This window comes from Melanerpes formicivorus, unplaced genomic scaffold (assembly GCF_026170545.1).
Source record: "Melanerpes formicivorus ecotype bairdi unplaced genomic scaffold, bMelFor1.0.p_v2 SCAF_15, whole genome shotgun sequence".
NCBI lineage: Eukaryota > Metazoa > Chordata > Aves > Piciformes > Picidae > Melanerpes > Melanerpes formicivorus.
The window spans coordinates 7,398,763-7,541,170 of record NW_027142367.1 but is presented as its reverse complement, the minus strand read 5'-3'; the positions used below and the strand labels follow the sequence as shown (position 1 = coordinate 7,541,170).

The 142,408-nt window shown below is 44.6% G+C and overlaps 4 protein-coding genes across 11 annotated transcripts in view; 2 read left to right on the top strand and 2 right to left on the bottom strand.

Annotated features, from left to right (window-relative positions):
- Nucleotides 1-6,598, top strand: part of ACOT13 (acyl-CoA thioesterase 13) — a 7,586-nt gene extending 988 nt beyond the window's left edge. The window contains exons 2-3 of the mRNA XM_068147545.1: nucleotides 3,012-3,196; nucleotides 5,430-6,598. Coding sequence (XP_068003646.1) covers nucleotides 3,012-3,196; nucleotides 5,430-5,586 — 342 coding nt within the window. The 3' untranslated portion in view covers nucleotides 5,587-6,598. The remainder of the gene's footprint in view (nucleotides 1-3,011; nucleotides 3,197-5,429) is intronic.
- Nucleotides 6,599-15,729: 9,131 nt separating this feature from the next.
- CUNH6orf62 (chromosome unknown C6orf62 homolog) lies at nucleotides 15,730-23,245 on the bottom strand. Its single transcript, XM_068147543.1, has 5 exons — nucleotides 21,035-23,245; nucleotides 19,182-19,358; nucleotides 18,502-18,624; nucleotides 17,539-17,673; nucleotides 15,730-17,022 (listed from the first exon to the last, which is right to left on the bottom strand). The coding sequence occupies exons 1-5, from the start codon at nucleotides 21,161-21,163 to the stop codon at nucleotides 16,897-16,899; spliced, it is 690 nt and encodes a 229-aa protein (XP_068003644.1). The 5' UTR covers nucleotides 21,164-23,245; the 3' UTR covers nucleotides 15,730-16,896.
- Nucleotides 23,246-24,509: 1,264 nt separating this feature from the next.
- On the top strand, nucleotides 24,510-51,358 carry GMNN (geminin DNA replication inhibitor). 6 transcript variants are annotated; one of them, XM_068147538.1, is made up of 7 exons: nucleotides 24,510-24,528; nucleotides 42,921-42,984; nucleotides 44,797-44,892; nucleotides 45,222-45,354; nucleotides 46,071-46,153; nucleotides 46,233-46,343; nucleotides 48,437-51,358. In XM_068147538.1, exons 2-7 carry the CDS (start codon nucleotides 42,928-42,930, stop codon nucleotides 48,635-48,637), a joined length of 681 nt encoding a protein of 226 aa, XP_068003639.1. In that variant the 5' UTR covers nucleotides 24,510-24,528; nucleotides 42,921-42,927; the 3' UTR covers nucleotides 48,638-51,358. The 6 variants fall into 6 exon arrangements, with proteins under 6 accessions (XP_068003639.1, XP_068003637.1, XP_068003638.1 ...); XM_068147536.1 differs by lacking the exon at nucleotides 24,510-24,528 and adding an exon at nucleotides 42,312-42,393; XM_068147537.1 differs by lacking the exon at nucleotides 24,510-24,528 and adding an exon at nucleotides 42,369-42,431.
- A 4,289-nt stretch (nucleotides 51,359-55,647) lies between these two features.
- Nucleotides 55,648-128,864, bottom strand: RIPOR2 (RHO family interacting cell polarization regulator 2). 3 transcript variants are annotated; one of them, XM_068147533.1, is made up of 22 exons: nucleotides 128,587-128,864; nucleotides 94,155-94,281; nucleotides 92,784-92,939; nucleotides 92,086-92,164; nucleotides 91,382-91,405; nucleotides 90,302-90,355; nucleotides 87,331-87,480; nucleotides 86,290-86,353; nucleotides 81,629-81,672; nucleotides 80,056-80,181; nucleotides 77,999-78,147; nucleotides 75,661-75,790; nucleotides 72,961-73,647; nucleotides 70,192-70,376; nucleotides 68,200-68,368; nucleotides 66,674-66,809; nucleotides 65,593-65,754; nucleotides 64,155-64,313; nucleotides 62,309-62,511; nucleotides 60,755-60,838; nucleotides 58,646-58,736; nucleotides 55,648-57,048 (listed from the first exon to the last, which is right to left on the bottom strand). In XM_068147533.1, the coding sequence occupies exons 1-22, from the start codon at nucleotides 128,645-128,647 to the stop codon at nucleotides 56,948-56,950; spliced, it is 3,141 nt and encodes a 1,046-aa protein (XP_068003634.1). In that variant the 5' UTR covers nucleotides 128,648-128,864; the 3' UTR covers nucleotides 55,648-56,947. The 3 variants fall into 3 exon arrangements, with proteins under 3 accessions (XP_068003634.1, XP_068003636.1, XP_068003635.1); XM_068147535.1 differs by lacking the exon at nucleotides 128,587-128,864 and adding an exon at nucleotides 112,040-112,336; XM_068147534.1 differs by lacking the exon at nucleotides 128,587-128,864 and adding an exon at nucleotides 95,275-95,589.
- Between the last annotated feature and the right edge of the window lie 13,544 nt (nucleotides 128,865-142,408).

The following is a 142,408-nucleotide window of genomic DNA, read 5'->3' as shown; positions in this document are numbered from 1 at the left end:
AATGCTGTGTTATGATAAAAAAGCTGAAATTATGTTACTGAGTTATCTTAAATTCTGTAGCATGCAGTAGCGTAGCTGCTGTGTAGAGTGGTCCTGTGAAGTGGTTTCACTGTTCTCATTAAATTTTGCAACTCTCACGCTATTTGGGGGAAGTTTAGGCTTGATCTTAGAAAGAAGTTCTTCACAGAATGAGTGCTCGCCCATTGGAATGGGCTGTCCAGGGAGGTGGTGGGGTCAACGTTCCTGGAGGTGTTTAAGAAAAGACTGGATGAGGCACTTAGTGCCATGGTCTAGTTGATTAGGTAGGGTTAGGTGATCAGTTGGACTTGATGCTCTTGGAGGTCTCTTCCAACCTGGTTGATTCTGTGATATAATTTCCATTAAAATGATTACCCTTGAATATAGAAAGGAATAAACCTTTATTAGAATAAACCAAACCAGGTTGGAAGAGACCTTCAAGATCATCGTGTCCAACCCATCAACCAATCCAACCCACCCAAACAGCTAACCCATGGCACCAAGCACCCTATCAAGTCTCCTCCTGAACACCTTCAATGACGGCGACTCCACCACCTCCCCGGGCAGCCCATTCCAATGGGCAATCACTCTTTCTGTATAGAACTTCTTCCTAACATCCAACCTAAATCCACTAAATTCTGTTAAATAATTAAATTATCTATTTTCTATTGATTTGTGCTACTGTGACATGCAATGATGCAATAAATCTCTGAAAACCAGCCATGCCAAAATGTACGTGTTTTGTATTGCAGAGGAGCAAATGTAATATTGGAATCTGATAGCTTCACGATCCAATACATTTAATAGAAAGTGGCAATTTCAAAGCAGCTCTTTCTGTCTTGTTTCCTCAAGACACGTTGGTCTTGCATATAAAAAGTTTTTGTAAAGAGTCTAATTAGTTCTTATTTACCTCTTCATTGTGACAATTGTACGCTGTCTTTAAATCATTCTAAGTGGAGTGCAAATGCAGTATTTCAGCTCATACAGGTAACTGGCTGCAAGTGAGCCTTGGGAGACAGGCTTCCTGCCTTGCTCTGGAATACTTTTAGACTTTTCCTGCAGTCTCCTAGTATTACGATGCTATGAATGTAATCATAGTAATACTAAAAGTACAGTTGTGTCTTAATTTGAAGTACATGTTGTTTTTCTCAGAGACACCTGAAGCCTTTCCTGCCAAACCTAAATATGACACAAGATTTTTCCTGTTCTAGAGAAGACAGGCTTTAGTCTCAAACTTTCCAGCCTCAGCCTCAAACTTGGCTTCTGGGTTAATTCCAGTGTGGTATCAACATAAGACTTAAGGCCCTTTGTGTGTTTTAAAGCCCTTTCTCCAGAGAAGTAAGCATGGCAGTAGTGGCTGGAAGCCAAAGCAGCATACTGCTCACGGAGAAAGACATGTGGGAGGGCAGGCACAGAAGTACTGAAGAGGTGCAAACCAGCAGCTCTAGCTGTGTGAGTCCTGGAAGCACTCACAATACTGAACTATTTTCGTCAAGGACAGCAGACAGCTAGTGCCAGATCAGAGCAATGACAAATGAAACCAGATGCTTTCCTTGCCTTGCTGATGGATTTGAGCTCTCCCCAATGGCAGTAGAAGCCATCTGCTCCCGGTGTCAACCATCAGAGAAGTCCTTATTAAAAATTCTCTCAGAAACTTAGGCTTCCAGTCATTGCAGTGCAGCATAAGCCTGGTGTAGGACTTGGGACTTTAATTCATCAGGGGCTGTTTCTATATTAGGACACTGCCTTGGGGATTCCCCCTATGCTTAATTCCTGCCGTTTCCATTGATGGGCTGTGTACTCCATCATCATCATTTATCTTAGTATCATTTCCCTGCAAAATTTGGATAGTTTTGTGTATCAGAAGTGGACATTGGCCAAAATTGATCTCTTACACTGCGTTACAAATAAGGAGTAGTGTGACTGGAGACAATGTCAGTCTTAATTCTTTTTAAGATTAAAAACATTTAACCCAACTCAGCTGATACTGATGTGAAAACATGAAAATTAAAGAAAAAAGGAAAAGAAAAAAAAGAGCAGCCTTTGTAAATAAATAGAAAATGAATAGGACTTACTGTACATATTGTGGCCACATTTCACTTGTGGCAGTCTAATGGTACTTCACCATACACATTTACACCTACAACTAAGACTTTGAAGTTACCCCAGAAAGATACCTGCTTTCAGATTTTGAAAATATATCAAGTTTTTATACAGTGCTACTAAGTGAAGAAGCTTTAAAAAAAACAAACATTTTAAATACTGAATATCAGTAACTGCTTGATCTCAAAAAAAAAAATCCCCCTTCATGTGTTGGCTACAGGGAGGAAGCATAGTCCCATAGATTGCCTGTAATTTTCCATCTACACCCATGGGCTGCAGTAAAAGCGTATATGCAAGTCATGATGCTGTGGTACAGCATGACACAGCCTTGCACACTTTTGCCCAGAAATACAAGTTTCAGTCCAGGGAGGCCAATCTGATTGGCATTTCCAGTGCTTGTTTCCATGCACAGAATAAAAATCGGAATACTGATTTTTACTGGAGTTGCTCCAGTATAATGATCAGTGAATTACTGTCGGTCTCACTTCCATTTTGTGAGCTCATAAAGACAACTCATAGTTATGGTACACACAGATAGAGGAGTTTTGTGTTCCCTCTAATCTTTTTTTTTCAGTCACAGGTGAAAGCAAAAGGAAAGCTGCAGGAGCATGTTGTTTGCTAAGCAATTCCTGGGAGCATAGCAAGTATTGAAGTTTGTTAAGCTGTCCATTTACATATCTGCACTAGAAATGCAAATTTTTCTGTGGCAACAGTCTCCTGTTCAAAATTTATGGAAATACTTAATGTGACAGCTGAACTACTGTATTTTGCATCTTTTAATTTGTCTCATGAGTCCAAAATTCAACAAGATTTATTTTCAGTTTGACTGAAGGCAGTATTGTGTGTTGGTAATATTGTCAGTAAGCTTTTTATTCCTCTTGGTTATACAGGTGAAACTTCTTTCTGCAACTCCTGGAAAAGTTGTCTGTGAAATGAAAGTAGAGGAGGAGCATACAAACAGAGGTGGTACGTTACATGGAGGCTTGACAGCCACACTTGTGGATGTTGTGTCGACAGCAGCGTTGCTATACACAGAAAGAGCAGTGCCAGGGGTCAGTGTGGACATGAACATCACGTAGGTACCATCCACTGTGTTTACCAGAACCTACTAACAGTTCTTCACCTAACATGGTATTGACTCCATTGTACATAATTTCTGTGCTTTAGTACTCACTTAGAAAGAGGTGTTTTCTTGTCTTGATTCATTGGGGGGGATTGTATTTGAGGATGTTGCCATTTGGTTGCAAATTTTGAGTTGGACTTTTCTTAACATTTGTTCCACATGTTATAGAAGTGGTACCCATCCATTCATGGAATGTAAAGGGATGTTGAGATATTCATATATATATATATAAAAATAAATAATTTTGATCTTATGAAATTGACTCAGCTTCTGTCTTCCCTTGTGAGGATAGATTAAATTGTGTCCTCAAAGACCAAAATCTAGGGTAAGCAGCTTTCTATAAACCCTTTTTTACTATTAGTCCATAAAATACTAAACCAGGAAAAATCAGGAAACGAGGAAACAGTTTAGCTCTGCTCACATAGAGGGCAAATTACAGATTGAATCAGAATTTCTCAGTCGAGGAAGATTCCTTTGCTTTAGGTGATTTAAAGGTAGTTCCATACTGAGCTTAGTTCTTGGTGCAATGCAAATTTGAAGCACAGTGTTGTAAAGTGAAAAAAAAAAAAAGTGCTGAAACTTCCTTTGATCATGCAATTATAGCTTGCCAGCTTTGATTCATTAATTTTAATGAAGAGATTATGACTGACTGGAACTGAAGTAATCCTGCTTGGAATAAGAGAGTATTCAAAATCTTGGAAAAGTAACCCCTCATCAAAACTGCCTTTAAAAAAATGGGAGATTAAAAAGAAAGCTTTAAAAGTACGTGGGGAATGATCTGTATCTTTAACAGTTTCCCTCCTTTACCCCTCCTCCCCCCCCAGCACTCTTTTGATTTCTTCAATAGCTGGGTGGGACTGGAACATCTATTACAGTTTTATACTACCACTGTAATCACGAGGAAATGACTGGAAATGCAAACCTGAAATTCCTCTGTGATTGTTTTTATTTCCCCTACAGTAATGGAACAAGAGGCCAACACCTGAATTGTTTATGCTATCGAGTGTGCCTCCTTAATTGCATAAGGGCTAAAATCTCATGACAGTGCTGTCTCTGGAGATGATCCAAAATGATTCAGTAGCATAACCTTTAGGAAATGTTACATGAAGCAATATTAATAGCTTTGTTTAGCACAGACTGCTGCTTTCATTGGACAAATGAGATTGGATATCAAATATTGCTATAACTCAACATTTTCTTTTTTGGGAAGGAGCTTTTTTAAAAGCTGGCAGGAAGAAGCTATTTCAGTAATGGAAAGAACAGAGAGAAACAGAGAAACTTTTTTTTTCCCCCCCCTAATCACAAGAGGATCAGCAGCAGCCTCTGAGAATGAAACAAAGATTGAAACCCTGCCCCCATCAGCTAATGGGGCTTGTGCAACCTCAGCATTAGCCATGAGTGACATACTTTTGACATTGTGTCATGTATAAAAATGGCCTGGCTGACAAAATTTATCTCAATAAGATTTATTTGCAGCAATTACACATTCTCCTCTGTAATGCTAACATTTGAATGTTGTTCCCTTACCTCAGACCGTGACTAGATCATGTTCCTCTTAATTCTTTCCAGGCTTTTTGTGGAGAAATGTCTTCCTGTTCCCTGGAGAGTGTGTTTTAAAAGCACACCCTCAAACTCCTGTAAATAAACCCAGTTATCTAATGAATGGAAACAGCATTAAACCTGGAAAATTTGAAGGCTTCCCAGATTTCTGCAACTTTTTTTCTGACTAGGGTATGGGAAGCTGTTAACCTATGCTTAAGTTCCATAGAGAAATGACCTTCTGAAGCCTTTGTAGCAAAGTCATTTCACGGCTAAACCAGCCAGACTAGTTTAGAAAGGCTGCAGGGAGCCACAAGTGGCTGGAATAGGACTTGGAGCTGAACTTCTAACTGAGCTCTTTCATACCTAATTGCTGCTGTGCTAAAATGGACTTTTCCTGCAAACCAAGCCCATGAGTTTCTTTCTATCTGTCATATTGTCAGAGAACTCTTATACTGAATTACCACTACAGTACCTAAAGGAACCAAACAACTTTAAGACATGGGGATTTGCAAGCAGACAGTAGGAGAGAGACGTGTCTTTATTACTTTTGCTAATTCTCTTCATGATAATTTAAAATGCAGGAATATTCTTGGATTTGTGCTCTGTACAGCTTCTTACCTGTTCATTTTGTTCTTCATTGAAGATACACTTCTGCTGCTAAAATTGGGGAAGAGGTGCTGATTACAGCTCAGATTTTGAAGCAAGGAAGAAATCTTGCATTTGCCACCGTGGATTTAACAAATAAGGCTTCGGGAAAGTTAATTGCACAAGGTAGACATACAAAGTATCTAGGAAATTAATACTAAGCTGTTCAAAAATAATCATGTTTGACTTCAGAATCCTGTATAGAATGATTTTCTCATTTATGCAATAACACATCATCTGCACAAAGCTCTGATTGTCTGTATTATATAAAGTGAATTTTTCTCACTCCCATAATAGGCAAACAGACTTCTTAATTGTCACAAGCCTAAAATTAGTGCCTATTTGAGAATGGACAACAGTGTGATAGCATGGGGATGCATCTGGGGGTTTTTGGTCAAGACAGCAGAAGGAAAGAGCATTTGGACTGGCATATGGCTTACCAGCATGACAGTGCTTTAAGAGGCCTGTTCTTTTCACCTATGGTGATGTCGTGTGACAAAGCAACCCTCTCATCAGGCCCATCACAGTCACTTTCAAACAACACTGTATGTGCTTACAAACCTGAACTTCTGTGAGGTGGTAGGGACATAGTAAAATTCATCTTGATGGGAACAAAGACTTGCTGGCAAAGAGCAGTTGAAAAACAGAATTTACAAGGACAAGACACTGATTTTCCAACCACATGCAATAGAGAGGGAGGTACCTTCATTCCTTGACAAGGAATCCTGGAGTGAATCAGACCGTCTTCAGATGTCATGGAAGGATAAAAACAAGTTGTGAAATTCCAAACTGCATGAACTTAAGACCCCAGAAGATAACATGAATATGCAGGACTGTTCCAGGAAACCTAATGTAAATGCATGTGTTTCAGAGCAATAGAGCTGCTACTTTGTCTTGTCAGGGTACGGGATCTGAGATGTGAGACTCCTTGCACCAAAACTTGTGCAGCTTTGTAATAAAGATTCCCTGCCTTGTAAAACTTAAAACTGGAGTCTTATGGAGTTTCCTTCTATAGCTGAATTTTACAACAACAGTAGTACAGAGTTCCTGTAACAGTGTGAAACTGGTTTGAAAGTATAAAGCAGGATAATACAGAATGTAATACAGAATGTGATTTACTGACACTGCAACAAATTCAAAAGTAGTCAATAAAGCTTTCTGAGAACACTTTTAGAGATCATGTAATCATTTTGTAATCCCTTCCCTCTAAAAGTTTGTCAGCATGGAGTGGTTGAAAGAGGATGTGACAGAGTCTTTGTACACAAATTCCCCAGGGATTACATAATCTTTATTCATTCCTGAATCTGAAAATACAGTTACGTCAGCAGGGCTTTCCACTTCTCTCTACCTGAAGTTCTGGCTCTGTTTAAAAATCATCAGCTGAGAGTTAGAGATGGTATTAGAATGAATTTGGTGAGCCTTTTATCAAATAAAGGCTGTGGATTGTCTGACTTGTGCTGGATATGGTAGAGTTAAGATGCTGTTCAGCAGCTGAAGGCTTGTCTTCTCCCACTGTTGTGGACAGTTGCTCTCTTCAGACGGATGACAAGCAGTCTTTGGCCCAGCTATTGTGCTGCAATAAAATCAGCAATGATGCTACACCTGCAGTGAAAACTTTTCTTCTCTAGTGGGAGATTTGAAAAAGTTAATCTACACGAGTAAAGGGCATGCATCATTCCTTTTGGTATAGAAAATTACTCTCTTCAGCAATTCTGTGATTTTTAAAATGCATGGTTCAGGATTTTTTTTTTTTTGTTTCTTTACATTCCTAAACCTAAAGAAACAATTTCCAGTCAGTGAGCTGTTCATACAGACTGATTTTCAATATGAAGTTAAACAAGTGTAGCAAAGGCCTTTGACAGTGTCCCCCACAGCAAATTACTGTCTAAGCTGTCAGCTCGTGGCTTGGACCACTACACTCCCTGCTGGGTTAGGAACTGGCTGGAAGGCCGAGCCCAGAGAGTGGTGGTGAATGGTGCCACATCCAGCTGGCGGCCAGTCACCAGTGGTGTCCCCCAGGGATCAGTGCTGGGCCCCATGCTCTTTATCATCTTCATTGATGATCTGGATGAGGGCATTGAGACACTCATCAGCAAATTTGCAGATGACACCAAGTTGGGAACAGATGTTAGTCAGTTAGAGGGTAGAAAGGCTCTGCAGAGGGACCTTGACTGACTGGACAGATGGGCAGAGTCCAAGGGGATGTCATGCAACAAGGCCAAGTGCCGAGTGCTGCACTTTGGCCACAGCAACCCCATGCAGAGCTACAGGCTGGAGTTGGAGTGGCTGGAGAGCTCCCAAACAGAGAGGGACCTGGGGGTGCTGATTGACAACCACCTAAACATGAGCCAGTAGTGTGCCCAGGTGGCCAAGAAGGCCAAAGGCATCCTGGCCTGCATTAGGAATAGTGTGGCCAGCAGGAGCAGGGAAGTCATTGTGCCCCTGTACTCTGCATTGGTTAGGCCACACCTTGAGTACTGCGTGCAGTTCTGAGCCCCTCAGTTTAAGAAGGACATCGAAACACTTGAACGTGTCCAGAGAAGGGCAACAAAGCTGGTGAGAGGCCTTGAGCACAAGCCTTATGAGGATAGACTGAGGGAGCTGGGATTGTTTAGCCTGGAGAAGAGAAGGCTCAGAGGTGACCTTACTGCTCTCTACAACTACCTGAAGGGTGGTTGTAGCCAGGAAGGGGTTGGTCTCTTCTCCCAGGCAACCAGCACCAGAACAAGGGGACACAGTCTCAAGCTGCACCAGGGGAAGTTTAGGCTCAAGGTGAGGAGAAAGTTCTTCACTGAGAGAGTCATTGGTCATTGGAATGTGCTGCCCAGGGAGGTGGTGGAGTCACCATCCCTGGAGGTGTTCAAGAGGGGATTGGATGTGGCACTTGTTGCCATGGTCTAGTCATGAGGTCTGTGGTGACAGGTTGGACTAGATGATCTTTGAGGTCTCTTCCAACCTTGGTGATACTGTGATACTGTGTGATACTGTGATGTAACAGCATTCTTTCCCATATTACTTCCAAACAAGCAACACAGCTGATACCTTACCCTTCCATAGAAGCTCTCTTGAAAAAAAGTAATAAAATACCTACAGCAGACCCAGGCTATCAGTGTGCATTGTTAGTGCAAGTTGTTCATGGCATACACATCCTCAACAGCTTTTTCTCTGAGGCTGTCTCAGAAGCATGCGTGACTTACATGCCTGTGCTACTTGAACTTTTTAAGTAGCCATAGCCTCTCTTCAGAAGTACATCTGAAATGTTGTCCCCTTTGAATCATCCCTGAATCCCATTTACAGAAACACAATCCTGCGCTAAAGAAGTTCTGTGAAGATACTTATTACAGGAGCAACCTTTTTTAGTTCAAGTCTGCTCAGCAGAATTATCTCCTTCACTGTTGTTTCTCACTATACAGCTTCTTCAGCCTGCAGCTCTATTATGAATCTTAAGCTTCTCCAGCTCCTCTACAACTACTAGGATAAGCAGACACAGTGTCCATCACAGGTAGTGGGTTTAGCAATCGCTGTTCTGGTTGTCTATTAACAAGTTCTGGCTTATCCAAACAGTTTTTTCCCTTACTCTTCAGTTTACCATTTTTCTTCCATAGGTTACCCATGTAGAACAGTGCAAGGAAATAGAAGCAAGGATTAAGGTGAAGTTATCCATGATAGACTTACAATCTTTGAGGCCCTTGTTGCAGGACTGCATCAGGGTCTTCTTGCACCCGCTACTGCACCATGGCAGCCACCCTCTTCCCACCCCTCCCACTGATCCCACCCGGTTATGAGGGATACAGAAAAGGTTGAAGTACTCAGTGATGACTTTGCACCAATCTTTACCAGCAAAGACCCTAGCTGCACCACCTAAGCTCTAGAAGGCAATGGTTGGAGAGTGGGAAGTAATCAAAGATCAGGTTTGAGAACATCTAAAGAACCTGAAAGTGCATCATGGGGCCCAGTGAGATCTGTCCATGGGCCCAGAGGGAACCGGCAGATTGGAAAGGTGATGGCAATCTGGTGAACTCCCTGCTGACTGGAAAAGGGAAAACATACCACCCCTCTTCAAAAAGAGAAAAAGAAAAGACCCAGGAAACTATTAGGCTAGTCTCAACTCTACCTGGCAAGATCACAGTATCACACTATCACAGTATCACCCTATCACAGTATCACCAAGGTTGGAAGAGACCTCAAAGATCATCGAGTCCAACCTGTCACCACAGACCTCATGACTAGACCATGGCAACAAGTGCCATGTCCAATCCCCTCTTGAACACCTCCAGGGATGGTGACTCCACCACCTCCCTGAGCAGCACATTCCAATGGCGAATGACTCTCTCAGTGAAGAACTTTCTCCTCACCTCGAGCCTAAACTTCCCCTGGTGCAGCTTGAGACTGTGTCTTCTTGTTCTGGTGCTGGTTGCTAGAGAGAAGAGACCAACTCCCTCCTGACTGTAACCCCCCTTCAGGTAGTTGTAGAGAGCAATGAGGTCTCCCCTGAGCCTTCTCTTCTCCAGGCTAAACAATCCCAGCTCCCTCAGCCTCTCCTCATAGGGCTTGTGCTCAAGGCCTCTCCCCAGCCTCGTGGCCCTGCTCTGGACACGTTCAAATGTCTCAATGTCCTTAAACTGAGTGGCCCAGAACTGGACACAGTTCATGGAGCCGTTCACAGATCATGGAGCAGATCCTCCTGAAGGCTTTGCTGCATATGGAAAATGAAGGATAGGCAATTGGTAATAACCAGCATGGATTCAAACAAGGGCAAATCATGTCAGACAAACTTGGTGGCTATTTATGATGAAGTTACAGCATGAGTGGGTAAGGGAAGAGCAGCTGATGTCACCGACCTGGACTTGTGCAAAGCACGTTACACTGTCTACATGAGCTCCTGATCAGCAAATTGAAACAGCACAGACTTGAGGGATGGACCACTTGCTGGATAAGGAACTGGCTGGATGGTCACACTCAGAGTTGTGGTTAACAGCTCAGTTCAATGTCCAAATGGAGACCAGTGACAAATGGCAGCCCTCAGAGGTTCGTACTGAGACCACATCATTGGTGAAATTGAGTACAGCCTCAGCAAGTTTGTGGGTGACACCAAACTGTGTGGTCTGGTTGACAATGGAGCAACAGGACGTCATCCAGAGGGACTTGGGCAGCCTTGAGAGGTAGACCCATGCCAACTATATGAAGTTCAGCAAGGCTAAGTGCAAGGTCCTACATCTGGCCTGGGGCAATCCTAAGTTCAAATATAGACCGAGAAGGGAGTGGCTTAAGAGTAGTCTTGGGGAGAAAGGCTTGTGGCTCTCAGTTGATTAAAAACTTAACATAAGCTGGCAATGTGTCCTTGCTGCCCAGAAGGCCAACTGTATCCTGGGATGCATCAAAAGAAGTATGACCAGCAGGGTTAGGTAATTCTACCCCTCTGATATGCTCTTGTCTCAAACACAAGAAGAACATGGAACTGCTGGAGTGGATCCAGGAGGGCCACAAAGGTGATTAGAGGACTAGAGCACCTCACCTATGGGGACAGACTGCAAGAGTTGGGGCTGTTCAGCCAGGAGAGAAGGCTCTGGGGAGACCTTATAGAGCAGCCTTCTAGTACCTGAAGGGGGGCCTAAAGAAAGCTAGGAAGTGACTTTTATTTACAAGGGCTTGTTGTAATAATAGGATGAGAGGAAAGGGATTGAAGCTCCAGGAGGGAAGATTGAGACTGGGTATTAGAAGTTTTTTACAGTGAGGGTGGTGAGACACTGGAACAGGTTGCCCAGAGAAGTCATGGATGCCCCCTCCCTGGAGGTGTTTAAGGCTAGGTTGAATGAGGCTTTGAGCAACCTGGTCTAGTGGAAGGCTGATGATCATTAAGGTCCCTTCTAACTCAAACCATTCTATGAATGTATGATTAAAACTCTCCTCAAGCTATTATAAACCCATCTTCACTGGAGCAGAAGAGGGATTGTGACTGTTATGTGAAATAAAAGACTGAGAGTGAGAATGATGGAGAAGACAAATTCAGAATGTGCTAAAAGATTCAGAAGCTGCTAAAAGATTCAGAATGCTTTCAGCTGTGTGCTGGGGCAACTCCATCCTTGTATAACCGTCCCAGTGGAACTTAATACGACTTCTCTCAATCAAAGCTGGCTGCCTCAGGAACCTACCATAGTTAAATGGACCCATTCTATCACTTAGCATTCATCATATCTACATAATTACAATTGAAAAGCATCCAGGCAAATTAAGAGTAGCAAACCTCAACGTGGAAACAACAGATTCCTCCTGTTCCCATTTAGGCTTGGCAAGGACTGCCACAGGCTGAGTGAGATACAAAACAAAACCCAGCAGCCCTTTTTTGAAGTTGCAAGTGAATGTTCATATTCCTTACAACAGAATTCAACATGGTATTTTAGTGCTACCTAATTAATAAGGGGGACATCATTAATATGCAGGCCATTTATTTTAGAAGTACTTCATTAAACCAATTATTTTAAGACAACCTTGTCTCTTATCCCTCCACCAGCAGCAGCTGACCTCAATTTATTTCACAATTTCAGATTGGAGATGATCTTGGAAGGAATTGCCACCATTGAGCTTGTTTAGCCTTGGGAGTAAACTGTCAAACATCAGACAGCATTTGGATTTGTTCTGTACTGATTTCACCCTAACCCACACGTTGAAAAATCTCTGTCTTACCTTACCCGAGTCTCAAGAGGGAGTAACAGAAAAAAGCTACCATAATAAGAACAAATAGTACATGGTTCCACCTGGTGTCAGAACAGACAGGTCTCCTGTGGGGTTGACCTGGTTCTATCACAGCAGATTTGGGCATCATTTCTTTACAAGCAAGCAAATAAAGTGACTTGACAAGATCTTGTGAGTCTCACTGGTGTACCGGATTACGTACCCAGCAACTGACAGCCATCTGTAAGCTCTCTTATCTTACAGCTGGAAATGAGAGTGTCCCTCCTCTGTTGTGCTTAGTGGTTTCTTTTTATCCTGGTGTGTATGTTCCCACCCCCCACCCCCCTTTTTTAAAAACAAACAACAACAACAAAACAAACCACCCCACAACACACCTACAACACCATCTTTGATGTCTAGTGGTCTCCTCACAGGGGGGCCACACTTTTCACAGTGGTATGCAATGTTGTGGGACAGTACATCAGAAAGGGCAAGCAGCTCCCCACTTCACACAGGGTATTGCTCAGCCCAATTTTACATGTTGGTTTCACATCACTGCTGTTGCAGGAACGCATTCAAATGGACACTCAGGCACTCACACCACGGCAGAACTGTGCGTTACAGATCCCCTGAGAAAATGAGGGTCTGGAACAGAATCCTGGCTGGCATTAAAACCAAAAGTCTAGATACTGATCAGGTGCAGAATAAAGTGCTGCAAGGAGGGATTTAGCCATTAAAGATTCCAGGAAGAAGGAATGTGTCAGTGATGAACTGGGGAAAGTGAGGGTAAGGAAAAGCATCAGTGCTGAAACAGACATTCAACTACCAGGATTCCTCATTAAATCTTCCAGGTTGAGCCACCTGTCACTGGGGTTTTGCCTCTGAGTGGCCTCACCTAGCTTACTCTGTCCATTTAACTCCAAGCTAGCTGATTTACAATCCTCAAACTGGCAGACATTACCACCTGAAGGGGAGGAGGGCAGGTAGAATTCAGCTGTTAAGTAACTGTTCTGAACAGCAGCTCAATTCTGTTCAGCTTCACTGACTGGCTCTGGGCCACTGCCAGGGCACATGGAAGATTTTCTAACTGTTCCATCACTAATCATTTCAGAACTCTCTATCTGCAGAAACCATTGAGCCAATATAACAAAACACCAAAAACTTTCCCTTATCTCACTGTCCATGGGAATGAAGGAAACAAAAAAAAAAAGGCACTTCTATTCCTATTTCACTCATTAAGAGTTCAGGGACTTCATGACAACAGTTACTACCTTTGATTCTGTCATGCCTTCACCAAATGACTGTTGTTACCAGATTCCCTGGTCTGCCATGGCTGTGGGACACTGCAGCATATAGAGTTTTCACCTAAACCAGAGCAAATTACCTGCAAGCTCTAATCAAACAAGACACCTTGGCTATTCTCCCAAGGGGAAAAAAAGACAACCATAAATAAAATCAACAGGAAGCCCTACTTTTGTTCACCAAAACAGCACCTGGGGCTGCACTACTGTAGTAAGATTCTGGATCCTTGATTTCTTAAAAGACAGCAGCTGCTTGAATTTCAAGAGTCCAGAAAAGCAGCTTGTAGAGTGGGTGCTCCAGCATACAGTAATTGCACTCAAATTAAGGAACCTTTCCATATGTAAACACTTTCTAAGCAGAACTAGGTCACAGACATCTTCAGCCCTGAAGAGCATCTCAGTCAGCCATGCAGAAATTATGCTTTATCACTCAGCTTGCTTCAGTTAACCTGTTTAGCTGATGCACCCCTCCACAGCATCAGCAGAGTCAGACAGCTGCAGTGCACATTTCAGAAAGCAGCATCTACAGCTGTAGATGGAACTACACTTTCTTCCCACGTATTCTGGACTGCAGAGACTTCATCTGTACCCCAGGAGCATCACAAGATCTAAACACCAAACTCATACAAAGCATGCAGCTCTAGTGCACTACAGGAAGAAATGGAGCTGAGGGAACTTCTAGTGTCCCTGTCTGAATCTTCACTCAGAATCATGCTGAACTCCAGAAGCAAAGTGAAATGGCTCAGGAGGTAAGAAGCCTGCAAGCTGAGGCCTTACTCTCATCAGCATGGCATCAAGCAGTACAGGTACAAACAACGGCCAAGCCTACACACAGAAATGTCCTTTCCACATGCTAATGATACCAAGTGACAACAGCATTGGCCTTGTAGTTTGGGAAAGTGGTTTATAAGGATCACAGAATGGTAGGGGTTAGAGGTGACCTCTGGAGATGTAGTCCAGCCCCCCCTGCTAAAGTTGGTTCACCCAAATCAGGGTGCACAGGACAGCGTCCAAGCGTTTGAGTCTCCGAAAGAGACTCCACATCCTCCCTGTTACCATAAACTCCCCCTCCTTGTACATACTCCAGCAGAGATCACAAGCTGGGAGTCCTTCCCCGCCCATTTCTGGTTTGCTGCTGGGAGAATACTGCACTTTCTTGCACTTACCATGTGCTGACTCATGGGGTTATTTGCAGTTAATGAACACCACCTCATGTTCAGCCCCCATCTCTGGAGGCTGAACAGAGGGAACAGTTGCTTAAGGGTGTTTTGCTCCTTAAGTGTGAGATCATTCTAATGGACTGTTCCAGGCTTCATTTGAGGTTCCAGCCACTGGCATGACAGTTGTTAAAAGCAAGATTTACTAGATTTCCATCCACTAAACAGATGTGATGTGTTACTCAATCACTACTTTATTAGCCTGAAAAAGCTGCTCCCCTTTCTATTGTTGCATTTGTGGAAGCAGCAAATTCAGAGGCTGTAGAAGCCTGCAGATGCTGGAACATCTCTCTGGAATGAAGTAGTGAGGGGAAGGGTTTTAACAGTGTTTTACAAAAGGGAGAAGTTTAGCGTGGGTGTTTGAGGCACATACTGTCCTGAGTGGGGACTATTCTAGAATTCCTTTTGTGGAAATTTTTTGTTTTAGGCACAGGAAGTTTCACTTAATCATAAGGAAAGACTCTGAGGGTGATGGAGCACTGGAACAGACTGCCAAAATTCCTAGTGAAGAGCTGTCGTTTGCTTTGCTAACCCAGATTAACCCTGGCCCTATTCTCACTGCTGTGAGATTACATCCAAAATGACAAGTTCAGCGACAAAGAGATTATATTTAGGAAGCAAAATCCAAACTCCTGAAACCCGAACATTTGAGACCCTACTCTCATGGGTTAGAGCTTTTGTGACACTTAGTCCATTCAAAGAAGGGGTACTTAAAGCTATGACATCTTAAGTGCTATTAGCAGGTATGGTGCCATCTGATACAGTCTAAAAGCATTCTGCAAAGCAGCTTTTAAGATACTTTTTAACTTTAGGGCATTTCTTAATTGGATGTTTCAGCTTTCAAGTGATTTTTCTAGGATACTCCCGTGTAACCTGTAAGACTCTACATCTAAGCACTAAAAATACCCATGTACCAATGCAAGAGTAGGCTAGATACTCCATTGCTTCTGACACATATGTAGGCAATGTTTTGAAAAGTAGCTAACACCACCTCTGCCACTTATCTCTTAATCACATTTTACAGTGTATACATTTTCTGTTTGCAATGGGTGACAGTCAAAATGCAAGATAGTACTAGGATTCCCAAGGCTTCCAGAAATAAAACCAGTCGTCTTTCACCTAATTTATTTAAGTCCCAATTTTTTCCAATTCCAAACAAAAGCTAAATACAAGTTTTAAACAGGTAAGCACTAGTTTTATCCAAAGGGAGCAGGCTTATGCAGTTTTACTCCAGTAAAAAGTACTCAACCCTTAAGCAGAGCCTTCTTTGTCATCAAAACTATACAGTAGTCTTCCTTTTATCATTGCACAATCTTAAAATGTTCTGTCAGAACCAACTTTTGACACTCCAAACACTATTTTACATTGTTTTATAATGTCTGTTTCAAAGGAAAAAACCTCAATGGGTTTTCCATAAGAAATGTTTTAGAAACCAGTATCTCCTGCACAGTTCACCTGCAAGTTTACAAGTCTCAACTCTCAAGAAAAAAAAATAATCCTCTGCCAACATTTTCTGCAGCTATTATTTTACTTTATTTTTTTAGCTGCTTTAGCAACTTCAGACTCCAGGTCTGCCTGATCTGCATAAATGCATCCAACTCAAAAGAATACTTTCATACAGTTATACAGCAACTTGGGGAAAGAGATCCAAAACAAAAGTGCCAGTAAACCTAGACATGGCCCAGCAAAATAAACACAGGCAAAAAAATGCCAACACATTTAATGAGATGCTTTTTTTCTTTAAAGAAAGATTTCTTTCCCACATTTACTTCCTATTGTAATAGCCACTTTCCTGATCATTAAAAAGAGTGATAGTGCTCTGATACAATCATTAACAGCAAAGCTGTAAGGCTTTTATACCCGTTACATTCACTTCTCACCCTCCAAATACTGATGGTTAACGTTACAGGTGTTAGGGGGCATGACCAGCACAAATGGGAACACCACCAAAAATGATCACCTTGTGCTTTCTGATACATTTGTTTCAGTGTACAGTCCCTTCATTTCACATTTTAGTAAGATGCTGATGCAGTACAGAGGTGTGCAGAGCATCTTCTCTTTCACAAGGTCCATGCAGAAAACATCTAAAACAAAATTGTAAAGTTCTGAGATATAAATGATAAAAAAAAAAAAATCCAGGATGATCAAGTTTCACAATGTATAGTGTTCTGAACATGAGTCCGTTTTCTTCTAACTTCTGAAAGAATAAAGTGGTGAGGAAAGTGAAAATCCACTGCTGCATTCTGTGATCTTCCCCATTTTGCTGGCCAGTACCTTACTCTGGCATGTAAGGACAGAGGTGATCCTCTATGGTACCAACCGTCCAGTGAGTGAGCTGCTCCTGTGGCAGGTACAGGCAGATGCTGCATAACTTGAAGATTGTAGCTTTGTTTTTTGGAGTCTAGAGGCAAAGCAAACCCAAAGAAAAGCCATTAAACATGAAGGTTAACTCAAGACCAATATGCAGACCTTCAGCTAATCCGGTCCAACTATTAGCTTGCTGCTGGTAGTGCAGGATCATTTAAAAGCCTTCATATAAACAGCCTGAACTGAAAACAATTCTGTGACCCCTTATGCCTGAAGTATTTTTACTTTCCTGTCATTCTTCACTGGCATAGTTTCTGTAGTATCATCCACATTAAGTCTATGTTTTACTTTCTTCAAAACACTGTTAAGTCTGTTTTAGAACTTAATTGTTAATACAAGAAACTTATGTGTAAACAGATCTGTGACCCACAGCTAGGTTTTGCATGTATGGATCTTATTTACAGCACACAGCTCCTCTGAACTGCTGAAATGCAAGCATGAAGGGACACAATTTTTCTACTTGAGTACTTTGCACTAAAGTTTGCTAAGGCAAAGCATCTTACAATTACTATGCACTTGTTAAAGTGATGGATGGATGAAATAATCTTACCTGCAAGTGCTGTCTGTCAATGAAGAGAAACACTGACTGGTTAGGGTTGTTGACAACAATTCCAGTCTTGTCCTTTCGGCTCAGAACATGCAGAAACTGTTTTTCATAGTCACCATGATGAAATTCAAACTTGGCCTGCATTGCATGAGAGAGGGAAGCAAAATAGTAAGCCAAACCTCGTATTTAACCGATGCATTTCCTTCAGTACAGTGCTTTACAACCACTTTTTTCCTTTCCTCATACTGAAAAGCAGAAACTGGGGACCACACCACCACACTTCAGACTTGGCACAATTCAAAAGAGCTCCCCAGTTTTACTCTGCCCACACTGCCATTAGTCATTGCAATGATGTATTAACAATTCAAAGGTACAACTTAAATGCATATATAAAACCCGATTCAGCTTGCTGTGCCAAAATATCCCCATCCATTAACAACACAGCACATTTCTTTCAATTACTGCAGAACCAGCACAGAAAGCATGTAACACTGTCCAAAAATCTGCATGTAAACAGGTAAAGCTGGTTACTGAAAAAAGTATCTAAAATGCTTGAAGTTTACTTCAAGGTAAAGTTATAATGCAAAATTTCCATCCATCTCAGACTCACCTAACAAAGTACAGCAACTCGGGATACTGGCAAAGCCTTAATAGCACCATCATATTTAGACAAAGTCAACTCAGAGCCATGTCTATTCTACTCCAACAAACATTAACATATGTATTTTATATGTGAGTCATTTGCAAAGGTCCTTCAGACAGTTGTTAATGTAACAGTGCATGAACACATGAAGCAGAATTTGTCATTCAAAACACCGAACTGCTCTATACATAAAACCAGACAGTATAATTTCTAACATCCAAAGTAGTTACATACCTTATCAAATCATTGGTTAAAAAGCAGTAACACTTACCCTCCCTTCCAGTGCAAGCTACTTATTGAAGTTAGAAAACAAACCCAAATACCTGAACAGGCCTAAAGGGTTCATCAGATCCCTTCCACCGAGAGAACAGGAGACAGACTATCTTCTCAATATCATTGCGAGGCCAAAGAATGAAGTCCATCTCCTGCGTACAGCCAATCACATCCTGCAAGTAATGAAGTCCTGTACTTAGATTCCCTCCTTCAGTCAAAGACTCAGATAATTAACTTATCTATACAGGCACGTAATTTAAAGGTGGTACTTATTACCCTTTTTGTGTAAGTCTCCATTTGTATTATGCAGAGCACAATTGAAGACTTTCTTTCCTTACACTGAGTTTTAGCATCAGTATCCAGTTAATAAACACCTCAACTTCAAAAAGCAACAGTAACAAACATTATCTCCCAACATTCCTGAAGTAAAATCACTTAGCTGTACAGCAAGAGCTGTTGCAATAATTAACACATGCCTACTGAAGGATAAGGATGGCAAGAGAGTATCATTTCCAAAGCATGTTTGAAAGATCGATTAGAAGTAAAGCCCGAGCACTACATATCTAAATGGAATTTCAGAATACATATGCTGTTACCCTTCAGACCAGACCTCCAACACATGCTCTCAGGACCCCCACGAACCAGAAGAGTTGGAAAAAATACAACACTAAGGTCTCAAGCTTCACAAAGGAAAGCAGCAGAGTTCAGCAACTGTAAAGAGGAACTTTACCCTGCGCATAGACTGGTAGCGGGGTGCGTGGAGCTGTACCACATCCTTCTGCAGAAGCTCTAAGGAACTTTCCAAAGAATAGCTGGAATCCCGCACGCCCTTCAGGATATTTTCTTCGTAATTATTGGTCATGACTGGTATCACCTCAGACACTTCAAAAAGCGCTGACTTCTTCTTCTAAACAAATAAAAAAGCAGCACAGGTTACATTCAGATTTACATCCTTCCCAGGCAATTACAGGTAATAGTTTTAGACTCTGGGATTCTCTATTAGCATTTACCTATAAAATCCACACGGCGCAAGTCAGGTGACAAACCACACTATAATTCACATGAGAGATTTTATAAATTAAGCCATCAGCCAAACAACTTCTACAGGCTTTTGTGGTCTCCAAAGATCCAGATTTCTGCATGTCAATCTTGCAAACACTAAAGCTGTATCTAACAAGACTACCCTTTTATCACATAGAACACCTGACGCTGCGCTGACCCAAGAGCCTTCTGCAAGTTTAACCTTGCAAATAGAGTGACTTTTTTCCCCACTTTGCAATACTTTAAAGTTTGTCTTTTATCAGAAGTGAAAGGTCTTTCAATGCCTTGTCTGTCAATGGTGGGTGATGAATATCCGATCTGAAGTTACCTACAACTCAACCTCCTGGTTACTGCAATTTGCTATGTAACTTTTGCACTCACTATGGTTCAGTATCTCTCCTGCAAGGCCAAAACACTGAGGAATTTGTAAGAATGTTTTTGCTGTATGTAAAACTACTTAAAAGTTGTACATCTGCTTCCAGCAGCTTTCTTACAGCTCCTAAGAAATCCTGACCTATTTAAGAACCCCCAGAACATACGTGACAAGCAACTATCTGCTGACCAAGCGAGGCTGAGCTACATCCCTAGTTTAAGCAAACCAGTCCTGGATGGACATCTTCAGTTCACTGTGATAAGCAAATTTTGTAAGAACTGAGAGAAGCATTTGCAATGAATTTCTACAAAGCAAACAAAGCAGTTTGAATGCTCCCACTAAAACCATTAAAGGAAAAGCTGATCGTTACCAGTGCTTAAACATTCATACTTCTCTTTATTACTGTGAGACAGTGCCAAGACATTACATCCCACTAAACATCTGTTTGCACCAGAACTGATGAACACGTTGAACTTTGGAATTTTAAGGAAACTTTTCAGTGAGAGTAGGCTCAAAGATCAGACTTTGTTCAAAAAGACTTCACTACTGCAGCAAACGTAAAAACTATGCATTTGAGGGAATTAAACAATGTCAGTGCTCATCACCATGCATTTCCTCCACTGTGTACTCTGACATATGCTTCTAACTTCACTTCCTCTTTTTGCTCCCTCAAAATGGTAGCAGCAGTTTCACACATGTCCCCGCGCTTGGGCCGTTTTGATACTGCATTTTGCAACTTTTCAACTGCCAGGTCTTTCCTTCTGCTTAACCAGATAAACACAGTAACTTTAGCAATCGCTCCAGCCAGGTCTCCCTTTTCAACTCAACTGCTCCCAGCCAACAACTGCACAATTCAGACCCCAATTAGGCTTAACAAGTTGCAGTATTAACTTTGGAAAAAAAAAAAAGCTATTTACAATGCAGAAGTTACCGAGTAATCATTTAATGAGGCACTGGCACTCTCCACATTGTACAACCATACACACACAACGAGCCAAAATGACAAACATGAATTAAGTAAATGTTATAGCAATTAGCAATTTAAAGAAAGTTTACCGGTCAATGGAAGCTTAACAAGGATAAACCACAACATGCAAACAGGCTTTGCACAGCATAGTTAGCATGCACTGCAACAGACAGCACAGTGAGAAACTTTAAAACCAAGTTACCTTGTCTTTGAACACAAAGGCAATGTACATCTTGAAGTCAAACTGGTCAGCTAAAGATTCTTTTTTCTTTCTAAGCTGAGCACGAAGTCTGTTCATAGCTTGTTTCTTCCGGGAGTTTGGGTCCCCCATTTTGTAATACAGGTGGTACTAAAGCCTTTGGAACTGTCACTAAACTATGGGCACCTTTTCGTTAAGACTCAAGTACAACAGAAACAAGTCGTTTTATTCCTGCTAAATACGACTGAACAGATAAAACGCTAATGTAACCCAAAACCGCACCTCAGGCAGTGTTTTACGAGAATGTCGTATCGGAGGGGTCAAGAAACCAACTAAGTAGCTGTTCAGCCATGGCTGGACAAGTTTTGCAATAAACCAAGGAAAAAAAAAAAACCCTAAGAATTTTGAAGGCAAAATTTTAACAGTTTAGCCGCAGGAATAAGTGGGTAAGAGTGAAAAAGAAACCAAAAAAAAGCCCAACAAATCTTATCACAATTTATGTGTACAATAAAAAGCAACTGGCACAAGCCCAATCCATCGGGGGGGGGGGGGGAAGTATTTTTGCTCTGCTTACAAAAAAAAAGAAGCTGAAATTACAAACTGCGTTTTACCCCAGCCAGATTCATGACTCTACTGATTATTATTCTCAGCTTTCCACTATTGCTATGTTGCCTCTTTTTTTTTTTTCCCCTTTAGGATTATTACACTTGGTGGAGAGCAGAGAAAAGAGTGCAAAGGAGGAGTGCACATCCTGGCAGGTATGACATTTCTCTGCTAACAACAACAAAATCAACTACAGACAACACAGTGCTGGTTTGCATGGGAGCAAAGAGAAAAAACAGCGGAGTCATTTCTAACTTCATCCTGCTCATCATCAGGCACATCACTGCTCCGAGGCTACTGCTGCCAAAGAGAAGAGGGACCATGACGGCCATAGACGAGGGGCAGGCAGGGGTTCAAGGGACAGTATTAGCTCACCTAGAGACCAAAATCCCAATCGGCGCCCCAAACCAGTGGGAGAGCCCTACATCCCCCAACACCTCACACGCTCCCTGGGCTGCTGATCCCCCGGGGAATCTTTCCCTCTCTGCTGCGCTCCACAGCGATCCCGGTTAGCCGAGGCTGTGCATGGCCAACGCTATTCGCTTCTCCTCGGGCCTCTCTACACAAGACGGCAAAGGCTGCAGCGGGCGGCCTGTGCCAAGGGCAGCGGGACACCCACAGCAGAACGGTGTCTCCCCTCTCACTTCATGGTCACGACTTGGAAAGCATGGAGTTTTGCTTCCGCTTTTACCGCAAAACAGGTTTTTGGTGTCAGAATTTTCGCGAGGTTTAACTTGCACGTCTAGGTTGCAATTTTAAACCTCTACAACACCCTCCCCCCCCAAAAGCAAGTCCCCAGTCATCAGGTTATTTTCTTCCTCTCTCCAGACATTTTTCCCCCCCAGGCGTTTGATTAGTCGGGATTAAAAGTTTTTAGGTTAGCAAATTCGTCGGACCAGGTTAGGAAGAGGGGAAGAAGTATCCCCCCCTCCTCTCTGACAAAAGGCAATAAAGAAAGAAAAACAAAAACTAAAAAAAGGAACCCCTCCCAGAACTTCCCCCCCAACTTAAGCAAGAGAGACTCAGACGAGAGACCGAGACCGTGGCCCGCTCGCTACCCGCAGCCGGCGGGCGCAGGAGGAGCAGTGGAGGCGGCGGCGCTGCTAGCAGCACGGAGAGGAGCCATGTCAAGATAAAGCCACGAAGCCGCGGAGCCCCCCCATCCCTGCTGCAGTGGACACGGTAACCGGGCCGCCCGCTCTGCCGCTGCTTAGCCCCAACCTGGTCCCCATAGTCTAACTCAGCGCCCCGGTACCGGGGAGTGGGGAAATGGTGGCGGAGAGAGGAAGAGAAGGAGGAAGAGGCGACGGCGGTGGCAGCAGCGTAAGGAGAAGGAGACGGCGGCGGTCCCTGCGCTAGTGGATCCTACGGAAGGCGACGGGCGTAAGAGATCCCGGAGCGGCAGCGGAGGACGGGGACGGCCGGGAGAAGGATGAAATAACTGGGCAGAAGCTCTTTTCGTCCAGGCGGCCCCTGGACGGCTTTCGCAGGCGACGGCAGGAGCGGGCAGGAACGAGCGGGAGCGCCTCGGTCTGCGCCTGTGTCTCGGCACGGGAGCGAGCGCTGAGACAAGCTGCGCGGCAGGACCGACCGCCCAAAATGGCAGCGCCTGAGTCACACAGGCACCACCCTGCCCGCGCTGCGCAACCTCCTTCTGCCGGCGAGTACCAAGCGCTCGGATCCCCGGGGGGAAGACAGAATCTTGTACTCCGGGCAGTAAGGCTCGGCGGTAGCCTTGATAGCTGCAGACACTCCTGTTCGGGAAAACAGAGAGGAGCGTAAACCAAAGGCAGAGCATCTGCGAGCAGACAGCGCATCAAGAATCTGGGTCGTATTTCCCTGCTCCTTCTCCCCCTCACCCTAACGGCTGGTGTCACCGCTCCGTGCCCCGCGTGATGCCGAGTGGGGCGCAGCCCGCGGGACAAGGACCCGGATGGAGTTGCTCAACGCAGTTCTCAGCAGGGAGGGGGCAGGGCCGGGCGGTCAAGGGGGTCGAAGGGAATGAGTCGTTGTTGTCGCCCGTCCCCACTCTCCACCCCACCCTACCCAGCTTGAGGTGGCATTTGCCGAGAGCATGCTTTCCACTGCTCCTGTCTCCTCCTGTCTCCTCCGCAAACACGCCCAAATTCAGTCGCCCTGTCCCCTGCCGGGGTGCATGGAGATGGCATTTAACCTTGTTTTAGTGTTCAGTAGTGAAACTACTGGGAAATAAGAGCGTTTAAATCCTGCAGTGGCGCATTTGCTTTAGTTCGTTGTGGTTTGTATTCAGCCATCAGTGCGTATATGAAGTTTACCTCATACACAAAAGTCACAACATTTAGTAAAACACTATATTGCTATGGTCCCTCTCTAGTGCTGATCATAAAATTGTTTAGGCAGGGAAACACACTTTAACACCCACAAGACACCACTAAAGTCCCTCCGCACCATACCTACACGTCTTTAAATACCCCTAGGGATGGTGACTCAACCAGTTCCCTGGGCAGCCTGTGCCAGTACTTGCAAATCCTTTTGGTGAAGAAATTTTTCCTAATCTATCTAAATGACTCCTTTCGCAATCTGAGGTTGTCAACAATCTGAGGTTGTCAACAGTCATAAGGTCTCCTCTCAGCTGCTTTTTGTCCCTAGTTCCCTCAGCCACTCCTCAGCACATGGCCCCCATATGACAGGGCATGCTCCTTCATGGTGTTCAGAATGCTTCCTGAAGGGGTTGGCTAATTTTTATAAATTGCCATTCCAGCAATGCAAATCTAATCCTTGGGGGAAAGTAAGACTTTTTATTTCCACATTACAAAGGAAGGCTTATGCCACCCTCTTTTCACTTACCCTACAACGGCAGCAAAGTGAGGACATAGCATACTTTGACCTGGGATCTTCATACCCAAAAGACCGAGGTGAGTAGAAAGAATCATCTTCAGCACCAGCCCTGGGCCCAGCCCTCATGTCTTGCCTCAAGGGTGTCAGAGAAGTTTTGCCATCAGGCGTTACCCAGACTGGAGGTGCTTCTAAAACCTTTGCCCTCTGCTACACCACAGCTAGGGGGTTGATGACTGGATGGTTTGTCCTACAGCAAAACGCAGGCTTCCCGACTGCATCTCTCCTACCCTCCCTCTGGAAGCTGATGTCTGTGACTCACCAAAACAGCTACAATGTTAAAAAGATTAGGAGTGGAAAACAAGTGTAGGCATTATCTGTCTCATTTGATTGTGTTTCAAAGCCCATGCAGACTGGTGATGGCACTCTCTGATAAACTCTGGCAGATTTCTGAGTGTTTTTTATCCCTGGTATCTGCTCTTACTTGTCTCCTCTGGTTTCTCTTGTTCTCTCCTCAGATTCATGTTAGTTATTTCCATTCAACACACTTTTCCTTTATAGGCTTTCCTTTGGACTTGTTGCCCTTCCTCCTGCCTGTCTTGTGGGTATCTGCCCTTTCACAGACCTCATTGTCTTTGCCCAGCATTGGTCAGGCCTTCTAATGCAAACACCTAAGTGAAACTGAGAAAATGCCTAGGTGTAAGTTAGTGTTAAATATAGTGCATTGATCTGCCAGAGAGGACCATTGATCAGGGGCTTTATGGTATAAAGCTGTTAATTTTGAATAAACAATCATGCCTTGCTAGCAATCATATCCTTGAAGAGTAGCTGGCGCACTGATGGTCCCTTCCAGCCTGTGCTGGAAATTCCCATCAAAGTAAAACAAGTCTGCTAGAAGACATCAAGGACATTAAGACCTAAAGAAACAAAAAATTGTCAACAGAAGAAACTTATCAGCAAACTGTCAAGACATAAAACTGTTGCAACTTAGATTCCTAATGAGTGAACTTTACTCATTAACATATAATACTAAAACACACACCCGCCTGAGCTGAGTAGCCCCTTACCTACAAGACCACCCCTCTCAGAGCCTGCACTGTTTTGTAGATACTGGGTTTACAGGAGGATGTGCTTAAACTGTAGTAAGAAATATAATACACAAGAAATTTCTGGGAGTTGTGCTTGCTTTGTGGGCAACCACATAGCATCCAAACTCACACAGCTTTGTTAGTAAATCAGTGTCGGGCTCTGTGCGTATGCTGCCTGTCGCACACCGGTTGATTGAATCCATTTTTCAAACAACTCTATCTTGCCTTTCCTGTCACAGGCATTACATAGAATACTTCTGTTGTTTGAACAGAAACGAAGCAGAACCAGGTAATTTTTACTCCCTTACAGACTGCTGTTCCCTTCCAGTGGTAATGCCTATTGACAACAACCCTATATTTGGAGGTAAAAAAACCCAAAGCATCAAAATACAAGCACTACATTAGCTCTACACTGCTGGGACTATTTCAGATCGCCAAAGGTTTTTAACAAGAGCTGTGTTTAGATTGCCGCTTTTTCAGTTGAAGCGGTTTTATTTGCCATGCTGCCCTGTATGGCATTTTGTGCCGCAGTCTGAAATTCTGTCTTGTGCCCACTGCTATTTTAAGCCATGACTCATACTTGGCCTGTGACCCTCTTTGTGCTGGCACAGCTGATGCAAAGAAGGCCCAGCACAGCAACACTGCTTGATGCCGGGATTGCCCAGGCACAGAAGGCCTTCCAAGAGAACTGGCAGCTTGCCTGCCTGCAGAGGAGAAAGAAATGAGTTTTCTTCCAGCCCAGTAACTCCAGCTGCACTCTCAAGTGCTGGGATGCAGCTACAGCTACCGCCCTTTGTCACAAGGGACCGGACAGTTGTCCAGCTCCAGGCTGAGGAACATATCCAAAACATTTTGTAGTACATAGTTCTGGCACAAGAAGAGTTGTGTTGGTTTTGTTTTTTTGGTTTTTTTTTTCTGGATGACTTTTTAGAAGAGCTATGAGGAGAGGAAATATATATCTATACTCAGAGGAAATATGTATCTATACTTAGAGGAAATATGTATCTATACTTAGAGGAAATGGTAGACTGAGTAGAGTATTACATGTTAAGCCACCACCAGCTGTCTTCTGCCAACTCAGGCTGCTCAAATCCTTTCACAACACTTCAGAATGGAACTGGGAACTGAAATCACTCCAGGTTCCTTGTGCATAGATTGCTGCTCCTCCTTATATAGACAACAACCTCCCTTACCAAACTGAGAGGAGACTTTTTTCTGCCTGGTAAAGATATCCTGACAACATTTACACTAATGAGAACATCAACCACCTGATGTATGTTTATTATACATATATGTACAGAAATACCTGCACTGAGTAACAGCAGAGTCTGCAATGACATTTATACAGTTGTGCTTCTTTTCCTCCATCATGCACAATGATGAAGCTCATATCAGAAAAATACTAGCATCTTAGATATGTATTAAGTAGTATCTCTTACTGAATGGAGAGTTAAGACATAGCAAAAGAAACATTTATATGCTGTTGTCCCATAATTCCCTTGATGATATACCTATATATTATTGTTGTGCTTCTTACTGGTTATGCAACTTTGTATAATTTATAAGAGAGGCTTGCATGCCTCAAAGCTGGTGTGTGTTTTGCAATTTTAACACTTGGTCTAACGACAGACTGTCTCTTGTCTAGTTTAAAACAATATGAGCTTTATCATATGCATATAGCATATAAAATAAACCTGCCAAGTAGGTTGTGGCAGTATATACACAAAATAAATAGTTCTTTTTTTCTGGCTTCAGTCCCATTAGTACTGCAAAAATGTTGTTTCTTCTTCATGTTAAGTCCAGACTTCCAAAAGCAGTCAGTAGAGTGGGTCAGCTTCTGCTTGGGTAACAGGAAGCTGTTAGATTATGTAGGAATAAAATTAGGGAGGCTAAGGCCCAGCTGGAACTGAAGCTGGCCACCTCAGTCAAAGATAATAAAAAGCATTTTTATAAATATATTAACAATAAGAAGAAGGGCAGGAAGAACCTGAACTCCCTAGTGGACCTGGAGGGGAACACAGTTACTGAGGATGAGGATAAAGCTGAGGTCCTGAACACCTTCTTTACCTCAATGTTTAACAGCAAGGCAGCAGGAGTTCAGGACGAGTGGTCTCCGGAGCTGGGCGTTGGGGTCGGGGAGCAGAGTAATACCCTGGAAATCCATGAGGAGTTAGTTCGGGACCTGCTGAGCCACTTGGATATCCACAAGTCCATGGGACCAGATGGGATCCATCCTAGGGTGCTGAGAGAGCTGGCGGATGTGCTAGCTAGGCCACTCTCCATCATTTTCCTCCAGTCCTGGCTCACTGGTGAGGTCCCAGATGACTGGAAACTGGCCAACGTGGTCCCCATCCACAAGAAGGGTCGGATGGAGGAACCTGGAAACTACAGGCCAGTCAGCCTGACCTCAGTGCCAGGGAAAGTGATGGAGCAGATTATCCTGGCAGCAATAACTGCGCACCTGAAGGATGGCCAAGGGCTCAGGTCCAGCCAACATGGATTCAGGAAGGGCAGATCCTGCCTCTCCAACCTGATCTCTTTCTATGATCAGGTGACCCGCCTGGTGGATGTGGGGAGGCCTGTGGATGTGGTCTACCTAGACTTCAGCAAGGCCTTTGACACCGTCCCCCACAGCAAACTGCTGACTAAGCTGTCAGCCTGTGGATTGGACCACTACACTCTGTGCTGGGTTAGGAACTGGCTGGAGGGCCAGGCCCAGAGAGTGGTCGTGAACGGTGCCGCATCCAGCTGGTGGCCAGTCACCAGTGGTGTCCCCCAGGGATCAGTGCTGGGCCCTGTCCTCTTCAACATATTCGTTGATGATCTGGATGAAGGGGTAGAGTCAGTCATCAGCAAGTTTGCAGATGACACAAAGTTAGGGGCAGATGTTAGTCAATTAGAGGGTAGAAAGGCTCTGCAGAGGGACCTCGACCGACTGGAAAGATGGGCAGAGTCCAATGGGATGGTATTCAACAAGTCCAAGTGCCGAGTGCTGCACTTTGGCTATGGCAATCCCATGCAGAGGTATAGGCTGGGGTCGGAGTGGCTGGAGAGCTCCCAGACAGAGAGGGACCTGGGTGTGCTGATCGACAGCCACCTGAATATGAGCCAGCAGTGTGCTCAGGTGGCCAGGAGGGCCAATAGCATTCTGGCCTGCATTAGGAATAGTGTGGCCAGCAGGAGCAGGGAGGTCATAGTGCCCCTGTACTCTGCTCTGGTTAGGCCGCACCTTGAGTACTGTGTCCAGTTCTGGGCTCCTCAGTTTAAGAAGGACATTGAGACACTTGAGCGTGTCCAGAGAAGGGCAACAAGGCTGGTGAGAGGCCTTGAACACAAGCCCTATGAGGAGAGGCTGAGGGAGCTGGGATTGTTTAGCCTGGAGAAGAGGAGGCTCAGGGGTGACCTTATTGCCCTCTACAACTACCTGAAGGGTGGTTGTAGCCAGGAGGGAGTTGGCCTCTTCTCCCAGGCAACCAGCACCAGAACAAGGGGACACAGTCTCAAGCTGCGCCAGGGGAGGTTCAGACTCGAGGTGAGGAGGAAGTTCTTCACCGAGCGAGTCATTCGGCATTGGAATGGGTTGCCCAGGGAGGTGGTTGAGTCATCGACCCTGGAGGCGTTCAAGGGGAGATTGGACGTGGCACTTGGTGCCATGGTCTAGTCATGGGGTCTGCGGTGTCAGGTTGGACTCGATGATCCTCGAGGTCCTTTCCAACCTAAGTGATACTGTGATACTGTGATACTGTAACATAAGCCTTTAGTCTTTCTCCCACTCAGACTAAGGAGGACTTTGTACTTTGATTCCTTGAGGAATCAAATGCATCCACATCCAGAGAGCCTTCAGTCTGTGCAGTGGGGGGGGTGACACTGCTTAGCTTTCATCCTGGAGAAAAACAGAATCAGGTAGCACAGGCAATAATATCATCATCATCATCATCATCATCATCATCATCATCAGTAAATTTGCTGAAGACACCTAGCTGGGGGCAGGAGTTGATCTGCTGGAGGGTAGGAGAGGCTCTGCAGAGGGACCTCGACAGGCTGGACAGATGGGCAGAATCCAACGGCATGAGATTGAACACATCCAAGTGCCGGGTTCTGCACATTGGCCACAACAACCCCATGCAGAACTACAGACTGGGGTCAGAGTGGCTGGAGAGCAGCCAGGCAGAGAGGGACCTGGGGCTACTGGTCGATGGTAGGCTGAACATGAGCCTGCAGTGTGCCCAGGCAGCCAAGAGGGCCAATGGCATCCTGGCCTGCATCAAGAACAGTGTGGCCAGCAGGAGCAGGGAGGTCATTCTGCCCTTGTACACTGCACTGGTTAGGCCACACCTCGAGTACTGTGTCCAGTTCTGGGCCCCTCAGTTTAGGAAGGATGTTGACTTGCTGGAGCATGTCCAGAGAAGGGCAACAAAGTTGGTGAGGGGTTTGGAACACAAGCCCTATGAGGAGAGGCTGAGGGAGCTGGGATTGCTTAGCCTGGAGAGGAGGAGACTCAGGGGTGACCTCATTGCTCTCTACAACTACCTGAAGGGAGGTTGTAGACAGGCGGATGTTGGTCTCTTCTCCCAGGCAGCCAGCACCAGAACAAGAGGACACAGTCTCAGGCTGCACCAGGAGAGGTTCAGGTTGGATGTTAGGAAGAAGTTCTATACAGAAAGAGTGATTGTCCATTGGAATGGGCTGCCCGGGGAAGTGGTGGAGTTGCCGTCATTGGAGGTGTTCAGGAGGAGACTTGATGGGGTGCTTGGTGCCATGGGTTAGTTGTTTAGGTGGTTTGGATTGGTTGATGGGTTGGACGCGATGATCTTGAAGGTCTCCTCCAACCTGGTTTGGTTTATTCTATTCTATTCTAAATAACCTATGTCAAGGTAGGAAAGAGCTTGTCACAAAAATACATTCCTTGTGAAAGGAAGTGTTTGAGTAATGTACTTTTGAGAAGCACTACAAGTTTGGCGTGTCTGGCTGATTGTGTATTTTTTCCTTTTCTGCTTTGGAAAACTTGCCTTTTCCATTCAGCATTTTGCTGTTTCTTTGCTCTTTTCAGTGCAATTAAACACTGTCAGTTGTTTGGGATTTTTGGTTTTCACATTTTAGCTGACTAATAAGTTGTAGGAGGTTTCTGTAAATAAAAAAGGATTGATAACATTATGAAAACACCTTGTTGGGTTGGTTTTTTTTTTTTCCCCAAATGTATGTGATTTCAGAGTCTAACTCCTGTTTTCAGAATCAACTGTTTTACTCATAAGTATATGGGTAAAAGTGTACCCTAACACCCGCTCTTAATTTTCAGCTTAAGAATTACTTTAAAATTATTAGTTTTTAGCAGATTGTGGCAAATTAATATGCATGTTACAGACATAGTTAGGAAGAGATGAGATGGATTCTGTTACCTTTCTGTTTATACTTTCCATGCATGCTGTGCTGTGTATGCTAGAAGTGGTATCAGCCATGAAGCTGCTTGCTTCAGAAACAGAACTATGATTAATTCAGTGTCAAATGTTTATGCATCAGACAGAAATAAATTAGTATCCTTTCTAAATTAGAAAAAGACAAATTAGGTGGCAATTAAAACTCTTTCATATACTTCAGAATGTACTGTGATTCATTCTTTTCTGCCTTTAGAGAAAACATTGGTTTCCAAGACATGACAGGAATGTTTTGTGTAGAGAAAGGGCAATGTTTAATGCACAAAACATTCCTTGCATCATGCTGTGGACAGCTGCATATCCACTGCACAGCAATTGCTACAACATTCATTGCTTCCTTATGTCCTACCTTCTACTCATAGTGTTTGTGGTCATAAAATGGACCATCCATTCTTGGGCACATGAGGTAATGATCCTAAACTTTGGCTGAACTGTTCTTATTATCTGCCTTGGTTTGTCATATGTGTGTGTCTATATATTACATTTACTTAAGAACACTTGATTGTGTGTTCTTGTTTTCTGCTTGTCCAGTTTGTTTTCCTGACTCATTGAGGAGTGCTAAGTATGTGCAGTTACTATGTCAAAGGTAACTAAAAGTTCGTAATACCTTCACCAATATGATTGCTTTCTATGAGCAGGTGACAAAATTAATAGATGAGGGGCGAGCAACTGATGTCGTTTACCTGGACCTGAGCAAAGCCTTCAACACTGTCCCGCACCACATCCTGGTCTCCAAACTGGTGACACATGGGTTTGATGGGTGGACCACTAGATGGATAAGGAACTGGCTTGATGGCCGCACCCAAAGAGTGGCTGTCAATGGCTCCATGTCCCAGTGGAGGCCAGGGACAAGCGGAGTCCCTCAGGGATCAGTTCTGGGACCTGTCTTGTTCAACATCTTTGTGGGTGACATGGACAGTGGCATTGAGTGCACCCTCAGCAAGTTTGCTGAGGACACCAAGCTGTGTGGTGCAGCAGACACGCTGGAGGGAAGGGAGGCCATCCAGAGGGACCTTGACAGGCTGGAGAGGTGGGCACAAGCCAATCTCATGAAGTTCAACAAGAGCAAGTGCAGGGTCCTGCATCTGGGTCGAGGCAATCCCAGGCACAAATACAGACTGGGCAGGGACTGGCTGGAAAGCAGCCCTGAGGAGAGAGACTTGGGGGTGCTGGTGGACAAAAAGCTCAACATAAGCTCTCAATGTGCACTTGCAGCCCGCAAAGCCAATCAGATCCTGGGCTGCATCAGGAGAAGTGTGGCTAGCAGGTCGAGGGAGGTGATCCTCCCCCTCTACTCAGCCCTGGTGAGACCCCACCTGGAGTACTGTGTCCAGTTCTGGAGCCCCTATTACAAGAGGGATGTGGAGGTGCTGGAACGTGTCCAGAGAAGGGCCACAAGGATGATCAGAGGGCTGGAGCACCTCTCCTGTGAGGACAGACTGAAGGAGTTGGGGCTGTTCGGTCTGCAGAAGAGAAGGCTCCGAGGTGACCTAATTGTGGCCTTCCAGTATCTGAAGGGGGCCTACAGGAAGGCTGGGGAAGGACTTCTCAGGATCTCAGGTAGTGATAGGACTAGGGGGAATGGAATGAAGCTGGAGGTGGGGAGATTCAGGCTAGATGTGAGGAGGAGGTTCTTCACTACGAGAGTGGTGAAGCCCTGGAATGGGTTGTCCAGGGAGGTGGTTGAGGCCCGGTCACTGGAGGTGTTTAAGCCCAGGCTGGATGAGGCTCTGGCCAGCCTGATCTAGTGTGGGGTGTCCCTGCCCATGGCAGGGGGGTTGGAACTAGATGATCCTTGTGGTCCCTTCCAACCCTGAATGATGCTGTGATACTGTGATAGCTTCCCCAGACATTGACTCCCAATCAGTTGCCTGTCTGAGTATGTTAGGATTTGTTTGATGGCCATTTGTTTTGTATAAAAATTGCACATCCTGTATCTAAAAATTTGCATTTATTTTGAAAATGTCTGAAATATGCATTTAAAACAAGGATCCCTGCCTGCACTTTGTAGATAAACCTGCACTTTGTAGATAAACCTGCAATTCTACTTCCATTGGACAAAGTGTTTTGGTAGCTTAAAGACTACTGGCTTGTCGTTGCTGTGCTGTGTCATCTTTAACTTATATTCTTAGGCAATGATGTATGTGATGAATGGAATGATAATTCGTGTCAATTAGGTGATTTTGATTAAAGCAAAAGCAGGAGCATGCATGATGAGAAACGGGATCAGACACTGGGAACTTACATATGTAACTAGAATGAGATTCTTTTTAGGCCTTATTATAACCAGTTATGATTAATTTGACTTGTTTTAGTATAGAGTGAGATCTTAGGTTTTATTATAACCTGTTGTTTATTAATTTTATTTGCTTTAATGTATGTGCACTAATGCCCTAGTGAAATGTTAGGAATTAACAGCTAACAGTTGAAGTATTATGAAATAATAAGTTTTTTCAAGGACCAGAAAGGAAGAGAAGTTGCTGTAGAAGACGTAAACACAAAGGATGATTGTGAGAATCAACAGAACCTATGTGAAAACCCATCTCTGGGAAAGACGTTGATTGTAACAACAGAGCTAAAAAGACACAGTCACAAAGACTTAGCACACAACCCACCGGCTGTGCTGATTAGAGGATTACATCATTGAAAGACCACCAGAAGGACAAACTAATTTAAATAACCCCACCTTTATATGCATATGTATTAAGGGTAGAATATTTAAAGGTAGGTAGAAAGTCATTGTCGTGCATTGTTGCACCCAGCGCTGTTTTGCATGTCTCTTATTGCTTTAAAATTGCTCTTTTCAAATTAAAACTATATTCAATTGGCTTTAATTGGCTTGGTCATTTATAACAATGTATAAAAGCATTTGTGTTTGTTAGACTGCTTTGATCTATCAAAACCAAAGATAGTCATGTTCCAGTGCGTTTGCTCAGCAGGTGCTTGCAAGAATACCTTGAAACAATGTATTTGTTCACTCTGTGAATAATATTCCAGATACTTGTAGTCAACACAACTGAGTGTAGCTTTAGATTAATTCCTAGTCTTCATAGAGAATGTGTCATTTTTAAATCTGGAAGGACTATATAAATTATTTTTTTTTTTAAAGTAGCTGAAACCTAAATTTTAAGGGATGCCTTAGTGACTCACACAGTGCTTAACTAGGGAAAAATTCAGAAGGTGATGTGTAGATTTTTCTTGTAACCTTTCACCTCCAAAGCACTAAGAATCGCTACGGACAGGACAACCTCTGTCAAAGACAATGAAAAGCATTTTTATAAATATATTAACAATAAGAAGAAGGGCAGGAAGAACCTGCACTCCCTATTGGACCTGGAGGGGAACACGGTGACTGAAGACGAGGAGAAGGCTGAGGTCCTGAACGCCTTCTTCACCTCAATTTTTAACAGCAAGGCAGAAGGAGTTCAGGAGGAGTGGCCTCCGGAGCTGGGCGGTGGGGTCGGGGAGCAGTGTAGTGCCCCAGAAATCCATGAGGAATTAGTTCGGGACCTGCTGAGCCACTTGGACACTCACAAGTCCATGGGACCGGATGGGATCCATCCTAGGGTGCTGAGAGAGCTGGCAGATGTGCTGGCCAAGCCGCTCTCCATCATTTTCCTCCACTCCTGGCTCATGGTGAGGTCCCAGATGACTGGAAACTGGGACCCCATCCATAAGAAGGGTTGGATGGAGGAACCTGGAAACTACAGGCCAGTCAGCCTGACCTCAGTGCCAGGGAAAGTGATGGAGCAGATTATCCTGGAGGCAATAACTGAAGGATGGCCAAGGGCTCAGGTCCAGCCAACATGGATTTAGGAGGGGCAGATCCTGCCTCTCCAACCTGATCTCCTTCTATGATCAGGTGACCCGTCTGGTGGATGTGGGGAGGCCTGTGGATGTGGTCTACCTGGACTTCAGCAAGGCCTTTGACACCCTCCCCCACAGCAAACTGCTGGCTAAGCTGTCAGCTCGTGGCTTGGACCATTACACTCTGTGCTGGGTTAGGAACTGGCTGGAGGGCCAGGCCCAGAGAGTGGTGGTGAACGGTGCCACATCCAGCTGGCAGCCAGGCACCAGTGGCGTCCCCCAGGGATCCGTGCTGGGCCCCATCCTCTTTAACATCTTCATTGATGATCTGGTTGAGGGGGTAGAGTCAGTCATCAGCAAGTTTGCAGATGACACCAAGTTAGGAGCAGATGTTAGTCAGTTAGAGGGTAGAAGGGCTCTGCAGAGGGACCTCGACCAACTGGACAGATGGGGAAAATCCAATGGGATGGCATTCAACAAGTCCAAGTGCCAAGTGCTGCACTTTGGCTACGGCAATCCCATGCAGAGCTACAGGCTGGGGTCGGAGTGGCTGGAGAGTTCCCAAACAGAGAGGGACCTGGGTGTGCTGATCGACAGCCACCTGAATATGAGCCAGCAGTGTGCCCAGGTGGCCAGGAGGGCCAATAGCATCCTGGCCTGTATTAGGAATAGTGTGGCCAGCAGGAGCAGGGAAGTCATTGTGCCCCTGTACTCTGCTCTGGTTAGGCCACACCTTGAATCCTGTGTCCAGTTCTGGGCCCCTCAGTTTAAGAAGGACATTGAGAGACTTGAATGTGTCCAGAGAAGGGCAACAAGGCTGGGGAGAGGCCTTGAGCACAAGCCCTATGAAGAGAGGCTGAGGGAGCTGGGATTGTTTAGCCTGGAGAAGAGGAGGCTCAGGGGTGACCTCATTGCCCTCTACAACTACCTGAGGGGTGGTTGTAGCCGGGAAGGGGTTGGTCTCTTCTCCCAGGCAACCAGCACCAGAACAAGGGGACACAGTCTCAAGCTGCGCCAGGGGAGGTTTAGACTCGAGGTGAGGAGGAAGTTCTTCACCGAGCGAGTCATTCGTCATTGGAATGTGCTGCCCAGGGAGGTGGTGGAGTCACATTCCTGGAGGTGTTCAATAGGGGATTGGACGTGGCACTTGGTGCCATGGTCTAGTCATGGGGTCTGTGTTGATAGGTTGGACTCGATGATCCTCAAGGTCCTTTCCAACCTAAGTTATACTGTGATACTGTGATACTTTTTATTCTGATGCATGAAAATTGCAGATTCTGGGATTTAATTAACAGCAGCGGCCATCAGAAGAAAAACAGCTTGCATTATTAATTATACCTGGATCGTGCTGTGTATGGAATCCTTGTTTTGGATAATTTCATTAGCATGTGGCCTTCCGTGTTGATCCACCTAGGGAAAGGAAGACAAATCATTAACGACTTGTCAGCAGCGCACACTAGGCGGCGTGATGCCGCACTGCCACCTAGTGGCATCCGGCGGACTGCGGGGAGTCGTTCTGTCCCTTAAATGAACGGGCAAGAGAACACCAGCGAGGGACCCTGAGAGCTGTTTCCTGTTTACTGCCTCAGAGAGCCCAGAACTAGCCTCGGGGCTTCCTTCCACGGAGCCTTTTGCAGGGCTTGCGTCCGGAGTAGAACTAAGATTTTACCATGCTTCAGAGGCACAGCACCGTACTGACTGCCTTGACTCTCCTCACAGATGGTCTCTGGTCTAAAACAGTTACAGTGGTTGCTTGCACTAAATCACCGAATCACCGAATCACCAAGGTTGGAAGAGACCTCAAAGATCATCAGGTCTAACCTGTCACCACAGACCTCATGACTAGACCATGGCACCGAGTGCCACGTCCAGTCCCCTCTTGAACCCCTTCAGGGATGGTGACTCCACCACCTCCCTGGGCAGCACATTCCAATGGCGAACGACTCTCTCAGTGGAACCTATAAATAGGAAAGCATTTATAATCTTTAGACAATAACATAATTTTTATATAATAATATAAAATTACAGTGTAATTTACCTGCCCTCAATGCAGGTAGAAATGAAAAGCCCTTAAGCACCCCAGAGCTGGGTAATTATCTGTGCCGAGAAAGGGACAGTGTGTGTGGCAAGTAGAAATACTGTTTTGCTAGTACTTGATTCAGGTAGCCAAGTCCAAACTGTGTTTAATGCTTAGGAAGTTTACTCATGCAGGTGTCTGAGCAAGACTGGACCCCAGAGTTCTTGGAGATTGGGTTGTGCCTTCCCAAGTATTCCCATGTTCCCAGGCAAGTAAAGGCCTCCATGAAGCTTTTTATACCTTTTTTTTCAGTTGACATTTGCTATAAAAACTGATAACACTTATCAGTAGCAATGGAGTTAATATTAAAGCTCTAAAAAGTTCACATGCTCCACTGCCACAAGTAACAAATTAGCTGAGCATTATGAGAAACCTTGGTGTGTTTGCTTAGGCTTACCTGTAGTGCAAATAGCCATGGAGATTAAGACAGAGAGGGTTTTTTGGTTTGTTTTTTTAATGAAACAAATAAGCTGAAATGCATTATATTGCACTCAGTATGAAGAAATGTATGTTCTGCTAGCAGTGGGTTGGCAGATTTTTGCATCTAAAAATGCCATAACCCCTATTGAAATGTAACCTTCAGCCACAAACCTGGGAATTATTACAATTAAGTAACCTGAAACCCTTTTAGATTTTTATGTAATTATACCGGTTTCCCACAGTTAAGACCACGAATAAGCTCCTGATAATAAGCTCTCAGTGTTCCTCCTGACATGGTGAAGGGATTGTCTATAAAACTTCCAGACTGGAAAAAAAATGAACTGAAGGAAAACTCTGCGACACTGTGGTTCATAACAGGACAAGTTCTTCAGCTGGATGAATTGGAGGAGTGGCACCTTTGTAATAGACCTCCTGATCACATGCCCTCCAGCAAGGAGCAAATGGAAAGGAAAAACAAACAGCACTGTCACATCAGAGCCATCTCCCATTACCTTGGTCTGTTCCAATTAGCACCATTTCCAAAAGCAGTTGTTCCATTTCTGAACTGTCAAATGTACTTGAGAACTGTTTTTATGAATCAAAGCTGAATTTTGAAACAGGTAGTATTTGAGAAAATGTCACTTGAAAACATTAGTATTACAAAAAGTGTATGTTATGGGTTGATTTAGATTTTGTGTTCCACCCCCCCACCCCCTTTTATCTTTCAGTAAATCTGCCTCAGAGAGCAAATCTACCAGACTCAGAATTTGGAAGTAAAAGTGGAATTGCATTTACAAAAGAAACTGAATATAACAGTATAAAAGGCAATAAACATATACAGAATGTATTTACACATATATACACAGCATAACAACAGCACAGGATCCCCTTGTACCTTTGATTCAGCTCTTTGTCCCTTCTTGGGGACAAAGGGCCCCAAGACAGTTATACAAACCACACGCTCCCTCCCCCCCCCCCCCCCGAGAAGTACCATAGAGAAAGCCCAAGGTCAGAGGGAGTAGAGCCTGAAAACCAAAGCAGGGCAAGCAGCCCAGAGCAAGCAGGCAAAAACAAGAGCATGAGCAAACTTTGCTGCAAGACACAAGGTTTTCAATACTCCAGTAGAATGATTTTAACCTACCTATTGTTATTATTCTTCAGAGCAATTGAATTAGATGGACTTACCATTATTATGATGTAAACTCTGAGGATTCCACCCCTCTTGAGCTGTCTCAAACCTCAAGAAAATTCTGTTTACAACTAAATTTGAGTTTCAGACTGTAACAGTGTATCACAGACATAAAACACATTGCCTTTCATGTGTATCTATGCATGCATATAATTTAAATGCTTTGCACAATGTATTTTCTATTGCATACTTATACTGCTGTGTAACAATACACAAAGTGTAAAAATAGAATCACAGAATTGTTAGGGTTAGAAGGGACCTCAAGGATCACCAAGTTCCAACCCCCCTGCCATAGGCAGGGACACCACATTACCTGAATCCAGATCTTCCTGAGAGGAAATTAAATGCTGGTAAGATTTATGTGACTATTTAACCAGAGCTTGGCATATCTGCTGGTGGTTTGGAACATGGACATTTAAAATTTTCTTCTATAATCAATAAGAATAGAATAGAATAGAATAGAATAGAATAGAATAGAATAGAATAGAATAGAATAGAATAGAATAGATCAGACCAGGTTGGAAAAGACCTTTGAGATCATCAAGTCCAACCCATCACCCAACACCATCTAATCAACTAAACCATGGCACCAAGCACCCCATCCAGTCTCTTCTTCAACACCTCCAATGATGGTGACTCCACCACCTCCCCGGGCAGCACATTCCAATGGGCAATCACTCTTTCTGTGAAGAACTTCTTCCTAGCATCCAGCCTAAATCTCCCCTGTCGCAGCTTGAGACTGTGTCTTCTTGTTCTGATGCTGGTTCCTGGGAGAAGAGACCAGCCCCCACATGGCTACAACCTCCTTTCAGGTAGTTGAAGAGAGCAATAAGGTCTCCTCTGAGTCTCCTCTTCTCCAGGCTAAGCAGCCCCAGCTCCCTCAGCCTCTCCTCATAGGGCTTGTGCTCCAAACCCCTCCCCAGCTTTGTTGCCCTTCTCTGGACACATTCCAGCAACTCAACATCTTTCCTAAACTGAGGAAATGAAGAGCATGAACCTTATTTTAGTATTGCAACAGAACAAAGACATTTAGATAGACATTTCTGCACATGTGATTTTCATTTTCTTGATAGAAGACAGATCGCTGAAGTGACAGCTTGCCAATGACACTATGCTATTCAAGATATTCAGAACAGAGATGACCAAAAAACTGCAGCATGGCATTATGGAATTGAGTAACTGGCAAATACAGCAGTCAATGAAATTCAGTGGAGATAAATTACAAAAAAAAAAAAAGAAAGAAAGAAAAAAAATCACATACTGAATAACAGACTTTGAACTGATCATCATCAACTGATCATCAGAGTTTTGAGAGACATTTCCATGAGAATGTTCAGCAGTTATTAAAAGGGTAAATCAAATGGCATACAGTTCACACACCAAAAAGCAGAAAGTTGGAACAGCTTTCATGTATAGGATGGCTAAGCAGACTTAGGGGAAAGAACTGAAGTGGAATATGTCTAACAGTGGCTTAGATGAGGACCAACTATTTGTTGTCTCTTCCAGCACAAGGACCGGGGACATCAAATGAAGCTATAGGAGTCAGGTTTAAGAGTGGAGTTCTTCAGACAATGTCTATTTGAGCTCTAGAAATACTTGCCAAAGGATATTGTGGACAATTAAAGTTTAAATGGGTCAGTGGGAGACTGGACAAGTTTATGCAAGAGAGATCAGCTTTATTTCCTTATCCTTGTTGAAAGGTTTCCTAATTCATCATTTTCTGTCTTCTGCCTTTCTTTCTTTCATCGGACCATGACATTCCCCTTAAGACATTTCCTTAAGTGGCTGTTGTGGTTTAACCCCAATCAGCAACCAAGTGCCACACATCCACTTGCTCACTTCTCCCACCTGCAGTGAGATGTGGAGGGGAATTGGAAAAAAAGGAAAAGTCATGGCTTGAGAGAATAACAGTCTAATAACTAGAATAAAATAAACCAAATAATAATAATAGCAATGAAAAGGGATATAATAAGAGAGAAATAAAACCCAAGAAAAGACAAGTGATGTACAATGCAATTGCTCTCCACCTGCTGACCAATGTCCTAGCAGCAAAACCCCTCCAGCCAGTTCCCCCTACCAGATATACTGTGATGGTGCTGTATGGTATGGAATATCCCTTTGACTAAATTGGATCAGCTGTCGTGGCCATTCTCCCTCACAGCTTCTTGTGCACCTGCCTGCTGGCAGAGCATGGGAAGTGGAAAATCCTCAACTTAGAATAAACACTACTTAGCAACAACTAAAACATCAGTCTGTTATCAACATTATTCTCACACTAAATCCAAAAGACAGCACTGCAGCAGCTGCCAGGAAAAAAATAAAAGAAAATTGTATCCCATCTGAAACTGGGCCAGGGCCATGCAGTTTACTTCCAGACACAAGACTGATAGAGAGGCATGCTAAATAAATAATTCTCTCTTTGATTATCCTAATTTCTAATAGCTCCATCTTACTGCCTGGGAAAAAAAAATGCTGCTCTAAGATAGCTACGAGACCTTGATTGCAAGGAATGTGTCCTTAACTCTACAAATGTTTGCTCAGAAGTCAGCAGAAGATACTATTAGCATAAATAAAAGATAAATGTGCCAATATTTGCAAGAATATAATTGTAAAGAGGCCTTTGACAAACTTAACAGCATACCTTATGCATAATTAATGGGGAGCTGTGAGATATATATATATATATAAAATATGTGAAATTATTGTTGTATATCAGTTTTTGTGGCATAATCATTAATTTTCTTCCCTGGTTACTAACTTATCCTCTTATCTTCCTCAGAATCTGATTAATATCTTTATCAACTATCTGGATGAGGGGATTGAGTGCACCCTCAGTTGAGCATGCAGAAAATGCCAAGATGGGTGGGATTGTTGATCTGCTTGAGGCTAGGAAGGCTCTACAGAGGAATCTGGATAAGCCAGGTCCTGCACTTGGGACACAACAACCCCATGCAACAATACAGGTCTGGGGAAGAGTAGCTGTAAAGCTGCCTGGTAGAAAAGGATCTGGGGGTGCTCGTCAACAGCCACCAGTGTGGCCAGTATGAGCCAGTAGTGTGCAATGTGGCCAAGAAGTCAAATGGCATCCATGCCTGTATCAGGAATAGTGTGGCAAGAACTAGAGAAGTGATTGGGCTGCACCTTGAATACCGTGTTCAGATTTGTGCCACTCACGACAAGGACATTGAGGTGCTGCAGTATGTCCAAAGAAGGGCAACAAAGCTGTTGAAGGGTCGAGAGAACAAGTCTTATGAGAAGTGGCTTAAAGGAAAAGAAGGCTGAGGGGAGATCTTACCACTTTCCCCAACTACCCAGAAGGACATTGTAGCAAGGTGGGAGGACAGTCTGTTCTCCCAAGTAACAAGTGCTAGGACAGGAGGAAATGGCCTCAAGTTCCACCAGGTGAGATTTAGGTTAGAGGTTAGGGAAAAAATCTTTACAGAAAGCAATCACTGGAAAAGACTGCCCAGAGAAGTGGTGGAGTCACCATCCCTGGACGTTTTTAAAACAGTGTAGTTGTGATGCTGAAGGACATAGTTTAGTGGTGGACTTGGCTGTGCTGGGTTAACAGTTGGACTCGTGATCTTAAAGGCCTTTTCAACCTAAACTATTCTATATTATTCTACGAGGAAAAGCACTCCCCAGCCCACCTCAGAAGCACATTCCATTCCCCCACCTTCCGTAGGTATGGCTCCGCTTAGGCGGGCCGGGCTACCCTACCCCTCCCCTCCCGGCCACCGGCCAGAGGCGCGCGGGGCGTGGCTCCGCCCGCGGGGTTGGACCAGCGCGGCCTACCATTGGCTCGGAGCGTGGCCGGCGGCTCACGTGACTCCTCTCCCGCCCCCCTGCACTTCTTATAGCCGCACGGCGGGCGGTGGTGAGCGCCTGCTGAGGTGATTGTTGCAGCGGTTGTGTGAGGGCTGCGGTTGCAGGTGAGGGAGCGAGAGCGGGCGGTGGCGTTCGGGGAACGGTACGGGGACACTTCATTTCGCTTGTACTGTGGGGGAAGGGGGGCCGTGACCTTTCATAACCACGTTTGCGTCTTGGCGGGTTCTTGTGTCGCTCCCCATTGGCGGCGTCGGCAAGCGGGGAGGAGCGCTGCGGGCTCCGCTGGCGGGAGCGGGAGGTGCTGCCCCGCCATCTTGGGTGTGCGCCTGTGGCACCCGCGCTCCCCATCCAGGTGGAAAGGCTGTGATCAGTGGCGGCGTCTGTGCAGGGTTCCTGTGTCAGCACCAGCGACAGGCAGTGCTGCGCAGCACTCTGCCTTCGCAGCCCCTCCTCGGGCACGAACCTCGTAAGGGGCTCTGCGGAGCCTGCTTACCGCCTGGATCTTTAATGCTGTTATGAGAGCCGATTAACTGAAGTGATGCTGGGTAGTTAATGTCCCCGAACTTGAGTCGCATCTGAATGTTACTGATGGAACGAACGCTTTTTTTTTTCTTTTTTTCTTTTTTTGTAGTGATCCTATGAATTCCAAAATGAAACAGAAACTGAACGCAGAAAAATCATCCGGATCTTTGCAGGTATAGGCTTTACAGTGTAAGTTAGAATATGGAAACAGATAAAGGGTAATAAATTGGAATTTGTCGAGTATGTCTGGTACACAATTTACATTGTTCGGAGGTTTGTGATTACTTTTCCGGCTAATGGTTCCTCTCTGTGATACTGAGGGAAGACAAAGGGATCTTTTGCAATGTGCTTCCACCTGGCTTGTGTCCTGTTGGCTCGAGTAACCTGGCCGACGTTGTGTGTGTGGTTTGGGAACGCTCTGTCCTTCTCGAGCACGTGGGCTGTGACTTTCTTCTTACTGCCGAGCCAGTTCCTCTTTTACTTTTTGACACTGAGCTTGCTGTCTTTCCATGGGAGGCTTTTGTTTGCTTTTCTTTGAAGTGTTTGCTTGCCTCAGTTCAATTATTGAATCATCCTGGCTGCTAAGGAAGTGTGCAGGATGGATGCTGTGCGCTGGCCTTTAAGGACATGAAGTTACCGAGAGTGATAATTGAGCATGCTTTAACTGAAGTATTCAGGCTGGCGGTTCTGTTTAGAAGGGAGCTCTAGTTGCCTTGGAATTGTTGGAAATGCATAACGGATTTAGATTGAGAAGTGTCTGATAAGTTAACCTTTTTATCTGTTCCAGTCTTGTTATAAGACACTTGTTAAACTTTTCAGTGCAGGCCCCTTTAGTCAGAATTATACAAATACCATAGAGAAGGCTAATAGCCTTCTGTGATAGCTAACAGCCTTCTGTGAGTTATAGACTGATCGGAATTTACCAAAATTGTCGAAATAAACTGGTAAATCTGATTTGCACATGGTAATCTTGTCCTATAGTGACTCCAGGGTGTCAGCTCCTCGGTGTGACGTCGTGGGCATTCGATGGGTTAACTCAAGTACTACTCAATAATTCTTTGGCAGAGTATACTTAAGTCTAACCTTCGATGGCAGCAAGCGGCGTCTGACCCACTGTGTGATTTCTTGTTCCCACAGAAGTTAGTGTTTGTCCTTTAGTGAATAGTAGGATAATTGGTGGCAGAAACTACCGTGGGAAAGGCGAGCTCTTGTCCTGTGAAGTACGGTGTGAATCGGTAACTTTCTCACGATGGTGTGGCATTGTGTTCTGGCTATTCTTGCTTGGTTGTCTGCCATTGTTTGCTATCCCATGGTGGCAGTGTAACCAAGCCAATCAGAAAGCTTTAATGCAGGAAATGGGTATTTGTGTGACAGGAGAGGTGATAAACATGCTGTTTATAAAAACAATAGCCTGTCCAGGTTGAAGCGAGGGAGCTTTAGATCCGTGTTAATTCATAATCAACACAACGATTTAAAGGAACGCCACTTGAGGGTGTGTTCGCAGTTAAGAAAAACAGGTGCTGCCTCAAGGGATGTGTGTGACTTTACCACACAAACATGGAATTGCAACCACTTCTGCCTCTGTCCCCCAAAGTCTAATGCTGCTGTTTCCAAATGCAATGTAGGGAGCTTCAGTTGAAGTTTGCATGTGTCACCATGCTGTAGCTGGCCTTGAAATGTCAGACTATTTTTGCAGTAAGAAATTAGTGATGTTCTTGTGCTGGTGAGACCTGATTATCATGCTGTAGGATCTGTTCAGGCTCTTCTGTGAAGAGTAAGAGTTTTCAGAGAGGCAGGGACTGAGCATAGCTTCATTTGTAGCAATTATTGCTACAAATTAATTCCCCTTCTTTGTGAACCTTAACATGGAGTAAAAGCTTTTCTTCTTGAAAAGATGAACCGTGGGTTACCTTAATGGGAGGTATTCCCATGTTTCAGTTCATGTGAAGAGTGGCAACTGTCTGAAGCTGTGTTTGTCTTTCTAGAAGTACCTCACAGACACCACATGCAGTACTACAAGACAGACTCTTAAAATGATTCAGCCTTCAGCAGCAGGTTGCCTGGTTGGCAGACGTAATGAGGTATGAATTAAAAGATAATCTGTAGGTGTGTCATTATCTCTGCTCTGTGAAATGGTTTTGGGCTTGTAACTGAAAACCAGTTTGTTTGGGAAAAGAAAGCTGCTTATTTTTAGTAATAAAGTATTAAAGGCTAGCAATTTCTGAGTACTTCAGGAAAACATTTGAGACTTATTCTATTGAACTTGTGTGTATCAAGGAAGGTATCTGTGAACTAAAACTGCAATGTGAAGAAGGTTTATAAAGACTTGCAGTTGAGTGAGGGACTTAACAAGCTTTAAAAAAAATAATCACTGTTACTCTGAAGTAAAACCTGCCTGTATTTTGTGCAGAAGAAATCTTCAGTCAAAAGGAAAGTGAGTAAGTTCACCTCAAAGTCTTCTAAAGCTGAGGTGTCCATAGACAAGGAGCAAGAAAATGAGACTATGAATGATGCTGTTCAAGCTGCAGATCTCATGATAAAAGGTATATGGTAATTCCTGAAATGTTCTATTTCAATGGGAGCACAACATACATCTTGAAACATAATCCCTATGCCCTTTGGATAAGGGCTTTGTGGGGTTTTATTGTTTTTCTTTTTTTACTTCAATTTTTGTTGGGTTTTAGGCTTTTTTCTTTTTCAATACACATGAGGAATTAATGATACTTGCCCTCTGTGGAAAATACAATCTAGATATCTAATGTTTAAGAATGGCTCTCAGCTGCTAGTTAACAAATTCATTGTGTTCAGTAGTGTTAAGAAGTCCTGTAATTTGACTTGGTCATGAGCTTTCAAGTGACTAAAAGTTGAAAAGAGTCTGATTTACCCTAGTGGGCTTAATGGTGCTGAGAAATTGCATGCAGTGCAATATAGACAATGACTTGGGAATAAGACTTGTGTCTTTCACAAAGTACGCATGAACACTGACACTTGCAGATGTGACCATCTTGCAAAGCCTGGTGCCATGCCTGAGGCAGCTTCTTAAGGACTCAGCCTGTATATCCCCATTAATCCAGTGTGGGATCTCTATTTTCTGTAAGGTTATGTCTCAAATTGCAAATTGACAACCAATGCTGTGGAAAACACTCTATGGAGTGAGTTCTTACCACTGTTTATAGAACACTTCTATGCAAGTTAGATAACTTAAGGCACTCTCAAGAATTCAGTCTTAGCACAGACTTACTGTAGCTTCTTACTTCAGGAAGTCCTTCATCTCAGTATTGGAAAGAAGTGGCTGAAGAAAGGAGAAAGGCTCTGTATGAAGTACTTCAAGAAAATGAAAAGGTAGCTAGTGAAAGATAATGAACTTCTTCACCACTGTTTTATTATCTTCCTGTTTTAACATTTTGTTCTTTGAACTCAGCTGCACAAGGAAATTGAACAGAAAGATGGTGAAATTGCCTGTCTGAAAGAAGAAAATGAGGAGCTGATGTCCATTGCTGAACATGTGCATTATATGACCAGCATGATTGAGGTACTTAAAGGAATTTTAGTTAATACTGTAGAATTGAAAAGTGAGAAAGCAGCAGAGATTTCTAATGAATCAGGACTTTTGTGTGCTCTCACCTCTTACTGTCCGACCTGTTTCTTGTGGGATTGCTCTAATCCAGTGGCATAAAGCCCTTTCTAGGGGATGTTTTTCTACCTTAGAACCCACAGGAATAATGAGAAAGTACTAAGAGCAGTGTCTTCTGAAGGAGAGATTTAACCTATTCTTAACAGGTTTGCATGCTAGAGAGAAAGCAAGGAAAGTGTTCATCTCCACTGTTCTGACCTGACAAGTTGAAATGCTTAACGGGTTGGGTGTGACTGCTGGCTAAATGGCTTATGTTGACTGTTCTTTGAGGAACTAGACAGGCAGTGCTGCAGTATGAGGGAGAAGGCAGCAGTATGAGGGAGAAGGCAGCATCTATACCCTTTAAATCAAGGCTTCACCGAGGGATTGCCAGTGTCCTGATCCAAAAGGACTGAAGTCTGTAGGGTTCAGACACTTGTCTGAATCTTTGAGGGTGAATAGTTGTATGACTGATTCCATTACTCTTCTAGGAGAAGGAGGTTGTCTGTAACAGTGCCTGAAGTGAAGATAAATATATAGCCATGGCACCTTTATGCTATCTGTTAGGTTCTTACCATACAGATGCTTTCAACCAGCATGTGAAGCTGGGTGCCTGGCAAACTTTGATAGTGATGAGACTGGGGAGGTGGAAACAAAATGGAAGATTATTGCAAGCACTTTGATTATTCAAGAAGTAACATCTATTGGGTTAACTTTCAATTAGTGCAGTTATTTGGGTGAGTCTTGAAAGCCTCCATGAATTTGTTACACTTGAATTTTATTTTCATAATCAAGGAGTGTGATAAACCCACAGGCAGAAATTAAATGACTTAAGGATGAAGAACTGACATAGGTGGAAGCCTCTCTGTAGTTTCTCAACACAGTGAAGTTTACTGAGTTGTAAGCTGCTCACTTCTGAGGCTTTAATTAGCCTGAAGTGATACATCAAACAGCCAGAAGCCTCAAAAGCAGCATCTAACAGTCCTGTTTTTCTTCCTGAGATCAGGCCAGGTGAGGAACTTCTAGTTTGATCATGAAGTGCTAGAAACCTTAGGGTCTTTGAGCTCATGGGAGCGCAATGACTTAATGCAGCTTCATTATCTCTGGTAAAACTTAATTGGTATAGTAATCTTTTGAAAATTAGAATACTGTAGTAATATTTAATAATAGTAATATTTATATTAAATATATTACTATGAAATAATATATATTTAATAATAGTAATATTGTCCAGTTCTGGGCCCCTCAGTTTAGGAAGGATGTTGACTTGGTGGAACGAGTCCAGAGAAGAGCAACAAAGTTGGTGAAGGGTTTGGAACACAAGCCCTGTGAAGAAAGACTGAGGGAGCTGGGGTTTCTCAGCCTGGAGAAGAGGAGACTCAGGGTGACCTTATCACTCTCTACAACTACCTGAAGGGAGGTTGTAGACAGGTGGATGATGGTCTCTTCTCCCAGGCAGCCAGTACCAGAACAAGAGGACACAGTCTCAGGCTGTGCCAGGGGAGGTCAGGTTGGATATTAGGAAGAAGTTCTATACAGAAAGAGTGCCCATTGGAATGGGCTGCCCAGGGAGGTGGTGGAGTCACCATCATTGGAGGTGTTCAGGAGGAAACTTGATGGGGTACTTGGTGCCATGGGTTAGCTGTTTGGGTGGGTTGGATTGGTTGATGGGTTGGATGCGATGATCTTGAAGGTCTCTTCCAACCTGGTTTGGTTTATTCTAAATAAAGGTTTATTTCATTTGGAAAGCTGTTTGCCATATTCTTGGTTGTCAAAGATAAAATCCTGTTCTACTTAAGAACCTAAAGGATACTTAACATGATGTGGTCTGTGAGTTGGAGGTAGCAATTTGAGCTGAACTCAAGTGTAGAAGATTTTTGTGGCTGAGGAATGTTTTAATTATGACCATTTCCAAATGGAGATCATTAGTTTGCTTAATTGAGTATGCATAGTCTTATTTTACTATCTATTAAATGGAAAAAGTAAGCTCAGTGTCTTCTGTTTCTTTCTAGAGGCTAACCAAGCAAGCACCTGACAATCTTGAGACACTGGAGAGTCTGGCTCTAGAGGAAGCCAAAGAAGGAAATGAAGAGCTCAGCTGTGGAGATGATGCAGACAGTACTTCTGAAGAAAGACCATCACAAGTATCATGTGTCTTAAGGGAGAGTATATCAGACCTTGCTTCAAAGGAGGGAAATCTGCAACTGGAATGACAACCTTTAAGCAGCCTTCTGCATGTGGCTTTTAATTGCAGACTTCTCTTTAAAGGATATACTAAAACTTCTCAGGTATAAACACTCTTGGAGAAGCATTACAGATGTTGTTTTTTTAACTGGAATGATGTAGCAGTGGGAGTAGCTGGATACTGTATAGAAAACTTACTACAGGCTGCACTTAGTTGCTTGTATAAAGTGAAATACTGTGTATTTCAGTGTTGTGTATGTATCCTTATCAGTTGCTCTCACATGATTTGTGAAAATTGATAAATAAATCCTTGCCTTCCCAAAGCAGCCTCTTGAGTGAGGAATAGCTGGTTCTAGGCTTGTCAAGTCAGTCAGTTGTGACTACTGTAGATGGGAGTTTCCATGTTTTTCTAGGGAGTGTTTGGGTAGTTAACCCCTGAGATGTGTGAAGTACTGGTGGTTTTCATGGATAGGGAAAGTAAAATGAAACTTGTGCTGTTGGTGAGGCTTCAGAAGGTCAAGGATGATGGATAGTAAGTTAGATTTATGCTTTTTGCCTCTGTCTTAAAGGAGCTTTTTTCAAGACACAGATGAGAACTTAAATAGAAAGTGTTAGACTCAGAAGTACATTCACTGGCCTGTGAAGAAAAGATGGGTGGTGGTGTTCCTAATAGCAGATAAACTGAAAATTAGATGGAGACAAAGCAGCCTGCATTTCAGAGCTCTTCTGAAAGGAAACTTGGATTTTTGTTTTCAGACTACTGCTCTAGTGTTTACTAAGAGATAAGGCACCTCATTACCAAAACAATGATGTTCTGAGGAGTTTACCAGAGTAAAAAGTGCTTTTCAAAACTTTTAGCACCTTATCTGGCATCTCTGTGAGCAGGGGTGGGGTGGGAAATGCTTGCTGTTGAAAGCAGCAAGGTAGAAGGTGGGTAGAATTTGAGTACAGGTTTTCCAGTCTTAGATGAGCTCAGCAGTTCTGTAAGTAACAATCTTCCAAAGATAGGCTTTAAAAGATAGTGGCCATTGCAATATCTTGTGAAGAGATTAAACCTGCATGGCTTTCAAGAGGTAAAGACAAGCAGGGATTTGTAGTTTGTGGTTCTGTCAGGTCTTGCCAAAATGCGTGCTCCAGGGTATGTCTTCACCTGTGGAGTTATGAGGTTGGCACCCTTAGATTCCTTTCCTATCTTCTGTTCTCCCTGCAAGTGTCAGCAAGTTGGTTTCACAACTGATTTTTTTTGGCTGTGACATTCTGTGACAAGAGCCATTTTAGGAAGTCATTCCTTCTGGCTTCTACTCACCTTAAATCTGGTAACTGCAAGTTGAGGCATTATATTCTCCTGGGAACTTGGTAACCAAAGGACTGCACCTTCCCATATATGCTCTAGTGTGGTTAGACCTAATACTTTCCATCACAGTGCAGAAATGGTTACAAAGGTGTGCCCTTTAACTTGTGCTGATGCTGTTTAAGGAAAAAACAACAGCTAGGTGCTGGGTAGCTTTGTAGAGTAGCCTTGGGTTTCTGTTTGAAAGCAGTAGGTTTAAGCCACTTGATGGCATTTTCTATTTTGGATTCTAAGTGGTTTTCATGTCACAGTAGTTCAGCAATAGTAAGGAAATGCATAAAATTAGACTTCTAATAATCTTCATGCAGTGCAATTTAATGTAATCTGTTCATGGTGAACAGTCATGTTTGTTTTTTCAGGGGTGACTAAACATCTGAAGTATTTTGCTTTTGCAGAGACTGTAAAAGGGAAGGAAGCACACTTGTATAACCAGCTGGCTAGGCAGACTAGTCCAACTGAGACAGCAAGTGCAACTTCACCATTTCTCCTCTTCTCTCTGAACTGCTACAAGTGTTGGTGTTAGAACAAAGAACTGTCAGTAACTAGTAAGTCCAGAACTGGCATGCATTTTCTGCATCAGGCTCTTCCTTATTTCATTAGGATGGCCAAGATTGCTTGTTAGACTTAATCTTGTCTTTATTTAACCAATTCAGGAAATAGCACAAGACTTATCTCTTGAATGGCTTCATCCTTCTGATGAAATGGGTTCTCTACAAAATAAATCATGCAAGTTAGTTATGTAACAGCATTTGGCCCACCTCTATTAGAACATTTTGCATCAAAAAGCTACAATGCTTAGTCATACATAACACCTGTACCTAAAGTCTTCAGACCAAGGCTATTGTGGTCTTATTAACTTAATTCATTAGCAGAGAGAACAGTTTGCTGTGTGAAATCTTGGAAACGTACTATAGGGGCAGATCATATGAGAATGGAGCTGTGGCCTGTGAACTGTATACATGGTTTATCTGTCATGGATGTACTGGCTCTTGATTGATCTCCCTACACCTCTTATGCCAGAAATGTTAATGTGTGAAAGTTGTCAGTTTTATGCTGTTGCAATAATTGTTTGAAAGTGCTGATAAATGGTCAAGTTTCATTTATTGTCCTGAAAATTCCTGCTTTTTTTGTTTTAAAGCATGCAGGCACTGAGAACTGTCATAGTAACTGCAGGAAGTTTTTCTGCACATAAGGCTTGTCAAATATGTAGAAGCTATACAGATTTGTGCAGTCAGTTGTCTTGAAACTATCTGACCTTTTAGTTTTATCAGGAAACCTTTGTTTACCACCAAAACAGAACTATGTACCTGCTGAAAATCAACATCCCAAATGAGAGCTTTAATTCAGCCACACTGCAGAGAATATTCTGTCCAGCAAAATAAAATTACCAGTTCTTAAACCTGAGAGTGTGGTTCTTTCCAAAAGTCAGAAATACTTTTGTCAGCTGATGTGACCAGCATGGCAGCTCCCCTTCACTTCAGAGGCTGTGGCCAGTCTCATCTTCCACTGAAGTATTTGAAGGCTGCTTAGAAGTGGAATCTATCTACTGCATTCTGGCACTTCTCACATAAAATGTGTCCTAACAGGATGATGTCAGACATGTAAGATTGAAGTGGGGTAAGAAGGGCAGTCTGCAGGTGTCAGATGTTTTGAGATGGAGCAGCTATGCACAGACTAGTGGAAGTGAACAGTGGAGGCCAGGGACAAGCGGAGTCCCTCAGAGATCAGTCCTGGGACCTGTCCAACATCTTTGTGGGTGACATGGACAGTGGCATTGAGTGCACCCTCAGCAAGTTTGCTGATGACACCAAGCTGTGTGGTGCAGCAGACACACTGGAGGGAAGGGAGGCCATCCAGAGGGACCTTGACAGGCTGCAGAGGTGGGCACAAGCCAACCTCATGAAGTTCAATAAGAGCAAGTGCAGGGTCCTGCATCTGGGTCGAGGCAATCCCAGGCACAAATCCAGGCTGGGCAGTGACTGGCTGGAAAGCAGCCCTGAGGAGAGAGACTTGGGGGTGCTGGTGGACAAAAAGCTCAACATGAGCTCTCAGTGTGCACTTGCAGCCCACAAAGCCAATCAGATCCTGGCCTGCATCAGGAGAAGTGTGGCCAGCAGGTCGAGGGAGGTGATCCTCCCCCTCTACTCAACCCTGGTGAGACCCCACCTGGAGTACTGTGTCTAGTTCTGGAGCCCCTATTACAAGAGGGATGTGGAGGTGCTGGAGCATATCCAGAGAAGGGCCACAAGGATGATCAGAGGGCTGGAGCACCTCTCCTATGAGGACAGACTGAGGGAGTTGGGGCTGTTCAGTCTGCAGAAGAGAAGGCTCCGAGGTGACCTAATTGTGGCCTTCCAGTATCTGAAGGGGGCCTACAGGAAGGCTGGGGAAGGACTTCTCAGGATGTCAGGTAGTGATAGGACTAGGGGGAATGGAATGAAGCTGGAGGTGGGGAGATTCAGGCTAGATGTGAGGAGGAGGTTCTTCACCATGAGAGTGGTGAAGCACTGGAATGGGTTGTCCAGGGAGGTGGTTGAGGCCCCGTCCCTGGGGGTGTTTAAGAGCAGGCTGGATGAGGCTCTGGCCAGCCTGATCTAGTGTGGGGTGTCCCTGCCCATGGCAGGGGGGTTGGAACTAGATGATCCTTGTGGTCCCTTCCAACCCTGACTGATACTATGATAAGAACCATATCAGGTGATGTTCTGGGTTTGGTGTAGTTTTTTTGTTGGTTGTGTGTGTCTTTTTTCAGGCCTACATCTGGGATTTTGAGCAATTGATCTACTAATTTGCCAAGGTCAGGTATTTCCAGTGCTTGGCTTTCCTTGAGGATTAGTTGTGTTATTACTTTCTTCAGCAGAGAAGGTTTATTGTGTTGCTAATTCTCTTCCCACTCCTGCAATAACAGAATCCTTCACCAAATGATGATGGTATTCTGAGAAACTGATTTGCTGCTGCTTTGTTGGTCTGCCAACAGCTGCCTGTGAAGTGTGGTTAGCTGTGTTCAAGGCCAAACCTTTGGGGATGACAATACCTCTGCTCACTCTTGAGGGCACCATAGCCATTTGAAGGGGCTACTGTGGATGCTTTAATCAGGAAATGTCCATTGCAAATCAGCAGAGCAGATACTTCAAATCTACAGTCCAGCAGTTGTATTGACTCAATTTCAAATGCTTAAATCAGCAATAATCTGTATGTGTAACAGTCTTCAGCATAGGGTAAAGCTATAGTGGATACCTTTTCTGAAGGTATGGTGGGTGCAGGAGGAGATTTGCCAGTTGCAGATCTCTGGATAGCCTAACTTAATGCTGCTGTTTTAGCTTGAGCAGGGCAGAGGGCACTATGACTTTACACCTACCACACACAGACAGTAAGAGCACAGCAGGGGTACTGGAAACCACCATGACTTATCAAAAGCATGAGGTAAGAATAAGCCACCCACAACATCAGCAGGCAAACTGAGTGTGCTTTTTCAAGGTGAGCTCCCACCTCTTCAATCTGCACTGCTATTGAGTTTTTCTGGTACTGAAACTTACTCCTCACATTTTTTTTTTGGGGGTGGCCCAAGACCTCTTAAATTTGAGCCCTAAGAAAGAGGTCTTGTAATTACTGCCTGCTGGTTCCTTCGCTAGCAGAGAAGTGTTCATCCTACACCACAAAGCAGAGTTGTTGCTTTAGTGCAGTAGGAAAGGGCAGCACTGTCAGTTCAGCTCTGAGCATAAGAAGGTGTAGGTGATGAAACAGGTAGATAGTTCCTTTCTGTATTCTGTGTTTGGAAGCTTTAAGGTTTGTTCACTTTTCAAGGGTTCATTGCCCTGAAGACAGAATCTTAAGGGATTTTTTTTTGTTTTTGTCCTTAATTTAAGAGTGATTTTTGTACATTTTCATTTTTCCTATGTTGTCATGAATCATGTTAGAACATGATGCTTTGCTTTATTTAGTTCTCTAAAGCAATGGTAATATTCAAAGTGAAACTGATCCTTTCTACACCTATATGCCATGTTGAAGCTTGTCAGTCTTGAATACCACAGCAGGATCTAAGTTTTGGTCTCCATTTCCACTAAAATTCCTGTGAATTTCCTCATGGACTTTGAGAGTAGGATCTGCTCCTGTCAGGTTTGCATGAGCTGTGTATGCTTACAATGGTGTAGCAGTTCTGGTTTAGGTCACTAAATTTTCCAAACTAAACTATGGAAGTGGCTATAAGCTCCATTTGACAGTACCTGTGTATGTGAGCAGCCCTACATGCTCTGCAGCTTTGATGCTCTGCTTTCCAGGCAGGTCAGCATTCTCTGGGTCTAAGCCTGAATGTTTGTCACAGGGAGAGTCTGCCCGTATAGAAGGGAAGAAGTAATCAGCAAAAGCTTGGTCCTGAAGCCTCTTCAGCCTATCTTTTGCAAGTCCTTGTGGATCCTTCAAGTGTCTTGAATGGTACACAAAGGTGGTTTGCTCTGAACTTAAACTAAGAGTATGTAGAAATGTAGGGTACTAGTGCTTGCTTAAGTTGACTCATCTCACCTGTTCTAAGTGGCAGTTCAGAATGCAGCACATGCAAACCAAAGCCTTCAGAGCTTTTGCTTTAACACAGTACCACTCTATGCTGTGACATGTAAATCACAAGTGAGTTTGACTGGTGGTGTGTACTGCAGGTAGGAGCTTTTGACAAATGTGGCAATAGGAGTGTTCTCATTTTCTTTTTGAATAGTGTTTGCCTCTTGCCGATGCTGTGGGATGGGAGCAAGGGCCTGCACACAACACATTGTAGCAACCCAGGAAGGAACATTGAAAGGGCACACTTCTCCCCTTACTTCCAAAACAACCTGAGTTTTTAAAGCTGGCTTTTTAAAAGCATACTTTAGTTTACCTCACAGAGGTACAATTAAGAGCAGTTGTTTTCACTGTAGTTTCACCCCTTCTCTACTTCTCTTACTGTTGTGGTTTGTGAATTGACTTCAATTGCTCCCCTTGGCCAGCACAAATATGAAAATGCAAGAGTTGTGCATGTTAAACCACAAGCAAGTATTGCACCATTTGTTGGGGGTGTCCCTGCTTTACTGCAAGTGGGTTGCACTAATGACCTTTGAAGTTCCCTTCCAACCCAGTGCATTCCATGATTTCTTCTACTGCTCAAGAAGTTGTAGTTCTCTCTCTGCCCTCAGGCAGTAGCAGAGTAGTTTTTCTGAGTCTGAACCAAGTTGATATGGCATGAAAGAAAACTTATTTCTATGCTGTAAGAAATTTAACAGATGACTATAATTTAGCTAAACCTCTTGAGATGGTTTTAAAGTCTTGATCAGGCTTGAAAAGGCAAATATTCCTTACAAGCCTTTTCCCTGCTTCCCCCCCCAAATCCAGCTACTTGCTCCTATCACACTTGAGGCAGACTTGCATGCTGTTTGAAGGAGAGGGGAGAGGCTGCTGATAGAAAAAGTGACTATGCATATGGACTGATGTGCTTAGTAATTAAAAAAATCTTTATTATAACTTAAATGTGATAGGAAATATGGTGAGTACAAATGCCACAAAACTAAAAGGGGGAAAAAACCAAAAGAACAACATAAAAAAAGCAGAACTCAGTACAAAAGCACCCTGGAAGAATTCAGCTGATGGGGTAGGTGTGCTATAAAAACCATAACATGGTTAAGTTTGCCTTCTGCAAAAGGTCTGTGGTGTTCAGCAAGCAAGTAAGCATTTTGATCTGTACAAAATGTACTTTTTTAATTAAAGGAAGAATATATATATTTATAAATATACAGTTATGTACATTGTAACATTCACAGTTAAAAAAGACCAAACAAACCCAAACTAAAATGACCCCTGCCTGCCAGTGTCTTTGGCATACAAGGCTTCCTTTTGATGTGTACTGTTTGCAATCTTTCCTATGTAGTCTATGCAAATTCAGATACTTTAATTGACATCTAAGTAGCATTTCATGCATAATGAACACAGTACAGGAACACTCTTCTGTTAAATTCTATTCACCTCCTCTGTTAACTTCAGGCTCATAATCAACAGTTTAAAGCGCTTGCTGTCTTTCATCCTTGCAGGGAGGGGGTGGGGGGAATTCATTCTCTTTGCCCTTTATTACTGCCTCTGAGGTCCACTTCAGTTGGTTCTATTTCTTCATATTGAAATCACTCTATAGAAGCTACGATCCACTAATTACAGTGTATGAAATCCAATCCTGCCTGTGACTTGCAGGACCAAATGGCTGTGGGGACTGGTGCAAATAGCTGTATTCACTCCTCCTTGGAATAAGTAGTCATACTTTACCTTTTCATTTAGTTTTCAGAAACCTACATGATTGTTTGATTTCCCCCTCACAGATCTCTGGATTAATGATGGCTTGTTGCTGGAGGGCAAGAGAAAGGAAATAAAAGACCAGCAGAGGCATTTAGAATGAGTCACCGAAGTGACATCTTGCAGGGTTTACATCATGCTGTTTCTGGAGGCAGAACTTGAAGAAACTTGCTTTATATTTCATTACTGAGAGAAAAGTGGGAAAGCTGAGTGGTGTTCCCTGTGGCTGGGGACACTGCATGACAGCAGGTGCTTAGCATGGGGTTGAAGAAAAAGCTGCTTTGCAGTCCTGCTCAGGTGGCCTCCCGCTTGGTCTGGTTAGATACAGCATCACATCTCAAGCTTTCATGACAACTTGGAAGAAGTAAATAGTCAAGTAGTAAAATACATGAAAGTGCCAAATTCTAACAACTCATAGAAGTTTGTGGAGGCTGAGTAACTGCTATGCACTTATTTGCTATGAATCAGTCCAGAAAGCATTGTTCCTCAGCATCACGAGCTGCAAGGTGGAGCCAAGAGGGATCCTGAAGCTGGATTTTAGATTTCACTGTTCCTTGAGAAGCCTGTAACTTGCTACATTTTGGGACAGTCTCATAGAACTTTTCAGTCTTCCTTCCTAGTGTGCTCCCCACACTAAAGTGCAGCTCCATCCTCCTTCAATGCCTGTTAAATGTAGGCAGTTCTTTCCCCCCTAGAAAGCTGTGGCTGCTTCAGTTCCACGCCTGCTTCCAACTTTAACGAATTCCCGGGGGAATTTGTCCAGCTGCTCATATGCCAGTCTCCCATCTTCACCTGAATACAAAATATTTAAGTATAGTGTATTACCTTATTGCCTTATAACCTTTAAAACATTGGATTTTCCCCATTGTTATAAAGTACTGATCTGTCAGGAACTTCTTGCTCTTCTGACAATTTACCTTGTTGAAGGCCACTTCAGAAATTACTTGGAAAAACTGAGCATGCTCTGAATGTTCCAGTTGTTTTCTCATGTAATTTGCTGGTTTTAGCTACAGAATGCACAAGTACATGTGGCTTGTATAAGTTGAACAGTAAAGAATCATAGAAAGGGCTGGGTTGGAAGGGGCCTCTGAATGTCATCTAGTCCAACCCCACCCTTTCCCCCCTGCAGTCATCAGGGGTATCCTCAACTGGACCAGGTTGCCCAGAGCCCTGTTGAGCCTCACTTTGAGTATCTGCAGGGATGGGGCCCCAACCATTTCCCTGGGCAACCTATTCCAGTGTTCCACCACTGGAACATAACTGGACATATGTGTATCTCCACATTTGTCTAAGTGACCTTTGGTGCTTGTCAAGGTCTCAGCTCTGTTGTGGTATACCAGAGGCAGATGATGTTTATCCACTTCTGCTTTGACCAAGTATAAAGTTACCCACTTCTCCCTTCCTGGCACACATTGTTACTTCTATACAGTTGAACTAGAGGAAACAGTGCAGTTGCCGAGTTTAACTATTTGTGTCTCTTACTCCCTGTGTGTACCTGAAGAGAGCCAATTCAGCACCTTAGGTTCAACAGTATTGGGAACCAAAATGGTCTCTCTTCTGTGTCACCTAGAAGAATGGCAGTACAATCTCCCACCACTCACAGAAGTGTCCTCAGCCTAATTGTTTAATAACCTGAGCAGCAACACATTCAACAGCAGAGTGAATTCCTGGTGAATTGGTGAATCAATGAGTGTATTTGGAGAATTTGCATAACTATAATCACAGATGGCCACACACCCATAGAGCAGAGATTCATGTCCAGCCTAAAAGCCAGAAAAACAATTCTTTTTTTTGTGTGCCACTGAAGTACTGCTGCCCCGAAACTGCATCTGCACTTGCAGTCATGCTGCTATGCAGCCAGACCACAGGCTAAGGAACAGGGTATCTCTTGTCCCAAGGACAAATGAAGGTCAATGCAGGCTGCCTGAGGTACTATGTGAAGAGGACTTGCAGCTAGGGTCTGTCCAAATAAGCACATAAAGATGATTTAGATTAAATGAGCACTTGGCAGTGCTAATGGCACTTGAGAGTGTGACTGGCACTATGGAGGTGATAGGAGGGGGTCCTCAGGAGGAGAGTGAATGAGATGCAGCCTGTCCTGCCTTCTCAAGGCTGCTTTGTTTTCAAATTAATTGCATGTTATTTCTGTTTGTCTGCTCCTCCTTTCCTGCTTCCCCCTCCAGACTCATGCAATTTAAATTCTCTATTTTTGGCTCATTTTCATGCTTTTCAAAATGATTTTAACCTGTTTCTATTTTCTAACCTGTTTGAGTCCCTAGGTGAAGTTTTTTTTTTCACTTTAGAGTCCCATGTTTGTACAATTCAGGTGTCTTACATGCTGCTGTGCTACAAAAGAAAATGAACTACTGCTCTAAAACGAGCAACTCACCAAGGGAGAGCAGGGTTTCGGATGCCACTTTTCTGATCTCTTCATTGTCAGACTGGCAGAGCGTGACCAGCATCCTAATACTCTCAGTAGCCTGGGAAGTGCAAAAGAAAACCCCATTAAGCTCTGCAGGGTACACTCTGGTTTCATTTCACAACCTTGAATGGAAATTGTGGCCAAGCCCTCCACTGCTCTTCCTACTCCAAGGGAAGGGCCTTTGTGGAGATGTGAGTGGGGCTTCCCTGAGGGGGAGCATCTAGGAGAAGGCATATTTTCTGCTGTCAGTGTGGACCCTTTGCAAACTTCCTGCACTGTATGCTGCATGCATAAATCTGGCTGACCAGCTATGCCTGCCACTTCTTACTGTAGTGATGGGCGATGGGACAAAGCCACAAAGTGCCACAGTAAGGGTATGACACAGGGATGGATGGGAGATGAGTGGCAAGGGAATGTGTTTCAAACTGTGCACATCAAATCTGAGAAGTCTGAGCAGGCTTTTTTCACCAGCCTAAGTGTACCTACAGGGGAACATTGGCTGGCCAGGTCAGTCACTTCACTGCAGGCTCATCACCACCTGAACCAGTGTTTCCACATTTTTGCCTTGTCTCTGTTGTTTTGGGAAGAAAGCAAGGAATAATTGTGTTCTCTGCCACAGAAAAATGTCAGGCCTTTAGGGAGAGCAGCTGTGATAGTGTCTCTTGCAGGCTATTTAATATGACAAGAAGAGAGATGAGTGAAAGGAAGGCCACAAACTGCCCTAGCATGACACAGGGCAGAGGCACTGAGCCACAGAGTCAGTATTTGTATGAGCCTTGATCTGAGGGGCATGGGGCTGGTCTATGGTGCTCTGAACAAGAGCTTAGCCATCAGAACCATTAAACCTCACACCTCATCTTCAATGTGGTTGCCTCCCCTTGACTCAGGGCAGGTCTGTGCTAGACTGCAGCTTGAATGCTTATGAGTGATGGGGCCACAGCCACACAGAGCTTGCTGCAATCTGCAAAACCTCCAAGAGATTCACAATGGGACATTGTGCAGCCAATGTGATTTGATGTGAATTAGACTGACACAGGGTTAGCACATCCACAGGCACCTACCCATTGTAGCATTCCCATCCCTGAAACAGTATCTTTGAGAAAGGCTGCACCTTTTTCTGTGAAGATCCCAATGATACATCCTTTCAGTAATGTGTTTTTTTTCCTCCAGCAATTGCTGTTCTTGCCATTCAAGATGCATCAAGAGTCACACTGCTCAATTTAAATGTGTTGATCTCCACTTCCTACCACCAATTCTTAGTTTGACTTTTCCTGAGACAGCAAAAACCCTACTGTGCCCTGTATGCAGAACAGGTGTAATGCCCCTCAGTGTTGCTTCTCAGGGATGCCTTCCTGCCTTTAGTTTAAGGGAAAACAGGGACTTGTATTTTAACAATGTAGGATCAGTTTCAGTTCTGGCTGAGATGAAATTATATTTTAGAGCTATCTTCTTCAAGGAAGGAACAACCAGTCCATGGTGGGTCTGTCTCCTGGAAGATATTTTTTACCCCAGTATCCCATAGCAGTCAGGCTTGGGTGGCTGCCATTTCCCATGGCTCTATACAGCTAAAACAAAAGGGCATTCTTCCTCCCCATCACGGGAGGGAGTGCAGAAATGGTACCAGGTGCTAGCTGTAGTGCCCAGATGTACCATCTTTGTCACAAAACAAGCTGTGACCTCTCTCTCCCTTTCTCTTCTGCAACTGCAACCCACATGCATTACAGCTCATTTTAACCTGGGAAAGAATGGATTTTTTTCCTCTCAGTCACAACGCTATGGATGAATACTTTGTGATGTGGAAGTATGTCTCCTGAAGTCAATATGAGAGGGAGGAAAAGATGATATGAAAACCATAAACTTTGTCATCATCCCAGAGCCTGGCTGGTTTTGCAATGAAGCTTTTCAACTATTCCCAAGCAGCACAGTATCTGTAAAAGGATGCAATGCAGCAATGCAAAAAAACCCCATTGCTGCTGCTGCTGCCACTCTGGTAAGTTCTCTTCTGTTGTTTGTACCTATCAGATGTCCTTTCTTTAAAGTAAAGCAAAGTGCCACAGTGAATTCCTTGCCTCTTACCTTGAGGTATCTTAGAGCCAAGCAAGCAGCTTTCTGCAGCTGGAGGTTGGGCTGGGTTAGTGCTTCGCAGTAATAAATCAAGGCCTGGAAACAGATAAAGAAAAGTATTGATGAAAATGTCTGTGCTGGTGTGGAGCAGAAGGGTGATGTGGAGGTGCTCCTGTCCTACTGAACAGAGAAGGATTGCAGCACACCTCCCAGACTGTAAATCCGTGGCATGGAGAGGCACAGCTCCTGCTACAGAAAATGTGGTGGGATAATTCCCTACAGCAGACCCAGGCCAGGCCACTAGTTATGACTTAGTAGTCTCAGGCTAGCTTTTGGTGAGGACAAGTTCACATTAAAGTGAAAAACAGAAGCACAATCTGGCACCCTTGAGGGCCTTTCCTGATAAATTGACAAAGAGATTTAAACGGGCCTTGGAATTTAAATGGGTTAAGAACTGACCCTGGCAATGATCTTGGTAATGTAGGGATGGTAATAAACAGGCTGGGATGGACCCCAGGGGGACTGCAAATAACTATTATAAGGTTAGTTTCAGCTGCTAGACCAGTTTACTGCTTGGCCCTATAAATTAGTGGCTACTGTTGAGCAAACAAAGCCAGCATGAGCAGCAGATCTTAGTGGCTGTCAGCTGCACAATGAACTCATCTGCAGCATAAGGCTGCATAATGCTCTCATACAAAGCACCCTGTGGTCCTTCCACAGACAGTGAAGCAGATATCATTTACACACGTGTCCCAGGAGGTTATATTTTCCTGAGATGCTGCCTCCATGAAGCTGGGTATGGAGAAGGGTGGTGTGAAATACCAAGAGGCTGCAAAAATCAAAGATGAAGTGGGAGAGCAAGCAGAGAGGGGACTGGATCAACAAAGAAAAGCAGCAAAGAATACCCTCATTTTTCTCCTCCCTCTGCATTCCTTCTGCCACTTCCTTCTTGCTTTTTATTTCAATCTCTCCTGACTAGGAAAGGGTATGAAGGGCAGAAGCCAACCCCTCATTTCTTCTTCTTCTCCCTTCTCTTTAATGTCTACATTTAATCAGTCCTTGCTTGTTGTCTTCAGTGTCTTGTGATAGACTCGAACCTTGGATCTCACAGCTGAGCTGTGTTTGCCCAAGGCAGTCCGCCCCCTCCAGAAATGGCATAAGGTCCCAGAGATGCCAGCCTCTTTTGGGAAAATAATTAAAACCTCAGACCTCTGTCTGTGTGTGCTGGTGCTGCTGGGGACTGTTGCCTTGAAGCCTTGGAGTGCAGCCAAGCCTGAGACAGGCCAGCAGAAATGCTGATGTGAGGAAGACAGCTGGAGAGCACAGCACTCAGTAGCATTTGCGGGGTTTTGTTTGTGTATACCTGTAGTGTTAATGGCAGGTAGCAGACTGGCATAACGGCAGTGACAGGCTGGCATATATGGAGGACAGGAAATCCCTCTGGATCAGTTTAAATCAAGCTTGGACTAATTATTTCATGAGTGTACACATTTGAGACACACAGGAAGGAAAAAACATCATGATGATAGAGGTCTCTCATGTGACAGGTGATTTTCTGCCACTTACCTTCTCCCTGAAGTGCCTGTTTTCTGCTGTGGCTGTCAGAAGTGATGCCACAGTCTCACTGACTTCATTTTTGTTTTCATTGAGAAGTAAAGCTAAAGCTCTCAAAACTTCTTGCTGTGGTGGAAGATTATTGGAGTTTATTTTGGCCACGTTTTGCTGCAGTTTTCCATCTTTCACTGACTGCAGCACCTGAACCACAGAGGCTAGAAGTACAAGAGAAAGGCCCTTGTTACTTATTGTATCCTCTCAGTATTACAGATTACTCTTTTATCTGCTGGCTATCCTTAGTTTTTACAAAAAGGCCATGAGAAGTCCCCCTCTGAGCAATTACTATGAATCCATACTGCAGTGTGTCTAAAAGAGCAATTGTCTGGGCTTCAGGTTGTCTGTGCCAGCTTCTCAGATGCTCTTCCAAAGAAGGTGATGCAGATGTGCTAGATGGGACACTGCAGCACTGAGAACCTACCCAGAGCCAGGGGTCTACCTGTCAAATCTTCTCTTTCTTTTGGAAGACGCAAATCTTCTCTGTAAGAAGTGATACCTAATATTGTCAGTGTACTGCCTTCCAGAGCATCTCTGTGAGAACTTTTCCTAGGCTGAATGATATCTGCCACCGAGAGCCAGGCCTCATGTTGCAGAGGTGGGGTGACATTACTTTTTCCTTCTGGATTTTTGAGCAAGATTTCCCTGCTATGCCCAAATAAAGATGAAAACCAGACAAGGTTTCTCAAACTCCCTCTCAAATAGAGAATCAAACTTGGCTTGCCAGGGATTGCAGTCTAGCATGCTCTGTGGGGCGTCCGGTTCTCCCTTTGCCTCTTGGTGGTAAAGTCTGCTAGACACAGGTGCTACAATGCCCTGGCTCCTGAGAAGAGCCCAGCACTTCAGAAGGTCTCTCCATACAGGATGGTGAAAGACCAGAATATCATCCAAGCTGCAGGCACTTCCCAGCCCACCACCATCAGCCATTTTCTGAAAACTAACTCTTTCAAGAGGTTTTTTCCTTGTTTGAATATGGAAACAGAAATGGCTGAGGTTGCATCTGCAGCAGCTCCTTTTCACAGAATCACCGAATCACCAAGGTTGGAAGAGACCTCAAAGATCATCAAGTCCAACCTGTCATCACAGACCTCATGACTAAACCATGGCACCAAGTGCCACGTCCAATCCCCTCTTGAACACCTCCAGGGATGGTGACTCCACCACCTCCCTGGGCAACCCATTCCACAATTCTCTCAGTGAAGAACTTTCTCCTCACCTCGAGCCTAAACTTCCCCTGGTGCAGCTTGGGACTGTGTCCTCTTGTTCTGGTGCTGGTTGCTTGAGAGAAGACACCAACCCCCTCCTGGCTACAACCTTCCTCCAGGTAGTTGTAGACAGCAATAAGTTTTCCCCTGAGCCTCCTCTTCTCCAGGCTGAGCAACCCCAGCTCCCTCAGCCTCTCCTCACAGGGCTTATGCTCCAATCCCCTCCCCAGCTTTGTTGCCCTTCTCTGGACACATTCCAGCAACTCAACATCTTTCCTAAACTGAGGGTCCCAGAACTGGACACAGTACTCAAGGTATGACCTAACCAGTGTAGTGTACAGGGGCAGAATGACCTCCCTGCTCCTGCTGGCCACACTGTTCTTGATGCAGGCCAGGATGCCATTTGCCTTCTTGGTCACCTGGGCACACTGCTGGTAGGTACAACTGTTCAGGCACATTTAGACTCAGCATCTAAGTCACTTCTGTGTCTCCTTTTTCCCTTTCTTTTGTAAGATCAGCCTCAGGCTGAACTGTTCTGTGCTGAGATCAGAAGGACATCAATGTACTCCCCGTTAGCCAGCAGGATTTATATAGCCTACCTTCTTTTGCAAGCTGCAGCAAATAGCTTCCAAGGTCATTAACACTGTGGCTGGTGAAATAATTGTAATATTGAAAGACAGTGATGATCTCAGAGGACATGCTGGAGTAGAGGACAGGCTCTGTCCGGTCCAGGATCTGAGACACCAGGATTCTGAAGACTGCAGGCAAACACAGACAGAGGGATGTGTTAGTGAGAACAAAAGCTGCTGGCAAAATGCTGCAGTTCACTTCAAAGTCAGAAAGAATCAGAGCCAGATATTTCCCAACATTTCTGACTTCAACTGTGGTTAGGTTAGAAGCTAGACAGACCTTCTTCCTGTCTAGCTGTCATCACCAGGGGATATCTTTATAAGGAGGAACCTCTTCTGGTTCATGAAGGGCTCATGTAGCTTCCTGTGCTATTGACAGACCATCCTTTCACAGAATTGCAGAATCACAGAACATATCTGGTTGGAAGAGACCTTAAAAATCATCCAGTCCAACCCTCGAGCAAGCACTGAAGGGTCAACACTAAATCATGTCCCTAAGTGTCAGGTCCACATGTTGCTTGTGGTGACTACATCACTGCCCTGGGCAGACCATTCCAATGTTTGATAAACCTCTCTGTGAAGAAATGTTTCCTATTACCCAGCCTAAATCTCCCCTGGTGCAGCTTGTAACCACGTCCTGTCGCTTGACACCAAGGAGAAGAGGCTGCCCCCTCCTTGCTCCAGCCTCCCTTCAGGTAGTTGTAGAGAGCAGTATTCTGTATCACTGAACACATATCCACATGGACTGCCAGTTGCATCTGCATGATGCCACTGAAGTAGCAGATGTGTGTAGAGTCAGGATTTGACTTTGCTTGGTTTTATGCTTCTTCATGAGCATGTAGCATGTAGAAAGCTAATCTGAGCACTGTCTGTAAGAGCTGTAACATGGAACAGGAAGGAAAACACTGCCCTGGGCAGGCATCTGCATTGCAGTGCCCACACTTCTCATCCCCATTCTGTCCCAGGGAGAGCTGATGAATGATGTAGTACATCTCACTCCAAATAGGAACTCATATTCAGACAGACTCACTTGCATGTGTATTAATATTCCATCTCAGTGAACTATAATGGAGCATGGATATTATGCAGACATAAAATCGAGAGGATTCCTACTTTAGAGTCACTTGCAAATCTGTATTTAGGAATAGACTTACTTTCTAAGTAGCTCATAAACCTCAAACCAGGATTTTCTTTTCAGCTGACCTTGTCTATTTCTCCTGTTCTGATCTGATTATTTGAGGCCAAAACTGTTTTCAAGAGTTGTTGCACTGGCTTTCAAATGAGGTGGAGCCATGGCCAGACAGTCCTCCAAGGAGTTGGAAACCAGAGCAAGGAAGGTTGATTAAAGCCCAGTACACAACTCCTCTCCATTTTGATGACTGACACATTTTTTTGCAGCAGTTGGTACCTGTTTCTGCTAGTCCTGGACACTCCTCATTGACAGTAGTAGCAAAATTGATATCCAGCTGCTTCATCATCTTGTCCGCAGATGTGTGATACACTCCTGAAGGGCCAGTACACTTCATCCAGAATGCCAGCAGTGACAGCTTCTTGTGGAACTCTGGAATTGCTGGTGAAGAAGAAAAAGAGAAAAAAAAAGAATGATGAAACAAAAGCTATGCTGCAAGCATCGACTTCCAGAAGAGAAAAAGTGGTAAGAGTGGCGGAAATCTCACCCCACCCCACTGATGGGAATTACAGTTCACCTGGGCCATTACCTTCAGAGAGCTCACCTCAAGTTTGTAATGTGATGGGGTTTTTTTTCTGTTTCCCATGGTAGGATGGGAGAAAAATTTCTCCTGTTCCATTTCTGGGCACTGATGCCTCATCCTTTTTAATAGCACAAAATACCAGGGGAATACTGCAAATGGTCTGCACCAGACCGGTCCTTGTCCTAGCTCTTACTATGGTCTTGGGTAAATCACTCAATTTGTGCCTCAGTTTTCTGATACACCAAGGAAACACACCATGTTGTATTTAGCTATCCTGCCAGAGTGCTCATGGTGTACAATAACTAGGTGTTTGTCAGACTCCTCCAACTTATTAAAGTAGGTGCAAAACCAAGGAAAATAACTAGATAAGTCTCTACAGAGGTGACTAAAAATAAAACGGAGAAAACCTTCTAGGAGTTGTGTTATGCCTCTGACAGTGTAAGACAGATCCTGTCTTTTCTCAGGAAAGTGGAGGAAGAATATGGCTCTTCAGAGGTGGCAGCATCCCCACCTCACTGCATCAATGACCCATGTGCATTTTCTGCACATCAAGCAAAATCAGATGTCCTTCTGTCCTTTTTTGATACCAGCCCTGAAGATATAATAAGGCCCCCAACCAGCTCTGGTGACTGCTGTTACTGCTGGTAGCCATGAGTCAGCCCTTACTACAGTAGCATCTCCTGCAGTCGTGGTGAGCTCTGCTCGACAAGTATTTCAGCAGGCACCTGTGCCCAAACCAACCCTTTTCAGAAGAAAACCTCCTAACATGTCTCTTACCATCAGTAAGGGAGGTGATGTTTCCCAAGTTCTCAGTGCTGATCTCTGCAATATTCTCCACCACTAGGATCTGCTTGGACAGCTTATCCAGCAGGTCTCTTGTCACGAATGGTGTCTTACTGGAGAACACAATTTGCTGGTGCAGACAAACAGGAAGAGAGGAAAAGAAGTGACTAAACCAAGAAGTCCAAAAGCCTCAGAAGAAACCAAAACCTTCCAAAACACTCAGCACTTGCAAAAGTGCAATGGCAAAGGCACTGGCTGCAACCAGGAGAGCTCCTTAACTTCAGAAGTTTTTTTTTGTCTCTGGGATATTTATGGTCCTGGTTGATTACACCTTTAACACTGACATCCAGATCCAGACACTCAAGTATCCAAGCAGCTATTTGCATAATTAATTTCTGATTTATACACTCTGCAAAGCTAAAGGAATCATAAGCCTTAAAGCCAGAAAAGATCAGTCTGACATTCACATAACATAGGCTACGGACTTCCAGGACACACCTGCTTGGAGGCAGAATGCAGATCATTGTTTCTCCACTCAGTTTCAGCTCTGATCAACTACCTAGGTGCCTTTACTAATTTGGTGTTTTCTCCCTGCTGCTGAGATGTGCATTATTTTTAGCAGTCCACAGTATTTTTCATGTCAAATCTGCTCTGTGTGTGGACAGAGTTTGAGCTCTTCTCCTGCAGCTTCACATTTACTGTGTACTCTTGCATTTAAACCATTTCCTTTCTTCTCATACTCGGAAGTCAGCAGTGTCCAGCTCAGCAAGGATGCTGAAGTCAGGATCACTCTGTATAGCTTCCATGGGCCTTTCAGAAAGCAAAACTAACTGTATCTGAGATGAAAGAGTCAAATAATTGCAAAGATGAAGCTGTGGTGTATTTTGATCTGTCAGGAAAACCCCAGTGTCTTTGCTTGCTGGAGGTTTAAAGTCACATCTGCTGTGCTTGGGCTCTGAAAAATACCCTGTAAACGGATGTGCTAGTTAGTTGTGTGCATGAACAGACAGTTTTGGTGTCCCAGGGGACTGTCACATGCTGCCTTCACTCTGTGTGCTGCAGACAATCTCCCCTGCTCACACAGGGAAATTTGTGCTTTTGAGTTACAGGCTTCCAGTTTACTTCTGAAGAGAGAGGCTGCCCTAGCTGGGGACTGACCTCACTGAGGACCACACAGCAAGGACAGTGAAAATCTGCAGCCCAGAGCAGGGGCTGTCCCTGCCATCTGCTGTTCTGTCCATCAGTCTTGCTGGGCACTACACCTGCAATGTGTCCCATAGTTTGTGCATCAGGTCTGCTCTGGATGGGCCAGGGCAGGAAGATGATGGAGGCTTCTCTGGTAGAGAGTGAAGGCTGTCACCTTCTTACCCTAACATGATGACACTCCCAGCCCTGCACTCCTGCTGCCTCCCAGGAGCAGCACAGACCTTGCTGGCCTGCTCATACCCCATGCTGCAGGCATACCTGTGCCTGCAGAGAAAAATTCAAAATATATGCCCCAAATGTGCTGGGCCTGGTACCTGAATGAGCTGTGTGCAGTACTGCAAGTGCTTAACTATGGTTACATCGAGGCTGTCATTCCCTGTGGTCAGGGGCAGAGGGCTGCCGGCTACACTGGTGCCCACACCTGTGTCTTCTGTGAGAGCTTCACTCAGGTGGCCTCTGGCTTCTGGGTGCTCTGTCCTGTAACTGGGGAAGGATTAAAGAGGTCACTGCAGGGCCAACCACTGCAGCAGACACACACACACACACACATGTTCACTCAGGGTGATGGGCAACAAGCACAGCAAAAGAGCTGAAAGCAGACAGAAACCTCACGATGAACACATCATATCACCAAGGAGCAGTGCTACCCTGATCAGGCACAGAAGGGCTGTACCCACTGAGGGGGCAGCTCTCTGTGCCCTGACCAGCTTGCCTTGAGCAATGCAATGCCTCCAAAAGCAAGCCCCTTTAACCCAGTTATGGTCACTTGGTGGTGACAGTTTTCTCCCATCTGTTGGTGAATCATTTCCCCAATCACCATTAGATTTTGTGCCATCCCAAGCACTGAGCTGCTAAGAACATCTCTGTGCTTTCTGAGTCCTCCTCCTGACAAGTGTAATGCTCACTGAAGAAGGAAAGGGAAACCACTGCTGGACTATGAGACATGATGTTTTCATTTGCTGTTTTAGGCACGATGGGTACAGCTTAACTTGCCAATTGTTTCTGTAAAAGCATGAAGCTCGTCTCACTGTGTTTTAAATCATTATTTCCAACATTGTCTTGTTGTACAAATGGTCCTCCCTGTGTTTAAATGCAAAGCCCGAGGTCAGTCCCCAGATGGCAAGTGGATTTGGCTGCAAGTTCAGAAGTTTCAACACTTGCAGTCTTTACACTGAGTCACACACTTACACATCTAAAAATGGAAGTGGGAATCTACACTCTCTGGGGATGAGCCAGAGAGGAAAAAAAGAAAATTTCACTTCTACTTTAACTTAAAATGTTTTAGTTGCTCTCTAAGCTTATAACTAACTTAAATTTATGCTCAAGTGAGTGTCTGGTTTAAGACAGATCCTTAAATCCACACTGACTGAACTGAACTCAGGGTGCCAATTTAGCAAGCAATGCGACCTTCCAATTTGTATCCCCACCGTGGAAAGAAGATATGCAGTGAAACGATGGGAACTGCGTGCTGCTTGCTTGTTTGCAGTCAAAATTGTTTTATACAGGCTGCAATAAGCTGTAAGAAGCACAGTTCCCTGGGTGGGAAGCACAGGGTGCAAGGGAACCCACGTTCTGCTCTTTTTTTTCCCCAGCTCTAGTGCTGCTTTATGTGCCAGCTGGGCATCATGTCAGCCTGGAGGATGCAAACATGCTTTCAGGATGTAATGATTGAAACACAGCATCTTAAGGTCACACAACAATGGCAGACCACGGCACAACCACCACAGCTTTTTGCTTTTTCCTTTTTGCTTTGCCTTTTTTATTTTTTTTTTTCCCCTCAGAAAGACCAAAGGTGATGAGAGAAGGGCAAGTAACACACGGGGCCATGAACAGAGTACCAGTCATCACTCTTACATTCCAAAGGAAACCTACACCATGCTGCTTAAATCTGGCCCTGTGTTACTGTTACTGACAAGCTTAATCCACTGCAAAGACTCATTCGGCTAGAGAGAAAAGACAAAGGGAGGGGGGGGAAAAAACCACAGAGGAATTAGTTATTACATCCAAAGAAAGCCAGGTCCAAACCAATGTCAAGGAAGAGGCTCTGCTAGTATTGATGTCATCCTAATTTAATTTATCCTTCTCCTTTGGAGGCCAGTTTTGCCTGTATTTGAACAGGGTGAAAAAATTATCCTGGAAGCTAAAATTTTGTATGTAGCAGTCGCAGGGAGCCCTCTGACCCTATCAACTCATCAAAGATTAGTCAGTCTTCCTTGAATAATGTGTGCACTGGGATGCCCTGTTAGCAACAAAGAGCTGGGGTATCAGTTTGGCATAAGCACAGCTGGCAGTTACTGCAAACTTACCTATTCTTCTCAATCTCAGTATCTGAAAATACCGAGTCTGCACCTCCTCCACCATTACAAACCTCCACACCACCACCATCCTCATCATCAAAGTCAGAGGTGTTCAGGAAATCAAAGCTTTCTAAAGCACTTTCAACTGTTAGACTTAAACTGGAGGACCTGCTTCGGCTTACTGCTGGCTTGCACTGCAAAGGCAGAACGAACCAATGAAAACCCCAGGTATTAGCTACTACTGAAAGAAAATTCAAACAGAAAATAAAAAAGAAAGGATAAAGCTTTAAAAAATGTCAAATTCTTCATTTTATTTTTAAAACTTCATTTTATTGGGTGTTTCATTTCAAACCTTCATATTCATAGCATACACAGTAAAAGCCTGAGGAGTGGAAAACTCCTTCCATTCCACCTCCCCATCCTACCCCAAAGGAAAACCCTGAAAGGCAAAATTTGATGTGCTTTATAGAAATATGTACAGTTTGAATGCAAGTGATGCAGCTTTTGGCAGCCTCCAAAAGCAGAGACAGCAATCAGTGCACTGCTAGTTGAAAGAGGAGGGCACACTCCGTAATTGCTGTTCTGCCTGCAAAAGCCAATGGCACTACAGAGTTTTTTTCCAGAGGTAACTCCAGTGGAGCTTAGCCAGGAATTAATTTGGGCTCATTTATACTGGGGATGAGAGGACTTTTGTGGCCTTTGAAGCCATATGACTTATCAAGGAAAAGCCAATCAAGAATCAGATTCCTGTGTGACAGAGAAAGACAGTATTGTAACTCAAAAATTAACAGTGCTAGGGAGAGGGGAAGCCATTCCATCTCACTGCTGGGAAGAAACATGACAGAAGCCTTGCTGTTGCTGTAGGAAGTATCAAAGGCCCTGGTCCTACGGGGTGATTCATCCAGACATGCCCACACAGTTGCTTCCAGGGTCACCTTGCAGGATCAGATGTAATTTGAGGGATCACCTCCCTTGGTTTGTGCAATGACTTAAACACCATTACCACTATGTGATTGTCTGATCAGAACCAACCAGGATCCGCTGCTGCCATTGCACAAGCCACATCTTCTAGTCCCAGCCAAGAGCCAGGACTTTGTCTCAGCTTGTAGAGAGAAATGCACTGGTCTCCAAGTTCAGACTCAGCATCAGCTCCTCCAGAGCTGAGGGGAGTTGGGGTTCTGTTTCCAATTTGTTTTCACACAGTACTGTCACACAGGATGCTTGACTCCTTCAGCTGACCAGGCAAGTGATCAGCTGATCAGGAACAACAGATCTGTGACATGGGTGGGTGCTGGATCCTGCTTCCTCCTCCTCTGCAGCCATGGTTTTAGCTACCATTTCTTTCAGGCCAGGTAGTGCAGCTTCTTCAGGGAAAAGCAAAGAGCAACATTTGGGCTTCTCCTTTTCTCTGCCCATCTGACATGGCCAAGAGAGAGAATTCTTCAGCCACAGCTAGATTCCAGCCCAACCTTTTTGTGTGGAGAGCCCAGCACAACTGCAGGGGTTGCTGTGTTGGTCTTCACGACGATCAACAGGTGAAACACAGACAGAAGCAGATCTGGATGAGGTGTCCTTCTGGAGCACGCAGGAATCCTGCCTGCACATCTCTGTCTTCTCCCACCCATCCTATGTCTGTCACTTTGTAACTTCTGATGAGGAGTGTAAATAAGCAGTCTCCATTGTCCCTCTGCTGTTTGGATAGTTAACTTCTTTGCAGAGCACCCACAAAGTTAAAAAAGAATAGTGCTGGTAATTTTGCCTGGTTGAACCTCCTTGGAAAACAGTGCAAGAAATGGGGTGCAAGCTGTCAAAAAAGCACTTAATTTGGGGAAGGAGCAGGCAGCTGCAAACACCCATGGAAACAAGGATGTTAGCAAGTTGCTTTGTAAAAAGATAATGCTGAAGGAGCAATGCTTTCCTCCTTCCTCCTCAGACATATTTTTTTAATGATGAGGCTTAAGTGACTAGCAGACAAACTTGCATATGAATATGAAGCATTTGAAATGATTAATTCCCATATAATACTCTTTGCACAGCAATGCATCATGAGTTATTATTCATGGGGGAGACAGGAGTCACAGTGATCAGCGGTAAACACATTAACAACACACATGCAAATCTCTTTTCTTCTTTCTAATTTTCAACATTTTCTGTCCATCCTGGTGTAATGACAGGATGTCTCTCCTTTTAAACATGGATCTGGGAAAAACCAGAAGGCTCAGAAGCAGCCTAGGCAACAGGGAGATGGCAACCTGCAGTGAGATCTGTGCTTCTAAACCCATTTGGCAATTTAGGAAAGTCATCTTCTCTGGCTACAAGGCCTGATTCCCAGCTGGTGTAGATGTGCACAGCTCCAGAGAGCTCAGAGGTAGTCTGCTAAAGTACGCCCACTGAGGATACTACCCAGAGATTTCAAAGGCAGAAGGATGGCTACAATCTAATCTCCAGTATGACACAAGCAATGGGTTCACAAGTGGCTCCTGCGGAGAAGGGTGTAATTTAATTACCACTCTGCCAGTGCACCTTTTTCTCTTTCCCCCAAGTTTTGATCAGGTTAAAAGCTCCATTGGTTGAGGAGACAAGGCTATGGTAAGCATATTGCCAACACATTTAAAAATGCAACACTGTGAAAGAATGCTCCAAGCAGGAGCCAATCTACTGCTACTGCAGAATTTTACTGATCTCAAAAAAACCCTACTTTGATGTTTGTGAGGAAGGGGAGGAGATTCTAGCCACTGAGATCTTCTTTAGGGTAGTATGTTCTGAAAATGTACTCACTTTTAGGATGTCATCTAGATGCATCACTTCTTGGTCCAAGTCCTGAAACTCTTTATACTGCTCTTTGTGAGGCTCAAGAGCTAAGAGAAGCCCTTGCAAGGCTTCTTCAATGCTTCCATCGAGGTAAGACTTATATCCTTCTGATTCCCCACTAATTGATCCCTCACATGGCAGCCTCTCTGGGGTCATGGGTGCCTCTGCTGACGTAAGCCTTTTTACTAGCTGCTTTGTGATGTTGCCTTCATAGGTATCCAGCTCCACGGGCTTGAGCTCTGAACCTTCATCCGTGTCCTGCAGGAGAGACACTGGGACACTTGTTTCTATAAAGACATGATCACTCCTAGCATCAGAAGGTTTTTGGCAAACTTCATGAGCTACCCTTGGGGTGGCCTTCTCATCTTCTGCTCCCTCTCCCTGGGGTGGCAGGTCCTTCTGCTCAGCGACAGAGTCTCTGCGGGAATCACTGCTGCTACAGTTCAGACTTGAGCTCTTGGAGGAGTTGAGAGCTTGGTGCTGGATGGGGGTTGCAGTGATGTCAGGACTGGAGCTGACGTGAGCAGAAGAGGACTCTGCTGAGTTAGCAGGGGGTACGTGGTCTTCATAAGGCAGGTCACCAAAAGTGAAAGAAAGAGGTCGCTTCTCGGTGGTCACTGTTCCATTTTCAAAGACATCATCAGGCAAATTCGACTGAAAAGATAATAGAGAGAGAAAATGTTTTACATGCAGCCCTGGAAAGAGAAGAAAACCCTGCAGTATGTGAGCAGGAAAGAAAAATGCAAGGAAAAAGATTAGAGAGTCATTCAAGACTTGAGAGATGGGGAAAATATCTCAAATCCAACTTTGCTTTCATGTGACATGGGTCCTGATTTCATCAGGAACACTGCTGGAAAAATTGGGCTCAGCATCTCTCTGGTAAGTGGAGAACTCTAGGAAGCAAGTCCCAGAACAGACACCCAAATCCTGCTTGCCCTGCCAGATTCCCTCTTTTCCATGGGGTTATGCTGATGCCACCTTGTTTGCGTTTTCATCCCTGTTGTAGATTTCTGTTGTATGTATTTCCTGACTTCTAAAGTAGCAATCCCTAAAATTTAACATAGTTTCTCCAAAATTTTCTCCAGTGTCACGGCACTATTACACACAGTAATATCACTGTGGTGATAGCGCCGTGCTATTTATTTTCTGCTGAAAGTATGTTCTGCATATGGCATGGATATCTCTAAATACTTGTTGGACATGAGTTATACATCAGTCCTGTTCTGCCAAAATGAAACAGAAGAATTGTGTGGTGGTGCATTGAGCAGAACATTGATCATTTAGGAAGCAAAACCGGGGTATACAGACCAAAAAATGACCACAGGATACATATATATTCATCTCTCTGGCTGTCCTATGGGGAAAAAAATCACTGTAGGAGTCAGAACCTGTCTATTGGACCTACAAATCTTGCTTTGTGATGTGGCCAGTTCATGGAAATGCACAATACACACAAAAGGCAACTTCTATTTTGCTGACAGTTTGCTGCAAATAACTGCAGGCATTCTTGTGCTGGTAAGTGGTAAGGTGTGTAAAGCTGGTGCCCAGAACTCACACCTTTTTTCCCCAGAGCTATTAGCAGTTTTTTGCCTCTAGATACAATTACATGCAAAGGTTCATTTCTTCTTTCCTTCAACATGCTTATGCTTCTAGCATCTGAAAGACTAGGCAAATATGTAACATCAGTCAGTGAAGCAGGTGATTTTTAAGAATACCATGTTGGCTTGTATTCTTACCCTGCTCTTCACGCACATATAGTTGGCTTCAGATCATTACCCCTGTATAAACCAAGAAGAATTTTGATTTCGTGTGAGCAGCATGGGCTCACAGCCATGTTCCCTCCTCTAATCAGTCAGCAAAATGAGTGAGCTGCAACAGAGAGCAACATATGCAGCATGCATGGGAATAGAGATGCCACACAGGGACTGAAAAAAATCCTTCACCAAACAAAAAACCAGAACTCACATATAGCTCTAGCCCGGCTTTTGGGCTGAGTCTGAGTGATGGCAGGTCACTAAAAGAGCGACTGCGACGAAGCTTGTCAAAGAAAGTGTCTTGCAGAGCATCTAAGATTGTCAACTTTGGCCTGTCTTGCAGAGGATGCAGCCACTTCTTCCGTGGTTAAAGCAAAGAGGGTGGGAGGAATGGCAAGTGAAATGAATGCTTTGTAGCAGAGCACTAAACTACAGGCATGGGATGCAGCACTTGTGAATTCCTATCTGTACAGATGGCCTGCTTGGTTTATATGCAGTCCTGATTAAGCTTTCAGAATTGGATTCATGCAAGATGTAAAAGCACCCTGTGAATACCTTCAGGACAGGGGCAAATATTACCCTGGGATACATTAAAGATATTAGTGCTATAATGGTTTAACTACTGTTACAAATTGAAGACACATTTAATAAGTATTATTGAAGTATTACAGCAGCTAGGCAAGAGGAATACATGTGCAATAGTTGGCCACATAGTTTAAAAGATGCCAGAATCACAGTCACCTTCTTTTAGGACTAGCAGCTAGGAATGCACTTGCTTTATAAGCATTTTGTAAGGGTAACCTCCTGGAACCAGGGTAACAAAGCTTAGATATGTAAAACAATGAGGCATTTGCAGTATGTGAACTGTTCTAGGGCTTCTCATTACATAAACATGAAGCTGAACAGAGCTTACAAAGAATGAGTGGTCCTTGAAAGTTGGTGTTTCAGGAGTGCCTTGGCTGTACATGGACATTCTCCTCTGGAGAGCAGATGTCTTGCTCACATTTCCAGTGGATGGGGTCAAGTCCTCAACATCAAAGGGGCTATGGACACACAAGCAGGAAAAAAATGGTTGTTAGGTTGAGTGAGGAGGAATTTCAGGTCCATGGAAAGGACTTTTGAAAAGGTGGTTTATTAGCACATCAAAACCCAGAGGTAGCAGCTTTTTTTTTAACAGAAGTGTTTAAAAGAAAACGTTGTTAATTAGACAGCAGCTCAGAAGTGTGGTTTTCAGTTCTGATGAAAGTGTTCTACTCTCAGAAATTATTTATGTAGCGTAGTCTGCTGTTATTCTTCTCACATAAAAAGTATTCTCGGATTTGAGTTGCCAAGTGTCACACATACTAATGAGAAAGGTGCCCTGCTATTAGTAGAGCCGTTGCATTATCAAGGAAACCAGTAGCTGTTGCTGCTGCCTTCATGTTTATTGCATTACAGGAAAAAGCACACAACTGTAAAAGCTAAAAGCCTCGCTGCTTCTTTGGAAGAGGCAGTCACCAGTTTTATTAAAGCACCACGTGAAATGGGTTTGAATCCTAATACCACTTGGCCAACCTTCCTATGCTGGCCAGAGCAGCTGGAATCACACAATTGGTTAGTTTGGAAAAGACGCTGAGGATCTTTGAGTCCAGCTGCAAACTGCAAACCCAGCACTGCCAAGCCCACCACTAAACCGTCTCTCTAAGCACCATGCCTACAGTGGGTGATGCCAGACCTCCCACCATCCTCAAGGTATATGAAGCCCTTCAAAGCCAGCTTTACATGATGGGCCAACTTCTGAACTCGGCTGTGCTACTGCAAACCCAGAGCAACCTAAATGAACTTCACACTGACATTACAAAAAAATTGTAATGAATATGTGAAGACTCTGTTATGCCCCTTTCTTGATCTTGGGGAAGAAGTACACACTTTACACAGTTCTATCATCTGCCACCACTGTTTCACATGCCCCATAATGTCAGTACTCAGAAGCTGAAACTAGGCACAGGCAACAAGCTTGACACAGCCCCATCTGCCACAGGTAACACAGGAAACCAGTGGCTGACCATCAACTGCTTCTCATCTCTGAAACTTGTGCCACAATTTCCTCCCTATATGCTTCAGCAGAGAGTAAAACCAAGAGAAAAGACCACATGGGTGGACCTTTTCTCTTTGGGTGAATTTTTGCAGTTGCTTAACTGACTGACAGACCAACTGACCAAAGCCACCGACCAACTGACCAAACCCACTGATCAACTGACCAACCCACCGACCAAACCCACCGACCAGCTGACCAACCCACCGACCAGCTGACCAACCCACAGACCAACTGACCAACCCACCAACTGACCAACCCACTGACCAGCTGACCAAACCCACTGACCAACTGACCAACCCACAGACCAACTGACCAACTGACCAACTGACCAACCCACTGACCAACTAACCAAACCCACTGACCAACTGACCAACCCACAGACCAACTGACCAACCCACCGACCAAACCCACTGACCAACTGACCAAACCCACTGACCAACTGACCAACCCACAGACCAACTGACCAACCCACCGACCAAACCCACCGACCAACTGACCAAACCCACTGACCAACTGACCAACCCACAGACCAACTGACCAACCCACCGACCAAACCCACCGACCAGCTGACCAACCCACCGACTAACTGACCAACCCACCAACTGACCAACCCACTGACCAACTGACCAAACCCACTGACCAACTGACCAACCCACAGACCAACTCACCAACTCACCAACTGACCAACCCACTGACCAACTGACCAAACCCACTGACCAACTGACCAACCCACAGACCAACTCACCAACTCACCAACTGACCAACCCACTGACCAACTGACCAACCCACAGACCAACTGACCAACCCACCAACCAAACCCACCGACCAACTGACCAACCCACAGACCAACTGACCAACCCACAGACCAACTGACCAACCCACCGACCAAACCCACCGACCAACTGACCAACCCACCGACCAAACCCACCAACCAACTGACCAACCCACAGACCAACTGACCAACTCACCAACTGACCAACCCACTGACCAACTGGCCAAACCCACAGACCAGCTGACCAACCCACAGATCAACTGACCAACCCACCAACCAACTGACCAACCCACCGACCAACTGACCAAACCCACAGACCAACTGACCAAACCCACCGACCAACTGACCAACCCACCGACCAACTGACCAACCCACCGACCTTACTACCAGCCCTCTACTTACTACCAGGTGATTTCAAGGTTCAGCTTTATTGTGCCAAGGTCGTTAATGTCTACTGCAACCACCTGAGGCCGAGCTGCAAACAGGTCTTTTGTCTCACAAGTAACACTTCCCACAAGGATGTGAGTAGCAAGTCCTTTAACTTCAGTGACCTGTAGGGGACAAGAACAGGTTACCTAGGACCACACAAGCCACTGCAATCCTTAATTACAAGGCAAATATAGCTTTGATTTTCTGGTCTGAACATCTTCCTAGAAGGCTTCTAAAATATGACCATGTCTGTTGCACCTTCATAATTTAGGGGGACATTCAGATTTTTTAAAAAATTGATTCATAGTTGCATATGATCATGCCTCTACATTTTCTTTATGTTTTAAGGGGTGTCAGAGGAGCAACAACATACTGGCTCAGACCAAGGGGCTATCCAGTCTTGTCTTTTGTAGTGACCATAAGCAGACCCCAAAGGAAGAGTGAGAAAAGGAAAAGCTTATTTTTCCCATCTAACACTCCCTCAGCACTTAACAGTTTTCATGACAGGGACCCTCCTGGTGCAGCTTGCCATCTTAGTAATCCCCAAAGCAGCTCTCTTCTACATATTCACCTCCTGTAAATCTGAAGCTATGTTTGCATCTATGATGGCCTTTGGTGAGGACTTCCGTGGACCTACTGGTGGAGAACCACCTCCATGTATGTTTTTATAGTTAAGAGTAGAGTACTATTTGTACTTAAAGATAAACCTTCCTGAAAATTCCAACAGACAATTATATATGCCGTTGTTCCTACACAAATAAACCTTTGCCTTTTTGCTTGGAAGTCAGACCTCAAACCTTTCACTGTCTTTGGAGACAGTCCAAAAAGGAGTGAGAATATACATAGTAACTTCAATAGTACTGGGATTCTTGTTTATAGCTTTTGTGCTGTAAGAAAAGGCTGTCTCCTAACCTTCCACCTTCTATCTGTGCTGTTAGATTGGGGAGAGTGATTCACCTTGTGTCACAACTTGACTTTATGAAAATCTGCTGTCTCACGTATTTGGGGTTATTTTGTTGGTGGGTTTGTAATCACCTGCAATTTTTTTCCCATCAACTTTTTGCAGTGTCTAAGTGGGACATTTCCTATGAGACTTTCAAGACACTCCTCTGTTTAGGCTGCCTAACTGGGCAACAATTATTAGCAGAAATTTCTAGACAGGAGTCAGGGAATGGAAATCTCTGGGTTGGAGGTTTGTTGGAAGGAAAGCACATGGACCTTCAGCCAGAAGAAAAGTGCGTGGGGAGGCCTGTGGCAACAAGGGGACAGAACAGTGGTGGAAAGACTCTGTTTTGGGAAGAAAAGTTATTGCTAACTGCTAGGAGTTGCAAAGGTTGTTCCTTTCCTGGGGATGGGGCACAGAGTTAGAGGGCAACAGAGGCTGTAGGCATTAAGAAATGCTCCAGGAAGCTGCCAAAACATCGGAGTGATTTCTCCACAGACTCCCATCTCAGTTCAAGCAGAAACCTCACAGCCTTGCTACCTCACGCTGTAGCACTGCTGTTCTGTGCAGGGTGATGATACTGGATGTCACGACTGTTCCAGCTTTGCCCAACTTGACCTCGTATGTCCAAATGAGAGACCTGTGTATTTCTCCAGATCAACAGATGCTGGTCTCTTATCTGAGCAGTATTAACAAACTCAGCAGCAGTGAGATTTTTTGGTTTTGGTTTGGGATTTTCCACTGCTCTTTTCCTGAGCACAGTTAGCAAACAGGTTTTTACTGTCACCTTGCTTTGGTGCAAATGATCTGAATTGCTGAAGAGCAATCATATTACTGTGACCATGACATCAGCCTGGGGAGCATTAGGACAACCTCTCCCACAGGACTCCCAGGCTGATTACAGTGTTGTAGCATCTAGGTTGGACAATACAATAGTGCTTGACTCTAGTAGGTGTGTTGGAGATACTTATGAGGCCTCATTTCTGAAGAGTTCAATGATCTGCTGCTATGTTTTTGCTGATGGTGCATGAGAAAGCAACTTCTTGACTCCCGCCTTTCTTTCAGTCAAAGGAGTCAGCATGCGTACCTTAATGGAGATCAGCCCAACAATGAGAGGGAGAAAAACCATTTCTTCTCCATCCCAGCTCTGCTTGCCATTCACTTCTATTTTGCCTTTCAGTTTCCACCGCTGGCGACCATAACGCATAAAAATCTGGAAAAGGAAATATCCTCTAATTTTCTTCTGAAATCTGCACTCATGATCAACAGGTATCAGAAATAAAATCAGTGAAAGGGTCTGAAGCAGGTTGGAAGAGCCAGGGGTGTAGGTGCTGCCCTTCTGCTTCCCATTAAGCTAGAAGGAAAAGGACTGTTCCACAGAATCTCTGCCTCTCTCCACTCTTGTAATTTGGTTGTGGAGGAGATGTGTGTGTAAGGGAGGGAGTGAGATCTGGGAGGATGACATGAAAGCCCCTTTTGCCTTTTGTAACATCTACAACTTGCTGGATCTGCTGCTCTACCAGGCAAGGGTGAGGGTAGGTAAGCTTTTAGCCATCTCCCATCAGAGGCCTTCCCAGGTGCAAGACTTTGGCTGGCTGGTGATGGAAATGAATGAGATCCGTGGTCCAGGAGCACTATTTGAAGCAGAAAGAGCAACAATTCCATTTATTCCATTCTGGGCTGTGGACCTGGCTAGGAGAGATCTGCACCAACTAATTTGCCCTGCAGAGGAAGCACAAAATGCTTGCAGGTATGAGAGATCTGTCACAGGGAATGAGAGTGGGAACAAATGAATCAATGATCAAAGCAGCTGGGAAGTACTAGTTGGGGGGGATCTGTTATCAAGCCACTGTGAATTTCTTGCAGGGTTATCTTGCAGGGTTTCTGCCTAGAGCTGGAGGCTTTTACTGTAATCTATCTCTAATTAACCTTGATGTTCCTCACTGGAACGCTGCTGTGACCGGAGATTCTGACATGGGCCTCAAGAAATGGTTATTCTGTGTCTTTCTGCTGCTCTGTTTCATGATGAAGTAAAGCCTAAAACATCCAGTAAGGATATTTGCAATGATGCATTCAAATTTGCTTTGCATGCATGGGATGCATATGAGGTTTCTTCAAGGGGAATCAGAAAGGTTTGTCCTTAGTAAGATTCTTAAAAGAGGAAAAGAAAGGGGAAAGGAAAGGAAAGGAAAGGGGAAAGGGATGGGGAAAGGGATGGGGAAAGGGAAGGGGAAAGGAAAGGAGAAAGGAGAGGAGAAAGGAAAGGGGAAAGGAAAGGGGAAAAGAAAGGGGAAAAGAAAGGGGAAAAGAAAGGGGAAAGGAAAGGCGAAGGGAAAGGGGAAAGGAAAGGGGAAAGAGAAAAGAAGAGAAAAGAAAAAAAGAGAAGAGAAAAGAAAAGAAAAAAGAGAAGAGAAAAGAGAAGAGAAAAAAAGCTTTTAGTTCTTCAACGATTGATCACCCAGTGCTCTGAAAAGAATTTTCAGGTCTTCCGACAGACCTTCTGACTCAGGCAGACATAAAGACAACTGCAAAGTTTTTCAGAGTATATACAGGAAAAAGAATAACTGTTCCTTGGGGCAGTTCCATGAAGAGGCAGCAGACATCTGCCTGCCTTTTGATTCTTATGCTCCTACATAACCCGTACCCCACTGCAGGCGTACCTCGTATTGATCTCCTGGGCAGAGCCGAGCAAAGCCAGCCAGACCTGGGGAGAAAAGACACAGAGAAGCTGGTGGGGAACCTGGGCTGTCCAGGGCACAGCAAGGTCCAGGATGCAGCAATGCCCGGCAGCAGGGTGTTGTGGGGTACCTGAGGGTGCTGCTGCTGCTACCTCCATGCCCTCCACACCACACCCCAGGCTCCTCCTAATTTTCTTCCTTTTATTTTTTTAAATATAAAATTCACTGGGTTTGGTTTCTTGTATAGGGAAGATTTGCTCTTTCCAGTTTTTTTTCCCTACAACAGTTCAAAGCTTCAAGTTTCCTTTTATACAATAATATAGGAAAAGAAGAAACAGCTTCCTGATGTCATCTGGCTTCAGAAACTCAGCTTAAGACCCTTACTATCATGAGATGTAGGCAAGCTGCTGGTTATTACAGCAGCTTAACACTAATCAGACTGGGCCATACATTATAACAGAGATTCCTTTTTAGTACATCTTAATGGAAAGACAAGAGTGAATCTTTCTGCTTGATATTTCCATAAGATGATCATTCCCATATCTTCTGAGTATCTCTCAATAGGAAGAACCTCACAAAACATGATTGGCATCTGAGTTTTGTCCTATCTTTCCCTAGAAAGAGAGAAGTAGTGCAGCAAAGCCCTTGTGGGGTATGTTTGCCTTTTTTTTTCTCTTTATTACTTTCTTAAAACTAAGACATGGTGATGCTACTTCTATATTGTCACTGTGCACATGAAGTGAAAGCTTCCTGAGAAACCATGCTGAAGTCCCAGGGAAGTTACTGTCCCTCTTCTGGCCTTGTGACTTCTCTTCTAGGAACTAGGAACCTCTCCTTTCTCACAGATCTCCTCAATACATAGCTAATGCACTTGCTTTAGGTATAAAGATCTGCCCAGCTTTGCCTGGGCAAGGCTAAGAAGAAACCATACTGCCATATGCTTGAAGAAACAATACTGAGGACACATATAAAGTCTCTGCCAGAGAAAGGAAGGAAAACAAACTTGCTGAAGACTTTGGACTGCATTTATCCTAAAATGCCTGAATGCTATGATTGAACATATATGGGTGTGATGAAATCAAGGCAAATACAATGAACCCTAGTATTGGCTTTCTTTACTGGGATGAATTAGTCCTGCTAGCTAGCTGGACCGTAGGAGCAACTAGATCCCCACATGCAGTCCCTGTACCTGTGATCTGCTCATCCTTCTCGTCCATTTCATTGACTAGAAAAGAGTTTTCTTTGCTTCTCTTACTGTTTAGCAGAACAGAGAGGCCTCTTCACAAAGCTCATATTACCAATTCCTTTCTAATTTATTTACTATTTATAAATAATTTAAGCTTACTAGCACTCCACTGCTGCTTCTCTCTCCCCAGGCACGCTTTTGTATGAGAATTTGATCTCTGCTGGGACACATCACTGAAAGCATCTGAGAAAAATAAAAGCTCTTTTCTTTGCTCAGTGGATGGGATGGGCAGGGAAACACATCTTAAAACTTCACATGGATATTCCCCAAAGTCAAGGTCTGTGAGAAGTGACTGGCCCAACCAGGCTGGTCAAGTCCCTTCAGCCTGCTGAAGAGGGGGTCTAAGCACTGACTTGTCTACAGGGGATAAGTACTTCCATAGGAAACAACTCTTTGGCAACCGAATGGCTTCTGGGGGCTATGCACGTGGCAGGAGGCTCTAGCATACCATTTGAAATGTCATGCATTTGTAGAACCACTGGGCTTGCAATGCAGATGGGAAGGGAGATTGCTCCAGGGTGTCAGCATAAGTGATTGCGGGATAGGGTCATTCCAAGGTGGCCACCTGATGTTCACAGAATCACAGAATGTTAAGGGCTGGAAAGGACCTTGAAAGATTGTCCAGTCCAATCCTCCTGCCAGAGCAGGATCACCTAGAGCAGATTACACAGGAACGCATCCAGGTCGGTCTTGAACATCTTCAGAGAGGGAGACCATACAACCCTCCTGGGCAGCCTGTTCCAGTGTTCCATCACTGTGAAATAATTCTTCCTCCTGTTGACATGGAACTTCCTATGCCTCAACTTCCACCCATTGTCCCTTGTCCTGTCATTGGGCATCACTGAGAAGAGCCTGGCTCCATCCTCTTGGCACTCACCTTTTACATATTTATAAACATTAATGAGGTCACCCTCAATCTCCTCCAAGCTGAAGAGCCCCAGCTCACTCAGCCTTTCCCCATAAGGAAGATATTCCACACCCTTAATCATTTTGGTGACTCTGTGCTGGACTCTTTCAGGCAGCTCCCTCTCCTTCTTGAACTGACCCAGAACTGGACACAATATTCCAGATGTGGCCTCACCAGGGCAGAGTAGAGGGGGAGGAGAACCTCTCTTGACCTACTGACCACAACCCAGGATACCATTTGCCTTCTTGGCCACAAGAGCACATTGCTGGCTTATGGTCAACCTTCCATCCACTAGGACCCCCAGTTCATGCAGCATGTACAGGTCTGCTCATGTACAAGAAGCTGGATGTGCGGGCTGTGGCTGCTGGTGCTGGGCTCCCTGTTGCAGAGCCCCTGCTGCCTCAGGCCATTGCTCTGCCTGTGTGAAAGGTCTGGGCATTTCACCTCCTGCTTTCCTGGCTCTTCCTACACTTCCCTATAGATCATACTGGTCATACAGGAACTTCTCAATTTCCATGCTGGATTTGCCTGTTTAATTTCAACAACCCAGTCCTCCTCAGCAGTAATCCAAGCCTGCTGGCAGGTTTATTATCTTTATTTTGAAAAAAATGATTAGGCTTAAGAAAACAAAAGAAAAGTCACTCACAAAAACACAGTGTGTGTCCCCTGCTTCCTGACAGCACTGTGTAGGTTGGCTTCTTTCCAGTGTAAGTGACAGAGGGCACAAAATAAAAATAACTTTCACTGGAATGACTAGGAACAGATAAGCTTTGGGGAGAGGAATGCTTTGATTTTAAATTAGATCCTAAAGTTAGCTGGATATGCTGCAGCACAACATAAGGGGGGAGCTTGCTGCGTGATCTGCAAGCTTTTATGCTAGAGCTGTTGTGCACTTTAGCAACAGCAATGGCTGGATTGTCCCATTGGATTTGTATTCCTAGGGAAAACTATCTAGATAGAAATCTTAGGTGTCCTAATTAGAGAATACTTAATGGTGCAGCGCTTTGCCACTTTCCAATTTGGGCTTGCAAGCATTGTGTTCACAAGTAGCTGTTGTTTGTGGTTTGTGCTCTGCTCCTGCACATGAGCACAGCATCTGCCTTCTGGAGAGTCCTTGAGCTTTGCTGAAGGACTTGCGTATACCGAAGAGAAGGGGCAAGACCCTTTCAGCCTAGCCATTTGTGACGCTGTGACATCTGCAACACATCCAGCTGGCAGGAGCTGTGCATTGCACTGCATTTACAGCAGGTAATGAAACACCCAACGGGACTTGGCCCGATGCAGTTCCCTTTCTACACTGCTTGACTTCGTACTTCAACATGTCTATACCGCAGTTCTGCTGGGGGGGTTTGTACAGAATACCTGAGTCAGTCTCTGGGTGTCCATCCTGTAACTATATATCTATCCACCTTTGACTGCCCTTCCAGTACTGAAGAGTGAGGACTTTAAGACTTGAAATTTGGTGCTGTGGGATGGAGCCAGGAGAAATCTAACAGGTGCCGTGCTCTTTTTCTCTAAAGTGGGAGCATGGAGCACCTATTTGAACTTAATCTAAGCTAGGTCATGTCATATTCAGGGAAACCATGGGTTACAACTAACTCAAAAGCGTGACAGGCAGGCAGAATCCAAATCCTGTATGAGATTTGTGAGCTCTAAAAACTCCATCAACAATACTGTGGATTTTTTAACTGGCAAGGTTTCAAGAGAAGAATTAAGAGTGCGTGAATATTTAGATGTTGATTTTGTTTTACAGAACTATTTTCATGCTAGTGACTGAGGATCTAAAAAAAAGATACTCCCCTCCCCAATCTCTTCTTTAAGACACTGAGTCTTAAAGGGATAAGAGCATTAACAATACCTGCTGATTCACTGAAATTTCAGGGAAAACTGACTCCATTGTCTTCAAACCCATAAAGTCCCCTGTCATAAAGACAAGGACTAAAACAGAAAGGTGAACTGCACCACTGAGTTGTTTCAGTGTTTAAATGGTAAACTACCCCCAGGTCTTTGATGTGTTGTTTGTTTTTTTTAACATTTGGTCAAAAATAGCAGTAGTCATGATAAGCAGAATGCAGAAAGATCTGAAATCAAGTTAAGAAAGCTTTTTGAACTTCAGCTCCATAGGCATTCACATAATTTCCCAGTTATCTTCTTAAAGGATTATGGAAATAGAGACAAAAAGTGCAGCAGCTTTTGAAATTGAATTGCTTAGGCTATTGGGAAGAGTGTTTGAGAGCGGTAATTAGCCTTAAAAACAAGCAGCAGCATCTTGGAAAGTCTCTCTGTAAGCTCTGATGTCCCTGGCTCTGTGGTCCTTTCCACAGGGCAGGGGTGCAATTTGGGGGTTTAAAGGTTCGTCAATAAGGGTGATGAGGGGAAAACCCCCACATCTATCATAATTACACATCACACCAGCAAATCTTGGAGCTCTTACTAACATGCACAGCAACTGCTTAGGAGAAAGAAGGGAAAGATGAGAAGGCAATTTACCTTTCATCTTGATGCAAAACTCCCCCAATAGGTTTTCCAGCTCTGCTTCTATGGTACACATGTTCTGGAAAAAGAGAACAGTAAGGTCAGACAAACCCTCTTTCTGCCTTTTGTTTTGGTGATTGTCTGGCGTTTTTTGTTTGGTTTTCTTTTTGTGTGTGTTTGTTGTGTTGGTTTTTTGTTCTTTGGGTTGTTTTTGTTTGTTTTTTAAGCCTGTATGGAAGGAAATATTTTGGTATGCAGATGAAAGATATTTTGCAATGAAATCATTCTGCCAGAGCCATCCTTGCTAGCTAGGTCTGGCCTTAAAAACAGCAGCTGAGCTGTGGCTGCTTACTCCAGGGCTGAATGTAACCCCCATGCTCTTCTGTTGCACTCTAATCCACCTGTTGGCAAAAGGCAGCCATGGCCCTTGAAGCGTAACCTGGTTGCTGTCCCAGTCCTCTCCAGCCAGGACATGTGCCAGGAGCAGCTCCATGCCAAAGTGACTCCCAGAATGATTTAATCTCTTAAGAAAGAGGGTCTACACAAAGAAAAAAGACTGTGGGAGATGGGTACTGGACATTCTCCAGCTCTTCCTCCAGATTTAGGAAGGTTGTCACAGCATGTGTGCTGGGATGTTTGCCACACTACTGAGACCCTTCTTCATCTACTGCCTGTTTAACAAAAGAGATACTGATTATAGCAAGTGAAACTGGATAGGACGCAGCAGATTCCAGCCAACCTGCCACCCCAAAATTTGCACAATGTGAAGGACGTAAGTTAGGTGAAGAGTTATGCTTTTCATCTTGTGCAGCAGTTCGTGACTATAACCCCAGTATCATAAAGCATAAATATTATTATTTCAAGGAACTCTTGGGGCTCATGTAACCTGTCTTTGTAAATCATCAAGCAGTCACCGAAAGACATACAAACAAATAATACTTTTGCTTTGCTGAGTTTTCTCTTCATTCTTTGGGTGGAATTCTCCCTGACGGAATGACAAAGTTCTATGGCCTTCATGCAGTGCAAAAGTGGAAGACTAGATGGATGAGGATGTACCTCTGTGTACTCCTTGTAACTCCGGTTGATTTCAGTTAAACTCTCTCGAGCTGCTTTGCTGGCAGGAGACATGGCAAAGGCTTGCTTCATTTTGCTGGCACCATCGCAGAGACGTCTTTGAATACAGTAGGCTTCATAAAGCTCATCCACCTGGTGGGAACAAGGAAGGTGAATACAAAAGGCAGTAGAAAATCCAACAAAATAAGTTCAACAACAGCAACAAAAAAGGTCATTTGCATTACAAGGAAACTCAGTCAAACTGTTAGATCCAATGGAGGGCTGAGCAAACGACGCTGTGATACTGTTACCGTCTACAAAAAAGAATCACAAGATAAAAATAACTTCCACTGTAAAAGTCTCATTACAGCAACACTAGATGCTGCCAGTAATTCACCTGTTTGCCCTGTGTGGCTTTAACCATTGCTGCTCCTTCCCCCCCCGGTCTGGGCTAATTACACTCCTAATAGTAGGGCAGGCATGCAGCAAGCTTCTCAGAGGTATGGATGTGGAAGACCTCTTTTAAATGCAGCTGCAACATCCACATGGCCAAAGGGGACATTTAACAGGCACGTTTAATAGGGCCAGCAATGTCTTCGGTATTGTGAATTTCAGCCATGGATCAAGGCTGTGCAATCTTTGACTAATAGGTAGTATTGGAAGCAGGAAGTGATTTTATTATTAATTCTCACTATCCATCTTTCAGAAACTGGGAGTCATAGTTACATAGCAGAAGTAAAGGGCTTCAGATGATGACAGATGATGTCACATCACCCCCTGAAGCATCCACCTAATTTCTTAGTCATCTTCTTAAACCCCTTTGGCATGGCTTAGGCACCCAACATTTCTAAGGCATTCTGACAATTTGGCAAAACCTAGTCACACACTGCTCAAAGTCTCACCTGGATCTAGCTTCAGTATGCCATGGATTTATGTGTGCATCATGCTGTGGTTTCCTTTTCCCCTCTGATGCCTGCACTGAGTAAACATTTACTCCATCTGAGCTGTTCAGTAGGAGTCTACAGTGATATATATAGTGATATATACATTTGTATAAACTTAAGCTGCTAGATACAGGAGATGTGGGTTTTCTAACCTGATCAGGGTGAGAAGAAGGAATAGATTAGGCTGTCTCTTCCTTCTGTTTCTAAAGTTCCTGCTAAGACAGGATGATATTTATTTTTTACCTAGATTATTTTTTTTGCTTTTTTATGTCTGACATCAAGCAATCTCCTGGTGCCCGATGGTGCTTCTTGCTCAGCAGTAAACTTTTACAGCAGAATTTCTCTCTGTGAAAGCATCCGGTGCCTTGGCTTTCTCAATCTATGACTTTGTGTTGCGGCATTGGAGATAAGCCTGATGTGTCAATCCAGGCAAGTTCCAAATCCCATTTTCCAAGCCTGCTTAACCTCCAACAAAAAGTGCTGTTGCTTATTTGTTTGGAATGGGATTGGTCTTCCTGACAGCTTCAAAGCCTTGGGTCGAATTTTACCAATGCTAGATTGAATTCCTGATGGCTGAAGCCCCTGACTTGAAGGATCTCTAGCCAGAACGGGGGCTGTTCTGCAAAGTGAAAGAGTTTAGTAGAGTGAAATGGAGACACAGGTAGCAATTTTGCTATTTTGAATTCACAAAGTAATCTTCTTGGGAGTCACAGCCACTCCTATTTTTCTTGCAAGTCAGCAAGCTAAAGACAGCTACTATAAATAGCTGCCACTTGCTATTTTCTTCTGCCATGAGGGGGAAGCATTAACCCAGGACTGATGTCCTGCCCCTGTCCATTCGAGCATGGCCCACCTGCCCCAACCAAATACAAGGGAGCTGCTGCTGTGCATCCCATTTTCCTTACTCTGCTTCCAGTATGGAGCAGTGGTGGGTAGGTGGCAGAAGGCATTACTGCTGCCCTGATTTGGCACAGCTGAAAAAGACCTTTTCTGTCATAGAAACAACGTTTCTTTACCTGCCTGGGCTGTTAAGCTTGAACATAGCACAGCTCTGTTCCTTTTGTCTCTGTTGCTGTGGGTTACAAGAACGAACTAATGGACTCGGCAAGCCTGAGTAATACTGACCAGCATTACCCTCTTGCTTTTCAGTCCTATTATAGTCCCAGGAACCATCAGCTCTGAACAAGTTCGAGTGGGAAGGACTTGAATGGAAATGTTCTTTAAGCACTAATTTTACCATTCATGTTGCCAGCAAGAGAGTGGTTTGGGGAACAAAATTTCAGTTGCCTTATGATTTTTTTCCCCCCTCCCCCTGAGCTCCAAGAATAAGAGAAGACTGAAATTAAAAGGTTTGGATGGGTTGTCATAATTGGAGCCCTTCAAGCTGTGCAAATGCTTTTCAAAAGACTCTCAAAAGACATTTCATCCCTCAAAAATAATTCATTCTTTTGTCAGGCTCAGAAAAGCAACTAATTGCTAGCCGATATGTTTATACCTAAGAGAACACACACCATGGATCTTGTCCAGCTCTAAAATGTATTAATATAAATCATAAGTACCTCTACTGAATATCCCCACCAATGTAATCAAGTGCATGTGGGCCCCAAAACACACAACAAAAGTGTCATCAGCGAAATCTAGGAATAAATCCAGTCTAGCTGCTGCGTATGGGTAGAAACAACTGCTGAATTAAATCACTTTCAGATGTAACTCCCTTTCTACCTACACTTGAATAACAAGCATGTAATGAGCTAATTTTTTTCTAGCAAGTACCTGACCCTATGCTCTCTCTGTACCTAAAAGCAGGCGGGTGTGTCTTGGGGGCACAGCTAGACCTTGTGGGCTACAAACCACGTGGAAAGCCTTTCTTTGGCTCTGGCCACCAGCCCTTCACAGCAAAAATACTTAATCTGGGAGAGGCTTCATCTAGGCAGCCACCATGGAGCAGAGGGGTAGCAGGAGGCCAAGGGCTTCTTTGCCTAATAACATAGGAGCAGATGCAGAGGAAAGCTGATAGGAGCACTCATTACCTTGCTAATGTGGAACTCCAGCCTTCTCATGTATCTTTCGACCGCTTTGATTTGCTGAAGGAGATGAAGAGGCAGAAGGTGAGGCACATTTAAATAAATCACTAAGACACTGCTACACGAGCTCTGCTAGTCCCCATGAATCCCAGAAACAACTCCTTCAAACAGACAAGGGCTTTGTTGCCCATGAATCTGGAATAAGGCATCCCACCTTACTACCATTAATCTGCTGCTGGAAATAGCGCGCACCGACTTCTGGAACTAACATTTTTTTAAACAAAGAAGAGTTTTTCTCTGATGGGATTTCCCCACTTTTTGAATTCTTATAAAAATCAAACAAGCAACACAAAACCCAGAACTTTTTTAGTCCAAAATACAGTATTTACAGTGCTTTGAAAACCTACATTAAAGTTGGTCGGGTTTTGTGTTTCAAAATCCAGTCTCTTGCTTAGCAAACTGCTTTTGCCAGCAGACCCAAGCTTTGTATTTTGACTGAAAAAAAGTCAGTCTTGTTCAGGAAGCAGTTTTGAAAGCTTTATTTTTGTTTCACCCAAACACAGGGAAAAATAATTCGAATTTTTCATTTTTTTTCCATCCCCATAACTTGCAGGAGCTGGGGTGGGCTGGGGCTTGACCCAGGTCCCACAGTCAGTCCTGACAGCCTCCCACCTGGTGGAGCTGGCTGGGCAAAGTTGTACAAGGTGTTGGATTTAAGGGCTGGCAGCTGACAGAAATAGGAGGTCTTGCTCCTCTGCTTCCCTCCTGCTCTGGCAGAGGTCTGCCTCTTTCCCTGTACCCATCCCAGAGCCAGTTTAAGTTGACAGACCCCAGGAAAGGACTGATGGGTTAAGTTTGATGCCACATTAGTGAGCACAGCTGGTGGAGATGTCTGGAAAGAACCAGAGCTCCTGGGAAGCCAAGAGGAGCAGGACACCTTCCTTTGCAAGCACAAATTTTCAGGTCACTTCTCCCTCAACGATGTTGGGCTGGGTAGTAGAACTGGCTGAGAAAGGCTTCCCATGCCAGCTACACAGACCATACAAATGCTAATGCTTCCTTGCAAAACCAAAGGGAGCAACATACCTTATCTAAATCGTACAGGACTCCCTGCAACAGAAAACATGAAACTGATTAATTTTGCAACGCAACAGGATCACGAGAAAGTTATGTTTTGTCACTCCTCAGAAATCACAAGATGACCAGGGCTGGAAGAAACACAGAATGGTTTGGGTTGGAAGGGACCTTTAAAGGACATCTAGTCAAACACTCCTGCCATGGGCAGGAACACTTTCCACCAGACCAGGTTGCTCAGAGCTCTACCCAACCTGACCTTGAACATTTCTGGAGATGGAGTGTCTACCACCTCTCTGTGCAACCTGTTCCAGTGTCTCACCACACTCACTGTGAAGAATTTCTTCCTTACATCTAATCTAAATCTACCCTCTTTCAAATTAAAGCCATGACCCCATGCCCTATCATTACATACCCCTGTAAAAAGCCCCTCCCTATCTTTCTTACAGGCCCCCTTTCAGTACAGAAAGGTCACACTAAGATCTCCCCAGAGCCTTCTCTTTTCTAGGGTGAACAACCCCCACTCTCTTGGCTGCTTCTTCTAGGAGAGGCGCTGCAGTCCCCTGATCATCTTCATGGCTCTCCTCTGGACTTATTCCAACAGGTCCAGAAGATCATCAGTGCAAATTCCCTATATCCTACTCCCACTCCCTGGCTGTTCCAGCACCTGGAGAAGGTTACTGTGCATCCACACAACAAAAAAGCATGACACGTACCAGGCGTGAGTTTCTTTTCATGTCTTTTAACTGAGCAGTCAACTTATCCAGCTCTGCCTGGTGAACTTCCAGATACTCACTGAAAATGCAAACCAGAGAAGGGACACATGAGCTCTGCTATGCACAACAAGGCAGCTGCTGACTGTCCTAAAAGAAAGTCTGCCCAACAAACAGCTCGCTGGATGTGTTTTCAGACAAAAACTCATTTATGTTGATCTGTCCTAAAAACAGCTCCCTGCTGCCTTCTGGAGAGTAAACAGGAGCTGCTTACTTAGCTGTGTGTAAGAGCTCAGCGTTCTCCTTACGCTGAACAACCAGTTTCAAGTCAGTTAATCTGCTGCTTAGTTTATGGGCTGGTGCCTTCCAGTCGCTGCCCTTGTATCTGGCTGGTAAAAGCTCTGTTATCATCTGAGACGTTATCTTAAAGGCAATACAAGCCTCTGATAGGGCTCCAGGAAATTTATGAGGAAAAAAAATGTTGAAATCACAGCTTTTGGGAGCTTTTCTAGCAGTTGGAGTGGAAATGGAATTCAGCCCTATTTCCCACACAATTATTTCAGATTCTGACTTACAATCCAGGCTTCAAGAGATATATTTTCCTCTGTTATGATTAAGGATGTCTGTTCTTGTGATACATTTCTCTAGGCTCTAAATTGTCACAGAAAGATTCAATCAACAAACAGGACAAAGTTTCTTACTCCAGGCCACTCTTCAGGGCTCGGTAGACCTCTTCCATCCTTTTAGGCTGGGGCTCTTTGGACGTGGTGCTGTTCTTATGGCCCAAATTATGCATTTTCTTCACCTTTGCTTGGGGCTTCTTGAGGGCAGAGGAATTTTCAATAAAGGAGTTACACCTGCAAAATGAACATTAAAGAGAAGGAACCCCCCCATAAATCATAACGATCTCAAAGGACCATATCTCGAAGAAATCTGATATTATCTCTGCTTGCAGAAACAAATCCAGTTCTGTGCCTGCCAGTTAAAGGACTGCATTTGTTTACAGGTTGAGAGGTCTGAGCAGCCTGGAACACACGCTGCCAGCTTTTGATGTGCCGGTTGCCTTCCTGAGATACAAACGCTGGTCTGGAAACACCAGAGCGAGTCTGAGGTTCATCAGACGCTTCTCTGTCATACACAGTGCCTGCCCTGCATCACGTTGCTCAGCCACAGCCATAAAAGGGCTGAGCTACGTTCAGCTGCTAAAAACAAAGGGGAGCCCAGATAATCACAGGCATAAAGCCTGGAGGCTCCTAAAGAAGACTGGGCCTTGGTTAAGACCATGTGGAGGACAGCATCATACTGCTGGTCTTGAGCATGGACCATAGGTAGCTCTGTATGGCAAAGGGAGGTTGGTTGTGCTGCACATAGTTGTGCTGCCTCTTTGGTGACTGCTGGTGGTAGGTCAGCATCTAACAACCATCACTGACACAAGCTGATGGTGGCAGGCATCCCTTTGTCTGCTTTTCCTCCTCAATTGCTAACTCATGGTCAGGCACTTGGAGACTTTACACAAGTTAAAATTAATTGTGAAGTAGCCTCCGGGGACATCAGGGACTCGATGACTTTGGTAAGTGCCTTAGGGCTTGAAGCTCAACATCCTGCCTATAGAAAGGGCCAGGAAAGACTCTGCAGCTAAGCTCTGCTGCTTCCAGCAGGACATGATGGCAGCCCTGTCAGGGAAATGGAGTTGTCCTGAATTCACAGCAACATGGCAATAAGAAAACTGTCTTTTAGGTAGCAAGTCTTAAACTGGGGACCTGTATCATGTTCCTGCATATTTCACACGTTGAAAAGATCACTGTGTAAGTTAGTAAATTAAAACGGTTCCCTGAAATTCTCTCACAGCTCTGAGGCATGTGAGGGAGCCCTGCAGTAATGGGGGAGAGGCAAACAGACACTTGGTAGCTCAGGTAAAGGGCAACAGCTTAATTATACAAGCATGAGAGAGAGATTTCAGGCTGGACAACTTTCTTCTGCAATCAGAGAGAAGGCAGCCCTCTCCTCTTTTCCACTGTCACCCTCCCTTAGGATCCGATTTGGACACTCCCTTTAAAGAGCATAGCACTTGCCTGGAGCGTCTCTCTTGAAGCCCGCTGAAGCCAGCGAAGGACTGACTTCTAATAATCCCATTAGGACCTCCTGGAGAGAATGAATGTGATCCTATTGACATGATTTCAGGGAGCCTGGAAGATATTCCTGAAAAGCAATAGAAAGCAGGTCAGTGACAATAGAGGGCAAGAAGAAGGAAGTGAGGTCAGAACTGCCTGGTGTCCATCAGGAATGGTAAGAGGTTAATGAACCTCAGGAGAAGCTGTGACTCAGGACATAAATCTGTTTGCATTGCCACATCGTCCCACCTCAGAAATAAAATAGTCCTATTTTCACTTCTGACACGGTCCAGAGCCTACTGAAAATGTGTCAAAGACACAAATTGGGTCTGGATGTGGGACTAGAAACCAGATGCCTCAGCTTGGCAATCTCAGCACCATGCCTGATTTCTGCCATACGCAGCATGCTCCTGCCCCAGCCCTGGTGTCCCCATGATACTATGATACTATCTGCTACACCAGGGCGGCCTGGAGATTATTTTGGAAGTGTGTGGAGCTCTTAGGGGGCACTCACTATCACTGCAGAGTGTTGTTACATATAATACATTTTTTTTAAAGGATTTGTTCAGCATGAATCAAGTCCTGCAGCTCCCTTTTGATCCTTGTTCATTCTCCCTGTGGCTGTTCCCACCCAGCTGCTGAGAAGGAAGATGTGGTGGATGTGTGCGCATCCACGGCATGCCATGATCAGAGAGGGATGCTCTCTGCCACAACAAGAGGCAAGTAAAGCTCCAGGCACTGCAAGCGCTGCTTTTCATGTGTTTAGGGGTACTCAGCATCCCAGGAGGAAGCACTTGCTCTGTGTGTGCTCATTTCCAATGCCCAACTTGGCAACTGCACCAAACTGGAAGTGGTTTCAATCTGCCTGTATAGAAATAACAAACAAGTGCCTTGGCTCTCATCAGCTCCATAGGCTTGCTGCTGCCATGAGGGAAGTGAGGGATGTCTCCCTCTTCCTTTCCCTCTTACTCCACTGTTTTCTGCATCCTGACCCTGAATCTCACTGCCCTCAACTGAGAACGAAAGAGACTTTCATATTTGCCTTGGTTTTGTGTTGCTTTAGTGAGATGAATGGCCTCACCAAGAAACTGTCTGAGGAGCATCAGGAGAAGCTGAGCTGAGCAGCAGAGCAGGGAGCAGGATGTGAAGGGGTGTGCTGGGGAAGAGGACACTGGTCCTCAGGTGCTGCCAGGGACCAGCTTCCCATCCTTTCACCATCTCCTTCCTTCCTGGGGTGCCAGCATAGCGGCACTGTGAAATGGATTGAGAAAACCTGACAAAATATTAGAAAGATTAAGGAAAAAAAAAGAATCTATTTTAAAACTGGCCCCTATACCCTCACTCCCTTTCCATCCAACAGCTGGGCCAAGTAGTGAGTGTGGCACTGAATCAGGATCGCATGGCTGGAGCTGCTTGGAGGCATCCCTGGCCCACAGGGGTAGCAGTGAGTTTAAACGATCCTCTCACCCCCACAGATGAAGAATGATCACAATTGCCCAAAAAAAATAGCCACTTGTGAAGGCCAGATATTTGCAATGTAATCCTTCACAATCAGATGAATTTATTGAAGATAAACAGCAGAGCTACATGGTGCCTTCACAGCAAACACTCACTGGGGAAAGCAAATACATGGGGAAATACTGTGCGCCCTCCAGTTACATTTAATTTGTAAAGTCCAGATGGACAAATACTTTGGCTGCTGCTTCTCCATGGAGAGGACTGCATAGCCTGAGCAGCTGCTTTGTCAGGAATATTTCTGAGCTCTCCCAGAAACACTTCTTCAGTCCCAGCATTACCAGTGCTACTGGTAATGTGAACTTTTCTCTAATGCACAACCAAAACAGTGTACATCTTTCTGTTTTGGAAGTGAGGGCTGCCCCCTGTGACTGGACAGCCCTCTGAGATACCAACTGGGCTGCAATTAAGGCCAGCTTTCTCCTGTGCTGGGGCCAGTAGACAGCAGTGCTCCACTGTTCAAATCCCTGGCCAAGCCCAGATACAGCTTGGGGCTGAGACAGTTTGATCACAGCAAGGATAAACCTTTTGGACACTGAAGTTGCTCTCGAGCAGACTAGGGTCATAAGCAACCATGCTGGACAGAAACCCATGGCCAGGAGAGATGGAGGAGAGGGTGGGAGTGGAGAGGGAAGAGAAGCTCAGAAGCTGCTGCTCCTTGCAGGGTCAGGAGAAACTAGTGAGGATGTGCTTTGGCTAACTCACACAGGCATAAGCATAGTATCATAGAATGGTTTCAGTTGGAAAAGTCCTCTAAGATCACTGAGTCCAACCATCAACCTAAGACTATTATGGCCATTAAACCATGTCCTGAAGTGCCATATCCACATGTTTCTTAAACATCTCCATGTTCCAGCCACAGATAGAGATACTTGAATTTTTGGCCAATGAGAGCCCAAATTTGGCCCTGCACTCACCCCTAACTCCTCAATGCTCCCAGCACACCTCCACAGGGCTGAGCTCTGCTCAGGGTTGCTGATACCAGCACTTGGCAGAAGCTGCTTTGCAGCTTTCAGGCTCAAAACTCATATCCCACTGTACCATCTTACAGTGTCTGCTCATGCCAGCCAATATCTAGCAGTTCAAACTCCACTGAGAACCAGCTCCTGAAGGACAAAGGGGAAACAATCTGAACACAGTACTCTGGGGGGTCTGCAGAGCAAGTTCCCTTTGGTTTTTGCAAATAACCTTAAGATGGTTAGGCTGCATGCTGTGTGCTCCCATCTACAAGCAAAGATTTGCATTAAAATGTGGGTCCAAGGAGTAGAAAATCCCTTGCAAGTGTTCAGCACTTGCATCGTTTGACAGGATGATTAACACACCCCCTGTGCATCTGGAAACCTGTGAGGGTAGAAGCTAAGCAACACTGACAGTTGGAGGAGATTTAACTGCACAAACATCAGCCATGCCTCATAAAACAAGAAGAATAAAACTGAACTTGAAGTTGGGGGCTAATCATGACCGCATTAGCTATAAAACTGTAATCATTTCAGATTCAAAACTCTTGTCAAAATGCTAACATCTTCCGCACAATGACTATCTTCTGTATTAATGTGCAGGAAAGATGGATGAGTTTCGCCCTGAATAAAATCTGTGTGTCCATGGGCGAATGTGTGCAGACACACTTGAAATGTTTCCATTTTCTTCTCTTTTGGAGAAATGAAAACCTTAATATTTTTGGAAAAGGAGTTCAGTTATTCATTTTCTTTGTTTTTCTCAAGCACTCAGATGGGTTTGCAATGCTTTGGTAGGTAAGATTCTCCTCAAGATATCAGAAGGAAGCACAGAAAGAGTGCAATTGCAATGCAGAGTGAAGATCTACCTGGAACTATGCTTTGTTTTTGCACAAAATGGCCAAAACTCAGAGCCCAGGCAGGTTTGTGCTCTCTCAATAGGCATTATATATAATATCGGTGGTTAATGTATGTTTCATTTCTTTCTATACAGGAGAAAACTGTGATAACAAGAAGTAACAAAGTGAGACTAATGAAATCTCAAGTTCTTTTTGGTTTGTCAGGTTAGAGGTTGACTCTACAGTACAAATACAATCTGTTCTTAAGATTTAAACTTGTATTGCTGACCTCTCAGATACTTCCAACTGACCTTACAGTATCACACCAACTCTACCTAGCAGCGGCAGCCCCTTAGCCCAGATTCTCATACACAGTGGCTGCATATGAGCACTGCATCAATGGATTATTTATGATACCTACACCTAGCAAATACACTCTGAGTGATGAGCATTCATCACATTATTGTAATATGCTTTGTAAAGGCAGATTTATTTTCCTGACTCTTAAGCCATGCACAGGTCTCTGTGCCATCAGCTGAATGTGCCTTTTAGAGTCCAGGGAATATGGTCCTTCCTCAGAATTTACTAACACAGTTGTATTCTGATTATGCACATAATGCAGTCACTGGCATCATTTCAGTGAGGCTCAGCCCACTAGGACTAACACAGATCTCCTGCTGACCTGACCAGTAACCCCACAGCTGAGCACTACTGAGGGAGTTTTGGTGGTACTCCAATTTAGTGATCAAGTTTCTAAGTCTGTATTTAGTGGTTATGTGACAAATTGCTGCTGTCTTCTCGACACAGTATACATTTTTCTCTCAATGTAAAGCATACTGCACATCTAAAATGGTATTAACTGCTTTTGAGATTCAAGAGATCCACCTCAGCAGTGGAGGCAATGAGTACACTTACATTTCTAAATCTATATACCTAATGAACCATTGCTGCCTCATTTTAAAAGGCTGCTGCTAATATAAGCACGTGCTGTGTGGGAGCATAATTAATATAATTAGTACTACCCCTGCTAAGTGCATGGCAGTTGAATGATGAGGCCATCAGTGAGCAGAGGGATAAGGTGAAGTCCCATCAGTTCTCTTTCTACGCCCTATTCACTGACAGCCTGCAGCAGGGAACGGCAGATAATTGAGGATGTTGGTCCCCAGGGAAATGAAAGTCCCCTCTCTCAGCTCTTCTTTCAGTCTGGAAACAGGGAAACAGCTGAGCCTGAGCTAATGAGAGGGGAAGGGACTATTGAGTCCATCACTTCACAGAGCTGCCCTCTCTTCATCATCTCCAGCAGGAACCTCCATCTCCCGTAATGCCAAAACACTTGATAAACAGCGTGGACTTCAAACCAAGCTAAGAAACACATTTGCTAAATCTAGACTGACTTTTGCACAGGCCCTTTTTGTTTGCTTTTTCCCCAGGACTGATCTGGAGACTATTTTTTATTCACCACATGATGAGGAGGAGTCAGTTTTGCTACACATGTACTAGTCACCATATAAAACTGCAAAAAATATGCCAGTGGTGATGGTGCCTTTGATTCCTCTTTTTTTCCTCCTTGTAGCAGCTATGGTTGTAGCTCTGGGTCTAGAGTTTGCTTGTAGGGTGCTAGGGAGCTGTCTGCAGCTCTGGAATAGAGGCTTCAAGGACATTTTCATGTATGTGTAATCTTTGATTAAATGGGTATGTGGGGTAGGACTCCATGAGAAGAACCTTGATAGTCCTTTGTTCCTTTATGATTTTTTTTTGCGTGTGTGACATGTTTCAAGGTCCACCTGGGGATCTAAGGAGCTGCAGTCCCTACAGTGAGATGGTTTGTATGTTCCTTTTGGCTGATTGGTGCTCGGCAGGCTGTTCATTAAAAATTGCTGGTTATTATTTAGGTTAAGGTAAGATGAGAGGTTATGTGTGGATAGCTATGGATGTCAACTGCTCCTGTTTGCATGCTAGGAATGTCTCTTATCTGCAAACCTGGGGCTGGTCTAACAAATAAGCTGCTTTATTTTTGAACAATTGAAAGAACAGATGATGTTCGTTTCTTGTTTATGTCAAGGTCTATGTTCTGCTTATCAGACTAGCTGGCCAGCTTAATAAGATGAAAACTTGCACTTGCAGTAAACTCACATTTAGCACTGTGCAGCTCCAAAAAAATAAATCCAGCAAGGGAAGAAACTGATTATACCCTAAAAGTCATGGCCCCCTCTCAGCTAGCCAATTTGTTCTGCTTTGCACTCATAACCCCAAAGAACACAATTCAATTCTGAACTTACTCAGGCTCAGTTCAATGCTAAGCTCATTCAGTACACCTCCAGTTGGTGTTGCTTACTTTTGTAGCCAAAAGTCTAGTCATTTTAATATTTATTTTCCATATTCTTCCTACTTACTTAATTGAATCACCTTGGCAATACGAAGCCAGTGTGGCCAGTAGTCCAAATAACCCACCTGGAATTTATGGTTTCCATGTTTCCTAGACTCCAAAAGGCATAGAGGTATGTACCTTGGGTGAGAATGCAGACATTCTTGTGGATGTTTCCTTAGTATACAAACCTGACAATAATATATGGGTAAGAGCGCTCAGGAGCACTGTAAAAACTTTCACAAGAAATTTAATTCTAGCCCAAGAGTTTTTACACTTTTAGGACAAAAACTTTTAGACATTAGTGCACAGACTAAGAGACATTCCTGGATGTCTCAGGAGCATTTCTCTGGGCTAGGATCTCCTAGAAGCACCTGCAGAAGGGAGTCTTGTGCTGGTGATCCGATTAGTTGAATTACGACTTCCATGGTATGCTCTCAGTGATTGGGCTGCTCCTTCCTTGTGCAGGGTAGCATTTGCCAGACTTGTAGAGACATGTGAGCTCCATCTGAAGAACTATTCTTGGTTGCCAGAACAAAATCATGTGCATTTGTTCCATTAAAGTCCAAGGCTAAGAGAAGTTCCGAAATAGCAGCATATGGTTATACTGACAAGCACACTTCCCAAGCCTACATCAGCCAGTGAAAGGCCAGAAGATCTGTGAGCTTCAAATGTTAATTTTAGTGTACAGAAAAAAAGCCACATGGGCTTACCAGCATGGCTGCAGAGAGCATTATTGCACAGAGAAAGAGCCATAGCCAGGACAGCAGCCCCTCTTTCATACAGCATATGTGAGAGCACCCGGGCCATGCTTGGGTGGGCATCAAAGATGTTAGGAGCCACACATTCCTGCCCCATCACAAAGAGGCAAACTTCTGCCCCTTCTCTTGCATCCACAAGAATCTTAGTTTAACCCACTATACCTCATCCTGCCTTCACTTGCAGCCTGTGGTGAGTCTCCTCCCTCACCATGGACATCAAAGCCTCACCATCAGCTATCTAGCAGGATCTCTGTGAAGGCTCATGCTCACTTTTCACTGATGGCTGTATCTGCATCAGTGATGCCTGAAGTGATTCTTTCCTTTGTTATTTGTATTTCAGTGCCTTCGGTTTGGGTGGATTCAGTTTTTACAATACACAAAGAAGTGTTTATGTAACTCATGCATCTTTTATAGCTCTACTTCAGCCCATAGCTGAGAGCTTCACTTTGTCATGCAGAAATCCCTGCAAGTGAGCACAACACACTTTTACCTGTTTCTAATAAAACCAAAGTGTTAGCCTCAGGTATTTCCATACCAAATTTTAGCTTTTGCTTCAAATAATGTTTTTCCCAAGACTGATGCTAGTTACAAAGCTTGTACTTTATGGCCTCATTTCCATAAGTACATTTCTTATGCTGTATGGAAGGACATTTTCATCTCAAATGCTATAGTATTTGCTAGCTCATTACTAGACACCCTGAGCAGAAACACAAATTGTCTACCATCTGGAACAGCTCATGATGTTTGTTCTGCTCCTCCTACCCAAACTGGATGAAGTACATAAACCAAAAAGCAATAGGAAGAAAAGAATCTAACAAACCAGGTCAATTGCAAAATGGTAAAGAACATGCAAACTGTACATGTACAGGACCCGATACCTGATGTTGCCACCACAATATAACCTATGTTTGCTGAATCTATAGAGCTATTCTTCATTTCAGCCTAGGTGCCAAAGGCGGTGTGGAGTTTTTTGACTTCCATCTTTTATTTCTATTTTAGAACATGTCTGGCTTCAATTCACTAGCACAGGAATGATGAGTGGTGGTAGCTAAGGTAAAAGCAGTACTCCTTCTGTCTAGTCCCACAGTCAGCTTTCTTCCTGCCCTTTTTGTAGCCACTCTTTCACCATAGACCTTGACACATGCCCAAGATGTGTTTTCCCTTGACTGAAAACCACACACTACCATTCCTCTGCTTAACCTCATCCTCAGAGAAACACCTACAGCATCACTCCTTACCGCTGGTTTAGCATGTGCTGACAACATAAGAAGAGGGAAATGCAAATGAGTTACTACACTGTAATAAGTTAGGGGGAAATAAATTTGATCCTAAATGGCTCCTGTGCATGACAGATGGGTTCCTGGGAGCTGACCTCTTTTTTTTTTCAGCTCCAACATTTGTTTTACACTGGCAGCTGGAGCGAGCATGCACAGGAGCCCACGTGGTGCCCTCCCTAACGCTGCTGCCTCACAGCACTGGAAGCGCAGAGCAATCATATTCAGATGGCATTAGTGGAGATAAGCACAATTTGGTCTGTAACGGTAGGTACGAGCGCGGCTGAGGGATCAGCGTCCTGCCACCTAATTAGATGTGACGTTCATTCATTTCAAGCCCAGCCTGCTATGAAGAATTATCTTTGATTAGAAGTCAACTCCAATTCCACTCATCATCGATTATTCTTTGTGTCAATTAAAGATTTAATTAAAACCAAAGCCACCCGCTGCTCAAGTGCCAGCAAATAATCTAAGGAAAAAGCATTTCTGAAAATCAGCTGAGAATGGCCTCCTTTGGCTTTAAACCCACCTGTCACCACATCCAGAACAGCAGTTCGCCACAAGTGACCCCCATGTGTAATCAATCATGCTGTCATTTTGGCAGCACTGCGCAGTAGTAGAGGTGGGAGGCTTTGTGCTGCCCTGTTATCTATCCCTACACTAGGAGATAAACTACAAGGAGCAACCTCATGAGAATTGGTAAGGCTAGCAGGATGCAAAACAAGGAAGCACTCCACCTAGCAGCAGCCTGGATACTTCTCTGCCTCTTTGAGCATGTGCCTCTGAACACCACCCAGCTGGATAGAATTTACATTTCTTGGCTCAGATCATATTTTTACATGATCAACCTATCCTGCACTCCTGCAAGCATTAGCAGTAGTGGAGGCCTAGGAAACCATAAGTAGCGCTCATGGTCTCACTTGTCCCTTGTTAACCAACAGTAACATCTGGATCAGCCTATGAGTATGATCTAAGAACAAGTGAGGTAAAGCAGTCCTGATGTCCATAGACATTGGGAATCTTCTGGCAAAATCTATGACAGCTCTGCTTAGTGACCTAAATTTGTGTGTCAAGAGTAAGCAGTGGAGTGGCTTTGCTTTTGCAGACTGTGCAAGCAATGAACATAAAACCCTTCTTGCTGACAGGAGAGAAAAGCAATGGTCCAGCAGTGTTTAAGATAAAATCGTCCTTAAGAGCACTGCTTTCTTTTATTACTTTGCACCAGTGTTCTGTTGTTTATAACCCTTTTTAAACACAGATGGCAACAACCCGGGCAAGGACAGCAAGCTGAGGCTTCTACCACTCTGCATCTGCTGCAGGAGAGCAAATGCATCCAGTAAACACATGTAGGAAGGATTAGGCAACCGGTGGGCTGCTCTAGAAGTTATTTGTTTTGCTTCAGCCAAGATAGACAAACTGTAGCTGTTCTTGGTATCCATTGCAGGTATGCTCTAATATAAGCATGAGTGAGCTAAATTAAACACATAGGACAGGCTTTCCATCCCTGAAAGGAAAGTAAAACATCATTGTTGTCAAAGGCTTTCAGTCACTCATGAGAGACAAACTCTTTGCCGCTCCTCTTTAAATAAGGGGGATTAGGGTGACTCAAAACCCCTTGGATGTTTATATGATCTTTCTGTTTCAAAGAATGTCTTAATGGCACATAGCTCACTAAAATACTGTTTGTGGTGGGTTGAACTTTCCCCGCAGCATTAACACATTTCTGCATATTTAAGGACAGGAGACCTTTAAAGCTGGAGGTTCTTGTCCCAGATAGGAACATTGCAGCAATGGATTTATTTAATATTTTGACACCTCACAAGTGTGGCCATTTCAAGAACACTGCCATAAAAGTCCTGTGTTGTTTCCATTTATATTTGGCTATAGCATATGTCTGAAGCTCTATTCCAGTACATCAAGTAGCTGAACACTGTCCATGCACTACCAAGACAAACTGATGTAAGTCTCAAGCCTTCTGGATTCAGTTCATTTAAATTCAAAACTTGAATCTTGTGCTAGAGGAGGTCTAACATATATGACTTTCAGAACTTTATTTAAAGTTATGACAGAGGTTAGTGCTCTTCTGGCTAAAGTATTTTGATCTTTAAAGCTCCTGAAACTATAAGAGATCACAGGGCATATATAATACCACTACACAGTCTGAATTTCCCCCAAACCACAACCACCTTCTCTACCCAGGGTCATTAAAGGAGCTGTAAAAGGAAAGAGATTCAGTGCAGGGTGAAGGGTTAAGGGGAGTCTGTACTAGGTACAGAGTCCCTCTTGGAAAAGCTTGCATAAACGGCACTGTTACTGGAGAAGAGATCTGATGACCAATGGGACAGCTGTGCAAAATGAGGAAAGTAAGGCACAGGTACTGAGCAGTCACAGCCCACAGGTGCCAAAAAGCAGGACAGCTTTATGGGTGCACAAGTGTTTACAGGAACCACTTGAAAAAAAATACATAGAATTCTGTGCTGAAACCACATTTCACTGCAGCAGCTATCGAGCCGAGCCAGTGATGTGTGCTCACAGCCCAGAAGACCAACTGTATCCTGGACTGCATCAAAAGAAGGGTGGCCAGCGGGTCAAAGGAGGCAATTCTATTCCTGTACCCCAAACTGGTGAGACCCCACTTGTGGTGCTGTGTCCAGCTCTGGAGTTGTCAGTGCAAGAAAGACATGGATCTGTCATCACAGGTCCAGGGGAAGTGACAAAAATGATCAGAAGGCTGGAATACCTCTCCTATGAGGACAGGCTGAGTGAGCTGGAGTTGTTCACTCTCGAGAAAAGAAGGCTCCAGGGAGACCTTATTGCACCTTTTAGTACTTAAAAGATGGGGACAGTCTTTTTAGCAGGACCTGCTGTGACAGGACAAGGGATGATGGTTTTAAACTAAAGGAGGGGAGATTTAGGCTAGACATAAGAAAGATTTTTTTTTTTTACAATGAAGGTGGTGAAACACTGTCACAGGCTGCCCAGAGTAGTGGTAGCTGTCCCATCCCTGGAACTGGGCTCTGGGCAACCTGATCTATTTGAACACGTCCCTGACCACTGCAGGGGGGTTAGACGACATGAACTTAAAAGGTCCATTCTAACCCAAATCATTCTATGATTTTAAGTTTCTCAGCAGAGAAAAGCTTTTCCCTCTTGAACCTGCAAGGATCTTTCTGCCCCTTGGGGCAAAGGAGGTTACACTTTTTAAGTAATCACTGGCACAGACCTGGCTTGGGCTGGTTAGTGCTTTCCCACACAACTACTGGGCATGGTTTGGGAAGCAGCATGGACCAAGGACCATCCCCAAAGCAGTTTCCATGTGTTTTCCTCTTTTGGAGGACAGAGGAGTTTAATACCATGGATACAGGCTGGTCTGTGTGGCTTGCCCTGAGTGCCTGAGAACCACCCCAAATGCCTGTAGTTTTACTAGCAGTGACACAACCAATGCAAACCTGATGAACCCTTAAATACATGGTAAGTAGATCCAGTCTGGTTAAACTGGTAAATTTAATCTCTAGTAAACTTTAAAATGAGTTTAAAATGTCATGTGGGTCCAGCCATGCTATGGGATTATTTTCCATTTGAGTCTTTTAGACCTGGAGACACTACAGATAAACTGAGCATGGGCTGAACAGATTTGACAGCATTTATTATCACTGAACTACAAGGCAATTATCTTGCTTAACTTTTTATTGCACAAATTAAGGCAGCACACATCTCAGCACAGCCCTAGCCTACCATTTAAAGGAATAACCCACTAGGTCCATTGCAGGCTAATGACAAGCTTGTAACAATGACCCCACAGCTTGTCCTCCATTGCCCTCCCACTCTTTTCTCCTGTCCTTCTCTGTTGAGATTACTGCATTTTCCAGCTCACATCAAGGGACTGTAATTCTGGGTATAGGAGAAGGCAGATATAATGGTTTTACATGATGATGGGAAACTGTTTTGTCCTTTTGACAATGGAAACAATTGTCTTTGTCACCTGGTGGCGACATGTCAGGCCCACAAGAAATACAGTGGCTGGAGAAATCACACATACAGCCTTCAGTTTACGCTCACATAGGAGCTGTTACACTGGAGCCTCCGTTGCTGCCTTTGCTACTAAGGAGAAGGAGGATTATTTTCTTTTTTAAAAGAGTAGAGCCAGGAAAGAAAAAGCAACCCCTGGCTGGTTAACTGCAGATGAAAAGTCATCTAACCTTCGAGGAGCTTCTGCTTTCAGTGTGGGGCTTGGAAATCAAATATATTGCAAGCGCTTCCAGCCCAGCACCTGCGTGCATGGAAACAAGGCTTTGTGGTCCAGCTGCCATCTGTGGAGATGACAGCAACCTCTCCCTCTGATTTCAAAGACAGAAAAACCTTAGTACATATGGGCAGAATTTTAAGCTGATTATTCTCCTGCCTCAGCTGATGTCTTAGCAGTTTTAATATGGCTTCAGTTTGATTTTGCATAGCACAGATGACTTAGTGAGCATTCCCAGCTCTTGGCTTTATTCATCTGAACATCTAATAAACTAAACATTCATCTCTGTTTACTTTAGAGGATGTCTATTCTTATTCAGAAGATTTTGTATATATCTAAGTAGACGTGGCCTGTGAATGTCACACTGAACTCAGGAAAAAGCCTTATGGTTCAAAGAGCACATCACAGCCAATTGCTTTCTACCCCACAATCATCTCTGTGTGAAAAACTAACTCCTTCCATGAACTAACAAGATGGCATTTTGTGGATGTACTAAAGAAGACAAGGAAAGGGCAGTCAGCCATGCAGGACTTGACACATTATACACTTAATTGAGCAATGGCAATTTTTCACCCACAGACCATGCCTGTAAGGTTGGGAAAATGGAAAGGGATAGCTGTTGCTACCACAATCTGGTGATGCTTGCAGGAATGATCAGGAAAGAAAGGTGTCTTCACACAAGGGGAGACTTCCTTGCAGAGACTACTTGCAGGGACTGTAACACTGTCACCCTGCTTCTGTACCACAATTAAAGTTTCAAACCAAAACATTTAAAAATTAAATACCAACAGAGGATGTCAAATTGCTTAGTTATGGAAAAGACCCTTTCCCTCCTGTTATATGGTTAGAAAATGTGTGTCAGACTTTGAATACAGACCTAGACTGACTGACCTTCCTGTCTGCCTGAGGCACTGCCATGGACCGGCACCACCACCTCAGTCACAAGCACAAGTCCTGTTCCCCAAGACTCCTGAGGCAATTTCAAAGGGTCTGTTCATTACACACCATATTCTTTTTCCTCTGTTTTGCTTCAGTCTTCAAGCAGAGGCAAGATAGATTGGACAATGGAAAAAAGACACATCACTGAGGGACTTCATTACTTCTTCGGCTGCTTAGACAGTGAGATGATAATTTGGAGAAAGCAATCAAGCTGTGGCACCCCAACCTTGCCTTGTCTGTCGAAACAGGAACCTCCTGCAGCTATTTGCAGGTGCTTATTTGCCTATCTCAAACTGATATCACTGTATGTGAGTTCCTTTCTTTGGTCAGCTAGAAAAGAAAGGTTTAACTAGCAATAGATAAGGTCAGTCTAGGCCGGTCTTTCGTAGAGATGAAGGCATAAGCTAAAACCAGAACCTCAGTGATGACTAGAAAGATTTTTCCTGCTGCAACTGTGTTTTGGAGGTAACAGATTGAAGTGTTCCTGTTGGTGATGTTTTGAGGACAAAAATCAAGTCTGACAAATCTCTGGGTGCGGCAGTCAAATGGGTTTTTCTGAACTTAAATAACTAACTAACCGGTTTCTTGCAGATAGGATTATTTGAAAGAGATCTTGTATCACTGAAGGGTTACCAGCAGGCTGCCTGACCTGGGAAGCTCTAGCTGCTATGGCTAATCGCTCCATTGAGGGCCAGGAGAGAGGGCAGGCTGTGAGCAGTGGGACAGCAGTAATGAGGTAGCTGGCTCTGCCAGCCAAGGTCAGCTTACTGGAGGCATCAGAGACCAGGGAGCTTCTGATGTTTTAAAAGGGCTGGATGATAAAATGTATTATTGTGACTACTTCATGTGTTGCACTGGTTCCAGGGAACTGTCAGCTTCAATTTGTTCCTCCCATTGTAAAGAAGAAAGATGCTCCCATACTTCTGTGCTAATCCATCATTTCTTTTGTGTTGGTTGGGGAGTAAAAACTATGAGATACCCTTGTAACATAAAACCACAGCAGAAAAAGATAACTTAACCCCTCCCCAAACAACTAGTTAGTTCTTGCATCATGCTTAGAGGATTTGCTTCTTATGGAGGCCACTGGGTGCAGAGTCTGAATGCAAAGATCAGGGCAAGGTCTGTGTTCGTCCCTCCTGAAAAGCAATTCAAGAGCCACCCAAGAACCTGCTCTTCTCTGCACCTTCCAGTGGGAGGGGCAGCATGTACTGGGATCTGCTTTTTGGTCACAGGATACAGGCAGTTCCTGCAGCCTTACTGCCACTCCTTAATTAAACTGATGTGGTCTGGGAGGGGGATCATGGTTTTTTCCCCCAACAGCACCCCAAATACACTTCAAAGATAGATTTGGAGAGCCAAAATTCAGGGGATTGAATTCAAATCCCCTGGATGCACACCTGTAGCAACAGAAGAAGAGATAATGACTTTAAACTAAAAGAAGGCAGACTCAGACTAGGTATATGGAAGAAATATTTTACAGTGAGAGTGGTGAAACACTGGTTGCCCAGAGAGGTGGTAGAAGTCCTATCCCTGCAAACATCCAAGGACAGGTTGGATGTAGCTCTGTACACCCTACTGTAGTTGAAGATGGCCCTGCTCATTGCAGTGGGATTGTACTAGATCACCTTTCAATATCCCTTCCAAGCCAAAGCATTCTATGATTCTATGAAAGTTGAGATCAACCTGCAGAAGGATGCTCTACTAGGTTTTAGCACAGTGGCTGTCTCTAGGTTGCCAAATAGGGGAAAATCCCGAGGAGGGTTACCTACACTGTTTTCTTTCCCCCTGAAATACCTGCCTGGAGTAGGAGCCAGAGCACCAGCTTTGCGGACAGGACAGGAATGAGCCAGCCCTAGCTCAGCCATGTGGCCCACCCAGGTGCAGGTTAAGCAAGAGCAAACACAGCATTTGCACCAAGGAGCAGAAATAAAGCTGCTGAGCAGCTGTGGCCAGGAAAATATGCAGCTTCTGCTTTGATTTGGGTTATGCAGGGAAGGACGGTTGTGGGGCTCAGGCAGCTGGCTGCCCAGCCTTAGCTAAGCCATTCCTGAAATGAGGCAGAGAGACAGAACATGATCCGGTTTATTGCATCCAGGATTGGCTCCCACTGCTGCTGTCCTTCCAGCCCTCTCCTGGGGAGCTGGCAAAGCCCATTTTGCCATTCCTCCCCCAGCTGCTCAGCTCTTCTGCTCACAACCTGCCCTCCTGCATTGCTCTGGTAAAGCTAAACTGTCTGAAGGACAGTGAGGGAAGCAAAGATGTTGGCCAACTTTGCTACAGGGAAGAAATTAAATTCTCATTTACACTGTTGCACATCCAAAGGGCAGACACCATAGTTTGTGAAGTCCCCTGAAGAAAATCACTTCTGCTGTCAAAAGACTTTAAATTTGACCTTGAGTTCAGAGTAGGCCAAATTCTTTCTCTCTGCCTTCAAAAGGGCAAGTGCATCTTTGACTCAATGACACAATTTGTGCAAAACTGGCAGGGAAAACAGTCAGTATGTGCTCTTGCTGATTAATTTTGAAAACTTCTCACTGAGGAAGTTCTTTAACAATTTCCCTGTTAGAAAAGCAGCACACATTGGAAGTTGAGTTAACAAAACGGTGACCTCCAAGCTCCTTCTGAGTGGGAAAATCATAGAATATTGGAACTGACTGGTTTGAAAAGACCCTAAGATCATTGAGTCCATCCATAACCTAATGTCTCCCTGTACACAACCAGGTTTCTTTCCAGTTTGTTCAGAGAGTCATCCAGGAACCACACAACTTGGAAGTGATGTGGCAGGCCCTTATCAGATACTAATTCATGCCCCAAACCTCTCTAACAAACCCATGCCAGGAGCATGCATTCAGGCATCACTCTCCTAACTTCCTTCACTGTCTGCTTCCAGCTGATGCTCTGTGCTGATTGAATGGCCACAGACACAAGCCATCTATCTCCCCCCTGCTTGCAGCTTAGCTTGACTGATGAAAACTGCCCCAGTAAGGGGGCTGTCCATGAGCAGCTTGTCACTGCCACATTTACAACACGAGGAAAAGAAAACTCAGACCAGCCATCCCTTTTTTGGAAAAAGCCAATGCTGCCTTTAGTTCTCACTCCCACTTCTTCCCAGTAGGAAGCAAGGCAGCTTCCCCCTGAAATGGGAATTTTCCCAGCAGCCTGCTTTGTCTTCACGTTACCTTTCTTATTGCTCAGGTTTAAAAATATCAGACAGCAAAAGGTAACTCTGCATGGCGCACGACCGCATTGCTGTGAGTTTTGAGGCCGTGCCTTGTGCCACTCTTACCCTGAGTGTTTGCTCTAGATACAGGTGAATAGAATGGTTGAGTGCCTTGAGACCATAAGGAGGTAAAGGAGCCTTCTCACTTAGGGATGCTCCTTCACAAACCACAGACCTCTCTCCTTACATATTCCCAAGTTCAAGATATAATAACTCTGCTACAGATGTACCTCTAAGGCACAACTGTATTGTCATACTAGAGACGGGAGTAAAGAGACTCAGAAAACTAATTCCATTCCTTAGGCAGGATCCTAAAAAGAAATTAATCCTCATGCTTTTTTAAAAAGTAAACCAAACCAACCAACCCACAAAGCTCACGCCTTGTCATGAAAAAGCTGTTTGGATGTCAAAAGTTAAACCAGCATCAGGTTATGGAAGTTGGGATTTTAAAAGTCTACATTGCACAAGCGCTTATCTGCACTTGCAAGCTGCACAGACACCATCTTAAGTGACTGTCACAGTAATTTAGTTACTGGCTGAGAAAATGCTGAATTTATGGAAGAAAAGATAGATTTTACTGCCTTTAGACTCCCTCTGTGTAATATATACCCACTCACACTTAGTTAAGCATCAAGCAATCTGTCATGTTTGCCCATTATGGTTATAAAGCTGGGCTCCTAACACATCCCAGTGAATACCTTCCTCCAATCTGGCCATAATAAACCAAAGCCATTATAGCTCTTCCTGGCACGTGAAGATCTTGGATATGGCTGGGCAGCAAGCACATAAATCCTCCAGCAAAGACACTTTTCTCTCACCTCCTTCCTCAATACCCCTGTTTCGGTATGCTCCCACTTTTTGTTTATCCAGAAGGAGAGGGATGCTTGTGAAACCTAATTAGCCACTGGAGAAGATGAAGATAATGTTTCTGTTTGGAAGTGAGTTCCTTGCCTGGGGCTCCAGCTGCGTGACAGCAGCTCAAACACGGTAATTAAGATGAGCGTGGCAGAACGCACGGCCAGGCTCACGAACGCAGAAATGACGCTGAAAATACATTTCCAGCTCTTCCCAGGGAAATGTATGAACGGCTGCAAAGGCAGAATGACCACACGCACACGAACGCACACACGCAGTTTCCAGAAAGCTTTTTGAAACTTTGAATGAGGCACAGCAAAATGGTCACAGCAACAGAAACGGCAGTCACAGGATTAGGTGACCTTCTGTAACCAGGGCATTCAAAGGTAAACTGAAGTGCAACGCCAGCCTGTAATATGTTTGCATCAGTTCCTGGGAATGGGCCAGAGACTGAAAGGAGAACTTAAGAGGGTCTAAGCTTTCCTTCAACCCGTAATGCCATAAAGCTGACTGGAAATAGAAGGACAAGACCTAAGAAAACATTGAGACTTGTTTTAAAATTAAAACCAGGTTAAACACTTCCCGGCTCTATGAGAAAGCACTACATCAGTCCCCCGCACAGCTTCTCACACGCCTCAGCAAACAGCCATAGCCATCATTTTCTTCACATTCCCAGAATAAAACCATACACAAGAAGCCCCACTGAAGCCGCTTCTCCCTCCTCCAAGACCCTCTTGCCTCTTAACCCCTGAGATCGGCTGGTCGAGGAGCTGGAGCTGCTCCCGTCACAGAGGCTCACCAGTCCCGCAGATCTCGGGCTAAACCCTTCCTTCCCAAGCGGCTTTCTGGGGGTTCCCCACCCCAGGACCGACCACGGGGTACCTGTTGCAGCCGGCGTGGCTGCCCGTTCCCGCTGTGGCTCACAGCCCGCCCTGGGACGCCGCTCGCCCGCCGCTGCCGCCGCCCAGCGCTCCTTGGACACCCCGGAGCCCCATCACCCGCGGCAGCGCCCGCGGCCGGAAAGCTACTAATAATTAAAAATAATAACTTTAAAATTTAAATTAAAGGAAAAAAAACCCAAAACAATTAAAAAAACTAAGGAGGACGAATTGGAGCGGAGGAAGGCTGCCTCCGATGGCAGCGCACCGCCGCACTGGCAGCGAGCGCAGCTGCTGCCGGCTTTTCCTTATGGAGCAGCAGGAGGGAGGAGAGGGAGAGGGAGAAGGAGGAGGAGGAGAGGGAGGAGGAGAGGGAGGAGGAAGAGAAGGGGGAGGCGCTGCTCGGCTGCGGCCCGCCTCCGCCGGCTGTGCGGAGGGGTGCGCATGGGAGCGGAGCGCAGCGCAGCGCGGTGGAGCGGAGCGCTGACCCCGGACCCCACGGTCTCCCGACACCTCAGCGGCATGCTGCGGAGCAGGCGCTGTCGGCTGTTTTCCTTCTTGGGAGCGGCGGTGAGACCGCCATTGTTACATTCGATGCATCGTACTTCTGGAGTGGTTTGGCTCCGTCACCCCCGAGAATGGTGCAATGGGTGGGCTGCTGCCTTGCCCTTTCCCCATTGCCACTGGCTGGAGCCTCCCGTGCCTTCAACAGTGTGTGCATAAGCAGAGTTTAAAGAGTAGTTAAAGATGAATATAAATGAAAGAACGTTGCAATGAGCAGACCTCACATTTCTTCCTTTGAGCATCTTTCCTCTGCTATCCTGAGAAAGAAAAAACAAAAATCAGGATTGCTATAATTTCCCAGAGACTGTGTGGTATTTTCTTCAGATCCAGTCATCCTTCCCAAATGTGCAGCCCTATTTACTATAAATCCATCTCTTTGCAGGAATCAGGATTTTGAAGATATTTATTGCTGCCCTTCAGACTTCTCCATTTCTCTTCTGTAATTATTTTTTTTCTTAGTGGTCCTTATATCAGCTATCATACAACAGAAGTGCCAGTCACCCTTGTCTTATTTTCTGTGGTTTGTTGCTCCCAACATGTGAAGCTGTTGTATAGTTCTTCAGCAAGTTCTCCCTTGTGCCTCTTAAACACCTGCAAGTGCTTAACAGACACCATTTGGAAGATGGCTTGGGAAGGCAAAACCGATACCCTCCCAATAAAACTGCATCTTTCCTCTTTTGGATCAGGATGGGTAGACCCATCCTTTCAAATGCAATTGTTTTTCATGGAGCACACAGACCTGGCACACAGAGGATGATACTATATGGAGAAGTCTAGGAAATGGCAAGAAAGAAAAAGAGATGGGTTTTTGCAGAGTATTGTGCATGGGGGGAAAAAATCCCTCACTGAAACAAAAATCCAAGCTGCCAGTTCCAGCTGACCTATCGTCTGAAGCAATTTTCAGCAGTAATAATGAACATGTGTTATTTATATTGTATGCTGAAAATAAACAGCACCCTGAAAATAAACAGCACCCTGTAGCCTTAAGAAGCAGAAAACAGGGAAAATTACTCCATATTCAGTAACAGCAGAAAAAGATGCTCTTCATACTAGCTGCAGACCTCTGGGGTCTACAGGCTGTTTCCAAGGTTTCCAAGTTCAGCAATCACAGTGGAGGCGTTCCCAGAGGCACCCACCTCTCCCCTGGAAAAAATGTTGGGGCTGCTGCCAGCACAGGTGAAAATCTGTGGGATGCCCTCTCTGTGTCTCTGACTGAATCAGCTACACCCTGGCTTCATGCGTTCCTCACAGGACGTGAACTCTGAGCCCAAGGCAGAGAAGTTGCTTTCTGGAAAAAGCAGCTGTGTGCTGCTCAGGCTGTGGAATGCCAAGGGAAGAGGAGAGGGAATATTTGTGGCAATGCTGAAAGCTATAAATGTCTCATCATGCATACTTAATGTGCTTTTGAGTCCATTTCAGCCTTTTAGGGGGTGGCAGCTCTCACTGTGGAAGCCTGGTTAACCTGTTAAAAGATTTTCAGTGCCATATACTAATTGCAGCATCTTCCTTCAACCCTGAGCCTCCTACAGTAATTCTCTGTGTGTAATCTGTGTTACAAATTCCTTCTGGCCCTTTTGGTCTTATCTTGTAGAAGATTTTTGAAGTTAAGATTATGGATGCAAATACCTCATTCACTTGCAGCCTCCTCTTTCAAGGAAATATTCTCCATCCAATGCAAATACACGTGCTAGGGATGTATGAGCTGTTTCTCATGGCTTCTCAATATAGTTTTGCATTGCAAATGCAGAAGGCTCATTTTCTTCTCTCTCACTCCCGACACTAAACTCTTTTCCTGCTCCCAGTGATGTAGCTTGCTGAAGTTGCTGGGAGACTGAGTAGGTTTATGGATGCTCTAGATAGAATATTTGACCCACTTACTCTTTCTGGGCATGTATTCACCCTGACATACATGCTTTTGAAAGGCTCGGAGTTGGTCATTCCACGTGTGTCTTGTTTTACTAAGCCAGTGGAAAACACCAGAGAGCTCTGCCTCTCTCCATAACCGAAGCTGCCATTGTATTGTGGCTGTGATCATGCTACTACTTCCATAAATTATGCACTGTATTGCAGTGTAATCTACTGTTATGTTAAAAATAGGTCAGCATGAGCATCCCCAGTGAAATTTCTAAGTGACAACAGCTGATTCTGGCTTTATCTCCAGAAAACAGTGACCTTTCCAAACCGGTAATTGCCAATTAAGTTGTACTTCCATTTCCTGCCAGCCTCAGTGCACCTTCACAAACATTACTTGCCAGAAGTGGTAACCCTGCATTACACTTGAGACAACTGAGCCAGAGTTCCTCAATTACCTGCTGGGCTTTGCCAGAGAACTTTGCTTTCTATTAGCCTTTGCTCCCAGGCCAAAGAGTAAATCAGGATTATCACTGAAGAGATTATAGGATGAGAATACCCACATGTCCTGCTCCTCCTGGGCACCCAGAAGGCTCTTGCAAGGGCTAAGCAGGATTTTCTGGCTGATATGCATCAGTTACACATATCTCCAGGGGGTAGATATAATGAGGAGTACTTCACTTTTCCCATCGCCCCACAGGCGAAGCCTGTGTCCACTGAAGCCACTCAATCAGCAAAGCAGGAGGACTACCCTGGCTTTCAAGTCCATTGCAGATGTTATCTAAAAAAACCTGGAAAGGAGGAGCATGAGACAGTGGTCTGGACAGAATTCTGGAATTCTTCCCCCCCTGAGATATTCTGCAGGAGGACTCTCTGAGGATCCCCATGAAAACATGGAGTATTGCTTCAATTTCCTGTTGCCAAAACTTTCCTGTGCTCAATCCTACAGTGTCACTGCTCTTTGGGTTGACTCTGTTCCCATATTTATACCTTCTCTGACAGGTGAGCCTGCCCAGTACATCTGGCTTGCAGTCATCATCATTCTGGGGCACTTCTTGCTGTTCTTCTGAAAGAGTTTGATACCCACCTTGTTTTTCACTGTTGACATCCCCTAACCAGTGTGCAACCATTTCCCCCTCTGCCTTTTACTTCCCATCACTGTATTGCTGCTCCACCCTCAAGTTCCTCATTTCTCCTGATGTTGCTTTTGCAAAACTTTCCACCTGCAGCTTGCAGAGCACTTTGTGGGGAAAGTTACTAGAACTTACCCTCTGCAGTGATTCAGGAATAGATTCAATCTTCCGGGACTTCTGGCCAGATGCTTGGCACAGCTGGGTATTTGGGAATGACAAGTATAATGCAGTGGTTGTGCCAGGTGGCACAGTGGTCAGGACACACTTGGTATATCTATATCTATATCTATATCTATATCTATATCTATATCTATATCTATATCTATATCTATATCTATATCTATATCTATATATCTATATCTATATCTATATCTATATCTATATCTATATCTATATCTATATCTATAACAACTGTTTCTTGGTATATCAACCAGTTATGGGTAAGAAGGGAAAGGGCTAGAGATAAAAAGGGGAGTTGCCTTTAGCTTTTAATGTACTGCAAGAAATAACATTTTTCAACAGGCAATCCTTTTTTTTACCTCTTCTTAGTCCCACCTTGTTGCATTTGTGACAATCTGAGACAGCTACCTTCAGAGCAAGAATGCTTCACACTGATGGTCTGTGCCTCTGGTAGCATTTGAAGGTAGCAACTTCACTTTGGGAGGTGTATGCACAAACACATGCTCTACCTGTCCTCATGTATATAACCTGGGGGAGCAGGACAAAGGAGCTACCAACTGCCCTTTATTTTATTTTATTTTGTTTTTTTCCCTGGAACTGTCCCAGTTTCAAAATCAGCCTCAGTGCCTCTTCTGGGCAGATTTTGGGTGGCAATGTTCATGGGTGGCAACACATTCCAGTTTCTCAGACTGCTTAGCAACCAGGGCTGGCTGAGCAGCTCTTAAGTGCATGCCAAGTGTGTAGATGGCATGTCTAGTACTGCAGCTCCAGCCTTATTTTTCTTCCCCTTTCTTGTTTTTGCAAAGGATTCCTTGTTTTCGAATGAAGGTGCATGAAAAACTGCTGGAAACTTATTTTTGATTTCCTGGACAGCTGGAAATCAGCTATGCAATGCGGTGATCAAAGCTGTGTTTGTGATCAGAGATCTGAAGTGACAGATATGGTGCTGCTGGCCTGCTTTTTATGAGTGTGGCTGTCAGACAACCTCTTGTATGCTTTTGGCAGTGGGCTGGTTCGAAGTTCTGCTGCTGGACAGCCTTGAAACCCTCTCTCCCACCTTGCCCAGAGGAGTGCAGTGGGTCTGCAGGATGTGAGGTATCTACTTGAGGCTGCCCTTCCCAGTTTAACCAACATATATAAGATGAAGAAAGCCCCATTAGAGTATCTCCAGGAAGGGATTTGGCTGTGTAGATAGAAAGTCAATCTGATCCAAGCTTCCGCATTGGGATACTCTTGAATCTGTGAGTAATCTCTTGGCTCTTTCCTATTTCATAGCTCTCAAGTGACCAGACCTGTCTCCTTGCCACAGACTTCATGACAGCAAGCTGAGCTCTCCACTGTGTTTGGGGGTCTCTTAAGGACTGATGCTATCTGTACCCACATTACCAGGCAGTAATAGCTGCTGCTAAAACACCTGATTACATCAGGACTGCAGCTGAAATGTGAACCAAGCCCATGTTCCAAGACTCCCTCTTGCAGCCTCCCCTGCACTTGAGGAGCAAAATTTGGGCAGCCACAGTGGAGGAGAAAGCTTTTCTTTGTAAACAGCCAAGCAATCCCAGGCATGGCTGGGCCAGCCCCATCCTTGTCCCCTCCATGCTCTGAAGAACCAAGAATCATGGAGGGCAGTTATTATATGGAGCAAGACCCTTTGGGACATCCACCAATGGTATCCTAGATCCACAAATGCACCAGTGTGTCAGGAGCACCCAGTGCTTTGAACACTCTTGCTGTGCCCTGCAGCAGCAGCACAGAGGCAGTCTCTGCCTTCCTCCTTCTCCATGTGTCCAACCCTTCATGGCAAAGATGGAGGAGCTGCGGGGATGGCAAGCATGGCCTGGGGAAAATGATGATCAGGTAGGAGAAGAAGGCAAAGGCTAGAGTGGAGAGAAAAAAGCAAATAATGCCAGACAAGTTTCAAAATCAAGTGCCATGTATGAACCCTGCATTCCTGCATGTTCCTCACATAGCAGTTTCATAATAGAAACCCAGGAAGAGTCCTCTTGGGGCAAAGGCTCCAAGCAATTTCCATCCTCCGTTGCACTAGAGTAATGCTAGATAAAAACAGAGTTGCCCTGAAATTATTTCCAGATGGACTTAAGTATGGGTGACCCAGCCAGGTCCTCAGTGTGGCCAGTGACCTGAGCTGACCGGGCTCCTCTTTCCTTCTCCTGGGCCAGAGTTCTGTGCAGAGGATTACAGCTTTGAGAAATCATTTTAATTCCCTTCCTGCCTCCAAGATGCTGCTACAGTCTTCCTTCCCTCATCAGCACACATTTCTGTGGCTTAAATATAGCAAATATAAAACAAGTGCAGCGCACATGAAATGCCATTTGGGGGAAGTGCAATGAGCACGCTGCCTCTGCAATGCAATGAGCCCCAAGTGCATCTGCCAAATATTTTGACTGAGACTCCAAAGAAGAGAGAGGATTTGTAGCATGGAGAGGCCTGAAGTGAAACTCTCAGACCAGTAGCCCTATGCATCTTTTGGGAGAGACACAGGTTGCTTTTTGGTCCAGCCTGTCTTTACCTGGAGATGTTTAACCACTTACAGCAGTCATTTCCTCTAGGAAAGACAATGAGTAGGTTTTCCTGCCACATTACTGGGACTGTGAATAGATTTGAATTTAAAAAATCACAAATAATATGTAATGTAAAGAAATGGTGTTTCTGTAGGGATGTGGTCTGGCTTTGTAGCTGAGGTTAAATGACACCAGTTAAACCACGCCAGTTTTGGAACATCTGACCCTGGGTACTATTTTCAGCACAGTGATTTTTGAAGTGATTAATGACAGCAGCTTGGCACTGGCCAGTGGTTGGTGTTGCTGATTAAGCTAACTCTTCCTTGGCTCACAACAGACATCAGGAATAGAAAGGGCAGGAAGCTCCTCAGAGGTTCAGAAGAGGCAGAGCAGATCAGGACCTCCCTGGCTGCCTGCTTTTCCATGGGAAAATTTTTTAAAAAGCTGTATCACTCCTCTCCAGAGCTGAGCTCAGCAGTGCTGGAAGCCTCTGCTGCTCCTGTGGCTTTGTTTCACTTTGAGAATTATTTTGATATGGACCCTTTTCAGCATTTCCACCCCCTCAATAAAAACATGTCTTGCTCATTAAATGCATTGATAGTGTGGCACCGCTTGCATGTGTTTGCAGGAGGAGCTCAGAGATGCTATCTAGTTTCAAATATATCTACATGTACAAAATCTCTTCAAGAGAAAGAAATCTGTTACTTCAGTGTGAAGGCTGCACATTATGACCCAATCCTTCAGTCCTGATGTAACACAAACTCCCTAAATCATTCAGTTTATAAACCAGACAGATTCTCCAAGTGCCACCCCAGAACTCAGGGGTTTCCTAGAGGAAGCAGGCTGTGCTCGCTCTGCTCTTTACATCATCACCATTAAGAAACTGCTGTGACCTCTGGTCTGTGGGTGATGTCTGAGACAGAAAAAGATCTCATTTGCTCAGTGCTCCCTCGGTTAGCTCTGTGGCATTAACCATTACCCAGACTTTGTCTGACTGTATTTTTCTTCCTTTTAAAGTGAGAGAATGCAGTGAGAAACTTACAGAGAGCACCCAGTTGTTAAACTTCACTTGTATACAGTCACAGCCACTCTGCTAAAATTAACATGGTGCCTTGTAGGTTGCATCTATGTACACAGCAGAGCCTGCCCTGATCTACCACAAAGTGCAAAGAATGTGAATGAAGCTCCATTTATTCCAAGGAGCTGGCCAGTCTCATGAGCCACCAGCATCTTAATCACAAACTTCAGAGAGGTGTAGGGCAAAGATGTGGGATTTTATAAGCTCATCTCCAAAAGGATCCTGCAGGAGTCCTTGAAAACTTAATGTCTATGGCAATGACAATATATTCACAGAGCTTCTAGCCATCCTGTTGAGCCCTTCAGAGAGGCTATCCCTCTCTCTTCTGCAAGAGGTGGCTCTGACACCCCTCCAGGGAAGCTCCCATATCACCCCTCGGTACTGCTGTTCCCACACCATAGCCATGCTCCTAAGAGGAGCCCACTCTGATATTATGTGAAGAGAAGATCACTTGCACAAAAGCTCATCTCTGTGTGTGACTTTCTCTTGGACCAGGCATGAGGAAGGCAGAGCTGGCCTGTGGAGCATCCTGGCATGATGGAAGGGAAGGTGCTGCAAGCCCTTGTGTGTGAGGCTACACACATCTCACCCAATTCTGTCTGAGTTTTTGGGACAGTTTTCAGTTTTGCTTCCGAGGCCTGAGGACCAGCCACCCCTATGTACATGCATGCTGCCCTACAGGCACCAGCCACATTTGTGCCTGCTGCTGTGAGGCTGGCAGCAAGGGACTGCTACAGGCAGAGGGAAAGCCAGGGGTTTCCAGCAGTGAAGGATTCCCATGTCCATGCTCTGCATTGGCACCTGGAGCGGCTTCTTCCTTCCATCCCTGCCCTCCCTCCAGCTCACACACACACTATTGATTATAAGTAACTCAAGGTAACCAGCTTGAGGAGTTAGGACCCTAAGTATCTGAGAAGGCTGGAATAAAGGTGATTCAACCTGCCCCAACCTGGATGCAGCTAGATGTGTTTATCCCTGAACAAATGTTTATTCAGGAAGGGGCTGGGTTGCAGTGGGGCTTTCAAAAACATCTCACTTTATTTTCTCTCTCTTCCTCTGGTTTCCTTTCTTTCTACCTCACTTTTTGTCTTTCCAGCTTCTCACCAACTAATTGAACTTCAGACATTTCTAAGCTTCCCAATTCCCACACTACCTGCAATTAAACTGAAGTAAGCCAATGTCAGCCCCTGTAAGTTGTGCAGCGATAAGCCTATTGTGCTCAGGATTTCCATAGCAATTTTGCTCCACTGTTTTCCGGTTGCCAAAGACACAGAATATCAGTGGCTCTTCAGAGCATAACTTTTTCCTGCACCCTCCCCACTCAATCTTTTTTGGACTGTGCAAAAACACACACATACACCCACCCCCCTCGGCAGCAGGTCTGTAGGTTGAGCTGTGAATTTCAGCAGAGAGGAAGGATTGCTTAGGTGGCAGCCACAGCAAGACCCTTCTTCAAGCCATTTCCCTTTTCTTACAAAACAATATTCCTTAAAATTTTGCAGGGGCTGACATCACCCCTCTTCCCCCAAGAGATGCTGAGATATAGGAGAAATCCTACATCAGGAAATCATCCCACCATCAACTTTTTTGTGCCTCTGTGACATGGTCAAGTGCTTGACTACCCTCCCCTCTCTCTCTAATTCACCTTCTCAGACTGTTTTCACTCCTTGCCTTTTAACTCTGCACTTCCTGACCCAGTTGTTGTGTGACTGTCACACCCCTGGTACACCAACCACAAGGTTTGGTTTTAGCATCCAGGCAGGCGGAAGCTCATTTCAGAGGTGGCTGAGCTGTGCCTTGAATTGTTAAAAGGGCAAAGTTGTTTACGCCACCAGCTCATGCTAGCCAAGACACACTAGTTTTGTGACTTTAGTGACAGGACTGGGTGACAAGAAACTTGTGCTTTTGGAAGCTTTGTAAAGACACTGTCTAAAAAATGAAAGGGAAAAAAGAGTGCAGAGGAAAAAGGTCTTGGTTCAGTCTTTGGTGAGGCAGTTGTTTTGAGAGTCTAGAAGGTAGCCTGAGCACACCTACTTGGTGTTTTCCCTCTGGTACCTCTTCTTCCTCTTTTCTCTGCGGGTTGGTTAAATGCCACTTGTTTATTTGATTGATATTTTTGTTCCCCTCAGTGTTGTTATTATTAGTCATCTATAAATATTGCCAACAAACACAAATTGGCCATGTTGCCTTCAAGATACAGAGAAGGAAAAAGCAAAAAGATCAAAGATCTGTATTAATTAAAAAATAAGGAGACAACAAAGCAGAAAGTCTCTCTCATGTCAGTAAGTTTTTTAATTTCAGGCCTCACGGACTCAATCATTTCTGCTTCAGATACCGAGAATGGTGCCCTCTTAAAAATATCCCTCCAGCTGCCCAGGACAGCTGGAAGTGCCGGGGAGCCGGAGCCCTGTGGGTGGGTCAGTGCGGGGGCGCCTGGGTGGGGACGGGTGTCTTGCACTGACTCCTCTGACCACAAAAAGCTCTCTTGCTCATCTGCATAACTCTGTCTGCACATGGACCACAAGCAAAAAGAAGCAGCTGCCAGAAGCAGGTGAGAGAAGAATTTAGTGCAAAGAGGAGTGAATAAAAACACTCCATAAGAGAGCACCCTCTTTTCTGTGCCATCCTTATCCTGACTGTTTAGTAGATCTGCCCATAGGCTTGGAGGAAGGTGCTTCAATCTGAGTTTGTAAGCCAACCATCTCTTACTATGATCTATCTATCTGGCTGAAGCAGACACAGTTGCCTTGGTGATGTGATAGGACATCACTTCCTCTGGGCTGCAGTGAGTACAGCACACGTGTTCTCCATCTCTGGGAATGCAAGATAAGCTGAAAGGACAGGTAGGGATAGTGGGACTTGTAAACATTGTCAGGACAATGATCCATAGTCTCCCAGCAGTCAGTGAGGAGAAGCTCCTATGCATAATACATTGCAAGGCTGCACATCTTGACTACAACCTCCCCAGATATTAGGCACTCATATGCTGGGGTGAAACCATAGGCAAAATGCTATCTCTGACTATCTTTGAGGTTGGATACACTGCTGATATTTACACACAAATATCTTAGAAGACACAGTCTGCTTAAAGTTGCATCCATCTGATGTACTCTGTGGGGAGGGGACATACCTGAGCGTACTCTCCCCAGAGCAGGCCTGGCAGCGGTGGGCGAATGCCTGGCTAGCTACAGCATGGAAAGAAGTCTGGCCCAGTGGGTCATGGACAAACTGTGATGCTGGCCCTGCTGAGTGACTTTTAGACAAGCTGTAGGTCCAAGGAAAGCATAGTGTCTTGTATTGCTTTAGGGGAAGAGAAAGGTTGCTGCTGAATAAAGACCTGGCCTCAGTTTAAAGTTAGCATCCAAGCTTTATCCTCACTTTTCTCTCATATCAGCAGCAATGTTACAATGCATCAAGTGCTGCACCTAACCATGAACAGCAGCTACCTTTTGTTTCAACTAAGCTTCAAAGCTGATCCCAAACCCCAGAACTAAAACCCTTTTCTCTCCTAGAGAAGGCAGGCAGGCTTTGCAAGGATGCAAAGGCGTCTGGTACACTTTTGAAACATACCTTACAAGTTTGCTGCAGTTACTGCTCTGCTGGGAGCCTTGATGGGCAGGCAGTGCTGGAAGCATGTCTGTGTGCTGTAGCAGTAAATCTGTCTCGGGCAAAGAGACAGCCCTGGGATCCTGGCACTGCACAGTGCACTTATACAAAGTGTGGCTCTGGTCTGCTGAACTGGAGCATACACTTACTCATCATTATCAAGAAGGCAGCTTTGGTTTTTCCCCCCATACTTTGGAAACATGGATGGGATTTTCTGTTTGCTCTGGCCTAAGAGGCAAGTCATGGTTACCCCAGGTACAGCCAGAGGCAGGAAGTGAAGATGTGAGAGGAAACATCAGTGTGGAGCAGCTGTATGAAAAGATCTACAATAAGCCTCAGCCTAATTTCTATTTCTCCTGTGTGTTCTCAGTTTGTATACATTGATCATTACTAACAAAATGCCTGGACCCACACGCTTGCACTGTTTGATGAGTGCTTGCAAACTCTGTGCCTGGGGCTCCTGCTGTGCCAAGCCCCTGGCCCTCATCTGAGGCTGTGCCGAGGTGATGGCATCATGCCTCTGTGTGAGCACTTGGCTCTCCTCCTGGGGTAAAGACAGGTCTGCCAAGAGAGCTGACTTGTGCCCAAATCTCTCTCCCTCCCTGCGCCTGCGAGTGGCAGGAACCTTCTTGGGTCCTCATCTTAGACAGACCCAAGGAAAACCCATGCCAGTTTGGCTGCAGTGATGAGTGGAAGCCTTGTGCTAGTAGAAGTGGTTTCTTTGTAATGAAATATAACTTGAGAATCTCAGGCACTTAGAGTCACTAAAAGCTCAAAAACATTTTCCCTAAAGTAGGTGTTTTGACCTAACAAAGGTGCAAGACTAACTGAAGTAATTTGCCTTGAATTAACATAGAAAGTAAAGCAAAATTCAAACAAACAAACAACGCAACACATCACTGCCTGTACTTTCAAGCAGCTAAAATAGTTCCTTCATGAAACTTTTGCATACTACAGCTGTGCCATGGTGTAGAGAAGAGGGAGTTGTGGTTCACTGAACCTAAGCACAGACATTTGCAAACTCTCTACTGATGTTTTGAAAGACAGCACAATGTAAGCACGAAGTTGTTATTAGAAAACAAGAAAATTAACTAACAGATATTCCTTGAGGCTGAGCCCAGAGAGTGGTGGTGAATGGTGCCACATCCAGCTGGTGGCCAGTCAGTAGTGGTGTGCCCCAAGGATCAGTGCTGGGCCCCATGCTCTTTAACATCTTTATTGATGATCTGGATGAGGGCATTGAGTCCATCATCAATTTGCAGACGACACCAAGCTGGGGGCAGGAGTTGATCTGCTGGAGGGTAGAGAGGCTCTGCAGAGAGACCTCGACAGGCTGGGCAGATGGGCAGAATCCAACGGCATGAGATTTAACACATCCAAGTGCTGGGTTCTGCACATTGGCCACAACAACCCCATGCAGTGCTACAGGCTGGGGTCAGAGTGGCTGGAGAGCAGCCAGGCAGAGAAGGACCTGGGGGTACTGGTTGATGGATAATAGGTTGGATGTGATGATCTTGAAAATCTCTTCCAACCTGGTTTATTCTATTATTATTATTATTATTCTGTTTTCATACTTTGAATGCCTTTTGCAAGATTCAGCCTGACTTTTTGTGAAGATACATATATACTTGTCACACCCAGCTTGTGACTTGATTTTTCATTGTTCAGTAAGGAAAAAATGGTAAGTATGGGAGCATAAGAAGATTAAAATTATCAGTTACCAATAATGCTGCAGAAAATACCAAATTTTTTGACTATTTGTTTGCACTTGGGACAACACTGGTGCCAGTTGACAGCATATATCAATGGAAAATATCTTCTTCTTTATCTTTCCCAAATGAAGATTTTAAACTGTATCTTTGAAAAGAGAAATCCAAGGAGCTCTTTGTTATTTATTTATTTACCTTTTATTTCAAAAACCTTGAAAGGACAGAGGATTTCCAGAGACCTATGAGTTGATGTTGTGTCACTAACAGTGTGATAGCCTGGCATTAGTCCTGGCTTAGTTATGAAATAGCAGATGTGGGAGTCATACAAGCAAAATTAAAGGAAATGGAAAACAATTAGCAGCACTCATTAGCATAACAGAAAAAAAAAGTTGTGTTGATAAGGTAGAGTAGAATAGAATAGAATAGAATAGAACAGAACAGAATAGAATAGAATAAACCAGGTTGGAAGAGACCTTCAAGATCATCGCATACAACCTATCATCCAACACCACCTAAACAACTAAAACATGGCACCAAGCACCCTATCAAGTCTCCTCCTGAACACCTCCAATGATGGTGACTCCACCACCTCCCCAGGCAGCCCATTCCAATGGGCAATCACTCTCTCTGTGTAGAACTTCTTCCAAACATCCAGCCTAAACCTCCCCTGGTGCAGCCTGAGACTGTGTCCTCTTGTTCTAGTGCTGGCTGCCTGGGAGAAGAGACCAACCTCCACCTGTCTACAACCTCCCTTCAGGGAGTTGGAGAGAGCAATAAGGTCACCCGTGAGTCTCCTCTTCTCCAGGCTAAGCAATCCCAGCTCCCTCATCCTCTCCTCATAGGGCTTGTGTTCCAAGCCCCTCACCAACTTCGTTGCCCTTCTCTGGACATGCTCCTGCAAGTCAACATCCTTCCTAAACTGAGGGGCCCAGAACTGGACACAGTACTCAAGGTGTAGCCTAACCAGTGCAGCGTACAGGGTACTTAGATTCTTGTAAGAAATAAGATGATACTGCATGAGATCTTGACTCAAAACAGAATAGATCAATTTGAGGCAGGCTGAATGGATCTGCAACAAGACCGAATGACAGATGCAACCTAGCTGAGGAATCATCAGGGATGCTATTTTCTACTAAGGACCCACATGGATTGGTTCCATACCTATGGGATTTAACTCTTTTGATGTCAGTGACCTGAAAAAGAACTTTAGACAGTGACTGACTGAATATGCAGATGGCACAGTGGCCTGGGGAAGTGGTAGATCACTCCAAGAACAGGATACTTGAGAAAATAAACTGACATCTGGTGTTTGTATGGGCATAGCTAGGAGCAGAGGACATAATTATGGAACAGTGTTGACCCTGTCCTGAGAAATGTTCACACTGAAAGACTTAAAGATTATAGAGACAAATGTGATGAAAAGGAGGACATCATGTGATGCTGGGACCCAAAAGGACTCAAGCACTCCTTGTGTGTATTAGCCAATCCTCAAACTGGTATATATATATATATATAAAGTTTGAGTGAATAGATCATGTAATCATGTAATTTCTGGATTTCTCCCTGGTGTAAGTGTTTTGGATCAGTGGACTCCATGACCCATAAACACATCTAAACACATCTCCAGGGGGATGGTCCCAAGAAGAACCATGAAAATGCTTGAAAGATTAAGACTCACACTTGATAAAGAAACAGTCCTTAATAACAGTCTGCTTGGCAAAGGGTTGGAGTAGTCTGAACACAGTCTGTGGATAGTTATATGAGACATTTATGCATACAAACTAGCGAGTTCCTTGCTCTCCTGGACAAGAGAGCAACGAGCTCAAAGAAAACCCAGACAAATCAACACTAGAAGAGATAAGATATAACTGTCTTTAACTGTGACAATAGCTAAGCACCGGGACAAATGAAAAAGGTGGGTGGGAGGTCTGCCCTCACTGCTTTCCAGATCAAGCCAGATGTGGAAAACAAAAAACCATAACCAACGCCCTAGAGCTGTGGTTTGTGCTGAGCTGGGAGTCGGAGTTCAGCACCTGACAAATGCTTCCATCTGGCCTGAGAACCTGTGACTAAGTTTTCGCTGGCGCCTAGGACTCCACAGTATGAGTGGGCTGAGGACTGCCCTGTGACTGAAACAGGCACTGTTACCCCTAGCTCAGATCCCACCCAGACCCAGGGTCAACAATGCTCCAGAAATAATAGTCAAAAGTTAATGTTTCCCTGCTGAACCATTACAGAGAGAGGAAAGGGGGCTGAAGGAGAAGGCTAGCACCATGCCTGTGGTGTTTGGGCTTTCCAGCGGGCAGGTTTGGGAACCAACAGACCTTCTGGCCTAGAGAGCAGCCAGAGCAGATTTCTTCCCAGTTACACATAGTTGACCTGTAAAGGCTGTCACCAACTCATAGGGTAATTCAGGTGGGAAGGGACCGCAGGAGGTCATCTAGTCCAACCTCCTCCTTGAAGCAGGGTCATGGAGAGGTTTTTAAAACGTTTCTGCCTTTGAAAAGCCAGCTTCCTCTATCTGTTACTGGATCAGCCCTGCCAGAAACAACTTAGCTGAGAGGCTGGAAAAAGGGTGTTTTAAGCTCTGTATCTTTCCCTTCAGATAACACAATATAAATGTCGAATAACCTGTACACATTCCTTCCCTTCTATATTTCTGATTAAGAACACAGGCTAGAGGTTTCAGAAACAGCAATGAATCCTAAATCCCACTGGCTCTTCAGCGCACTTGAAAATGTCCATATGAAGCCAGAGCATGTGGCTGGTTATCTTGGGAAGCAGCATCCACCTGTATAAGGGCACATGCAGGGAATGCAACAGTGTACTTTCAGTGCCAGTTGATTTGCCCAGTATCATTGCATCTTCACTGCACTACCAAGACTTCTTCCTGAATGTCTGACCTCTCCTTTCCATAAATCCATTGCCCTTCTGAGCCCAGACTGGGACCAGGGTAAGGATTGGGTGCATATACACATAAGAAATGAGTTTGAGTCCAGACAGTACATCATTGAGACTGCTTTCTTTTCTGTGCTGAAGCCTTTCACTGGGGCTCAGATAACTTGATTTGGCACTATTCACTGCTAAGTTTTCCATACCAACCGCAGCTGAGCTTTGTTTAAATGAGGTTTGCCGAAACTGTGCTGAAAGTGAGTTTAAAGGTTCACAGCCTTTGGAGTGGATCCAGGCAGCTCTTTGTGCCTTCAGCTCCCTTGGAAACTGTGGAGGGCTAGGGGCTGGGGGAAGATTTGCATGAGCAAGTTCTACCCCTGGCCCCAGCTCAAATGCAAAGAAGAGCAGTAAGCAGCAACAGAAATTAGATACTGTGGGCCAAATTCTTACTCCTCCTCCTGGTCCTTTTATCTGCATCTCTGATATGTTGACCTGATAGTACTTGATACACATGTAAACGGTGGCACAAGGAGTGAGAAATTAAACTCTGGCAGAAACAGTTTTAGGGATACAAAACTATGGCACTGGTTATGTGCTCTGGGTCGTAGTAGTTGGAGAACAGGAGGCTAATTTTGTTCAGATAATTTAAGTAGCAAGTCGCCCTTAGCCCCTGTAAAGAGCCCCTAGTTCTTTAATGACAGCTGCACCTGCAGTATTGAATGCCCAATGTGCTACTTTGCATAGTGCAGCCATGGTAGAAAACACACTTCTTGTCCCCCCAGCTTTCTCCTTCTGTAGTAACCTCCTTGCTCAGGAAGCAAGCCGCTGAACCAGTGTGAAAGTCATTTATATTGTCTCTAGGTTGCTTTTGTTCCCCATTCTCTTAGGAAAATAAAGAAAGGCTGGTCACCCTATGACCTTGGAGCCCACAGACAACTTCAGATTTACCCAAAAATTACCACCCAAGACTCTAGTCTGAGTAGAAGGAGGATTAGTTTGATAAAAGATTATTTTACCTTCCCCAAAGGCATCATCTTCCTCTCCAGATGCAGTCTGATCTTCTTGGGCGTGCTGCATTGTGGACAAGGACACAGCTCGGAGAGCAGCCAGAGCCAAGTGCTTAAACTGGTTCCTACGCTACAGCTCGACTGTTTCCTTTCATCAGTTTCCTAAACATTTTGGTGGCAACAACTTCCGCATCTGCACTTAGGAAAATAGTCTCATTCATATGAACAACACTTCTTGCATTTACGGACAGCCTTTGAAATGGCTTTTGAGGTGGGGCGCCCTCACTGCTGAGAGAGAAGTTGATTTTGAAAGCAGAAGCAGGCAGGACGAGCTCCAAATGCACCCTGCCCTGCTGCTGAGAACGCCGCTGCGCAGTGGCTGCTCTGTCGGCCCGGGGGTAGGGGTTTTGCATATGAATGTGAATCCTTTCTGTTGGCAGAGGTGGAACCAGGAACAACTTGCCTCGCTCAGTCTGCTGAGCAGCTCGCTTTCACCATAGGGACAGCCTGACCAGAATAATGCCCCTGGGCTCTGCCAGTGCTACGTGGTAGTGGGATTTTGGGCTTTATTTATCACAACAGTGCGTTCTCACCCATGCTGGGGTGACCCATGGCAAAGAACACGTGGACAAGTTGGGAAGCCTTAGGTAATGGCAGTTGTCTCATGAGACGGGACTCTTGCTGTTAGGCTTTCCTGGGTCACTGTATTTGGTGCACTGCCAAACCTAAGGACCTTCCTGCTGGTCAGGTGAACATTAGAACATCAAAGTGAAACTTGCTGTCTGTCAGTAATAATCATATTCTTTGAGCATCTCCACTACTACTAACTGCTTCACACTCATCCATTGAGTCGCTGTGTTTCCTGAACCTTAGAAAGCAACTGGACTCCTTCCTTCCAGGTCTTTCAGTTTCTGAGAGGACCTTGCCTACAAACAAGCTTACTCTAAACTTGCACAAAAACACCTTTGGGCATCACAGTGTCTGAGCCCTGAACAGTCCTGTTGACTTCACTGGGTCACTCAGAGATACTCATGTGCATATGTGTGCACATACAAGTGTGAGGTCTCACACCAGTAGTCCCTTGCATCTCTGTTATCAGAAGTTTGTGTGCAATGACAGTCAAGGTGTGCTCAGTCTGGTAATTGCATGTGTCACCACACCCTTGAAGGCAAGAGCCCCAGCACAGCAGCAGTGTTCACTGCAGCTTCCAGTGGGTGAGTCACAAACAGATGTAGCAAGCTCATCTTTAATTATTATGGTTTGGGTTTTGTAAGCTCTAGCAGTAGGCTTCTGCAGGGCTAGAAATGGTGACAGCTGTTCTCCTAGGCAGTGCACAACTTGAACTAGTCCAGATGGAGAAGGCAAGACAGAAGATGGGACAGGTCCATTTGGAGTACCTGACCTAAGCCCAGCCCAGGCCTTAGAGCCATGATCACTAAGTCCTGCAGCAAACACTGTGGTGGCACTTTGGTTGTGATAGGAAGGTGAAAATCCCCTTCCCAGCTCAAGCACAGCCTTGCCCTGGGCACAGGTAAAGTGTCTCCTAGAACCTGGAAAGTAGCACTGCATCCAACAGAGCTTGTGCCTCTCCCTTGTTCTCACATTGGGTATCTCAGAGTCTGTATTTTCCTAGATGGATGTGGCCAAAGCCAGGACCTTCCTAGAGCTAGTTTTGGTGGTTCCAGAGCAGCAGGTCTCTTTGAGGAACAATGTTCTTAGGGGGCCCCCTCTCATTCTTTGCTTTGCCTTAAAATTACACTTGTTTCAGTCACTGTGGAGTAAAGACAACAATTCGTCCCAATGAGTAGGAAAGAGGACTTGTTTCTGGCCCTGCTGGACAGGCTTGGGGAAGTCACTTCTGCTTTCTGGACTTGCCCTTTCACCCTTTTCCTGCACTGCTTATTTGAAGAGATTCCTTCAGGCAAGGACCATCTTTGATTAGGTGGTAGCCGCACCTTATTGTGCTCAAGGGGAGCCTCTGCCTCAGCCATGGTGGTGAGCAGATGAAGACAGTGGTAAAAAGAGAGGAACACCATTATGGGGTGATGAGAGGAAGCACAGTGGAAGAGGCAATCAGCAAGAAAAGGGAGAGAGATGTAAGAAGAGGAGTAAGAAGATGGAAACATGAAAGCTGCAGAGAAAATCATCAATCTGGAAGGAAGGGGTGCAGGGGGATGGCACCTCTCTGAGTGCTGCCTTCCAGGGTCAGAAACCGCTGAGCTTGAAGAGCCTGGCAGGGTGGACACGTGAGAAAATTGCTGAGGGTGAGGGAAAGGAGAAGTGCAGAAGGAAAGGCAGTTACAGGGTGTACCTTGCCTTGAAGCTTCCTGGCAATAGTTGTTCCCAGCAATGGGTAGCTGCTTCATTTCCTTGAAAAAGCAGGAGGTGGATGGGAGAAACCTTGAGCCCCTCTAAGGTCAGTGACTAAACTGGCCCAGGGTGCTGTGGAGCACATCAGCTCCTGAGGGCCAGCATGGGGCAGAAGAGGCTTTGCTGTTCCTGCTGAGGTGGATTTTTGAGCTTGATTTAAACAAGTTGCAAGCTGAGTGATGCTACACATACAGCTGTGAATGACTCAAAATCGGCAGAGAGTGGAGCAGGAAGAAACCCAGACAAAAAATACTCTACAGCAGAAACACTAACTTTCCTGTGTTGGCCTGCAATTGGAGTTCATTTGTAAATTGAGCATGGGAAGTTTTAGCCATTTACTGTGTCCTTCAGAAACACAAAAGAGCAAGCCACATTGTCCTGGTTATTGTGGCAGCTCCCTTTTGTGCTGCATTTCCCTGGGACTTAAAGTTATTTCCTTACCCACTGTTTTCAGACAGCCTCTCCAGATGCCTGTTACCTTGACAGCCCTGTTTTCTTTTATTTTCGGGAATTAAAAGGCACCAAAAGCTGTCCTCTCTTCTGAAAACAACTGTCACCAGAATGAACACACGAGCCAGGCTTGTGATGAATGGTAATGACTCAGCCTCCACTGCAGATGCACAAAGAGGAGTTGCTTTGATTTGCTCCTATTTGCCACATTGTCCCTTGACGGCAGCCTCACCTACATTGCTCTCAGCCTGCGATGTTCCTTCAGAAACCCGTGCCCCAGGGCAGCACGGTGCTCTTTCCCTTGAGAAAGAGTAAGTTAACATGGACAAAAAACAGCTCACCTAAACAGTTCTAGGATTCTGTGATTCAATGCCTGGGTCCTGCCACTTTGCATGCCCACATCTTTGCAGTTTACTGATCTCAACCATGCAGCCTAACACAGTGGCTTCCTCCTTTCTTTATCTTGGGTTTATTTTACCCTCTGCCCACCAGAAGTATTTTTATCTCATTCTTGTTGAGCTGTTTGAAAACACGGTATCTTTTCTTTTCACCTGTTGGCTCATGAAGCCCCTCTCCACACCAAAACCCAATTTTGCAGTCACTGCAAAGCTCTCACGTGCTGTTTTTCATGCAACCACATCTGATACTGCTCTCAGAAAAAGCCACCACCCATCCTCTAAGAACCTGTCAACAAAAAGTGGGGCAGCCCGAGGAAATGTCAAAAACAAGGGTGGATCAAGCAAGAGGAGGCAGATTTTAGAACAGCTCTTTTAAATTACTCCAGTCTTACTTTTCTTCCCCTGCAACTTACTCTATTAGAATTTCTGACCCAAGATTAAAACCAAGTGCTCTGATGTTTTATCTTCAGATACAGGACTAAAAGCCAAGACATTCTTAACAAAAAAGAAGTGTGAAGAACTGTGCCATCTAGCAGTGTTGGATGGGGCTGTTTTATTTCATCCCTACCTTCAATTACCAACACCTCCACAAGCAGCAGGAAAGAAAAGCTGCCCAATTTCTGGCCCGTAGAAGGGAGGTATCTTCAACAGCTTCTGCCCTATTCACATCACCTCCTGCTGCAGCACAAGTTGTGTCACAGAGGGTTACTTAGTGCCCTGCTTTGTTCTGTGGCGACTGTGGGGGTCAGGATTGCATGTGGGGGGATTGAGCTATATGGAAAACAAGGAGGGTTAAAAATAAAGAGATACAGGAAGGGCAAATGACCCTAAGATGGAGGCAGTGTGAAGGAGGATGTAAGAAAAGGTGGTTGACACCAGGTCAGTTTGGGAAAGGGAGTGTTCACATGGATTTAGAGTACTTGTAGAAGTTTTACTCTGGGTATTGCTTCAGACTCAGTTCTCCTGGTAAACTTCCTCCTCAGAAACCTGAAGGAGGGAGTTACAGTAGCTTGTCTAGTTTTAACTCATAGCAAAGTTACAGGGACTACAGGGCCTTTGATTAAGTTTAGATTGTCTGTGTCAGTGACTGACTGCACTTTGGTTTTTCAAAGAAAATTTGGAGGAAATTCTCCCTCTTACTGTCAGGTAGGTGAGTCAGCAGGCCAGGACAGTGGAAGACACAGCTCACTTCATAGAACTTCACAGAGCTTAGGAGCCCTGTGCACAAATCTTCATGAGACTACAAAATACACACCATGTGTTTTGGAGAGCTGATAAGAAGGGCAGGCTCCAGGAACCATTCAATCCACAGGGAGGACAGTGGTTCCTGAGGATCCCTGCACTGCATCAGACAGTGGAAATGAGCTGCATGTATGAGCTGGCCTCTGGGAAAACTCCACTCTTGTGCCAGGGAGGTTATGGTGCCAGTCTGGGGTGTAGCTCAAGGTACTTGAATTATGCAAAAGCCATGGTGGCTGAAGAATTGCAGGCTGGCACCTCTAGCCCAGCTGGTGTCCATATCAGTCTTGATAGAATACAGAATTAACCAGATTGGAAAAGACCTTCAAGATCATCAAGTCCAACCTATCACCCAACACCATCTAATCAGCTAAACCATGGCACTAAGTGCCTCATCCAGTCCCTTTTTAAACACTTCCAGTGATGATGACTCCACCACCTCCCTGGGCAGCACATTCCAATGGTCAATCACTCTTTCTATGAAGAATATCTTCCTAACATCCAGCCTAAACCTCCCCTGGTGCAGCTTGAGATTGTGTCCTCTTGTTCTGTCACAGGTTGCTTGGGAGAAGAGACCAACCCCCACCTGGCTACAACCTCCCTTCAGGTAGTTGCAGACAGCGATAAGGTCTTCCCTGAGCCTCCTCTTCTCCAGGCTAAACAACCCCAGCTCCCTCAGCTGCTCCAAACCTCTCACCAATCTTGTTGCCCTTCTCTGGACATGTCTGAGCAACTCAACATCTTTCTTAAACTGAGGGGCCCAGAACACCTCAGTCAGAGGGCCTGATGGGAAGCCTAGACCCAGCCTCAATGCCCCACTGGTCACATACAACACAGTGAGCAGGAATCAAAACACACATGTTGTTTGTGCCCTACTGTCTTCCTTCCTGTGCCTTGCCATGTAAGCAGTGAACCCATCACATACCCCAGAGGTGAGTCATATGTGTGCCCATTCAGGCATATCTCTGCATCTACAACATATAGCATGTATCACCAGGCCTATCAATCAAAGGTGACTTTGGCTTTCTTCTGCTGCTCAGAATGCCATCTTTCATTCCAGTATCACTTGGCTTATGAAAGTAAATCATTACCTTCTCAGAGCAAAATACTAATTCAGTTCAACTGGAGGAAGCAAACCATGCCAGGCAAACCCCTTACAAAATTAATATAACATTGAAAATTGTACTCAGTAAGTAGTTCCTGGTGGTTCATTATCAAAAGACATCAAGTGTGATTTTGCAGGGCTCAGCCTTGGGTCTAGCATTATTCAATATATCCCTTAATATCCTAGATGATAGAAGGAATATGATCCCAGTTATTACATTGCAGATATCAGGCTGTCCAGGAGGCTGCACACACTAGAGGACAGAATCAAAATGCAAGCTAATATTGGCAAGCAGGAGAAGTGGTCTGGAAAAAATGAAATGCAAAAGAGCAAGCTCAAGCAAGCATAATCAACCTTGTATATGCAGGTGGAGGGAAGGCTGCTCAAGTAGCAGGCTTTCAGCAAGCAGGCTGGAGGCAGCCAAATGAATTTTGGCCAATAGTACCAACTGTGTCCAGTTCTGGGCCCCTCAGTTTAAGAAGGACATTGAGACAATTGAACGTGTGCAGAGAAGGGCAGTGAGGCTGGGGAGAGGCCTTGAGCACAAGTCCTATGAGGAGAAGCTGAGGGAGCTGGGGTTGTTTAGCCTGGAGAAGAGGAGGCTCAGGGGAGACCTCATTGCTCTCTACAACTACCTGAAGGGTGGTTGTAGCCAGGAGGGAGTTGGTCTCTTCTCCCAGGCAACAAGCACCAGAACAAGAGGACACAGTCTTAAACTGTGCCAGAGGAAGTTTAGGCTCGAGGTGAGGAGAAAGTTCTTCACTGAGAGAGTTGTTAGCCATTGGAATGTGCTGCCCAGGGAGGTGGTGGAGTCACCATCCCTGGAGGGGTTCAAGAAGGGATTGGACGTGGCACTTGGTGCCCTGGTCCAGTCATGAGATCTGTGGTGACAGGTTGGACTTGATGATCTTTGAGGTCTCTTGCAACCTTGGTGATACTGTGACACCTGAAAACAGCAGAAAACTTGCCATTGGGTGTGATGAAAAGCAGAGACATGAAGTAGTTCTGTCACTGTGGTTGGGGTTAGAAAAGCCTCTGACAAGGCATCTCAGTTCAAGCAGGATGGAGATCATTTGGTGGCAGTCCTGAGGGGAGCAATCAAACTGCTCAGAGGGTTAGAAAATGGGAAATTAAGGAAAAGATAGGAGGAACCAGAATTACTTCTTTTGAAGGAGAGAAGACGAATACAGGAGAAAGGAGTAGTCCTCAGCCTTTCTCCACCTCTACACATACACAAGGAGTCAAGGACTTAGCAGAATGAAGGAAGCAAATTAGGAAGTAAATTGGGTAGCAAACTAGCAGAAACTGGGAAGAAGCAAGTTAGGAAAAAAAAAAAAAAGGCCTTCCCAAGATTCAAGACAGTGAAGCAGCAAAAGCAAGTGCTTGTGTGAGTCATTCCTGAGTGAATCAGAGTGCTGATTCAACTTACAAAGCATCCTTAAGGCTTTTGAAGAACAGAGCAGACAAGTAGCTATTGGGAATAATGTAAGAAGAGTTGATACTGCCTTAGGGAAGGGCAGTGGGAGTAGGGAATCTCTTGAGGTTAGACTCAGCGCTATTTTGCTGGAGCAGCTGTTGAGTAATGCTGGATTTCTACTTGTTAGATTTCTTGGTGACACTTATATGCATGCTAAATTATCCCACTGTTTGAGGGGTCCAGCACATTCCAGTAGTTCTTGGCTGGAATAGGAGTATCTGTGTTTTTTCACCAATTTAATTATCCCTACTATCTTTCTGCTCTGTAAGGAATCTTCCTCTCTGGTAGCTTCTGCCTTCATTCTTTCTTCCTAGTTATTTTCACACCTGTTCTGTTATCCAGTGAGGTCATTGTCATCAGCAAAAACAGATGATGGATTTTTCATCCTTTGATGATTAAATCATCTGCTTCCATCACCAATACACTGTCAAGCCTCAGCATTTCCCCTTTGTCCACAGTGTGTTCTTTTCATCAGTCCATAAAATGCTATAAATTACCGTTTAATGTGATTCTGCTGCTCTCTTGCAGAACACCACTTAACAGAGACTGGTGGACATAAGGAACTGCTGCTGCAGACAGTGTTCCTGGAAGAAGTTTGACATTTGGGCCATGCCTTTGCCTCCAAACTGTGTTACAAGTAAGGTTCAAACTGCTCAGAGCCCCATCAAGCCTGACCTTGAATGCCTCCAAGGACAGGGCTTCCACCATCTGAGCAACACATTCCAGTGTTCCACCACCCTTGCAGCAAAGAACTTCATCCTAATGTCCAATCCAAATCTACCCTTCTCTAGTTTAAACCCATTGCCCCTTGACCTAGTGCTACAGGCCTTTGTAAGCAGTTTCTCCCCAGCTTTCTTGTAGGTTCCCTTCAGGTACTTGACAGCCACTATGAAGTCTCCCTGGAGCCTTCTTTTCTCCAGGCTGAACAACCCCAACTCTTTCAGCCTGTCTTTTTAGGAGACGTGCTCCAGCCCTCTGATAATTTTCAAGGCCCTCCTCTAGACCCATTCCATCAGGTCCATACCCTTCTTGTGTTGAATGCCTCAGAACTGGACACAGTAGTCCTAGTGAGGTCTCACCAGATCAGAGTGGCAGAATCACCTCTCTCAGTCTATCACATCATCCCCTAGTCTATATTGACTGAGCTGACTCAGACACAGGACCTTGCACTTGGCTTTGTTGAACCACTTGAGGTTCACTTGAGCTCACTTCTCCTGCTCACTCCTCTGGATGACATCCCATCATGTTTTGTAGGAAGGCATCACTTCAGAGAAACACAGAATGGTAGGGGTCTGAAGGGACCTTTGAAGATCACCCAGTCTAAGATTTCAGTCTACTTCACACAGGTATCTGCAAAGGTGCTGTGACACCAGCTTCACCTCAGGCTGAAGACACTAGTAGGGTAGTTTGGTTTCTATCTCAGTTTGGTTTCTGAGACTTGGATGCTCTCTCCCAGGCTATTTGTTCTCACTTGCTACCAAGGTCTCAGGGAATCTGAGCATTTAAGCCCAAACTTAGTGGCAATGCCAACACTCAAGATTTTGATCCTTCCCCATACACTTGTAGAGAACCATGGCACAGTTAGTAGTGGGGCTGTTAAAACTGGAGCATCTTGGGTTTAGAAAAGCAAACAGTTGGCTCCAAAGGATGGAATAACTCTCCTTTTCTGCATATGCCGGAACAGGAGAACTTTTCTATTAAGAACAAAAAGGCTGTTGAGAGGTGCCTGTTCTGGCTTTCAGGCAACTTTTCGAGAACTTTGGCTGAAGAAAATGACCCCATTTTGTATTTTCAACCTCTTGTTGGCACATCAGTGCCACCCTGGTATCTAGTTCTCTGAATAATTGCAACAGCAGGATTTGCTTCTCCTTTTTCTGAAGCCCTAGAATAAAAGTGTGTCTGAGAACGGAACCTGTGGCGAAGGAAATCTCACCACAAGGGATCCCCACCCTGCTTGCCTTCCTCCTTGAGGAGGTGGCACAGGGCATGCGCAGGGGCTGAATGTACACAGGGCTGGTAATAGCTTTTCTTGGGGGGGATTGCTTCATTTTTACTCCTACAAAACAGGGTTGAAAAGAGGCTTTTTGGTTTTTTTTAGCACCTCTTTTTTTTTCAGCTTGTTGAAGTGATTAGCAGCTCAGAGACAGTGTAATGACCACAGCAAACTGATTTGATTTGGTATTTGTGGTGTTTGGTGCTTTTAACTGAAGAACAACACTTCTTCCTCCACAGCAAAGCACTGAGAGTCAAAAGAGGGGATGTGGATTTGAAACCTATCAAAAGAAAGAAGTGAAGAGCCACATCTATGTCTTCCAGGAAGAAATGCTGGCAGCTGGGTGGACAAACAATGATAATATTTGCAGAGCATCTCAGAATGAGGAAATCCCTGCAAACATTCACATGCATCTGCAATTCCTTACCTCAGAAAGGTATAGACAGGAAGTAAAGAGCAGCTTTTCCACCTTCAAATGATGGATGTACATAAACTGACTGTTGTTGACCATGGTATCCTATACAAATTTCACTCACAAAAGTGCACCTACAGCCTTCCATTGACTGTACAAGGTGAGGATTTTGCTTCCCTCCTGCTGCATTGCTACACTCAGCTGGCTCAGGAAAAGATCACCACCCACTGCATCAGTGTTTCTTAAGCAGCCTTGATTTTGTCAATCAGGCTGTCTTTCATCCTGGCCTTGTTTGCTGAGAGAGCTACTTCAGAGAGAGCTGTACAACACACACAAAAAAAAGTAAAAATAGCAACACGAGTTTCAGCAGAACGTGGCACTCTAGGCAATTACATTTTTTTCCTGTTTGCATCTCCTGAATTTGCTTTTTCTGGCAAGTTTAACTCTCATGGAGAAGCCACCGCCCCACACAGGTCAGTGAGATGTTCTCCTAAACAGCTGTGGACCATGGAGTTAGTTTCTCAAAGTAAACAAAAAATGGCTCAGTCTGAAGAACAAGTGTAAGTGAGCTTTAGTATTTTACATGGCAGGCAGCTCAGAAATAATATTCATAGCTGATAGAAAATAACACAAGCTAGTCAAAAGGAAAATCAGAACCTAGTGTGTCCTTGTGGGCAGACTCTTTGTTCTAGTACAGAACAATACTGTGGTGGATCCAACAGCCTTAGTACAGGTTTTGCTATTGCAGAAGAGACAAGAAATTGGTAATAGCAAAGTGGTGAGCAACAAAGCAACTATTGTAGAAGACACACCAACATGCCCTACTTCATGCTTTCTGCATGGAGAGTGCTACTGCCTGTGAAAAAGCTCTAAAGGGAGGAGGGAGGGAAAGTAGTTCAATTTAATAGAATAACAAAATTATTTAGATTGGAAAAGGCCTTTCAGATCATTGAGTGCACTTCATGCTGCCCACCCAGTTCTGGAGACAGGCAGAGAGATGTCATCCATTGGAGAGTGTGGCAGGGATGGAGAAGCCATGGCATGAGCTGGTTAGTGGGCAACAGCGGGTGCTACCCAGCATGCAGCAGTTCACCTTTGTCATTGCTGCAGTGTGAGGCAGAGCCCCAAGGAGAGCCTCTCCTCACTTCTCACTGTGTGGCTGTGTCGGGACGCGATCTGACGGCGAGAAACGGTGAGGGAAAGATTCGCAGCAATCAATGTGATTGATAAGCAAGCTTCAACTTTATTGTTTGAAAGCACGGCTTATAAAGCATCTCAGCTAAATATGCACAAGTGTCATTATTCCATTGGCTGTTAGTCCAGGGTTACATTATAATATCCAGCCTACTTGCAGTTAGGCCTATGTGCAACTTCACAAACTCCTTTCTCAGTAGTTCTCTGTTTCACATATACTTTGTTTCACATGCTGCTATCTTATAAGCAGCTCTTTCACATGGTGCTATCTTATAAGAAACTGCAAGCACAGTCTCAAGGCTGTGGTGGCCTTGCTGCATCAGCACACCAGCTAAGCTGTGAGCAGTAAACAACAAGATGGAGTCTGGCCTACACGCTCTGTTCAAGCAGCTGTTCCATAGAACCATGTCCCTGCAATTCAAGCCGTTCCTCAACATGGCTGCTTCTGCCACAGCATCCTGCTGTTCTGCCAGACCCAAGGCTAATGAGACAGAGGGTGTCAAACCTATTCCCTACTCCTATGCAGAGGCTGGCTAGGATGAGGATAAAATGCAAGTCAAAAGAAAAAAGATTAATGTTTTTTTCATCATACATCTTAGCAACAGTACCTATGTGGAGATCCAAGTATGAAGGGTTAAATCTTGGAGAGCCGAGCTCCAAGCACTGCTGGACTTACAAGAAGGAGACAGTGTTGGCCTTGATGGCTTGTGAACTATGGGAACTCAGTGCAGCAGTGCTGTTGGAGGAGGGCAGATATTTGATTACATGTGGTTGTTATGACCTGAGAGGGTCAGTCTTCAGACATACAGAAGAAGGATGTAACGGAGTCCCTGTTCCTGTTGTAAACGGCTTCTGCGCTGTAGTAGTTTCATAAAGAAGAATTCTGTCTAATAAAGTGGACAGCTGGCCTGCATCAGGCTGCGTCCCGTCTCTTAATCGCAGCACAAGTATAAGATCTTTTGCACCCCACCTTTCCAATAAATTAGCATGCTGAAGTACATACAGGCAAGAAACAGGATGACAATTTCAAAACTGACACATAGGAAGATTCTTCCCTTTTCACAAGGGTTTCACCATGTGGACCAAGCTGGATGAGAGCAATTTCTGAACCTTTCTCCTCCCCATGGAGAATTGCTTCTGTGTGGGAAGAGGTTGTTTTCAGATGGCAGCACCTCTGTAGCAGCTTTGATAACTATCCAAAACTGCCTGGTTTTGGTGACTAGCCCTCTCCAGGTAGTTGATACCCAGAAGGTCTCACATTTTCAAAGCATGAAAACCCCAACCCCCCATGGACTGCTCTCCAGTGAAACTAGGTTGCTCAAAAACATCTGAGAAAGGTGGAAAATGAAGGCTGCCCTTTTGAAGTAGATAGACTGTCTTTTGGAGCAGCGCAGAACAGAGAAGAAAGGCAGCTGGTGACATATTCAGTGCAGTGCTGGCTCCATCTGAGCCTTCTTTCATCAGCCAAATTTTAAATTAATCTCAGTCTGGTCTCTGAATCTTGCTGGCAAGTTTTCCAGTAAACTTAAGGCTCAGAAGAGGCTAAAGAAAGATGCTAAGCAGACAAATTTATCTTAGGGTCTCCAGGTGTTAGCAGCAGTGCCTGGGAAGCTGTTGGTGAAACTGGAAGCTGCTGTGGGAAAAGTGGGATGATCTCCTCCAGCAGTGCACACCTTTTGCACACAGGGTGAACAGGCAAAGCCCACCGTGAACCAAACCTGGTTAAACTCATGAGCTGATACTCAGTGCTTGCATCTTAAATAATAAGCGAATCCAAGACTATTGCTTTTATTGTGTTTTCCTTCCTAAGAGCAAATGATGATGTGTTTTTTAGCTCTTAGTATGCAAGCAGTGTCATTTCCTCCCAAAAATTTTTCTGTTCCAACCCACAGCTGATGAACAGAGCAGACAAGATGAGGCATTGCTGTGCTGGGAGGATGTCACTGGGGGCTGTAGGGAAGCTGGAGGTGAGAAGGAAACCCTTCTGACCCTCCTCACAAAAGGGCTTAGGAAACAGAAATCTCCAGGACAGTTTTTCCTCTTCATTTGTTCACATTATTGAGATTTACCCTCTGAGTGCCTTGTCTGACCTTTTTTCTTCTCTCTTTGCTCCATGAAGCTGAGATACTGCCTAATGCCAACTCATCCAAACACCCTTTCCCAAACTGCCCACTTGTCCCTGTGCCAAGTCTGAGGACTTCTGATAGATTAAAGCAAGATAAAAACGGTCTTGTCTGGAAGGTTTCAATGAAATCCCCTCTAGGTCAGGAATCCATCACTGCTGCACTTGAGTAAGGCTTTTTCCATTTGCAAGGACAAAATTAAACTTTTGAGGAAGGCAATAAGCCTGCAATTATGCCTTTAGGGTAGATTGCATTGTAGAAGCTGCAATAACTTGTGGAATGAATCACCAAGTCTGAAGTTGCCTCTTTTTCTCTCCTTAGTGGTCAAGGTTGAGTATAAGAGGAAAGTAACTCAGTGTAGGTGGATCATAAAATATGTTAACAGCATAACAGCAACAGAAAGGCTGACCCAGCCCTGTGAATTTACAGGTTTTACTTTCTTAATCACTTTTGTCTATCTCAGGAGCTATCAGAACAGCAATACACAGAGCTTTTAGCCTGTGCTCTCCTGTTCCTTCATCTCGGTCTCCTCCTCAGCTACAGCCAAGTGGCTCCATCAAGCCTTAGTGAACTTGAGCAAGCAAATGTGAGCAACCTTTGCCTGTTCAAGCCCTCTTTTCTGAGAACAGGAAAGGCAGAGCAAAGCCACGCTGCTCAGAACAGCCTCCACTTTTCAGACCTGACTGGAACTGAGCTTTCACCCCTCTGTTTCTTGCTTCACAGCTCAATGAGTGAAGCAAAACCATCTGAGACACAGGTTCCAAAGTGGCTGGCCCATGCTGATGGAGCTGGCAAGCTTCCTTGAACCATTCACCAGTCCAAACTGCTCTTCATTATCTTGCTTTTCCTAACACACACAGAGAGCAGTGTAATTACATTCATTAAAAAAAAGGAAAAAAAAGGGCAAGCCTTACAATGCAGAAGGAAAGAGATCACCAAACCAAACCACTCCACTGCACATGCTTGGCCCTTTGCGGGCAGAAAAAGAGAGTAAGTGAACTGTGAACTCTGGCAGACCCCAGGCATTCTGCCTGGCACACCCCTGGAAGGGTGTGCTTGCCATGGGCACG

Coding starts and splice junctions, on each gene's coding strand:
- CUNH6orf62 (XM_068147543.1), bottom strand. CDS start 21,163: ATGGGGGACCCAAACTCCCGGAAGAAACAAGCTATGAACAGACTTCGT. Junction 19,359..21,034: donor CCTTTGTGTTCAAAGACAAG/GTAACTTGGTTT, acceptor TTATTTGTTTAG/AAGAAGAAGTCAGCGCTTTT. Junction 17,023..17,538: donor TTGACAGACAGCACTTGCAG/GTAAGATTATTT, acceptor CTTTGCCTCTAG/ACTCCAAAAAACAAAGCTAC.
- GMNN (XM_068147538.1), top strand. CDS start 42,928: ATGAATTCCAAAATGAAACAGAAACTGAACGCAGAAAAATCATCCGGA. Junction 44,893..45,221: donor TGGTTGGCAGACGTAATGAG/GTATGAATTAAA, acceptor TATTTTGTGCAG/AAGAAATCTTCAGTCAAAAG. Junction 46,154..46,232: donor TACTTCAAGAAAATGAAAAG/GTAGCTAGTGAA, acceptor CTTTGAACTCAG/CTGCACAAGGAAATTGAACA.
- RIPOR2 (XM_068147533.1), bottom strand. CDS start 128,647: ATGCAGCACGCCCAAGAAGATCAGACTGCATCTGGAGAGGAAGATGAT. Junction 73,648..75,660: donor TCAAGGACCACTCATTCTTT/GTAAGCTCTGTT, acceptor TTATCTTTTCAG/TCGAATTTGCCTGATGATGT. Junction 62,512..64,154: donor GCTGCAGCTTGCAAAAGAAG/GTAGGCTATATA, acceptor TTGTACTTCTAG/CCTCTGTGGTTCAGGTGCTG.